The 144,179-nt window shown below is 41.9% G+C and overlaps 2 long non-coding RNA genes across 2 annotated transcripts; one reads left to right on the forward strand and one right to left on the reverse strand.

Moving 5' to 3' along the window:
* Window positions 1-20,097: 20,097 nt before the first annotated feature.
* Window positions 20,098-24,058, reverse strand: LOC110306493 (uncharacterized). The gene is made up of 3 exons (XR_002379293.3): window positions 23,990-24,058; window positions 23,322-23,418; window positions 20,098-22,321 (listed from the first exon to the last, which is right to left on the reverse strand). It is a non-coding gene; the product is annotated as an uncharacterized LOC110306493 (long non-coding RNA).
* A 77-nt stretch (window positions 24,059-24,135) lies between these two features.
* Window positions 24,136-80,648, forward strand: LOC115032765 (uncharacterized). The gene is made up of 3 exons (XR_003838385.2): window positions 24,136-24,436; window positions 40,482-40,707; window positions 77,995-80,648. It is a non-coding gene; the product is annotated as an uncharacterized LOC115032765 (long non-coding RNA).
* The last annotated feature ends 63,531 nt before the right edge of the window (window positions 80,649-144,179 follow it).

Consider the following 144,179-nt stretch of genomic DNA (forward strand, 5'->3'; position numbering starts at 1 on the left):
AAATGTACTGACTTAGTGCTCAGCTTCCCATTCATGTGTCCATCTCTCAGGCTAGGGTTATTGAAACTGTTTTGTGTGTTTAATTTTAGTAGATAACACTAATTTTTAAACAGGTTGAATAGCGTGTATTCTCATTGATGTAACTACTCCTGACCCTGTACACATATTTTCAACACTTTCTTCAGTTCAGAGGATAAAGAACACATTGTTTCCTTAATCTGTACTACTACAAAGAATGGATGCCACTACATTTGTTTACTGTCTTTTGAGAGTTCTCTTACATGCTTACAAAGTAATGTGCATTTCCTATCTATCTACCTCCATGTCAGGTTACAGAATCTCCAGGAATGGCCTGTTCACTGATCTTACAAGTCATTTATGTTTTTTTTTTAGTTTTCACAAAGTCAATATATAATTTTTATTCCCATTTCAAGATTTATTTATGTTGTTTTGTTTTTCGAGACAGGGTTTCTCTGTTTCTCCCTGGCTGTCCTGAACTCACTTTGTAGACCAGGCTGGCCTCAAGCTCAGAAATCCACCTGCCTCTGCCTCCCGAGTGCTGGGATTAAAGGCGTGCACCATCAGGCCCGGCTAAGACTTATTTTTATTGTTTTTAAATTGTAATGATATGTGTGGGTTGTACACATGAGTTCAGGTGCCCTTGGAAGCCAGAGGAGACTATCAAACCCCATATAGCTGGAGTTACAGTAGTCATGAACTAGCTGATTTAGGTGCTGGAAACCAAACCCAAGTACTCTGCAAGAGCCCTATATGCTCTTAACCTCTCTTGAGCCAACTCCTTTATTTTTTTCCTCTTTTTTTGTTACTTTTCTGGCAGTTCTATACAATGCATTTTGATTACATACATCTCCTAGTCCCACTCCTCCCACATTTATCCCAGCTCCCCCTCCCTACCAACCCAACCTCCTGTCTTCCTTTTTTTTTTTTTTAACCAATCAAGTATAGTATGTGCTGACCATATACTCTTGAATGAAAAGCCTTCAGTGGAGAATGTTCAACCCACCAGCGTCTGCACCCTTAGAGAAACCTGGCTCTCCCTTTCCCATTAGCTATCAACTGTCAATAGGTCCAGTAATGTGTAGGTAGGGGTAGGATGTCATGCCTGCCTCCTCTCTCCATGCTGGGATTTTGTCTGGTCTGAGCCTGCAGAGGTCTTGTGTCATAATGGCTATGACCATATATGTGCAACTGCCCTACCTCATCCAGAAAACAGTTTTGTAGAGTCATTCAGCAAGATACATAGAAGATGGATGACTGCAAGAGATTTTTTCCTAACTTTTAAGAAGTGTCTTTATCACTTGCACAAAGTGGAGAGGTGTGGGGTATCCCGAGCTTTTGTCCCCGCCGGCAAGAACACACTCAGGACAACCGGAATCTTCTGCAGCAAAGCTTTATTGCTTACTTCTCAGGAAGATCTCGACCCCAGAAAATGGAGTCCCTTATATAGCACTCAGCCATGACGTTTCAGCACCTGATGTGGCGTGACAGCTCTTGATTCGTTGCTCGCTCATCACACCACTATTACACCCCGAGAATGGGCAGTGACTAGGAGTGAGTTCACTCTCGCACTTGCGCACAAGGCTTGTTTACTAGTTTGTCACAGCGGAGGCCAGCGCCATCTTATAATGGTGATTGCTCGCAGCACGCGCACGGCTCTCCACAGTGATTGCTCGCTGCACGCTGCACGCTGCACGGCTTTCCACATCTCCCCCTTTTTATTTTATTAAATTGAGGCTGGACTAGGTCTGTGTAATTATGCCCATCCGCTGTGGCTCCTGTCTTAGGTCGTTCCTCCAATGTCACAGCCTTTTCCTGTCATAGGGTAACCCTATCGCCACTGGGCCCCGTGTCTTAGGATGATCTGTGCATGAGGAAAGTTGCCCGTCCCTGGATACCGCAGTGCTATGTGACAGTAACTACTAAATGACCTAGGGCGAACTCTACAAAAGAGGCCAGCCACCAATGTCAACTAATTTTTGAGCATAGATAGCCAGATTTCGGGGGAGGCGCCTTGCTCAATGGCAGCAAGTGCTTGAGCTATCACAACCTTGTCACGTGTTTGTTGGGTTCTGAGCTTGCAAACCAACCAGAGCATGAACACAAGTCCACAGCAGGTGGCAACGCCAAATAAACCCACCCCCACCCATTCCTTAAAATAAGAAAATGCAGATGAAATCCAGGAGGAGAGGCCCTCTGTCAATGACAGGTCCACTCGCGTTGAGTTGATCTTTAAAACTGCCACCCTCAGGGCCTCAAGAGTCTCATCGAATCCCTCAGACCAATTTCCTGCAAGATACAAGGAAAGCTGTCTAGACAGATTAGCTGCATAAGTAAAATTTTCATATTGGACACTGGTAATACACAGGGCTTCCAGTTTTCTTTCACAACCCAACTGGGCCATCTGGTATAGAACTCCTATCTGTTCTTCTGCCAAGTCAAGGCGCTGATTCAATATCATCAGCCCTCCCTTTAACTTGGTACTAGCAGAAGTTTGGACAGTGATGGCATCAGCCAGATCTGCTGAAAGCTGATTTAATTTTGTGCCTGATTGAACCGTACTAACCATAGCATACCCTGCAGCTGTAGCAGCAGCTGCACTGGCTGAAATTGCTATGATCACGGCAGCAGTAATTCCAAAATCTCTTTTTTGTCGAAACAGGGATAAGGTGGAGGGTGTTTCCACCGGAACCGGGATCCAACGTGGGATCCGTGCTACCATGGCACGGGTGTTCTTTGTTATGTCCCAACATTGAGAAATCCAACAAGAATCATTGGAACAGACTTCAAATGAATCATTTGAAAGAATAAACAAGAAAGGGGGGTAAACACAGACTGGGGTAGATGGATAATTAATCTGGTTTACCAAAGTTTTATTGAACCCAGTGATCTCTACACTGGTATTAGTATATCCATAAGAATCCTGGGAGGCAGCATGTATTCCCCAATACTGAGCAAATCTTGAGATGCCATTAAAAGAAGCCTTTCCAACTGCTCCTCCCTGGATAAAGATCAAAGGATTGAGTTCTGTACAACTGCCATTGACTCCACAAAGCACCCACTTGTGAAAGGGATGCATTCTAAAGTCCTGTATGAAAAGTCCCTTTTTCATAACAAATTCCTTCTCTGGATCATCTATCATGTTGGGAGAAAAGAAAAAGGTTTTACTCTGATCTGCCCAACGAGTGATGGAGGATTGACAATCAGACCAAGGCAATATCAGCCCTTCATCTTCCAAGCTACAATGAGGGGCTATTTTTGGTTGGTGGGGACGTTCTTTGTCTGAAAAGTTAGGTGGTAGAAATGTACCATTAACCCAAATTGCCTCCTGCCAAAAGGTCCGATTTGTAAATGTTATATCTGCATTGGAAGTATCTTGGGTTGTGCTTACCCAACCTCCTCGGTGCTCATTAAACTTCCCCAAAGCTCGAGCTGTGAGGTTGATACATTTTCCTGGTCCATTCATTTGAAAACATAAAGAACCCTGTTCTAATAAAGAGCGATTTTCCCCTAATGGTGCTCGGGTGGGATCATAGGGTAGATATGGCAAATCTAATGTTTTATTAGTAGTAAAGAATTTTGGAAAAACTATAGCATTATGGCGAACTGGCATTGGTTTAGGGAAAGTCGAGAGAATGGCCCATCTCTGTTCGCCCCTCATACTAGGAACCTGAGACAAGTTCAGCATTGTCAGGATCAGGAGCAGTCCTCGGGAGGTCTGCATCTTCTGCACCATCCTTGATGAATATCTTGCGGGTGAGTCGTTCCGGCAGCCAAAATGGGTTGTCTTCACTCTGTGGAAAAACACAAACAGCTCCCCTGGATCTTATCAAAATAGGATCCGGGCCTTTCCACAGACCAGTTAAGACATCCTTCCATTTGACCATTTCTTTTGGTCTATCAGGGTCTGAGCTATGTCGATCAGATGCAGAGCGACCTTGCTCGTCAAGATTCAAAAAATTGAGTGTAAAGAGTGCCATAGATACAGCTACTCTTGGCACTGAGGGCAGAGTCTCATCAACTCCCCTTTTTTGTTTTATGAGATAAGACTTAAGTGTACGGTGAGCACGTTCCACAATGCCTTGTCCTTGAGGATTATAAGGAAGGCCAGTCAAGTGAGTGACATCCATTTGATGACAAAATTGCTGAAATTTAGTAGAGGTATATGCTGGCCCATTATCAGTTTTAAGAATTGTGGGCTTGCCCCAAGCACTCCATGCTTCTAAACAGTGCTGTATAACATGAGAGGCTTTCTCACCTGTTAAAGGTGTAGCAAACATAACACCAGAGCAGGTGTCAATGGAAACATGTAAATATTGATTTCTTCCAAAGGAGGAAATATGAGTGACATCCATTTGCCAGACCTGTAATGGTCTGATGCCTCGGGGGTTTACCCCTACATGAGGAGTAGGCAGAAATTGACAACAGTTTTGACATTGGGTGACAATGTCACGAGCTTCTTTCCTAGTTAAAGTGAAACGGCGGCGTAATGTTTCAGCCGTCACGTGGAAGCGTTTATGAAACTCCCTTGCAGCCTCTGACTGCGAGGACAGAGCAGCAGCCACTATTCTAGTAGCTTTGTCTGCCAAGTCATTTCCATGAGACATGGGGCCAGGAAGGCCAGAATGAGCCCTAACATGAGTAATATACACAAGATGTCTTCTATGTAACAAGGCTGACTGAATTTGCTGAAAAATGTGAGCAAGCTTGCTAGAGGGTCTAATTAAGCCAGCAACTTCAAGCATATTAACTGCATTGACCACATATGAAGAGTCAGATACAATATTGAGCGGTCCCGGAAAAGTTTCAAGGACTTCTAGAACTATCAAACACTCTACAATCTGGGGTGATGTCTCATTATATTGTTTAGATGTTACTTGGCCATTTACTACATATGCACCTATGCCAGATTTGGATCCATCTGTATACACTACTACCCCATCCGGAAGTGGGTGTTTGGCTGTTATTACTGGAAACACTATGGCTTGGCTTAAGGCAAATTGTAAAATTGGATGTTTTGGATAATGATTATCAATTTGTCCTGAATAAGAGGCAACCAAGACTGCCCAATCGTTTGTTGTTGCTGCCAGGGTTTGAACTTGAGCAGAAGTATAAGGTACGATTAGCATATGAGGTTCTTTCCCAAAATAAGTAATAGCTGCTTTTATCCCCCTAAGTGCAAGTTGAGCAATTGCATTAGGATACCACTCAATGATTTTTGCAGGGGAAGCATTAGGATGGACCCACAATAAGGGTCCTTTTTGCCATAAGACTGCTGTTGGTAACTGTGCAGTTTTTAATATGCACAATTCAAATGATTTTGACTCCTCAATGCGTTGTAATTGAGCATCTTGTAAGGCCTTTTCTATCGTTTGTAAAGCTTGACATGCAGCTGGGGTAAGTGCTCTGTGGGAGGAGATGTGGGTATCTCCCTCTAATATGTCAAATAAGGGCTTTAATTCTGCTGATGGAATTTTCAAAAATGGTCTTAGCCAATTAATATCTCCTAGCAATTTTTGGAAATCATTCAAGGTATGTAGTTGATCTTTGCGAATCTCTAATTTTTGAGGAACAATTTTGTCAGGATAAATGAGTGACCCTAGGAAGGCTCCCATTCGAGCAACTTGCACCTTTTCAGTGGCCACCTGCAATCCCCATTGCCCTAACGTTTTTATTAATATAGGGTATGCATCTTGCAATAACTGTGAATTTTTATGGCAAATCAAAATGTCATCCATATAAATTATCACCTGTAATGATGGAAAATGCTCTCTAACTGACTTAAGTGCCAATTGCACATACAGTTGACACATGGTGGGGCTATTCGCCATCCCCTGAGGTAGGACCTTCCATTGGTATCTTTGATCCGGTTCTAAATGATTAATGGCTGGGATGGTAAATGCAAATCTTTGCCTATCTTGAGGGCATAAAGGTATAGAGAAAAAGCAATCTTTAATATCTATAATTATAATTTCCCAATTTTTGGGTAAGGCAGAAAGCAATGGTAGCCCTCGCTGAACTGGTCCAAATAGACGCATTTGTGCATTAATGGCTCTAAGATCATGTAATAAGCGCCATTTGCCAGATTTTTTCTTAATTACGAAAATAGGTGTATTCCAGGGTGAGGTAGAGGGCTCTAAATGTCCCAAGCGTAGCTGTTCAGAAATTAGTTTTGTAGCTGCTTCTAACTTTTCAGAGGAGAGAGGCCATTGAGGAACCCATACAACTTCCTCTGTAAGCCATGGTATGGGCATGGAGCCCTCAACGGCCCCTAGAAAAAACCCAAACCTTGTCTCCCATTATTACCTTTTTGAGGGATAGGTTCAAGTTTACCCTGCTCTCCTTTCCCTAATCCCCTTCCTTCTTTATAGCCCATTTTCTTCATTATTTGAACAGCTTGTGGCGAGTATTCATTAGTCAAGGTCAGTCCTAGTGCCTGTAAAATGTCTCTCCCCCAGAGATTTACTGGGAGTGGTAAAACATAGGGAGTGAATCGTCCTGTTTGACCTTCAGGAGCTGTCCAGCTCAAAGAACGGGAACTAATAGTGGGACAGGACTGATAACCTAAACCTTGCAAAGAACGTGATGACTGAGTAACGGGCCAAGTTTTTGGCCACCATTGGGAAGACAGGATACTTTTATCTGCTCCTGTGTCTAAAATCCCTTTAAATTGTTTTCCTTCTATAACTAATTCTAAGAATGGCCTGGAGTCAAGAGGCATCACTAAGTAAGCAGAATCATTTCCAGTAGAACCAATCCCTCTGGTAGCTCGAGGGACACCAGAGGAAGGAAAACAGCCATGTAGGCTTGGCAAAATTATTAACTGAGCTATTCTATCCCCTTGTGAAATAGAAAAGACACCCTGAGGACAGGAACAGAGAACTTGAAGTTCCCCTTCATAGTCTTGATCTACGACTCCAGGGTGAACAATAAGACCTTGTAAGGTAAGGGAGGCCCGGCCCAATATTAGGCCAACACTCCCGGATGGCAGAGGTCCTTTATAATCAGTAGGAATAGGCTGTACCCCCATTTGGGGCATTAGCATGAATCGGGTGGTGGTACGGAGGTCCAACCCAGCTGATCCTTCTGTTGCCCTGCGGACTGTGGGGTCCACCTTTTGCCTGTCGAGGTCCCATATGTTTTCGGGCCCTGAGACCTGAGGGCCCTGTACTGGTTTTTTGGAATGGTCTCATTATCTACTGCTTGAGGGAATCCTGGCTGCAGGGGCCTGCCTCGAATGTCCCTGACTGAACGACAATCTCTAGCCCAATGATATCCTTTTCCACACTTAGTACACAGTCCTGGTGCTCTCCTTTTGACAAGGGCTCTACAGTCCTTTTTTAAGTGTCCTGGTTTGCCACAATTATAGCAGAGTTTGAGCTCAGCCATGTCAGGGCGTTTTTGCCCTTGTAGAATGGCAGCTGCTAAACCTGCATTAGTGAGTGGCCCTCCAAGCTCACGGCAAACCTTCAACCAATCCTGCAGTCCCTTGCTCTTTCTAGGTGTAATAGCCGCCCTGCATTCCTGGGTAGCCTGTTCATAGATCAACTGTTCAATTAAAGGCATAGCTGTTTCTGGATCCCCAAAAATTCTCCCTGCCGCTTCTGTCATTCTAGCCACAAAATCTGAGAATGACTCCTGTGCGCCCTGGGTGATCTTGGTCAAATGCCCACTTGCCTCTCCCTTCTTAGAGAGTGCCTTCCATGCCTTAACTGCAGCAGCTGAGATCTGAGCATAAGCTCCCCAATGGTAATTTGTCTGGTTATTAGCGTGTTGTCCCTGACCTGTAAGCAACTCAAAAGTCCATGTTCCTTGGTCCCCTTCAACATTGGCATTGGCCCTTGCCTGTGCTTGGCAGGAGTCTTGCCACAAAGCTTTCCATTCTAAATACATTCCCATGTTAGGAGATGCGGCTTTTACTACGGTCATCCAATCGCCGGGGGTCATTGCCAGAGTAGCAAGCCTTTCGACTTGGGCTACAGTAAAGTTGGCATTGACTCCATAGTTACGAACTGACTCTGCTAATTCTTTAATCTGTATATACTCCACTGGGGCATGAACGCGTCCACCCTCTGCGCCTTCGAAGACTGGGAACGCTTGCTGCACTTTTCTCTGTTCCTCTTTTGAAATGAATGAGTCTGATTGATACCTCTGCACGTAGGGCGGAGGTGTACTAGGACCCAGAGGTTGCGGATCTGAAGATCGCATAGTGATTTGACATTTGTCTCTAGCTACTTTTGCTTTCTTTATGTTATTCTGTAACTGATTAGCTCGTCTTTCATCTGGCTGGTATCTTTCTTCCTCTAAGTCTATCTCCTCAGAGGAGCTAAGTTCCTTATCCAATTCTGAGCTACTGACAGCTAGTGCCTTAAACTCATCTAATGGCGGGTAGAGGCTCCTTTCCTTATGTGCCTCTCCAGTTCTTTCTCTCTTCTTCTCTCCCTTTACATCCCTTTTTCTAATCTCTCCCAAGGCATTCTTTCCTTTGTATCTCTTTTCCTCGGGCTCAAGGCCCGTGGAAAGGCCTAAATTCTTCGGTGCACCTTGTTTCGTCCCAACTTTCAATCTCTCTCCCCACTCTGCCTCTGATAGACTGTCTTGAATTTCGTCCAAAATCTTCTGCCCTGCTTCTACCATCTGCTCACAATCCTCATCTGTTAAGCACGATCTCACCAATTTCCATAACGGCATGACCCCTGCTTTAAGTTTGCCGTTCTTCTGTTCCCTAACTATATCTCCTTTCAGTTTATCCCAAGAAGTGACAGTTAACGAACCTGAGCAAGCATACCATGGTGCCACACGGTCTACCTCCCTGACAAATGCCTCTATACTCTTAGTGGCGATTTTTAGGCCACACTGCTTCAGGACTGACCTTAACGCCACTACTACAGAGTGAGAAATTCCCATTCTGCCGCTATCCAGTCCTGACCGTGACTGAAACTAATCACTGTCCAGGCACTGTCCAGGTGCTGTCCGAGCCTGACTGCGACTGGGAACCAGTCAGCAGTTCCAGCGGTGGAAACAAAACGAAACTGAAAGGGAAAGTGCGATCGCCGTGCAAACAATCATAAGGGCATCTAACTCTGGAGAAATTTCAAGACAATACTTACCTTGCAGAGCTGTAGTGTCCCGCAGTTCTGATTCCGCCCCGCGAACGAGGGATCTTCCTTGCGCCGGTGTGATGGTAGTTCCCGGGTCTTCGGCACCACTTATCCCGAGCTTTTGTCCCCGCCGGCAAGAACACACTCAGGACAACCGGAATCTTCTGCAGCAAAGCTTTATTGCTTACTTCTCAGGAAGATCTCGACCCCAGAAAATGGAGTCCCTTATATAGCACTCAGCCATGACGTTTCAGCACCTGATGTGGCGTGACAGCTCTTGATTCGTTGCTCGCTCATCACACCACTATTACACCCCGAGAATGGGCAGTGACTAGGAGTGAGTTCACTCTCGCACTTGCGCACAAGGCTTGTTTACTAGTTTGTCACAGCGGAGGCCAGCGCCATCTTATAATGGTGATTGCTCGCGGCACGCGCACGGCTCTCCACAGTGATTGCTCGCTGCACGCTGCACGCTGCACGCTGCACGGCTTTCCACAGTGGGGCACCGTATGTGGGGAAATAAAAGGGGTGGGAGAGATGACCTGCATCCAGCCAGAGCTCCTGGGTAGGCAGGCACGAGAGACTGCCGCGCGCTCTCTACACTGTCCACCCAGGTGTCTGGCTATGGGAAACCATTGAACCCCAGCCCGAAGGGGTAGAGAGTGAGCAGTCTGGGGTCTCTGGGCCTCAAGGAGGCCAGAGATGACAGATTCTCAGTCTCTCAGTCTCGGACATCTCAGATGTATGTCACAGAAGAGCTGAGAACAAAGTGGGGGTCTAGGGGGCAGAATGGTATGCCCCGGGGCCAAAGTGAAAAGAGGCAGGGGGAGAAAGCACTGGGTGGTCCCCACACAGGCGAGAGTCTGGCTATCCCAGGCAGCAAGCTCGGTGGATGGCTTGAGTTGGCTGGCAGCCCTAGCTGGAGCACAGGAAGGCCTCCTGGCGGGAGGCTAGACACTCAGCTCATTAGAGGAACGCCTGCTCTTGCTCCAGTACAGCGGATCTCGATGAGCAGAGATAATACATTTATTATAGAAAGGCAGAGAGAGAGAGAGAAGGTAGAGAAGTAGAGGTTGGCCATGGCTAAGTGGAGAGAAAGGAGAAGGGAGGTGGAGAAAGAGGATGAGGGTAAGAGAGAGAGAAGGGACCAAGCAGCCCCCTTTATAATGAGCTGGGCTACCTTGTTGTTGCCAGGTAACTGTGGAGAGGAGCATACCTGGCTATTGCCAGGTTAACTGTGGGGGTGGAGTCTAGCCAGAATACCAGGAGCTTGGGACATTGTCTACATGACTGATAGTCACAGGATTATGAGCTTGAGGACTCCTGGTGTCAGGCACTTGTTTCTGGGAATGTGGCTCACTGTTCCGTCCCTTGTAGAGTTTTCTACTGGGTCTCAGGAGTAAGCCTCACTTGACCAGAACACAGACTGCCTTTCCAGGTCCCACAGAGAGGTAGTGTTACCAAAGGTATAAAGATACCCTTGGATCTGACTCATAGGAACAAGTTCAAAATAGCAGTACAGGTCTATATCACTCTTGGCTGCAGAATCCAAATCTCTCTGATCTGCTGACTTCCAAAACTTGAAGAAGTCCACAGTGGGCCAGCAAAGGCCTTATTCAAAGACACCAAATCCCTCCCAACTAAGTGAGAGTCACCCTCACAGTGGCTCCACAAGCCAGACCATCTTTTGCATTCAGAGCAACTGTGACTGCCGGAATGAGCAGGCCCTTGTCTTGAAATGGCCCCTTACAAAATGAACTAGTTTACAATGGTTATAAGAAAAACACTTCTGAATACAGGCATGCATTTGTATTGTGCCTGTAAATTGCTCCCATGATGAGGTCATGCCATCGGTCTCCCAGACATACAGTATGCATGATTGTATTCAGAATTCAAGATTTACAGGGGTGAGAAGGGACATTGTTCAATGAAAGCAAAACAGGTAAGTTATCAAGCCAGACTGGATCCAGCCCCAGGCTTCCTCTAGACAATAGAATCCTACTATGCAGTTCTATAGAGTAAACCAAAAAGATTAATTAAATACATTGTACTTACCTCAAAGTAGTTTGACAATGTAGTTTTTAAAGCAGGGTGAAGAGATGTGGCTTCCACTTTGTCTCTTCTTAAACCAATCCTATCTGAAGCCACACTACCAAGATGCCTATTCACTGTTAGGAGCAGTTATCTGGGTGTCAGGATACCTGAGTAACAAGTGCCTTTAACTTTGAATGGCTTTAGTTTCCAGAATACACTGGCAACCTCCCCCACACCAAGTTGTGTATTTTATTTTTAGTGTCTTTCAACTGGGATCTCAAAACAGTAAGCACTGATTTGGGGGTGGGGGAAGTACCATGAAAAAAAAATAGATTCATTCATCCTTAAACTGTCCATCTGAGTTGATTCCACTGGTGATTACAGGGGGATGAAACATGAAGCCAAGGAAAGCTTTGCTCAGGTCAGATGTGCAGGGGCTGACCACAGGACTGATGCCCTTGATTGGCATTCTATTACATTCCAGGGTCTGCTTTTAGACAGATTATTTGAATGGGATATTCAAGCAAGCATATTAGGCTCCACAGGCCTCTTACCAGAGACCTGTGAGAACAAAGGATGCCAGACAAACAGCAACCATCTCAAGGCAGTCTGTGTTGCTGGGCCTTTTCACATACTTAAACTCTGGTGACTATGGCCTTGATATGGACACCTTGGCAGAAACTTACTCACTACAGAGTAATGTTAGAGGAAAGATCAAAAGACAAAGGACTCTGCCATAAGAATGTGATCTCTTTTGGCTGTCCATAGTCGAAATGTGACAGTTGTAGCAGAAGACAATTTTTTTTAACAAAAAGAAAAAAAAATTGAGGTAAGAAACTCATTATACAAGCTATACAATCCTCTTGGAAAGGAAAGTATTATTTAACACATTTCCCCATGTGACACGGCTCCAGATTGTAAAATGACTTTTCTATGTTGGAGTTCACTCAAATCTCATCTTGGGTACAATGTGCTTTACAGATCTGATGCTAAAAATACTCCTTTGTGTTTGGAGCTTTTAACTAGTCTACTAAGTAGGGGTGAGGAGTGGTGAAAGTCTCTTCATCTACTTCTTCTAGGTGAGTAGTTACAAGTCCACCAGTGATCTTTGCTGCTCTGTTAGAGACAACTTCTTGACAACCCAGGGCAATCACTGGAGCATGATCTTGCCCGGAGGCTACATTCAAAGGACCCATACTTTGCCCTCATTGGTTAAGCCTGAATGGCTCCATTTCTGAGAAAGCATTTCTCTACTCTAGAAGATTCTACTGGGGTGATGTACCCCAAATATGACCCTGAATCTACCAGCAAATTACAGAAAACTACACTAGAATCAAAGGATTACCATGATTCTAATAAACAGCCTTTTCATGGAGCAAAACAATGTGAAGGATTTGTGAAACTATGGTTTTATTGGGAGGTCTTTTCTCTTCTCAGAATCTTATTTCACAGTAACTTAAATGCAAGGGCTTGCAGACTTTCTCTGTGACCCTTTGGATTCTTTCTCATCACGAAGTATGAGTAGACATGATGTGCATCCCATTTCTATCAGAGCTCATTAAATCCCTCCCCTTGAGAACCTATCTCTACCTCCATCCATCTTCATCCTCTCTTACCTCTCTCTCCACTGTTCAGTTTAAGATCTCATGTCCCAGTGCCTTTTGCCTTTTGCTGTTGTGGCATGGGAAACACAGAGACTTTGACAATGCTAAATGTTAGATAGTGAGGGCTATTTTTTACAGCAGTTAGCCTGCTGTGACTAATGTGCCAAGAATTGCTGCCTCAGGTCCAACTAAACATATGACTTTTCTACTACGCAAGCAGTTGGCATGAACCATTTGACGATGTAGGCAGAAAGGAGGGCATTTCCCCTCACAGCTTCAGGGACGAAGTTGTTGGAAAGGAGAAAGAAAAGAAAATTATTGTTTGTCTTTTTACTAGTGAATTCATTCAGGGATGAAACCAATATATGTTTGAACTCTTTGTAACTGTAAAACCTTTTTGAAGACTAGAACCAACTGGACATGTGGAAGGGATATGCGGTGAGGACTGTTGATAATAATGTCCATCAGAGTGTCTCAAAGTGGGGCTTCTTGACCCATATTCATGGACCTGGAGCAGGTTTTATTGAGAACAATTATCATAGTTTATTAGCCCTAACGTTTCAAGTGCTCATTTCATAAATGATAGCTCCACTCTCATGACCTATTCCATCCCAAACACCATATCTCTGAATATTATCACATTGGGTTCCTTACAAGTCAGGGTGGGAGGCATCCACATTAAGTTTGGAGAATTTGTTGCTTGATACAAGGAAGAATGTCAGTGGATAAAGATTCAGAGACACACAATAATATTAGATCAGGGACCAAATGGGACAGAGATCACAAGCCAGATAGGACTTTTTGAAAAGAAAGTTATTGAAAAAATATAAAGGTAGATATGCAGTTTTTGTACAAGTTATTTTGCCATGCATATTTAGTTAAGCATAAATGCCAATAGCTAACATACAGTTTTTGTCGTTATGATTAAATGAGGTCATGACCTTACAAGTAAGGTTCAAAGAATAAGATTCTCTACATCTTTAGTACCTATAGAGGGCAAAATCTGCATATGACCAAGACCCTTACATAAATCTACATAGTATTTGCATAGGACTCATATACACCCTCCAATAAACCTTAAATCATGTCACAATACCAGAGATCCCAAATGCAGTGTAAATGAAGGTAGTGTGTATGCTGTACTGTTTGGGGAATAGTGACTAAGAACATGTCTATATGTACCCACTATGGCTGTGTTTTTCTTTTCCAGATAGTGTTCATGTGCAGCTGATTGAGTCTGTCGGCAGAGGGGCCATGGATGTGGAGGCTGACTGTGTGTGTAGAGGAGGGGCAGTGTGTACTCTGATTATTTGAAATTCAAATATCCTGGTTGGGGAGATTAAAAGGCAAAGGCACCGCAGAATTTTCTAGACCTGTACAACCAGCAGCACACCGAGGCTTAGTTTTGGAAACATAGAAGAATATAAAGTGTGTTTTCTAAGAGTGGCTTGGGCTCCTCACAGCACTGCCTGGCCCCATCCCTATTTGTGTTTTGCCTCAAACATAGCAAAGGTTTTGGCCACACAGCTGTGACCTCCAACAGACACTGTTTCTGTTCCTTCCCTGAGCTTTATACCAAGTGAAAGAAGTTCGCCCATTTAGAAATGTGTCAAGAAGTAACTAACATACTCAAAGAGTTAACCTCGACTCCAGAGAATCTTTTCCGGCAAAAGATGAAGACTCAAACTGGCACACTGGTCATTATCAAAAGTAAATTCTTAGAAAATACCACCCATCTAACAAAATAGACATCAGGAAAACCTGCAAAGCTCTGTCCAAGGCTCTGGCAGTCATTACTCTTTTCATTAATCATCAGGGGTAAGCGCATCATGGCTGTAGAGTATGCTAGTGAGATTCTCCCTGTGGAACACTGTTCTAGCATCTTTACAGCTCAAGTGAAAGCCACTTTTTACTTTCTTTCTTAATTACTTCTTAGAATCCATCCACAGTTTCTGAGTGAGCGGATGTTTTGGCTCCACCAGTTTCAACTCTGAATACATTCTGACCTGCTGTGCTTGTTAAGAGCCGGCAGTCATCGTGCCAGATGGCCTTGACTAATCTTATGTTGTTCCAAATCTACCTATTTATAACTCCTGTGGAATCTTGGAACTAGTCCGTGTGTGAAAGATCAACCTAAAGTAATTGAATAAAAAACTTGTCAAAGCTGCAGGTTATTAATGCAAATGGCACCTAAAGTGGGATTTTCTACATGCTGGAAATCAATTAGTGAAAAAAATCCAGAAACTGTCCGGGAAGACTCTAGGATGGGCAGCATCTCCTAAAGAGAAAACAATGCAAGGATGAGCCTGCGAGATAAAGACGGCATCCTGCTTCAGACAGGGAGATTTGCAATGCTGCAATCCCAAATTACTCTCTATTGTTTTCCATAGAGTAAGTGTAACAGGAATATAAATTATCAGTCTTTCATTCAGCATATAATAACTTAGCAGCAATACATACATACATACATACATACATACATACATACATACATACATGTGAAAATGTCCTAAAAAAAAGCCCAAATGATAAGAATCCATGAGTCATTTCTACAGAGAACAAACCATTGGCAGAGTTCAGCTTTTGTTACCAGAAATACTGAACTTAATAGAAATATCAGCCCATACATAAAGACACATGTAGGAAAAGTTGTAACCCAGCAGGACTTTTTAGAAACCAAAGCAATCAATAAATAAAATATTTATTGCAAAAAATCTTACAAGAAGCATAATGGATTCTAATGAAAATTAAAGTGGAAAATATTGAGAACGGGTCAGATAGTGTGCAGAGAGCACAAATTAAGAATTAAAGTGGCTTAATGGAATTTGTTCTGGAATATGCCATTTTAATGAAAAGTGAATGATTTTGTTGTAGAGTTGGGTAAGTTTAGCCCAAATGTTTACCTTTGTAGCATCCTAGGTGTTTAGTCATGCTCACAATGATGTGCCCAGAGGGAAGAGGGAAGAGAGATAGAGAGGGAGTCTAGAGTAGCTTCCAGGGTTTTCCCTGGCTAGATCCCCTCTACACACACACACACACACACACACACACACACACACACACACACGCACGCACGCACGCACGCACACGAGCGCGCGAACGTCCCAAAGAGATGCCACTCTCCCATCATTAATTCTAGCCATCGCGGCAGACATCTTTCCAGGAAGTCCTCTACTCTTTCTTTCTCTTCCATATGAACATTACTACTTCTTTTTCAAATATAACTGTTATCATTCCATCATTCTACTCAGAAACATTTGACATCAGCTTCTGACCTTGGCAGGTTGACTGGAGCCAGACTAGACCCCTCAGCAGAAAAGTGATACACTGCTTCTGAGGTGCGTCCAAACATCTGTCACTGCGCAGCTCTAGTCTGTGAAGGAGTGGATGTTCATGAAGGCAGTTGCACTTCATCCCCATGAGGGACAGGTTGTCCCTGTCCCCAAGAGGCAGAGCTAAGTGTGCATCTCAGTCATGGTAACCATAGGGAGTCAGAGAGCAGAGTGGGAAACTGCCGACCCTGGGAAAAACTGCTGGGCCGGTCCTGGGGAGGTGGCAGATTGTCAAATGGAGGTCCCTGCCTTCTGTCGCAAGCTTCCCTGAAGATCTATGTCCAAAGGCTGAGATTCAAACACTCTGGATGAGACCTGCTGAGGTCTGGCATGGTGACCCTCTGAGAAGGTTGAAGCTCCAGCCTAGTGTAAGTAACTGAACAGGCTTGCAGATGAACCACAAAGGAACTCTCATCGTCAAAGTCAGGACCAGGGGAGGAAGAGATGTTTGAGGTTAGGAGCACTCTGCGCTCTTGCAGAGGACCCAGGTTTGATTCCCAGGATCCACATGGTGGTTGACAACCACCTGTAACTGCAGTTCTAAGAGCTCTGAAGCCCTCTTTCTGGCCTTTGCTGGCAGAAAGCACACATGCGCATGGTACACAGACGTACACGAAGGCAAAACACTCATACAAATAAAATAAAAATAAGGCTTCTTTTAAGTCAAGACTGTACACACTCTAGATTAGAGGAACCACCAGACACAACCTGACAAAACCTAAATTAAACTTTAACAAAAATAGGAGGGTGATTCTTAAGTTAATACCTGACAGAGCAAACCTCAGGTATCTTTTCTCTTACTTATTTGGTTAGTTGGTGTGTGTGTGTGTGTGTGTACATATATGTGTGTATGAAGGCGTGTGTGTGTGTGTGTGCGCGCATGCGTGCATGCCTGTGTGCATGCGTGCACACAATGGAGATCAGAAGACATGACAACCTGAAGAGGTCAATTCTTTCCTTCTACCTTATAGGTTCCATGGGAACCAAACTCAGGTCTTTGGGCTTGAAGACCAGTGACTTTATCCTCTGAGCCATCTTGACCATCCTGATGCTCTATTTTTTAAGCTTTGCTTCAGACACTTTCCTGTGCACACACTCACACTTATAACCACACAGTAACCACTGCCACCACAACTTCCATTTTCTACAAGTGCTTCCAAAGTTCTTTGAGCACTTTCTGTTTCTCTGATGTTTCCTCCTGCACATTTTGTCTCAATAAGGAGTCTCTGCTTCGTAGACCCCATCCTCTAGGTCCTCTTTTTGTTTTCAGGACTGCATACTCTAGTTGTTTCTATTTTACTGGCCCTTTAACAAATTAACACATAATTAAGGTAGTGTCAGTGTGGCATGCCCAATTCTGTAGAAGTCCAGATAATGGATACTGATTCCTCTTCCCTTATCTCACAAGGCTAAACCCAAGGTCCCACTAGCTGGTTCTTATCTACAAGTTCCTGGGGAGAATTCTGTGCTGGTCAGATGTTGCAAGAATTAAGTCTTTGTATGTGCAGGGTTGAGGGTCCCTTCTCTTCCTGGCTCTCAGCTGGGATCCTCTCTTGACACCAGGCAGTCCCCACCTATGTACTCCCACACCCTGTGTCCCCCTTCAGGTGGTCTTCAAACCCACAGCAGGAGATGGAGTTCTCCTCATGTTTGGAATTTCCAATTTCTCCTTCCAGCTTATCTTCTCTGCTGAGAATGTCTAGCTGTTAAGGGTCTATGCGATTAGAGGCCCACCCCAGTAATCCAGGGAAATCCTCCTATCATCAGGTCTATAAACTTCTCCCATCTGTCAGCTTCCCCCTTCCATGCAATGAAACATGTTTACAGTTCCAAAGACTAAGCATGGGTGCCTCCTTAGGGAGCCATTCTGTCTGCCACACATAATATCCACGACTTTCTGACACCATTAAACAGAGCTGCCTGCTGGTCCTCTCCATCTGCAGCATGGCTTTGCAGGCTGGGCCCACAGGAGGTGCTAGACACCCACTGGCTCCCTGGTATTGGGAGAGGAGGGTATTTTTGCCTAAGAAAAGCATGAAACAAATTGACCTTCTATTTTCACTTGAAAGGAAACGTTACTTCCAATCACATTCAGCCTGGGACCTAGATTTTTTTTTCAGCAATTAATATTAGTCTCTTCTTCTTGTGGTGGTGGGAGAAAGAAACACGACAGTTTCTCAAGGATCCGATGACTGAAATGTAATGAAAAAGCAAAGGAGTTCAGCAATCGCTGACCAAGTACACACGTAATTTCTCCTTTTAACCAAGACAGTTCACCTAATATTTACTAGATAACTTCTTTTAGGGGACCCTGAGCCTGGCATGAGCTCCCAAGATAATCTGGTTATATAGAATTTACACATCTATAGTCTTCATCATTCAGAAGTCAGCCTTCTTGAGCTCTGGAGTTAAAACTACTCAGTGTCTTGGCATATAAAGCAAGGACTCTGTTGTGTTTGTAGAGCCTACAAGGAGGCTGATACAGTTTCCCAGTAAAGTGAGGAATAAAAGCTTTAACTAATTGAATCCTGACCAGCATAGAATTTAGTCTACCCTTATGGACGCCCAGAGTTATTCTTGAGTTACAATATCATACCTGAAAATACAGATTGGCCATATTTAATGTCTTGATGAATATCAGGAAACATAATTTTGGATACTTTCATAAGTATTCAGAGGCAAGTGCAACGGGAAGATGCAGCCATGCATCGGTTTATTTCAGTCTTTCTTTGGTTCTTTATAAGCTGGCTTGTGTAAAGTCAATGCGAACATGTGGTTTACTGTCCACTTTTCCTGCTTTGTCTCTGTGTTTTGCTTTGTTTTGTTCCTTTAGAATTGAAATGGTGTGGGAAAACGCCAGCTGTGTTCTGCTCTAAAGTACAGCTGTGGCTCAGTTTATGCACATGTGAGATTTAATCTTGTGTTGTTGATAAGTAGCATCTATTTATCTTTAAGCAAGTATGAGTTCAGTAGTGTGTACACAAACCTGGGATTATTAAATGTTTCTGTGTGTGTGAGAATAGCTCAGGGTTTGTTTGTTTGTTTGTTTGTTTGTTTGTTTGTTTTTTCCTTTGCCTCAGCTGCCTGTCTCATCTGACCAACGTTGGGGGGATATAATTGCTATTTACCTTCTGTGGAAGCCAAAGGTACTTGAGCCACATTCCTGTTCCTTCTCCCCTGCTCCACCTCCCCAGCTGATGTGCCTCATAGGGTCATAGCCTGCTTGCAAAGTCTCCACAACATCTTCTGGGTTCTTCCTATCTAAACATCCACAGCCTCACCCAGTATCAGAAGTCAGCATGCCTCAAAGCTGAGGAATTGCAAAGCCAGAGGCACACTTGCCCAGTTGATGCCTGTTCTGTGCATTAGATCGCCTCCCCAGGGGACAATTCCATGATCTCCTTCCCACTTCTGAAACGCCCTGCTCTTCCTTTGCTTCTCAATCCAAATCCAAGTCCTTTACCTTGGAGCACCAAGCTAGGACCTCAGACTGCTTCCTGGGCCATGCTCACAACCTACCAGAAGCTGACATAAGCTTGAACAAACACTTACTTTCTGATCTCATTCCCTTACAAAGGCAGAAGGCAGATGCCTGTGCAATCTTCTATCAGTTGGATTTCTCTTAGGAACCAGCAGCTAAACTAGGTTAGACTACAGACACAATTCTCGATGTCACCATCAGTGCTGTGTTTACACTAACTTTATGAAAACAGAAAAATTTAAACACATGTCCTAGTAGAAAGGACAGTTAATGAACCTAATTCTAATACCCCTTATTGGTTATTTGGAAGGAAAATCTGACACATCAGGGCATGTCACCTAAGTGTAATACTCTGTCTGTCTAATGCCAAAGATCTAAAAATCATAACTATAGTACCACCATCAAATCTAAATAAATCCCTTGATGTTGTCAGTGATGTATTATACAGATGTAAATACAGACGCACACAGGAGAGAATCTGAGTGTAATGTTCGAATCGAGCATCAGACTTTTTATGCAGAGGACAATAAGGAAGTAGGGTGACAAATTCGCAAGGTACAGTTGAGGTAACCAGAATCTTACATAAAACAGAGGAATGCAAACACAAAAGTTCTAACGGGAACCACCTGGGATAGAATTCATTGATAACAGCTGGGATCAACAAGGGCTCCACCTAAGATTCACTAATCTTAGAAGCCAGGGCCAAGGGCTTCACATCCTTGCCATAGTTCCTATTTTAGACTATTGTATAGTCCACCTTCCCCTTAGGCCATTGTAAATACATGTGTATGGGTGTAACTCTGCTATAGTTCTAAGTATCTATTCTGGTTTCTCCTTTGGTCTGAAACTTCCTTCTTCCTTAGTGATGGTAAATTCCTGTGTAAGGGAGTGACTTAGCTTTTACAATCTTACTGAATTCCAAGCCCTTGATCTTGGTCAAGGACATTCTAGGACTGTTGGAACACTGGCGGAAGGCTTTAGCTATGTCAGAATTCAATCTTAAAAGGCCCTTATAATAGGAAAATACTGAAAGAGAGCACGTGGATCCATACACTAGACTAACGCAAGAATGAAATGCGGGAATGAAAACTTAATGTATGGGTAGAGAACGCTAGACTCCAGGAGGAGAGCTTCCTTGAAACTCTTTTGCCTCATGAGTGACTTTTAAGCCTTTCACTTGTCCAGCTGACTCATGGAGAGCATAGCAGTTGATTACTTTTCAGGACCAATAGGAAGAAGTCATACTCTTTAGGACAGGATAGTTTCGTGATGTTAATGGAGTTAGGAAAGGCCAGAAAAAGAAGTTCAAGTTGGGGGAAAAGGAATTAGTAATGCTTTCTAAAATACTGGCTGTAAATGGCTCTTCGAGAAGATGAATTAAACCCATGGAAGTGTTTTATTTGACTATTTCAATAATTCATGCAAGAAGCAAGAGGCATTTAGTGTATGTTTTTGGCTGATGTAGTTCTAAATGCCAGGGATACATCAGTGAATGACACAAACAGAAAGGCTGCTCCCAGGGAGTTAACATCCTTCTTTCTGTGTCATCTGAATTGAGAAGGTGGACCACCCACCCTTAGGAGTTTTCCATTCTTCCTTCTCAATGCTTAGCTCTACACTTTAGGCAAGTGTTCCACCATGGGGCTGTGTCCCAGCCTCTTCACTCCTTTTTGTTAGTTGCTGAAAAACTGTTTTGCAGAAGGTATGTCTTCCCCAGCAGAGCCACAAGCTCACACCTTGTTTTTCAGTCTGACACCCACCTCCACCCCCACCCCAAGATTCACAACCCCCACAGCATCTGAGTTTGAGGCACTTCCTTATAGAGCTAGCTGTCATATTTTGGCCTCTATTGATCCAATGACTAAATACTGACGATGTTCATTATTGATCATCCACATTTGGGGTGGGGGTAAATTATTTTTATATTCAGAATATGATATTTAAATACTAATTTACACAAGGTAAAGCACAAGGTAGTAATTTAGCAAGGGTCAATAGGATATGTAGTACCCCTGAGTTTGGGATCTTTTATCGAGAAAGACCTATGAGCCTCCCCAGAGCCATGCAATAACAACTGTATTCACTACAATGATGAGGGAGGGAACACAGATAGAAAACATTATAGAAACATACAGGAAGTAGACACATTCTTGATGGCCACAAAGAGATGGCTGTTGAATAGTCTCATACTATATGTAAAGGTTTGTTTTTAATAAATTGAAGCTTGCTTGAGAGTGGGCTGCTGATATCTTTGGCAGTTGTGTTCTGCAGCTGTACCAAACCGTCATGATTTCCAGAAGGCATCACAAACAACTTGTACATCTCCTTTATCTCAGCTAATTATAAGTTATACATCAGCAAAATCTAAGCACAATGTCATACTGTTTTCTTTACATCACTGATGTCACAGGCGTCAAATTCATAATCCAAAAAGGCAAGAGACCATCTCAAATATTGTGAGATTTTTCTGTATGACAACAAATCCCATTAGAGATGTTCTTCACACAGAGCTACTTCCATTTCAGTTTTCAGCAAATCTCAAGGGTGCTCACAGCAGAAGGGATGGCAGCACTTCTGGGCTGATGGAAATCTGAAGTCATAAGCTCCCATCATCTCAAGGTGAAGTACTTCTTGAAGCATTCATGGAATCTGGGGGTAGCGGGCGGGTTGAAGACAGTCCAGGGTACAGTCTCAAAGCTATACTCTCCTGGTGGCCTCAGGAAGTCAGGAACAGGCTCCTCTTCCTTTTAACTAAACAAAAATATTGACTGGTACGACACCGGTCACCCCTCATCCACCTTCCCTGGAGAATCAAGCTGAACATCATCCTTCCCCAGAAATACTCTATATACTTCAAAACAGTTGTTTTCAGTGACTTCATGATGTTAACCTCTGAACATAATGACTCAGATTGATGTTCCAGTTATATGTGAGTCTTACCTCTTGAACCATTTAGCACAATCTGACCTCCTTTCAAAGTTTACCTAGAAATACAAATTCTCCCTTTCAGTACATCCCTGTTCATCTTCTGAAGGTCTGCTTCAATTTCTACATGTTCTGCCTTAAAATAGGAAATGAAATCTGTTCCACATATTGTAAGCATGGCTTGGGGAATGTTTGAATAACACAGACATAAACTTATACTAAACAGGACATTTTGCAATTTAACCAAAAGTATGTGTTCTCCCTTTTTAGCAACATGATACCCACTTTTTTGATGGCACGGACAAGCATGTGGAACCTCCTTCTCCATGTTACCAAATTTACTGCATTTCTGTGTCTCCACACCCTACATAACAAATGTCCACCTTTTCTTCTTCAGTTTACTATGGTTGACCTAGAACATGCTTTCTTTACAGTGGCCACAAAATGTGCCTTTGCTCTATTCTTTCTATGAAACTAGGGCAATCTGTGGAAACCCAAATCTGACTATGTCTTTCCTCTGTTTAAAATTAGTTCATTGTTCCATATGCAAACTTCTCCACGTAGCATTCGAGACTCTCTGAGACATGGCCTATTTACATCTCAAGCTCATCTTCCAATCCACCTCAGACTGAGCCATCTGCAATGACAGCCTGTTTGGTGCTCCAAAGCCCCTCTGGGAGCTTAACACCCAGTCCTTTCAGCACCCTCTTCTGGAAACTTCTACACCCTTTTTGTCTTCACCCCCATACTGCTTTAGCTAGTGCTCTCCAACCTAGGGCAATGATGAAAGCTCACTATGAAGCAAGAGCCCCCATGGTCCCTGTACCTTTCTATTTTATGTAGGTTCCAACATCAGGACTTTGTGATTTTCCTATGGGGCTGTACATTCTGCCACCAGGCACCTTCCACACAGGACCAACATCCTAAGTGGATACAAGAACAAAGAAACATCAGAGAGATTAAGTTCTGGGCTTTTAAAGTCTTGACAACTTACAGCATTTACAGACTTGGACTCCCCATGTCTTTCAGAAATAAGAAGGCTTTCTGGGAGCCTGGTCTGCATTCCATGATCTCTGAAATCCTAGCTTGCCTCTATACAATAGAAAGCACTCTGCTCTTCCTCCCATGGAAGGTCTCAGCATTCAGCTTTCAGAATCAAATAGGAAAAACTCACCTTTCTCAGCCCTAGTATCATCCTCTCCCACTCTAACTTCTTATTCCCTAATTAGCTTCATTTTAGGGTGATTAATAGTTATGATAGCCACTTCTCCTTTGAGACATTCCTATTGTCACCTAGGAGACACTGGTCCAAGATTAATATCCCACCACCACAAAAAAAAAAAAAAGAGAGAAGACAGAAAGTGAGAGAGAGAAGGAAGGAAGGAAGGAAGGAAGGAAGGAAGGAAGGAAGGAAGGAAGGAAGGAAAACTATGTCAGATGAGTAAATTCAAACACTGAACAAAACTTCAATAGTGGATCAGGAGAAAATCAGACCTGTAGCCTTGCAGGGGTTTCCAGCTAGAATTAATAGAGATCAGCCATGCGTGCTGTGCCTTTGGCCAGGAAGCTCCGAGATCAGATGTCTCAATGAGAAGTCACATGAGCTCAGAATGCAGAGGCTTGCTTTCTGCAGGAACAAACCTTAGTTGACCTAGATCCCACCGTACATGCCTAAAAGCTGGCTGGCTTATTCCACTTTCGAATTATTTGTGTTTCTAAGGAGCCTTTTTTTACTCTTTGTCACAGGTTTTAGAAAATCTCATCTTCTGTGTTGTCACCAGGATCTCTCTCTGGACTCCTCTTAGCTCCTGAATTCTTGTCATCTGCATGGAGAATTCAGATGGGACACACAGAACACAGCATAAGAGACAGGCTGTGTAGAGAGCAGTGAAATGCACTCATGGACAGTGGCTAAAGAGACAGCTGTCTCCTCCATTTCAGGTAGGATTTATACCATTTTAAACAACTCTAGAGCAGGCAGCTTTTCCTGAGGGAGCATTTTCGTGTGTAGGTGATTGACAGTCCTGATTTGATTAGCTCATACAGGTGGGATCAACCATGTGTGTGTGTGTGGTTATTTGTGTTTGTTTTTGTTTTTCTTTATCAGAAAACCACCAGAAAAGATTACCACCAGTAATCTTGTGAGGTTTGGGGTTCCTGGAGCCAGGTTAGATAAACATCTGCTGCTGGTCTTCCAGGCAGCTCAGGATGTCATGTCCCCTCCGGGGGCCAGAGATATGACTCAGTAATTAAGGTTTCATAGTTCTAGTCACTGGTCTCCAAGTTGTTGATTCTGTAGGAAACGTCTACTCCCGTGTCCCTCAGGTCTGTTACTCAATAACTAGCTACCTAACAAAGTGTTGTTGAAGGTCATCATGACTTAGTTTTCCAAGGAGAGGTGGCATGTGCTTTACTGTTTCACCTTGGTGGAAAAGACATGATCCTGGTGATCAGAACACCTGTCCCCAACACCAGCAGCAAGAATGAGCACTGTTGCCCTTTGGATATTCCAGCTTCCTCTAAAGGCACTTACTGCTTGGCTGCCCCAAGATTTCAAGTACATGGGTTTCCTTTCTATCCTAGAAGACAGTGAAGCTAGGTAATCCCTAATTAAAGGGCCTCCATGTGCACTATTGTTCTCTCTGAAACACATTCCCATGACAACACACACACACACACACACACACCTTGTAACACTCTGACCTTCAAGCACCTCTAGGTCTCCTTCTGATCATTGTCCACCATGTTCTGTTATTAGTCAACTTTCTACTGCTGACACAAATACCTAGAGTCAATAACTGATCAAGAGGAAAATAGTTTATTTTGACTCATAGTTTGAGTTTATGGCTGTTTGGGTCCATTGAGGGGGGAATCTATAAAAGGGACAAGTACCATAGCAGGGGGCACAGGATGATTCAAAGCTGCTCCCACTCCAAGGCTTCTGAGAATCAAAGAAAAAGGAGGAAGAGGAAGGGGCTTGGATCTGACATCCCTTTATTCTTGATGACCTCCATTAAGTCTCAAGCCTTAAGGGTTCTACCACTGCCCAATAGAGCCCCAGGCTGGCAATCAAACATTTAACACATGGCCTTCAAAAGGAAATCCAGACCCAAATTGCAGGACTAAGCAAGATCAGACCTCTACTTGGAAAGTCTTCACTGTGGGTCTGAAGAGGCAGCTCAGTGATTACCAGCATGTATTACTATTGCAGGGGACCCAAGTTCAGTTCCATGAATCCACATCAGACGCGGGACAAACCATATATCTATACATTCTTTTTTTTTTTTCATTTTTAAAAATTAGGTATTTTCTTCATTTACATTTCCAATGCTATCCCAAAAGTCCTCCATACCCTCGCCCCCTACCCCCCTACCCCCCTATCCACCCACTCCACTTCTTGGCCCTGGTGTTCCCCTGTACTGAAGCATATAAAGTTTGCAAGACCAATGGGCCTCTCTTTCCACTGATGGCTGACTAGGCCATCTTCTGATACATATGCAGCTAGAGACACGAGCTCCAGGGGATACTAATATGGCTAGTTCATATTGTTGTTCCACCTATAGGGTTGCAGATCCCTTTAGCTCCTTGGGTACTTTCTCTAGCTCCTCCATTGGGGGCCCTGTGATCCATCCAATAGCTGAATGTGAGCACCCACTTCTATGTTTGCTAGGAATTGATACAGAAAATGTGGTACATTTACACAATGGAGTACTACTCAGCTATTAAAAGGAATGAATTTATGAAATTCCTAGCCAAATGGATGGACCTGGAGGGCATCATCCTGAGTGAGGTAACACAACCACAAAGGAACTTACACAATATGTACTCACTGATAAGTGGATATTAGCCCAGAAACTTAGAATACCCAAGATACAAGATATAATTTGCAAAACACATGAAACTCAAGAAGAACGAAGACCAAAGTGTGGACACTTTGCCCATTCTTAGAATTGGGAACAAAACACCCATGGAAGTAGTTACAGAGACAAAGTTTGGAGCTGAGAAGAAAGGATGGACCATCTAGAGACTGCCATACTCAGGGATCCATCCCATAATCAGCCTCCAAACACTGACACTATTGCATACACTAGCAAGATTTTGCTGAAAGGACCCTGATATCTATACATTCTATAGGTGATGCTCATACACATTTCTTTCCTGGGATCAGGTTACAGAAGCCAAACAGCTCTCATCCTCCTGTACTCACTGTATGGCCAGGACATTTTTCATTAATTCATGTCCTTTAATGAAAATATCTTCCCCAAACAAAAAGTTGTTGTTCTTCTTCAAGATGAATTCTGTATATGTTGGTAGAATAATAGGGACGACTAGTTTGCTAAACCATTTATCCAGCCCCGCCATGTATATCTTACAAAATCTAGTTCCTAATTTATTATAATCATTTGCAAACCCGTTTATTTTCCTTCATGTCATTTAAGAACATGTGCCAAATACCCACTCTGCCTCAAAATTATTTATCAAGCAATTTCCCAAAAGTACCTTCTTTTCACCAATATTTTTATCATCAGTGAGCATGGTGCTACAGAAGACAGCCACTAGTCATTTGTAGCTATCCAGATTGAAATCAATTGATGAAAAGTGAAACAAACTATTCAGCTCTTGTCCTGTGGCAGGAGCTCAATGGGCACAAGTGAATAGTGACTCCAACATCCATGGTGTTCTGCAGTCACAGAACGCTTCTATTGATACAGGCTCATCTACTGGCATTGGTGAGTGAGTGAATGAATGACTCCAAAGCAAGCCCCTATGTCCTTTTCTATCTGACTTGTAGGTTATATGAGGCTGTGTCATAGGATCATCTTGCCTATATGGACATCAACTTCTCAGGGTCAGTGCCACAGTCTGGATTATTTAGGATCCAGGGATTCCCGAAATACATCCTAAAAGATATGGCTGCTGCCTCTCCCAGGGTCCATCAACCACATATTCACAGGGACAATCTCCAGTTCCAATTTGTCTAGTCCTCATCTGTTATGTTGACAAAAACATGCCCATTGTGTCTGCAGAGTGATTTCCATCATCTTTCTTCCTCCAGAACTGTAAAGATTGATGCTCAGTAGAATGTCTTTTGTGTGTGTCCCTGTATGCAAGCTGCCTTTTGCTTCTCCCAAATGCAACATTAATCCATGCTTTATGAGTCAGATTTATCTATCTGTCTATCTATCTATCTATCTATCTATCTATCTATCTATCTATCTATCCATCCATCCAGTAATGCTCAAAGCTAATCATCTTGATTATGACACAAAAAGCATTTGGCTTGAAATCACAGCTGCTAAATACTATCCGTGAGTCTGGCCATGAGCATGGCATTCCTGAAGTGGTCCTTCACAGTCCTCACTGAACTGAATGTATTGCATCTCAGTTTTGGAATTCATCTCCACTCCACAATGCAGCAAAGAGGGAACGTGAATAGCCTGTATAGTCGGCCTCTGTCTTAGCCTGACATAACTAGAAAGTAAAACCTAAGACTTTATTTGGGGAATGCAAGCTTGGGTCCAGAGGAGGGAGGGAAGGAAAGACAAAAAGAGTGTGGTGGTGGGGGGGGGGGGCAGGCAATGTGCACAGTTGCTTCCTTGTCTGCCTGTAAATGGCCCCAGGCACCTTCATACTCCCTGTTGTCAGTCACACAGACCTTGGCAGGAAGATGACAAAGACAGGATGACAAAGACATGCACTTTAATACCTGTGGAAAAGTAACATCCCCTGAAATCCAGTTTGCAAAGGGCCCCTTTCACTGTAGCTCAGAATGTCACGCCTCTGTCCCCTAAGATCAGTTTTGGAAACACACATGTATCCTTAATACAGGGACTTGGTGTGATATGTCCAAGCCAACAACAAAGCAGGCTTAAGACTTCCGGCTGTCTCACAGATCTACTGCAGCGTCTAGAGGGAAACAGGGCTTTAAAAGGAGCTGCAGTCTAAAGGAGCACATGATCTTTTGGTTCGACTTGGCTTTTCAACCTCTATACTAATAGAATTCAACCTCAGTGGTAGAAAATATTTCTCTCTCTCTCTCTCTGTGTGTTAGACATGTGTGCAAGCATATGCATGTGTGTATAATATGCATGTTTGCATGTGTGTGTGTGATTCTACATGTGTGTTATGTATGTGTGCTTATGTGTATGTGTGAGTCCACTTGCTGGTTTGGGTATACTTGGAAGCCTGTTCTTGACCTCAGAACATCTTCATCAGTCCCCTCTTTAGTTTATTTCCAAAGTCTGAACGTCCCACTAATCCTCACCATTTTGCCTAGACTGGCTGCCCAGTAAGTCTACTGGCTTCACGTGTTTCAGCTCATCAGTGTGAGACTATTGGCACATGAAACTATACTTGGCTTTTACATGGGTTTTTGGGATAAATTCAAGTTGTCATGCTTGCATACCAAGCATCTGACATATATACTAAGTCATCTTTCCAACCCAGAAAGATGATTTTCAAATATAAAAGAAGAGAGCATACTCCTCCTTAGGCTCTTCAGAGTAATTCAATTTTGGTGTCAAAGGTCTTAGACTTGCACAGGTTTTACTCAAATGTACCACACACAAAGTTAATACTGAGTAATCAGCATCTACTAAACTTGACAGCCTAACAGGCACTGCTGGGAGTAAGCCTGCTTCTTCCAGCTGATAAGCGGGACAAGGACTTTCTTGCCCCAGTGCTTTGGATTCCTCTCTACATGTTACTCTTAGTTTTTGGACTATTTTTAAATGAGTACCTTTATAATTGAAGCATACTTTATAATTAAAGCTCTTCTCAAAGCTACAGGAAGTTTTACGTGTGTGTGCTTGCATGCATGCACACATGCATACATGCACACATGAGTGCTGGTGTTTGTATTTGTGTGCTAATCAGTGTCTCTCACTACACTGGAGCTCATGCAGCAGTGATAAGGAAAGTGGCCACAAGCCCCAGGAATCTTCTCGCCACTGCCTCTCTAGAGATGCTATTACAAATGAGTGCCACCACGCCTTGCTGGGTTTGTGGAATTGCGCCCATGTCCTAGTGCCCGCACAGCAAGCACTGTTACTGAGAGCCATCTGTTCAGCTCTCAAATCTCTATCTTGAAAATGAGAGATTTGGTGAAATGTTTTCTGTGCTTTGTTGTGGTATTTACAAAGCAACTAGCAATTGGTCCTATTCACCAAGAAAAGTGGAGGATGGTCCCCCATGTTGAAGCCAAAGCATGTCTGGATGATTTGTAAGATGGCCATTGCAGGGTCTCTAGTCCTGAGTCCTGAAGATTTGGTTTGTGGGAGTTAGAAAGACTCATCCTCACTCAGGTGGCATCAGTGGTCCAAACTTAAGGCCAGTGAACTTACATCAGCTTGTTAAAGAAACAACTAAGGTACTCACAAAGGGGAACAAGGATGACTGTCCTGTGAGAGCAGAGGCTGTGAGAGCAGCTTCCCAGGCTCTGGGGTCTTTGCTCATTTTCTCAAGATAGCAAGATGATGTAGAAGAAACATTTCCTGCTGCAGTCTAAATTTGAACCCCAGGCACATTTCTGCTTGCTTGTGTTTGCAAATCGCTTCACCTTTGAGAAGTGCAATTTCCTCATCTATAAAATATCATTAGTCTGAACCTGATAGAAAGATTGAAGATATTGATGTCCATAATATTCTCACCATACAGTTTGGATAGACAGATCTGAAATTGGCCCATATGACCTGTTCCTCCTCATAGACACAGTTTTATATAACTCACTCATTTTGACTGTGGACGAAGCATATTGGACCAGCCAATAGACCACAGCATCAATGGTAAGATTTTACTCTTTCAATGTTGCTTAAGAGTATAATGAATAGACACTCTCTCCTAGTGGTGTGGAAGAAGGATGACTGGTATGTGCTGTCCTGTAGACTAGTATGTAGTGATGGAGACCTCTCTCTTGCAGATACCCAGAAAGACACTGCCTTTCAGCCGATCAGTCTATAAGAATTCGGACAACCATAGGAGCTTCAAGTTAGTCCATCACAATCTTGCTTTCTTCCATTTAACTATTTTGTCATAGAATTGACAAAATGAGTGTGAACTGGTACCTTGAGACTTTCTCTTGAACCTTCAGAAAAGCCTTACAGTGGGGGATTTTTTTTTAAACTTCATTTATATACACAGCTATGTCTAGCCATCACTGGTCTTCAGCTGAGTAACACTTGTCACAAGCAGCAGGTCTGTTCTTTGTTCCAGGTCATATGCACCAGCATTATAATTTTAGCAAGTTTTCAGCCTTGATAACTTCCCTGCCCTTTTCTCAGAACACACAGGCAGACATCCCAACTGTACCAGCTGTTCTATGGCTACTATTGTTCCATAAGAAGATACAAAGTGATGGGGGAACTCACCACTTATTTCAGTATTCCCCAAATGTCCTTTGCCTGACTTCTCTGGAAGGAAGAGATGGACCTTCCCCCACCCTTTGTGGTGGGGGTTTTGTGCGAATAGCCTGTTTATAATGTTCACCTAATTATTGACCCTCCATCTCACTTTCCAATATCACATTGCTAGGAAGGCAAAAGATAAATGCTCTCTCTTTTTTTTTTTTCCTAAGGACATCTCCCAATTTCAGGGCATATTGAACTCTTCAAAGGAAAAAGTCAATAATAAAAATGTTGAGTCCTAGAGATGTAGTTTTCTTGCTTAGCATGCACAATGTTAGAGGCTTGATTCCACAGCACCTCTTACATTGGGTGTGTTAACTAACACCTTTACTAATATTTTGGAAGGAAAAAAATCAGAATTTCAAGGTCATTCTAGGCTACCTAGCAAGTTCAAGGCCAGCCAGGGCAACATGATACCCTGTCTTTCAATAACAATAATGATGATACTAATTGTAGTGTTCAATATCTACAAATGTCCTTATATTGCATAGTTGATCACCATTATTATTATTTATACATTATTTTTTGCATGTATGTCTGAGTTTCATGGCTACAGTGCCCAGGTCCTCTAGAAGAGTAGCCAGTGCTCTTAACCACAGAGCCATCTCTCCAGCCTTCCAGTGCATTATACCTTAGTGAAATTATACAATATCTAGACTGAAAGAAAATTTTAAATTTTTACTAAGTTTTTGTTTAATAATATTATCTTATATAAATTTCAATTTGTCCAATGAGCATGAAAATCAGGCATGTTCCCAGCTCACTGATTCTCATACTACAAGCAATGTGTAATTAGACAGGAAGCTCAGCAAACATGCTCCATACCCTATGACTTCTTAACACTGCGTTCCCGGCCCTTGGCTCTTGGGGGTTACAGAGTGCAGGTGGTAGGTAAATCGGTGTCGCTGTGACCGACAGGAGTTCGGTCGGTCCATGTTCTCAAGTGTAGACATTCCTGCAGGGCAGGTAGGTCATCACAGAGCAGAGGCTTCCTCCCTAACATGATACTATCACATTCCATGTGAGAATGTTGCTTTTTTTTTTAACCCAACAGAAACAAAATTTGTTCTGAATAAAAGTTGTTCTGCTCCCACACAAGGATACCACAAAAGCAACAGTGGCAGTGAGAGAAATCCACTTCTAAAGGAGGGAAGGTCACACATTATCCCTCAACATCTGGGGCCAGCCTGTGGGAGCTTGAAGAAGGGGATTCTATTGTGAAGGGAGGTAATTACAATGAGCCTCCATCTGTAACTGTAATGTCTCTCAGTAAATTAGTCATAACGGAGAGAGGCAAAGCTGCAAAGCTGCACAGACAGGTTGGAGCACTTTGTTATACAAAGCAGGTGCAGGCCCTTGCTCTCAGGTTTGAGATACTTTAGATCTTAAAAAGAAAGATGAAATGAGTGTTCAGCATCGGTTTAAAGACCATCATCACCTCCACTGTTATGAGTAACACTGTAATGACCATGGAAATGCAGACATCATACAAATATCTCTTCACGATCTTTATTCTATCTTTCTCGGATGTGTATCCTGAAATGGGGTGGCTAGATACTGATACTCTCCATAGTTCTTTCCATGCGGGCTTCATTATTTTATATTCTTACCAACAATGCACAAACTTACCAGTTTTCTGTAGCTTTGCCAGTTGTCAGTCAGTTTCCCAACACTATAATGAAATTCCTGAAGCAATTAATTTAAGAGGAAAGGTTTTTCTCTGATTCATGGTCTTAAGTTTCTAGTCTGTGATCACATATCCCTAATGGTTTGATCCTTGGTAGCATATGATGAAGGAAATACATAGCAGAACTGTGTGCCTCATCAGCCAGGAAGAGAGGGGAAGTCATCTGGGATCAGAACTTTTGTTCCCTCCAAAGGTCCAGTGAGTCGAGGCCCTCCCACTTGGCCTCACTTCTTCAAGTTTCTCTCCTCTCCCAATAGGTTGAGGAACATTCAGCCTCCAAACCATACCAATGACTTATTCTGTGTTTCTTGATAATAGCCATCTTAGCAGATATAAATGGTATAGTATCATGTCCATCAGTGGAAGAGTAAGTAAATTATCATTCTGCTTCATTCAGAAGATAACAGGGGTAAACTCTGAATACATCATGCTTGGTGGAACACAGCAAGCCATAAGGATGAATTAACATGACTCCTCTTAAATAGGATCCTAAAATGGTCAGATTCACAGAAAGAGAGGATAGAATGATGATTTCCAGAGAGGGGGAAATGGATGTAAAGACTCAGTTATAGAAAACAGAGATTTCTTATTATGTTGCATGCAGATTTAGTAACACTGTATTGTGCACCTTACATACAATGAGAGAAAATCTCTTCTAAACTGTTTTGTCAATATTTTTTAAAGGATTATAGCCATCAAGGCAGAGATTAGCTTGTTCTACAACATTGAAACCACTCTGCTTGTTAAAACAATAGAACATTAATTAATCATAGTAATGATTTATTGTGGAAGAGGGCAGACAGCAGCACAGGCCATAAATGTCATCACTAACCTTTGATAGCATCAGGACCCCTGCACGGCCCAAAGACCTCTTGTCTACACTGTTCTCTGTATTCTTACTAACACGGCTGTGTCTGAGCTCAGCTCTGAGTGGCTGCATGATCGAGTGGAGGGGACCCCTATACAAAACAAGTGCAGATCTATAGCTATAAGGGTAATATCTATGAACCTCTGTGCACATCTCTCTATGGGGATTAATGTGTTCTTACAGTGACTTGGAGTGATAACTGCTGAGCACCAACTGAGCTGAGCAAGGATGAGATGAATGGCAACCTTTCCTGAGGTTTTCCAATCACATATAGATAGATAGATAGATAGATAGATAGATAGATAGATAGATAGATACCTATGCACACACACATATATATAAACACATACATATATAAATTCATTCATGGGAATTGTTTCTAAATATTAGACATTTTCCAAGAGTTTGCTTCCAGTCCCCACTAGTTATCACTTCCATTGTTATAAGTTAGTTGGGTCTTTATTTGTCATTGTGTCTTATCTCTCTTAGCAACCAGACAATATGGGATATTAAATGGGAGCACCAACTTGAAGATTTCAAATCACTTCCATGGGTCCCATTGATTTGATCCTACAAGGTGTTTTCTCCATATTGAGGAGGGAAAACTTTCAGAAACTTACAGGTATACAGTGTGTTTTGCCCAGAGATAGGACTCTGGCCTCAGAGCTAGACCACTTGGATCTGCATAGGGTTTCTGACTAGAAAAGACAGCAGGGTCTCACATCCCTTCCTAGTGAAGAACCACACCGTGCGTGAGTGATTCCCAATCCTACTTTTGCGTTTCATATTTGTCTGTCATCTGTTGTCTATCTGTTTGTGGTTAGGGACTGAAGAGATGTTACATACCCAATACATGCAGCACCCAGAGAAAGCAGAGAAGAAGCAAATAAATAAATAAATAAATAAGCAAGCATGCAAACACTCTGGGCCCATGGGGAAATTTCTTAGGAGACAAGATACTGGTGAAGCCTTTGCTCCTGCCTAGGGGAACCTTCCTAAGAAGTGGCTGAGACAGAAAGCAAAGGCAGCAAGCTTAAGGACGTCACTTCAGCATGCCCACAGTGGGCAGTATCCTTTCAATGCACTATGCTAAATTAAAGGGGATGGCTTCAAAAGGGCCTTGAAAAAGATATCCAAAGGATTGCTAACAGGGACTGGAAGAAAATGTAAGGGAATGGAGCAGAAATGGTTTTAGACCAGGTGGGCAAAATAATGACAACAATAGTAATACCGATGAGTAAAGATTAAAGAAGTGTAAATGCATTGTGAATTCTTGATTGTATCGGAAATTTTAATATAATGAGCAAGGAAAATAGTTAGGTCTAAATATCAGACATATCACAGAAGTTCATGGCAATATCTTAAGGTTTTTCAAAGCAAAGTACCTTGTTAGGTATAACTGGGTTAGTGCAATTGATTTGTGATTTTAAAGCAGTGTTTCTATACATGTGTCTCTAATAAAATAAACAAAATGACCAAGCCTTGCTGTTTGTCTCTAAAAACATATCAGAAAATTTCCAAGCTATTACTTCACTTCTGTCCTCCTGTCCCCAGCAGATGAGTGATCTCCAGTTGGCTGCTATTATTCATCCTTTCCTATTTTGATCCATTTTCATTCAAGGCAGTGGTAGTCAACTATGTGAGCTGCAAGACACTTTTCTCATGGACAGGAGATAGTGAAACTGAAATACCACTGTTTTATGACGATTAGGTACAGTTAGAATGACTATTTCCAGTGAAGACACCCAAATACAACACATATAACAATAGAGGGATATGCAGTGGTAGATGGTTGGGGTAGGTGATCCATGGAAGTGAATAAAAGGTCAGCGCTAAAATCAAACCTGATGAACTGGTCTGACTAGACCATTATACCATTTGTATGTTTCCTGCCCAGCACTCTTCCATGAACACAAGTAAACAAGATTGATAGATTTGAGCGTTCATCACCCATGGGCCCCCATGATCCTTCAGTCCCTTTTGTTATCAGTTCCTATGTGCTCTACACAGCCTGTTCACTTGCTATTGCTCTGTCTGTTCTTCCAAATTCTCCTTATCACTATAAGGTATGAATGTTGGCCTTTGTGTTTGGATCTTGTATAACTAAAAGGAATGAGAAGGGTTGGTGCCTTAAGTTTATTCCCTTTGCTATAGGAAAAGTCATCTGACAAAAGCAAATTAATGGAGAAAGGTTTTTTGTTTGTTTGTTTGTTTGCTTGCTTGCTTGCTTTATTTTGTTTTGCTTTTTTTAACCCCAGGTTATAGTCTCTTATTGTGGAAAAGCCTTGGTGGTGAAATGAGAAGCAGTGTGTCCCATTATTCCCACAGTCAATAGCAGAGAGCAAAGAGTTAATAGATGCACGCTTGTGCTTAGCTTGCTCAGCTCACTTCCTCCTTTTTTCCATTCACACTAGCTAGAGAGAATGCCCCACCACAGTGCAAAGGTCTTCCCACTTCAACTATGCAACCCCCCACAGAAATGCTCACTAGCAACCTAATCTAGACAACTCTTCATTAAGACCCCTTCCTGGGCAATTCTACCTTGTGTCAAGCCAACAGTCAAAGGAGATAGCTCAGTGATTAAAAGCACTTCTGGTTCACACAGAGGACCCCAGTTTGGTTTCCAGCAGCAATTTTAGGCAGCTCATGATTGCCTGTAGTTCTCTGTCCAATAGATTTAACATACTCTTCTGGCATTCACACACACACACACACACACACACACACACACACATCAACCAAAATAACCATCATGGGGAGGGGCATTAGATAGCAGTAGTCTACCAAGCACAAAGACCCAAGTTCATTCCTCAGCACAAATCCATAAGGTAAAAGCAAATTTGTAGTCTGACACAGACCACATAATAAAATACCTAGGTAGCTTGTGAAATATGACATGGATTGAGTTGTTCATCCAGTGTAATATCTAAACTGATCGACTAGATCAAAACTTGCCTCAGAGAATTCAGCAACCAGTAAAACATAAAAGCACAGCTCCTACTTCATTGAGATGACTGATTGATAATGAATTTGATAACCTGGAATCCAAGTGGTTCTTTGCAGTGATTTTTGTCTCTTTTTCATTAATATTCTTAATTGGTACAGACAAACTTCTCTTGGGAAAATTATGAAATTATCCATTAATCTTATTTCACTAATTCTATGGTAAGTGATGATTGAACTTTCTGCAGATTAAATGCAAGTCTGAGATAAAAAAGAATGTGAAAACAAGAATACCGAGACCGAGATGGACTATTTTTCATTAATTTTAATTGGTTGCAAATTTTGCAGTCTCAAAAGTTTCTGCTCTTTGCTTCATTAAATAAGTTCTGTCATTGTTCAGCATAATTATAGCTTTGGGGGAATTTTCCCAATAAAAGCTTAGAAGGGGAATTTTAAAAGGAAGCCTAACAATTAATGATAAAATGTAGTTAATAGTTTTCAACACTCAGACCTTCTTATGTTTCTGAATAGTGTGGTTCAGTGACCTATATGGGTGGTTTTGATGGTACCTGGAATTAATTGTACAAGAGGGACAGTGTCAGGAAAAAAAAGGACAGATTTTTTATTTCTGCCTAACAATTTCTCTGTATGCCTTAATTTTTCCTGAATTCTGGGTTTATATGGCTATTCAATACATACCGTGTATATGAAGACCATCAGCAGAAGCTCCAATCTTGCCAGCTCCTTGAGTATCTGTTCAAAATCCAGATAGGAAGTCTTCTAGATCCACTGTAGAAACACGATGTGTATGTGTGTGTGTGTATCTGTGTGTGTTTAGATTCAACCTTAAGCTTTTGTAATCCTGACATTATTGTTTAGTGTCTAGGTAGTTCCCAACTTCAGATCGGTGATTTGAATTCTCTTATACTTAAGGCATGTTATCCTTTATTTAAATAGTCAACGTGTCTTTTCCTTCTTTTAGAATTTCTTTCTATCTGCTCTAGTTTCATTTCTGTTGCTGTGTTAAAATACCCTGGCAACAAGCAACTTAGACAAGCAAAGGTTTATATCATCTCACAATTCCAAGTCATAGTCCATGATGGTGAAGGATTCTCAGTGGTTGAATCAATTAGGTAGCTACTCACATCCCAACCACAGTTGGGCACCGGAGAAAGGACTGCACATGAACAAGAAGCTTGTGCTCAGCTTGGTTTCTCCATTCTTTTTTTTTTTTTTTTTTTTGGTTTTTCGAGACAGGGTTTCTCTGTGTAGTCCTGGCTGTCCTGGAACTCACTCTGTAGACCAGGCTGGCCTCGAACTCAGAAATCCGCCTGCCTCTGCCTCCCAAGTGCTGGGATTAAAGGCATGCGCCACCACGCCCGGCTACGGTTTCTCCATTCTTACATAGCACAAGACTCCCTGCCTAGGGAGTGCTGTCCCCCATTGTTGAGTCTTCTTACATAAGTTAAGGTAATAATTCTGCATTAGTATGCCCACAGGCCAACCCAGTAAACAACCCCCCACTGGGACTCTTCCCGAGTGATTCTAGGTTTGCCTCATTGACAAAGCTAATGTTCTCCCTCCCTCCCTCTCTTCCTTCCTTCCTTCCTTCCTTCCTTCCTTCCTTCCTTCCTTCCTTCCTTTCTGTATTATTTCCTTTTTATTTGCTTCCTTACTTTATTTTTGTAGTGTTAAGAATTGAACCCTGAGCTTCATACACACTAGGTAAGCACTCTACCACTAAGCTATATCTCAAGCCCTGTGTCTTCTTATATTGACCCAATGGCAGTAACTTGTGAGCTAAAGACCTACGAGATCATACATGCATTATATCTTTACATCACTCTACACTGCTTATTAAAGGCTCCATGAAATACAAAAATTTATACTATATTCTCTACATTTGGAATGAACTCAAATAGTATCATCTGACACAAGTCAAGAATTTAACACGTTTGTTAAGTAAATGGTTTTTACTAGTTTGGACAAAATACATGTGTTAATTCACTTAACAATTTTATATTAATGCCAAATCATAAGACTGTGTGCCATGCTCCTTAACTGCTGATGGATTTACAGTCTGAGAAACCCATTGTAAATTGAAAATATCACACATTGGCAATGCATGCATGGCACAATGGCTTGGGTACTCAGTGCACTTACAGCGTCACTTGCTTCCCCACCTAATCATGTTATTAAAGGGGCAATATGGCCTAGTATCATGAAAGCATGGTGCCACTTACATCAGTCTAGGAAGGGTGGGGTGGGCATTCAAACTTCAAAGCACAGTTTCTACTTTATCCCTCATAAAGTCAAAAACTGTTCAATGTAACCATTTTATGGGAGGGAAGGAGGGAGAGGGGGAGAGAGGGAGAGGGGGAGAGGGGGAGAAGGGGAGAGGGGGAGAGGGGGAGAGACGGAGAGGGGGAGAGGGGGAGAAGGGGAGAGGGGGAGAGGAGGAGAGACAGAGAGGGGGAGAGGCGGAGAGGGGGAGAGGGGGAGAGAGGGAGCATGCTCTGATTAGAGGCAGGTTTATTACTGGAAAAATGCCAAAGGCTTAGCACTCTAATGCTAAATATGTCAAACATTGCTTTTATGATCACTGTGGCTTGAGCCTCCACTTTAGGGCTCTGAGAACTCCTGCCTAAGGTCCAGCCTGGAATCTGTAAGCAGATCTAACTTAGGAAGTATCCTCAAAGCTCAGATAGTCAAGCCTAGCTAGAAGGCAGGGCACAAACCTGGTCACTAGATACAGATGTCAGTAGAGCCTGTATCCCCTTCCTGACACTGTAGCATGTGCATGAAGACAGCAGGAAAAATAGACACTTTCAAAATTCCAGTTATTAGCTCCATGCTACTCAAAGTCTTTTTCAGTCAACACCCACTGAACAGCTGCAGATAGAATTGTTACAATGAACAAATCCCCTATCAACATAAGCTGGAAAAAAAAGCTAAATCACCTTGCCCCCATACCAAACCTGAGGCTGATAGTCACTATAGTACTAGTCCTAGCTAGATCTCTCAGGATCAGAAGGATTTACTCTGATGTCTTGAATATGACCCTTAACCTCAGGGCTCAAGATGGTGGCTGAGTCACTCCCAGCAGAACAGAGAAGGGATAAAGAAGAAAGGCGAAAGGGAGCCACAGCTGACCACAAACTGTTTCTTGACATTGGCCAAACAGCAACCCGTCCTCCTTCATCTCATTGGCCAGAACTTAGTCACATAGTTGAACTCGGCCACACTAGAAGCTTGGATTACAACCTTCACCCAGACCCAACTCAAGATAGCACCAGGGATGTAGGCTCATCATGAAATACCTTGCTCTACCTTTTCCAACGACAGAGTGGCTGCTGAACTCTGCCGCCCAGCCAAGGACCAGATTTCCCATACTCTATTGCAGCCAAAAATAATTACTGTATATGAGCAGAGATGAAATGAGTACTTCCAGGCCAAGGAACTTCCAACATAGACACAGCCTCCTCCCATTTACCTTTTAACTGTTCACAGACATCCTGAATTAAGCTAGTTGTTATTATAAATATGATGGAGTTGCAATCATGTCACTGGATCTTTGAACTGCTGATTGGGGAGAGTCTCCTGTTAATTAGAGACACACTTAGGCATAATGTATGCAAGAAATAAACTTCCATTGTGCTTAAATGTTTACATTCTTAGGGATTGTTATACTTTCTATGGTAAGTTATAGGTAGGATTATAATAATATATAATGTTAATGAAAAGACCATCTCAATTTCTCATTAAACCTGGGTGTCCTTGGGATCTGCCACATTACTTACTACCATAGTAAGTTCTAAATAAAATCTGAGGGAGTTATTACTGAATACTAGATGCAGTTACATATACTATAGGAACTCAGAGGAAATAATATTTAATTTAGCCTAGGAATGTGTTACTTAACATCCAATCCAGGGGCATGTATGTTATAGTATTATGTTTTATATGAGGTGTAAATGCTCCATTGGATAAATTCTCTCATTTGTTCTGTTCTGCCTTACATATTCAAGTGGTGGTGTCGTGCCAGCCAGGCAGACACCTCATATATTCAACTCTTATATTCAAAAGGGGTGACCATGGACTCTGAGAAAATTTATGAAGAGTGACTTCAAGGAGAAAGATCAACTTACAGTAATGTGTGGCTCTTGTTCAGACCTCAAAACGCTGATTGCATGGAAAACAGAGAGGCCTTCTTCGTGCTGTCAACTAAAATACCTACACTCCATCCTACTGACAGGCAGAACATTTCCCACCTACGTGGTAGCCCAGGGCACTGATAATTCTCAATGACAAGGTGAGTTTGTAAACAATTCTCTCTCTTCATTGCTGGAACTGGTAGATGGAAGCCTGGCTCAGACTGTGACTAGCCTCACTCGTCCCTAGCCTTCCCCTTCAGCAAAACATGCTTGTCCTGACTCTGTAAAATGTCACAGTTCCTAGCATCATCCTTACCACAACACACTGTGTTAATATTTATGGTGAACACTTTTCCCCCTCCTAGGATCCATGTCTTGAAGATAGGGACTCTTTCTTATTTACCCAAGATTCCCCCAAGCTTGTGTATAGAATCCCTCACATAGTTGCTAATTTGTGTCTTGATTTTGAAAGTAGAAGAAAATAGCTACCCTGATTTAGAGGAAAACTAGAAGAGAAAGACTTATAGGATGCACAATGGAATCCTAGGGGTTCATGTGAGTCTTCAGTTAGAGCATCTTGGATTATGTTCTGGACTGGGTGGCAAGAGACTTGGACTCTGATTTCAGTTTAGTTATGAAATGACTGAGCAAGCCAGCTGTCTCAGAGTCCTTATCCCTACATGGATGAAGGAGATGTTCTCTTCAGGTCTCCCATGACCCATAATGCTTGTGTGGCATTGTTTTTTGGGAAACTACCTTCTGTATATATTTCACTTAGTTTGTTTCATTTAGTAGGGGAGATGAATTTGAACATTATCAGGCAAGATGAGGCATCCCTAATAGTAAAGGAAGGCAACCTTCTTACAGTTCCAATTACAAAATTGCCAGTGGTCGTGAACAGATGCAAAGAATGAATCATGGAGGTTGACCTGGCCTAGAGGGAGGAATGAGCATCCACTGAAACACAAGCAAATCCATCTTTACTGTAATTACTTAAAGATGCTTTTAGCCGACAAATAAAAATTACATGTATTTATTGTGCACAACAATGTTTTGAAACATGGCCACATTGACAAATGGCCAAATCAAGCCACTTGTGCTATAATTTCTGCTCATACTTTTCTTATGGTGAGAACATTTGCAGTCTACTGTCTCAGTAATTTTCGAGGTTACTTAATAACAATGCATTGTTTTTAACTACAGACACTGTTTTCTACAAAAGACTCCTGGAACTTACTATTCTTGACTGAAATTCCATATCCTTTGACCAATATGTTTTCTATAATATTCTTTCTAAATAAAGAGAAAAAAAAAAGACCTTGGCGAGTCATAGTGGCTGTAAATTAGTTCAGTGAGGCAGTAGAGCTTTTCCGAGAAATGGGACTACAAAACCACTCATTTTTCAAGGTGAGACAAAGGAAAGTGTTATTTTGAAGGTGTGGCTAGTGTGCCAAAGGCTTGTGGGTTTGGAGCTCTGACCCAGTGCAAGGATATTGAAAGGGGATGGAAATTTTAAGAGATGGGATCTGGTAAAAGGCAGTTAAGTCACTGGGCACACTGCCCTCACAAGTGACTAATGCAGCTCTCATGGGAATCTGGTTAGTTCTACCAAGAACAGGTTGTTATAAAAAGTGCAAGCCTGGCCCCCTCCCAGAATTCTGGCTTCCTGTCTCACCATGGGATTTCACTTTCATAGTCACTTCTGTCATAGCCATGTGCCATGCTCTCATGTAACCAGAAGACCCTTTCCAGCAGTCGAACAGATTGGCTGTCTGCTCTTCAACTCTTAACATCCAAAAATGTAAGACAAATCAACTGATTTTTTTTTATAAAGTAAAAATATTTAATTACTGTGACAGAAAATGGGTTAATATATAAAGATCTCCATAAATATGCCACACAACTGAATTTTGCTCTTTGGTATTTGCTGGACTCCATGAGTCCCAGGGCTCATGATAACCACAGGAGAAGAGAGTATTCTCTAGGGTTTGAGATACCTCTCTTCAGTTACCCTGCTACACCTACATGAGTGTTCTTGTTGCCACCCAGCCACAATAGACTTGCTCCTCTTCCAAGGCTCTGCTGTTCTATAGGCAATGTTTTCTTGAGTGTTCATGTATTGATCCTTGTTGAGCATTTAAAGTGGACCTCCCATACTACCCCAAGCATGATATTCAACTCCCATAGCATCTGCCTCTTCCTCTTACCATCCACAACCCATCTCTGTTCTGCCTCACCTAGGTCTACATCTTCTTCTTGATATGATACATTCAACATATAAGTCAATTGCATATGTTATTCTGATTTACCAAGAAGAATTTCTTTTCTTTTCTTCACTAATAGATCCCAGCTGCCTAAAACAGTACCTGACACACATTGATTGCCAGAAGTATCTGTTAATAAATGTTAGAATAAATGGGCTATCTACAATGTTCCACTGATTTTTAACTTATCTGGAAAATGATAGCAGTTTGTTGTGACCTCAGACAACCTGGAGAGTAGCTCATATATAATTCTTAGGTATCAGTCAAATCCAGAGCACACTGTAGACTACACTAAATTATTTGGATAAAAATGAGAATGGTAGCCAACAGAACTATAATTTGGAAAATAAATCAGAAGGAATCCTACACTATCCATTTTGGTATTTATCCACTGAACAACTGAAGATGGCAGAGTTTGGTGCACATAATCCCAGTAAAATATGAGACCATGAAACATGACCTTGATATTTGCATTGACTTCTTTGATGATCACATCGGTCATGAAACAGAGAACCTCAGCTTCCCAGATGAAGAAACAGACACAGGCAACTATCCCAAGTTCACATAGGAAAATGTGTCAAGCTGCTCCTCCTCCTGCCAGAGCTTCCAATCTCCCTGCCAAGATCTCCTAAAGACTTCCTTCCAACAGAATCTTGGGATCTTGGTGGATCTTGCACTGAAAACTCCAGAAAACAGTTAACATTTTTTATATTATCAACGTTTCTGTGTGTTTAATTTTCATAAGGCCTTGACAGTTGTGCAGAATCCTCACTTTGAAATGTTATCTAATGCTTGGTGCTCATGACTACATACTTATCCTCTTTCTACCGTTTCCACGCAGAGAGGTCTATGGGTCTCTGGAACAACTTGCCAAGAGCAGCTGCCAGCACCCCATAGTAATCAAGGCCTTGAAAGGACTCACAATCCATGGGGCCTACACTCTCACATGGTTATATTAATTAGACAACTCTTCTGCTGGCTGAGGATGAATCACAATTTTAAAAAGAAAGGGGAGAACTTTGCTTCTTTCCTCTTCTAAATAGGTGCCCCCTCCCAACTTCTATGCATTCAGAGAATCCAAACAAAACTAACCCAAATATTTCACTTACTCAATGTTACCATAGGTCATCTACAGGCCACACATTGAAGGGACAAACTGACAAGAGTGGGCAGCTTGGGATCTGGCCTAGGTAGCCATAGGGAGAAGGATGATGGCATAAAGAGAATAACATGAAGATGCAGGAGAAACAGTACACAATAGACAGTGCATCCCAGTGACATCAGCAAGCAAGAAGCAAGTTCCTGCAATGTAGAGCAATACACACCTAACAGTGTCAAGGAAACAGAAGGGTTAGAACTGGTGAGAGGGTCACAGAATCCCTCAAACACCCACCCACTATTTTAGCTCCAATCAGGTAATTGGTGGTATGTGAGCTATGTGCTTCTCATACAGGTAAAACAAAGTTCTATTTATTTTCATTACATTGTCAGTTCCTATGGAACTCATGAGTACGAGTTTCTTCCTAATCTCCCCTAGGCTCCCGGTTGCATACTCTTGAACATACAGCTCTAGTTAGTCCAGTCTTGTCTGCAGAGAAACCTAGGAGAGAGGGGCACCGATGTCAGAGAGGATGATGGATCAGACTTATATTTGACTTGATTTCTTCAGGTCTACATGCACGGTGGCTCCTGGTGATTTTGTCATGAAATCTCTTTACCCTCTAGTTGTTGGTGCTCATAGTACATTTACCTCTGATACCCCACTGTTCATTTCTAGTTTCTGTTATAATTTCTCTGTGTTTGTTACTTCTCTCATTGCTTTATCCAAATATATGAAAAGAAGCAACTTGAGAGGAAGGGTTTGGGGTTTTGGTTGTTTGGTTAGTTGGCTTGTTTTGTTTCAGGTTTGTTGTTGCTGTGGCTATTGTTGCTGCTGCTGCGGTTGCTGTTACTGTTGCTCTTGCTGCTGCTGCTGCTGCTGCTGTTGCTGTTACTGTTGTTCTTGCTGATGCTGTTGTTGTTGTTGCTGTTGTGATGGTGAGTGGTTGTTGTTGTTTTGTGATTTTTGCTTTGACTTATAGTTTGAGAGGACACATGCAGAAAAGGCATGGCAACTTTGATGTCAGGACTATGCATTTGGGACTTACTGCTTCAAATCTTGATGAAACAAGAAGGAAAGAGACAGGATGTGGGCCAGATTACCAAAGCTTAAGATCCAACTCTTAGTAATCCATTTTTCCTGGGAAGCTGTACCTCCTAGGGTAGTGGTTCTCAACCTTCCAATGTTGTGACATTTTAATACAGTTGCTTATGCTGTGGTGACTCCCAACCATAAAATTATTTTGTTGCTACCTCATAACTGTAAATTTGTTATTGTTACATATCATAATGCAAATATCTGATATGCAGGATATCTGACATGTGACTCCTGTGAAATGGGCATTCTACCTCCAAAGGGGTTGTGACCTACAAGTTGCTGTAAAAGTTCCACAACCTTCCAAAAGCAGTGCCATTATCTTGTAAGAGACATTTCATGTTCAAAGCACAGCACTCTTCACCCACATCTGTCCAGGCCCTGAGGTTTTACAAGAACTCTTAAAGTGCCAGAAATATGCTTTCTCCAAGTAATGATATCTTTCATGCTACAGTTCACCTTGAAGGATGATAAAGATTTCTATTCCCAGGTATCCCACCATATGACATTGGAGAATGGTCAAAAATTCATAATCTTCATTAGCCACACTGATACAGGAGGCAAAACCCAGCTACCACCTCATAAGGTACAAGCATCCATGTCTCCTGCCCTTCATAGGAAGTTTTATCCCAAGAGTTTATATTTTAGTCTTAGATAGTCTCTATCATATGTTTCAACAAAGAGTCTCTTATTGAAGAAAAAAAAAAAAAAAGAACTCTGGGGCTGTTGAGACTGCTCAGCTGGCAAGAGCTCTAGGCGCTCGCTCATCTAGAAGACCCTGTTTTGAGTCTTAGCGGCCACATGATAGCTCACGTTGTCTTTAACGTCAGTTGTAAGGGATATGATACCCTTTTCTCACCTCTGAGAGCATCAGACATATATATGGTACATATATATTATAAGTGGACCCAACATCCATACAATAAAATAGAATAAAAATAAGTTCTAAAGTAACACTGCATAACCTACCCAGAGAGCGAAGAATTCCAAAGTCAGTGGAAATGTATTTTCACAGCAATAAAAATTTCCTCAATATTAAATTTAAAAATTTTTTAAAGAATTCAAAAAAAAAAAAAAAAGGATACACACACACACAAAGATTTGCTGAATGACGTTTGTAAGGAGTATTGATATTGCTCTTCTCAAAGGCACTGTTCTCAGTACAGAAGTTCCCACATCTGGATATTGTCTCTACTGTCCACTCATCTGTAATCCTCCTTGAAGAGCCCTGCCTCCAGGCATGTGGGTCACTTGTCAGCTCACCAGGAATTCGCAGCTTGAACCTGCTGACAAGGTAACACAGGATGGAGTCAACACACTTATGTGGCAGTGTTTCATAACGGGAGTGCCATTCCTCCTGCTCTTCCTAAATCTCCAGGTATTACAAAATGGCTGAGAACATTTTTTATCTTCCTGGGTGGTGCTACTGACATTTGGCATGACACAGGCTGCTAAACAGCCCAAATTGCACAGAACACCTCCCTAATGGGAAGGTTTATCTACTCCACAGTACCAGCAGTGCAATTTTGAGTACCTGAGCTCTCTAGCCACATCATTCATAGACAATATCATAGATTTATTGGGTGTATTTATTTCCTAAGCCAGTCATCTGAATTTGTGGCAGAAGTAAAAATACAATTACAGGATTTACTTTGATAAACTAGCATTGAGCTGAAAATTCAGTAGCTGGGTCAATACAGTCTCTTCTTAGAGAGAATGGGTGATTGGTAATCAGTTTGGACTGGGACCCACTGTATTCCTCCTCCTCTTCCTCCCCCCACCCATCCTTACACTCCTCATCCTTGTGTTCTCCCTCCCCCAAAGAGACTTTACCCTCCAGTGTGATCCTGGTGAAAAACTAACAGTTCTAGTTTCCTGGGAATATTTAAGGTGGGTACATGGTCTCTCTCATTCTAACATCTAGATCTTCAAACATGATGTGCTGTTGTCACTGAAAGGAGGGTGGCTTTGGCAAAGGGCACAGTCTGCTTCTACAGGTTTAAGGTGTGTCCCAAGCATCTCTAACAAGCTCTCCATAATGCCAAGGTGTTGGGCCCACTACTATGCTTCAAGTAACAAAAACTCTAGCACACTCTCCTGTCTTTAAGGAAGCTGATTGAGTTGGTGTGAATGAGAATGACCTTCATGGGCTAACACATCATTAGAATGTTTGGTCCTCCAATGATGAAACTGTTTGGGAAGGATTGGAAGCATGGCCTTGTTAAAGGAGGTATGCCACTCAAGGTGGGCTTTGAGGTTTCAAAAGCCAATGCTATTCCCAGTTACTTCTCTCTCTGCCTCATACTTACAAATAAAGACAGACTCTCTCAGCTACTGCTCCAGGACTACACCTGCCTGTTACCATGCTCCTCTTGCCCTGATGGCCATGGACTCACCCCCTGAAACCCTAAACCTCTAATAAACTCTTCCACACTGCCTTAGTCATAACCTTTTTACAGCAATAGGAAATAGCTAAGATACTGGCCAGTCTTTTCTCCATTGTATCATGCTTGACTTATCCTGAACTTACTTTGACTTTAAAATAACACCAAAAGAGTGCTTAACCTTGACATTGAATGAGGATCTTTTCCTGGGCTAGTGATACATGGTGTGCTGTGTTCTCACAAGGCTGGATAGCAGCAGTAAGTTACAGCTACTGCTCAGCAACATAAAACAACCAGACTTTATTCTGGATAGGCTTTGTTAATGTTGGGCTACCATAGGATTCTGAGAATGGCTAACATGAACTAGGCTAAGCTTGGGCATTTGAAGTGGTAATTTGTTAAGTTGCTCTGAACACCCCACAAGCTTCTTGCTACCACCTAATGCTCTGGATTCCTGAAAGAAAGACACACATACATAGCCTTATATTTTAAGTACCTTAAACAGCTAGGCCACTTCCTAGCTCCATGTGGCTAACTATACTCCCCTCTGATATCCCCTGAGTTAATACTTACTAAATCTATATTTTATCTTTGCTGCCCTGGACCCTGCTGGACATCCCTTCTGGAACCACTTTCACCCAGAACTTACATGTCAGCTGTCTCTCCCTCCTGCACCTTTCTGGTGTGGTCTGTATCCTATGCTCTCCTCATGGTAGAGTCCCCTCTTCCTCCTTCCTGGATTCCTTCCCTAAAAGTCCTGCTTCTGTCTCCCTGCCCAGCCATTGGCTTCCAGTAACTTTATTGACCAGTCAAAAACCAATGGGAGACAGGCTTCCTTTAGTCCTGTGTGCTGGACACCGAAATCAGGTTTTTGGGTAACATAATTAGCATGAGAAAACAACCTGCTGCAGGCATTCTGTAGATTAATTAATTCAATTTAATTTAAGTCAATTAAATGGATCTTTAACTTATTGTGTGGTTTATGAAGATGTTGTAGAGTACCTGTATTCAGATGGAGGCTTACCTAAAATGGCTAGGAAGCTCCTGTCAAACGGCATACAAGAGATATACTTGGAAATATGAAAAGTCCATATTTATTCTCAGATCTCCCTGACAATGCTTTTGTGATTCTTGACAAGTTAACCTATATGTGTAGTGGGTTGGCCAAATGCTTCTTGTATTCTAATGTGAATCCGGGGTCTCCAGCGATGAGAGAACCCACCTAAGATTCTGAGTGACCTTACCCCCAAGTTAATTCTAATCAGTAAATAAAGATGCCGACAACCAATAGCTGAGCAGAAGAGGCAGAGATGAGGCTTAGGTTCCAGGGGCTTGGGAGAGAGGAGGAACACAAGGAAGGAGGTGCGGGAGGAGGAGAGAGAAGCAGCCATGAGGTAAGAGTCAAGAGAGCCTGGCCCTGAGGGCTGTCCAATTGGAGCTAAGAGCAGCCCAGGTGAACCTAGTAAATAGTAAGTAGTAACTCAGGGTTATCGATAAGAAAGTAGATTCTAACAGCATGGAGGGTAGGCAGCTGCCCAGCTATTGTGCTGCTTAAGGTTTGTTGCAAATATAAAGGTTAGGAGTGTATCTCATTTGGAAATATAAGTAGTCTAAGGCAGGATAGAAACTCCAAGTCAGGGTTTTAAGTAATTTCTACAACATGCATTCAGTGGTTTCTGATTTGTTTTCCCATCCTCACATTGGTATATGGTGGTTTTACAAAAAAGTTGGCTAGGGTTAAATACAGTCTTGGGCCCTTTATCCCTTATTCAAAGTGTTTTCACCCAGGCATACAGCAAAAACCCATAGTAGTTTCAGATTTTTTTAAAAAAAGTAACAGTACATATGACATACAGTATATAATAGGTCCATATGGGTCTGAAGCTGGAGCCTAAAAGTGTACCCTAACCGATATGCAGTAAACAGAAGCATTAAAAACTACAAACAGCTGAAGTTCATCTCAGGGTCTGCTGCTAAGTATGTTCAGGTCAGGTCTTTCCATTTTCAAAGATTTTCTGAATTTTAGAACTGTGCATGAAGAGCCTGGGAACTCTGGTCTGGGAGAGCATTATTCTCTCTGCAGAAAGATACCACACAGCCCTTTCCTCCTGATGAAAGATAAGACATGCACCTGTGCTCTCTTTTGAACATGCCCCTTTCCTCCTGCACATTTCTGCTGAAGCAGGGGAAGCTTTCGAATACCAAATGCAGAGCAGAATCTAGGGTGCAAGAAAACAAGACTCCAGCTGGGGTCAGGTAGGATCCAAAGTCAAAGCTGCACTGCATGTAGGAAAGGTCCACAGGGATGTCTGGTTCCTCTTTAAACTACACAGTAGTCCATGTGCACGTGTGTGCATGCGCACACACACACTCACACACACATTCACAAACACACATACACACATTCACACACACACTCACACACACACACTCACACATACACACACACACACACATGCACACATGCACACACAGGTTCAATTACATTCCTAGAGCTCTCATGACTCAGTTAAGGACTAAATTCAGAATTGAGAAACTGGTGAAAGATGATAGCAGGAAGCCAATTTGGGTAAAATTTACTATTTGCCTTTTAACTCCTAAACTTGACAAGAATTTCATCCCAGAAGACATTCAACAATCCATCGTAAACCTGTGCACAGTAGAGGGGATGCCAGGCAGAAGGTTAAGTAGCTTCAAAGTGCCTCTTTACATTTAAGATTTGACCTTTGCAGGCGGGTTTCCCTTATTCCGTGTCTCACATCTGATCTTATAACTACCACCCTGTGCAATAAGTGGAGGTAAAACCTTTGCGTAGCACTGCGGGAGGTTGGGGGAGCAGAACCATTTGTCAATCCAATTTAGCCACCACTTGTTTCCTACCCCACACTTCAGGACCTGTCCTAAGGGAGTACAAGGACACCTATGTCTTCAGAAGCAAGGTATGCATTCCCAAACTGCATGGCAAAACACAGGCCACAGGTCAGGGTGTACCCAGGACACTGTAGCTGGCTGAGCAGTCAAGACCTGACTGAAAGAAGCTGGGTCTCACCCTTGGATGTATTTGGTGATGTTGGGCTAAACTTTGGAGAAAGAGCATAACTCAGTGCATTCATTCTGAATCTGGTTTCTGGTGGCAACTACATGCTTTTGATGCTGCTTGTGTAGCCTTACGCTGGTTATTTACTTCTGATACTGATTCTTTGCACTTAAGTTCAGATAACAGGAATTGCTTCATAGGATTGCCGGGAACATTGAAATAAGCTCTGAGGAGAGTCCACAGTGGGTGCCTCAGCCCACAGTGTGTGTCTCTATATACATCACTGAGTGTGAGCATAGCCCATGGTGGGGGCCTCAGCCCACAGTGTGTGTTTCTACATTCATTGCTGAGTGTGAGCATAGCCCACAGTGTGTGTCTCTATAAACATTGCTGAGTGTGAGCATAGCCCACAGTGGGGGTCTCTGCATCCATTGCTGAGTGTGAGTATAGCCCACAGTGGGGGCCTCTGTGTCCATCATTAAGTATGAGCAGAGTCCAGAGTGGGGGTGGGGCCTCTGCATCCATCACTAAGTGTAATAAGAACGCACAGTAGGGGCACACAATGAGTGGCTTTGTAACCACTGACTGTGAGCAGAGAGCATATAGTGGGCCTCTGCATCCATCCCTAAATGCAATCCCAAAATGCATCAGAATGCCATTTGTGCTCTACAGAATGCCACCCCACCTGCAAGGAGTTATAACCAAAAGACTGAAGAGAGCCTAAACTGGACTCTTGTCTTTCTGAAGAGAAAGAAATATGACAGGAAAGTACATTCTACACAAACAAGCCAATGTTGTCATGCAAACCACAAAGGAAATCACTTGATCCATTGTTCCCATCCTGCCATTCAGCTTGAGACAAGTCAATGATAAACATGAAGGCAAGAGAGAATGTTCCGGAAAACATGGAACCCATCTTTAAATCAAGTAAGTGTTACTCCTAAAACAACTCACATCTCCAGCCTTACAATGCCTCTTGCATGCCTGTCTGCAGAACCAGTTTGTGGTCCTCCCTCTGCTTTGTCCCCTGTGGAGACCAGAAAAGAATGACCTAGTCAATGCAGAGTGTGCCATTGCTCCAAATCTCTATAGCCAAGAGTTCCAGAAAGCCAGAGAAGGAGACACCTAATTCTTCCAATAGCTGAAGAATTGTGCCTTGGGCCTTAGATGCTGTGTTCCAGGGATCTGTTTGGTCCAACAGAAATCTTCCTTGGCTGCCTAAAGAAAGAGAGAGGCTGAGTCTCATCTAGGTGACTGGCAAGGGAGACATATGCTGTTCCCCACATGTGTTCACACCATTCAGGCTTTCAGCTGGGAGCAGCCCCAACAGTAAGAACATATCCAAACAAGCATCATAGAGCCTGCCTGGGGCTGTGGCCCTGCAGCCAACAACCTGACTGGGAATGAATGAGATCGCTCCTAGCAGAGTTCCAAGCTGGAAGGAATCATTAAAATGGTGGCTACTATTTCTCTGCAGAAAAAAGAGACTCAGTCGGGGTCATTCTAAAATAGCCTTTGCAGAGACATCTGTTCTGGTGGCATCTCCACTCAAGCAAGTATGCAATGCTCTCGTTTCCAGTGAAACTGATCAACGGGTGTTTGCATGCAGAACAGTGCATTTTCATAGCAAATGCCTGGCGTGTTTGCAAATACTAAATGATTCGGGTGGGGTGGGCTGGTGAGTGTGTCCTGTCAATGTTGATCTAAGGGCCTTCTTGTGAAGCTTCAGGCCAAGCTGAGGTGACTTGAGGGACTCTAATGAAACTGATAATATCTCTTGCTTGGCTAGAAGATGACTCACCAGCCAGAGACTCATTAGCACAGGGTCACCCGGGAACTGAGAGCTTCCTTTCAGAACACGAGGCACAGATATCCAGCACACTGCTTGCATTTCAATGACTCTCTTTCACGGAGGAGAAGCTGGCTTAGCTAAACCAGGAATGCACATCCTCAAAAAAGAAGAGTGATTGCTGCTAATTAGGGATAATTTTAAGACTCTTCGACAAAACGCAGGTGGAATTCTTTCATTTCATTTGCCTTTGAGTTAGTTCTGAAGTGCTGGCTGCTGTCCAACAAGTACCTACAGTTCCTATGAATTCATAAGGATCCAGGGCTTCAGCACAAAGTCCAGCGGAGCAGTCAGTGGTCACCTTAGTAACGTCAGTGTCCTGGCTGTGTTTATGTACAATTATCATGAGCCAGAGAACCGTACTGATGATAAAAGACAAAACTGGCCTTTTGCTGGTAGAAATGAGTGGCACTCTTGCCCAAGTAGAGCCAGCTGTCTAGGGCAGTTCGCTCTTATTATGTGATAGACACTAACACTTGGGGATCATCCTCCTTCAACGACCTGGTGTCTCATTTTTCCCTCCTGTCTTGATTCCAGGTTTTTCTTCCCAACTATGCTTTATCTATCTGGTTACTGCCTAGATTCCATGTACTTCCTTTGCCTTATATGTTATCAGTCCCCATTTCTCTACTGATGAGTCTCCTTTCTACCCTTCATCTTTCCCATCCATCAAGACCCATCCTTTCCCAAGCTCAGATGCCACAGGGCCAAGAGCCTGCCCAAAGCACAATTTGATATAGTGTCTCACAAAGAGTACCTAACCTTTATGCTTTTATGTTTGAAAGATTTCATTAATTGTGGGGAGGGGCAGGGTATATGTTATGAGTACCAAAAGAGACAGATCCCTGGTGTAACAATATATTCTGGCCTGCCCAATGAGGGTGCTTAGAGCAGAACTTGGGTCTTATGCAGAAGTAGCACCACACACTCTTATTTACTGTTTTCTTGGTTTTATCCTGGTTTTTTATTGGTCTATTTGTTCTCTAAAGAGAGAGAGAGAAGGAAGTTGTGCAGTTAGATGGGCAAGGAGGTTGAAAAGATCTAAGAGGAAACAAGGGAGCGGAAATCATGATCAGAATAGATAGTAGGAAAATATTATTTTTTTAGTGTGTGTGTGTGTGTGTGTGTGTGTGTGTGTGTGTGTGAGAGAGAGAGAGAGAGAGAGAGAGAGAGAGAGAGAGAGAGAGAGGGGAGGGGTCTTTCTTGGCACAGTCCTTGTCCCAGTAGTTACAAGGTACTAAGTGACCCGTGGTATCTGTGCCTTCAGTCTGTTGAATTGGGAAAAAATAAAGATAAAACTAATTGAGAAGAAAGGAGGAGGAGCAAGAACAACAAAAAACAAGAAGTAACAGCAATGAAGGAACAGTGGTGGGGGAAATCATGTAGGCAGACGATAGATGACAGACAGATAGATTGTAGGTAGATGATTGATCATGGATGGATAGATAGATAGACAGACAGACACTCACTAGCATCCAGAGCTCTAAAAACTCTTTGTGAACACTCTTTGTGCCCTCCTCTGATCTCCCTGAACTGAGACTACCATCCAGGTAAGGCAGTGGGCACCATCCTCTCTTTGACATAAGGTAAACAGAACCTTCCCTATTTCCCACACTCACTTTCTCCACAACTGTGAACCCATTTCTGCCTCCATTTGCTTAGAAATTAGTATCAGATGCAAAATGGGTTTTCTGTAATTATTCTTAAGTAGTATTTCTATTGTACACAGTGGGAAAATTACCTTCCTCATATTTTCCAATGCAGGCAAGTGATATAACGTGAATCCCCCCTCAAGTGTCTTACCAGCAATGTTCCCAATGACTACTGCACTAGTGTTTTTCTGAGTAGTTACCACTGGTCATGTTTGTCTAAGGTAGTCACTTCCCAGAGGAGACATTAGAATGTCACACAGAAGCCATAGTTTGTTCATTCCACAGCAATAAAAACATGTTCTCTTAAAAATAGCTCTAAATGTTTAAAGCAACTTTCTCATCAGAGCTGGAGGACAAATTAAGAGTTGTCATGATCTAAGCAAAAGGAAGGATTTTAGTCCCTGTAATTTCATGTTTTGAAGACTTACTGCCCAAATTTATATATTGAATGGCATTTGCCATTGGGACACCAGGTACTGATTAGGGTTGAGGGACTCAGAGTGGGGCCTCCTAATAGTATTTGTGGCTTTATAAAATTGAGTGAACTCACTAGCCTCACCTCACCATGCCATTGGGGATATGATGACACAACAAAGCCCTTACAGGACACTCTAGGACTTTCAGCCTCCAGAACCATGGGCTAAATCAGTGTGAATCCCAACACCCATGGGGGGGCTCACATATCAGATAATCTGTATGTCCGATATTTATTATGATGGATCGTAGTAATAAATTTACAGTATGAAGTAGAAATAAAATAATTTATGGTGGGGGTCACCCCAACATGAGGAACTGTATTAAAGGATTGCAGTATTAGGAGTGTTGAGAACCACTGGACTAAGCAAACTTCTATTCTTAGTGCATTACAGTAACATGAATTTCCATAGCAACCGGAAACAGAATAAGACAGTAAAAGATGCTTACAGCAATGGAATTATTCTGTATTGGACTATATTAGTGTCAATACCCTATTTGTGATGTTATCATTAAGCCTTCCAAGACGTACTGTTAGAGGAAATAGGCAAAGGGTAAATCATGAGATCTTAGTGGGTTTTTTTTCCTTTTATTTTATTTATTTATTTATTTATTTATTTGCACCCAAAATGTTGCCCTCCCTCCACATCTCCCTTTGTAGGGATGGTGCCTGTCCATGGGATGGATTCCAAGTTGTGCCTCTCATTGGACAGCCATTCCTTCAGTCTCAGCTCCATTTTTGTTCCTGCATTTCTTTTAGACAGGAGCAATTCTAAGTCGAAAGTTTTGTAGATCGGTTGATGTCCCCATCCCTCCAATGGAGATCCCATCTACTGGAGCTCCCAGGGATCCAGGTTAGCTGACACTGTTGGTCTTCCTATGGAGTTGCAACTCCCTCCAGTTCCTTCAGTCCCTCCCTTAACTCTCAGAGGATAGGCATGCCAGGCTCCTGTCTGCAAGTACAACATAACATCAGTAACAGTGTCAAGGTTTGGTGCCTACCCATTGGCTGGATCCCAAGTTCAGCCTCTCGCAGGACAGTCTTTCCTTCAATCTCTGCTCCATTTCTGTTCCTGCATTTCTTTTAGACAGGAGCAATTTTGGGTCAAAAGTTTTATAGGTGGGTTGATGTCCCCATCCCTCCACTAGAGGCAGTCTCTTCAGGTTTCATTTCCCCTCTGTTAGACATTTCAGCTAAGGTCACCCCCACTGAGTCCTGGGAACGTCCCCTATCCCAGATCTCTGGTATTTTCTACAGGTCCCCCCATGCCCCACTCGCCAGTAGATGCATATTCCTATTCCTTCTCCTGGCTCTCTGGGCCTCTCTCCTCTTCTCCTCCCCTGCCCCCATACCTAATCTTGCCCCCCCCATCTCTTTCCCATCCCTTCCCCCACCCAGGTTCCTTCCTCCCTCTGCCTCTGATAATAATTTTGTTCCTATTTCTCAGTGGGATTTAAGCATCTTCACTTGGGTCTTCCTTCTTGTTTAACTTAGAGTCTGTGGGGTACATCATATGTATTCTGTACTTTTTGCCTAATATCCATTTATTAGTGTGTACATACAATGCATGTCCTTTTGGGTCTGGGTTACCTCACGCACGATGATATTTTCTAGTTCCATCCATTTGCCTGTAAAATTCATGATGTCTGTGTTTTTAATAGCTGAACAGTATTCCATTGTGCAAATGAATCACATTTTCTATATCCATACCTCAGCTGAGGGACATCTGGGTTGCTTCCAGTGTCTGGCTATTACGAATAAGTCTTCTGTGAACACGATGGAGCACATATCCTTGTGGTATAGTGGAACATCTTTTGGGTGTATGCCCAGGAGCAGTATAGCTGGGTCTTCAGATAGAATTACTTCCAATTTTCTAGAGAAACTGCTAAAGTGGTTGTATAAGTTTGCACTCCCACCAGCAATGGAGGCGTGTTCCCCCTTCCCTACATCCTCACCAGAATGTGCTGTCACTTGAGTTTCTGATCTTAGCCATTCTGATTGGTGTAAGGTAGAATCTCAGGGTCATTTTGATTTGCATTTCCCTGATGACTAAGGATGTTGAACATTTCTTGAAGTACTTCTTGACCATTCAACATTCCTCTGTTGACGATTTTCTGTTTAGTTCTATACCCCATTTGTTAATTGGGTTATTTAGTTTGTTGGAGTCTAATTTCTTAAGGTATATATATATATATATATATATATATATATATATATATATATATATATCAATTGTTGATTTTAGAACCTAAGCCATTGGTGTTCTGTTGAGTAAATTTCCTTCTGTGCCAATGAGTTCAAGGCTATTGGACACTTTCTCTTCTATTAGATTCAGTGTATCTGGTTTTATGTTGTAGTTCTTGATCCATTTGGACTTGAGCTTTGTGCAAGGTGATAAATATGGATCAATTTGCATTCTTCTACATGCAGACAACCAAGTAGATCAGCACCATTTGTTTAAGATGCTTTCTTTTTCCCACTTTGTTTTTGGCTTCTTTGCCAAGGATCAATTGTCTATAGGTGTGTGGTTTATTTCAGAATCTTCAGTTCTATTCCACTGATCAACCTGTCTGTCTCTGTACTAATACCATGTGTTTTTAATCACTTTTTCTCTATAATATAGCCTGAGGTCAGAGATGATGCTTTCTCCAGAAGTTCTTTTATTGTTCAAAATTGTGGGTATCCTGAAATTTTTGTTTTTCTATATGAAATTGAAAACTGTTCTTTCAATGCTAAAGCAATAAGACAACAAAAGGAGATCAAGGTGATACAAATTGGAAAGGGCCAGGCAGTGGTGGTGCATGACTTTAATCCTAGCACTTGGGAGGCAGAGGCAGGCAGATTTCTGAGTTCAAGGCCAACCTGGTCTACAGAGTGAGTTCCAAGACAGTTAGGGCTATACAGAGAAACCCTGCCTCAAAACAAACAAACAAACAAAAAATTGGAAAGGAAGAAGGCAAGGTATCACTATTTGTATATCATATGATAGTATACATAAACAACCCTGAAAATTCTACCAGAGATCCCCTACAGCTGATAAACACCTTCAGCAAAGTGGCTCGATATAAAATTAACTCAAAGAAATCAGTAGCCTTCCTTTATACAAACAATAAACAGGCTCAGACAGAAATTAGGAAAACAACATCCTTCACGATAGCCGCAGACAATATAAAATATCGTGGTGTAACTCTAACCAAGCAAGTGAAAGATCTGTATGACAAGAACTTCAAGTCCCTGAAGAAAAGAACTGAAGAAGACATCAGAAGATGGAAAGGATCTCCTATGCTCATGGGTCAGTAGGATTAACATAGTGAAAAATGGCCATCTTACCAAAAGCAATCTACATTGATTCAATGCAATCCCCATCCATATTATTGGTTATAGTTGCATCTACAGTTATCTCAGTATTTCAAATCTAGTTTTAAAAACTTGGAAATAACAAAAGAGATGCTTCATGCATGGAGAATAGAGGCAGGATGTATCTAGATGGTTGAATCTGGTGAGTAAGGAGGAGGTCTATCAATTAAGGGCCACCTGCCATCCTCCCTCAGACTTCTTGAGATACAGGTACCCCACTTCTTGAGAATAAGAGAACTTAGATGGGGGAGAGGGGTGGAACCAATCCTTCTGAACCCCAGGGGATGGTAAAAGGGAGACAGGGAAAGAGAACACAGCACATCAGATTGAGACAATCTACGTTTCCATCTTTGGACTTTTGTGTTAGAGAAAGACAATGAAAATGACAGCCCAGGACACCCTCTTCCTTTGAGAGTTCTGGAAGATGTCACCACTCCAAGCACAGCAGTTTAGCTTAGCACTCAGTAGGATGGGAGGAGGGCAGCTATCCTGAAGATGTGATTTTTAAGCCATCTTGAATTCTTTTATCTATTCTAAAATTTGAACAGGGAAGCATCATGACAAGTAACTAACCGGAGTTTAGGGGTGTCATTCAGAGACCAAAGCCCCAATTCAAGAAGTCTCCTCTTCTCTTCTGGATTCACAGACAGACACTTGTGGGAAGGAACAGGAGGGGAAAGAAGACTTTTCTACTGACCAGCATGTGCTGTTGTGGAGGTGTCTCCATTCCATGGGGAGAACCAGTCAAACTGTGTCCTTCAAGTGCCTGAAATCAAATTATAAGTACATGTTAAAGTGTCCTACTGCGTTCTGTGAATTCTGTGGATTCTAGGCAATTCAATTACAGGACCTGAAAGGGTGATGGTTAGCACGGAAGAGGCTTGGCAGTGGAACCTGAGAGGGTGAGGATTAGCATGGCAGGGTCCTAGCAGTTGAACATGAGAAGGTATATGGTTATCATGGAAGAAGTTTGGCACTGAAACATTAGAGGGTGATGGTTAGCATGAAATATGCATAACGATGGAATATGAGAGGGAAACAGTTAGAATGGAAGAGGCCTGGCAGTGGACCCTGACAAGATGATGGTTAGCATGCAAGAGGCCTGGAAGCTTTGAAGTGTTATTGGACTAAGCACACAAAGGTCAAAAGGAGCTTTACAGAATCAAAGGTAGTTCTGTGGAGGTCAAGGGTACTCTTATGGAGATCAGGAGTAGTCTCTTGGAGAAAGGATATAGGTCTTAAAGAGCCAAGGGTAATCTCCTGAACATCTGTATTTTTAAGATCAAGTGTGGTTCAGGTGCAGCACTGACTTGGTCTACCAATGTAGGGTAGAGACAGAGCATAATGTCCTGAGCTCTAGATACATGGAGCCTTCTCAGGTAAGGCTCCTCTACTCTGGATCCCCCTATATCCTACTAACATCTTCTCCCATATAATGCTGTGTGTGCTTGGAAGCCCATTTGATCACATGAGCATGAACGTCACTCCTACAGAATTAAGGGACCAGGGGACAGGTTCAGATTTTACAAGAACTGAAGCTTATAAAATGTCAATGGGACCCAACAAAGTAGTTCAGTAGGTTAAAACACTTGATTCTAAGGCTGATAACCTGAAATGATAACCCTCTGACTTCTGGACTTACCTGTCCTCTGACCTCCGCAAGGACTCTGTGACAAGTGTACACACATACACATAGACATACACACAGAGAGACACAAACACAGGCACACACATGGACACACAGTGTTATAGAGAGTACATAAATGTAATAAAAAATAAATATAGGTGACACTTCATTTTATATGTATTTCATAAAACATAGGACCAGATAAGAGCTGAGATGAACAGTGGGACTTGAGTCATTAGTTTTACAGCAAATATGGTTGACTGGGGTTGCATCTAAGTTTTCCTTGGCATCTGGTTCTTGTGGACACTCAGAACTTGCTTAAGGAAAAAGAAAAGATCAAGTGTCTCCCCACAAAAAGGTGAATAAATCAGACGTTTCTTAGTCTTATATTTAAAAGGTGATTTGATTCCTTCCATCTAGATGGCAAGCACTCGGGGGCGTCCTCTGAGGACTGACCTCACTGGGTATTTTTGTCTGAGTCCCTGGACTAGGCATCAGAGGGATTTACAGGCTATGATCACCAGGTCTAAGCACAGGGAAGCTGAGAATCCCGTCATCTGCTATTTGCAACCAGATTAGATAAATCCTCCAAGGAATGTATGTTTTCATTTCAATGATGAATCACAAAAGAAACAGTTAAAATGAAAACCAACCGGAAGGTCAGTTTCAAGATGGAGGCGGAAGGATAAGGGCCTTGCCTCAGCTAAAAGCCTTTTCTCCCCAGAGAACACATGCCATCAGGAAGCCTGCCTATTACCAGACTCATCCTTCCCAGCACTGAAAATATTAAGGAGCGTGTTACCCATACACATCCTCTAGACACAGAGGATTCTAAACCCTTGAACCATTATTTCTTAAGCTCACTTCCTAATTTCCTGCCTGCTGTCCTGATTAATTACTCATGCCCCAGGTGTAGTGAAGTGGTGCAATCCACCTACCTAACATCTGCTTCTGCATGTTCCTCCAGATGTGTCACTCAATGCCTCCAGGTCCCCCCTGATCTACAAGGGCATCCCAGATGTACAAAATAGGAACGCCACATCCTCTTCTCTACTGAAGAGCCACAACTAATTAATTAAGAAATTAATTAATAAACTCACTAGCCTAGCTTCTATCTTTAGCTTTCAGCTTTGACTTGACTTAAGACTTTGCTGCTGGCAGGGGCTCCTGACAAAAGGTATGGGGGTCTCTATTCAATCTGGGAACATGAGGCACTTGTGGGCACCAGTGGACACACAGAATGCTCACTAATGTGCCCTCGAGAATCCGGTGGTGGATAGGCTATCACAGCTCCTGCAATTAGGAGTAAGAAATCTTACAAAGTGCAATGTCAGAGAGCAAAATAAAAAGATATATAGAATAAGGCCAAAGCCTTGGAGACTCCTTTCACCTCCAGGGTAGCACAAATCCCCTAGTGTACTACAAAGATGTTAACTGGATATCAATCCCAGAAGGAAGAAAGCCAACTGCACGTCCTTGCCTTGTCTTTCTTTTGAGTGTCACAATACCTCTCTCCTGGAACAGAGCTGATGGAATGGTCATTTCTGTCATTTCTACAGGGGTCATTGGGAGTTCACTGCAACTGCAGTTCTCCAGCTCACTGCAGTGAGATCTGGATCTCAATGATGTTCCTAAGATGATGAGATCATCCTGGATGCCAGTCAGCTGATTAAAAATAATCACATTCCATTTTTAGAGAACTCGAGTATTTTGTGGGGATAGAAAGTCTAAATTTTTTATATGATTGTCTCATTCTCATTATCTTGGAGATGGAAAGAAAGCTATGTATGTCCAGCTTAGCTGGAGGTAGTATGATGCTGGCTGCTTCTCTCTCTCTCTCTCTCTCTCTCTCTCTCTCTCTCTCTCTCTCTCTCTCTCTCTCTCTCTCTCTCCCTGTGTGTGTTGCATGCATTTATCACTGCGAGGATGTATACCTATGTATGCAAATACATGTGTGCTTGCCTCTATATGTGGAGGATAGAAGTTGACATCAGACCTCTTCCCCAAATCACCTTTCACCTTTATTTTTAAAAACAGGCTCTCAGTAAACTTGAAGCTCATTGGTTTGGCTATACTGGCTGAGCAATGAGCTTCAGGAATCTGCTTGTCTCTAGTATAGCCTCCTATCCTAGCAATCAAGTTATAGGCACACACCACTATGCTTGGCTTTTTAAAAACTTGGGTCCTAGTGAGGTAAATTCAAGTCTCATGTACACCTGGAAGAGAAGTTCTCCACTAGTTACTGTTTTCTGTTTCTTCTTCCAGTATTGATGTCAAGGCTTGTTGGCAGTTTTATGATTTTATATTTTAGAGATGAAAAGACTGCAGTGCAAGACACAAAACTTAAGTTGACTTTGCAAACTATAGCAGCTGGAGGAGGTGGAGTCAGGTTCTAATCTCGGGCCTGTTTATCTCCACAGCCTGTAGGGCCACTGCCTTCTCTAGAACTACCTATGTTCTTGTTGCCCCTAAATTCATCTCTTCCCAGAGACTCCTGTGGATGCAGGCAGGCAGATAAGGCAGCCAGCTCATCTCCATCACTGTATAAGCTGACAGACGTGAAAGCTGATTGCAGGCATGTGGACAGCGAGGCCAGTCTGTTCCAGCTTGACCAATGCCAGGGTTTCTCTGCCAGCAGTGCCAGGCCCTGCTCTCCTGCTCTGCCCATGGGCCACACACTGTAGTCCATGTAGACACGGAGCTGGAAACATGATTCCCTCACCTCACTGTTCTGTAATATGTTCCTCAAGGACACAGGGAGCACAGCAGCTAGTGTCATCCAGAGGTGGCATATCACTAAGAATGACAGCTGCTGCTGGCTCTGCAAGCCGTCTGTCTTGCTGAACACCCAATCCCGCGACTGGTGATTTCCATTTTTACTAACATGCCTTATCCGTCACCAACACTGCTGTCCTCCAAGTGACTATTGATTTCAGATATATTTCAATTTCACAGCCAAGAGATTGCCCTACATTTCATTTTAAATGACTAATAGCTAAGAAATGACTGATAGCCGTGTACTCTTTTTTTATTCAGAAATGGCTCCACAGGCATTATCACAGGATCTGTTCTGTCATGCTTTGTAGGGAAAGGGATGCCTCTCTCTGTTTAATGGATGAGGAAAGGAAAGGGCAGGACTGTATGTTCATCTTAAACATCTCCTTCAACAAGCACAGAATCGAGGTTCCAACCCAGTTTCTTTGACTAAAGATATCACATTTGTGATGCTTCTGACACTTTTTTTCTATAGTTCTTTGCTTGTCCTCCAAACAACTCTGAAAAGTAGTTTTGATATGTAAAGTCCAAGAGAAGGGATTATGAATGAACTCAGGAACAGAGACCATAAACTTTGGGTGTCAAATGGCTCTTCCATAGATCATATATCCTGTATATCAGATATTTCATAATAGTAGCAAAATTATAATTACGAATTAGCAATAAAAAATAATTTCATGATTGGGGTTGCCACAACATGAAGGACTGTATTAAAGAGTCACATCATTAGGAAGGTCATTGTGGTGTTTGACCTATGGGAAATGGCACAATAAGGAGGTGTAGCCTTGTTGTAATAAGTGTGACTTGTTGGAGGAAATGTGTCACTGTGTAGGCAGGCTTTGAAGTCTCCTAGTGTGCTCAAGCTCCATCCAGTGCAGAAGAGAGACCCTCCTCCTGGCTGCCTGCCAAAGATGGTCTCCTCTTGCCTGTAGATTAAGATGCAGAATTCTTGGCTCCTCCAGCATCATGACTGCCGGGACACTTCTATGCTTCCTGCCTTGATGATAGTGAACTAAACCTCTGTGTTGTTGTAAATATTTAATTTCAATTGAAAATTTTGACCCCACTCTTAGATCATTTTGTTCCCAGATAAAAGACACAAAATGTTTATGTTTATAATAAGCCTTTAACACACTAGAGCTGGCAGATATCTACCCTCTAAGCATCTACTTCCCTCTCAATAACTCTGAGCTATGACTTGCCATGTTCCACCTGGGCCACTTTTATTCTGATTGGCCAATCTTATGGCCACTTCTTATGATCCTTTGCCTCATTATGTCCTCTCCTCCCTCCCCCCTTCTTCTCCCCTTCCCCCCCCCAACCCCCACCCCGGAGGCCCTGCCTCAGACCCCATGGCCAGAAACCAAAACTCTACTTGCCTGTCTTCTGCCCAACTATGGGCTGTACGCATCTTTATTCAACCAATAGTTTGAAATCAAGGAGCAAGGTTATATGGCATCACTTGGTGTACATAAAGATTTCCTCATCCCTGGGGACAATCAGATCTTGGGGCCAGTATTTAGCATTACAACACATAGCAACAGATCAAACCTCAACATCCTTGAAACTGTAAGACAGCCCCAATTAAATTTTCTATGTGTAGGAGTTGCCTTGGTCATAGTGTCTCTTCAAAGCAATAAAACCCTAAGACAGAAGTTGGTACCAGGGACTAGGGTAATCCTGTGATAGGCCTAAGCATGTTTTTGTTTGGAGAAATGTGGATTTGGGGGATTTTTGGATCTGAAAAGCAGTGGAACGCTTTAAGTGGGGCTTATTGAGACATCTTAGTATGAATATGGAAGATGTTGCTGCTGAGGGTGATTTGAACTTTGGGGGTCTGGCTCAAGAGGATACAGTGGAGACAAATTTCAGTACATTGCATACAGATCATTTTTGTGATAGTTGTTTGAAGAATGTGGCTACTTTTGCCCTTGTTTGAAGATCTGCCTGAGGCTATGGTAAAGAGATGTTGTCGCATTGACAAAGGAAGTCTCAAAAAAGCCTAGTTTTGATTTTGTTCTGTAGTTCACTCTTACAAGAAATATTTTGATCAAGTGTAGCAAGCTTAGAAAGGGAAAATATAAAATGTAAGGTTCAAAGAGTAAAGGAGCAACAGGAAGTAGAATGGAGTTATATCCTGTGTTCAAGGATATTAAACGGAATTAAGGGAGTGGTGATCTCTGGGCAAGATCCCATCCAGCTAAATTTATTGTTCATGTGTTTGTAGTTTAACAAGGAATAGCTAAGTCATGTTAGATATTATTATGATCAGGTGATTGTTTTCATTTGGACACAAAGAGAGAGATGGTTTGTGATGGCTATTCTCAGTTGTCAACTTAAGTATATCTAGAATGAACTACAACCCAGAACTTAAAGGTCTTGTGAAAAGGTTTTTTAAAAGGTTTAGGTCCAGGCATGTTAGTGCATGCTTTTAACCCCAGCATTCAGGAGACAGAGGCAGATCTCTGAGTTCAAGGTTGGTCTTTAGAGCAAGTTCCAGGACTGCCAAGCTTAGACAGTGAAGGATTTGGAAAACAGAAAACTGGTTATGATGTAATAGAACAAGGGGGCATGTTCCAGCCCAACAAGCAGCACAATTTGGCAGCTTCTGCCATGTGGCCCTGGCTTTAGATTCAAGAGCAGAAGGGGTTACTGGGACAACTGATGCTAGTTAGCTGGAGCTAAGAAAGTAGCGGTGATTGATAGATTAGCATCACCGAAGTGAAATCTTCTGGAAGTGTTTTCTGAGAGTACAAGAAGAGAGAGATAGACACCACATCTCCATCAAGACTTGATAATATACAAGAATCACCCAGGTGGTATTATTTTGAAGGCATGAAGAGATTTGGCATTATAAGAGGTCAGGAAAGGCCATTGGTGTAGGTGCAATCTCAGTTGTAGTTGACTGCCCAGGACTGAAGGAGTCATGCAAAGGAGTTGCGGCTTGGTGTCATGAAGAGAGCTTATGAGGGGCTATTGGTGAACTCTACTTGCAGCACAAGAACCCAGCATAGTGGAGACACCAGTATCATAGGATGGCCACCAAGAACAGAAGCAGCAGTGGGGTACAGTCAACCAGAGTCTAGAGTGCTACAGAGGGCAAAGCTGGAGATGTGACCCAAGCCCATCACAGAAACCACTAAGATCATGTGTAGGTCCCAGACATTGGAATAAGAAGCTGTAAAGTTGAAACTGCCTTGGATAACCCAAGATGTTAGAGATGTCAGAGTCATGGGATACCTGTGTGATAATAAGGAGTGGAACTAGGCCAAGAAGAAGAAATTTGTTGTGGTTAACAAAGATGAAAAGAGTTGAAGATCTAGAGAGTACTTTGACATCAGAAATATAGATGCATAGTTTAGGGTTTAACCAGCTGGTTTTCTGTCTTGCTTTGGTCCAGTATTTTCTCACTATGACATTTTAGAATGGTAATGTATATACTATGATGTTGGAAGTATGTGATCTGCTTTTTGGTTTTGATTTTATAGGCGATTACAGTTAAGAGATTACATGAATTTCAGAAGAGACTTTGAACTTTGGACTTTTAAATATTGTTGAGACTATGATAGACTATAGTGACTTTTGAAGTTGGGCTAAATGTATTTTGCATTATTGTATGGCTAGGTATGGCCCCCTTAGACTTACGTGTTTAAACAAGACTATGGGGGCCAGGGAGTAGAATGTGGTGGTTTGAATATGCTTGGTCCATGGGAAGTAGCATTATTAGGAAGTGCAGCCTTGTTGGAATAAGTGTGTCATTACGTATGTGGACTTTGAGGTCTCCTAGTGACCAAGCTTTGCCTGGTGCAGAAGAGATACTCTCCTCCTGGTTGTCTGCAAAAGATAGTCTCCTTCTGCCTGCCCCTAGATCAAGATGTAGGACTCTCAGTTCCTGCTCCAGCACCTTGCGTGCCCGGATACTGCCACGCTTCCAATAATAATAATGGACTGAACTTGTGAAACACTAAGCCAGCCCCCAATTACATTTTGTCCTTTATAAAAGTTGGTTCTTTTCACAGCAATAAAACCTTAACTACGATAGTTATGAGAACTATGGTTTCTGAAAACACCGGTTGTTGAATATTCTTGAGTGAAAGAAAAAAATAAATCAGAAGGATTAATTGTTTGCCCCTAAGTTATACAACTAACAGTGCTAAAGCTAGAAACTGAACCCAGTTTCTTGATATATCTCAAGCAGAAATTGATACCTAGAACTTCCTTACTGTTATTTGAAGCATCCCTTCCTATTCAGACTCTGAAAGGAAGGGAGTCAAGACCTTACAATCAAGGTAATTACTTTTAGTCTTTACCACTCAATCTATAGGACCACAATGTCTCTTCTATACAGACAAGTCAATTACGTCCTAGATAAATGCTGTAATCCATCCAGGACCATGTGGATGAACACATAGGGTCAGGAAACCTTTCTCTTCCTTGTAACAATTACACTGAGCATAGGAAAAAGAACAGTCACAGAGTTTAGACCCCTGCTAAGTCTTCCACCAAGGATAGTCTGTGAGTGATTGCTATTTTTTATTTTATTAATTAATTAATTTTATTAGATATTTTCTTTATTTACATTTCAAATGTTATCCTCTTTCCTCATTTCCCCTCAGAGCCCCCCCATCCCATCCTCCCTCCCCCTCCTCACTGACCCACCCACTCCCACTTCCCTATCCTGGCATTCCCCTACACTGGGGCATCAAGCCTTCACAAGACCAAGGGCCTCTCCTCTCATTGATGTCCTCGCTGATAAGTGGATATTAACCCAGAAGTTCAGAATACCCAAGATTCAATTCACAGACCACATGAAGCTCAAGAAGAAGAAAGACCACAGTGTGGATATTTCTGTCCTTCTTAGAAGGGGAATCAAAATACCCATTGGGTATTAGAGACAAAGTGTGGCACAGAGACTGAAGGAAAGGCCATCCAGAGACTGCCCAACCTGGGGATCCATCTCATATACAGTTACCAAACCCAGACACTATTGTGGATGCCAACAAGTGCTTTTTTTAAATTTTTTTAAATGAAAATTTATTGAGATTAGACAGCAGGACCAGTCACTACTTAATAACTGAGAAGTGAGAATGCTTGCTAATGTGTGAAAGGCTGGTGTGTAGTTAGGCTTCAGGATGACGTGAGAATTCAGAGAAAGCAGAAATTCCCAGGGTATGCATAGGTAGATTTAACTTTGCAGAGGCCATCGGCATTGAAGGTCATTGCAGCAATAGCTTCAGCTTCTCAGCTGCTTCTTCCTGCAGCAGCAAGAGAGCATCACAGAAATCCACCACTTATCAAAATGCAAAGAACAATTGATCGTTCAAGGAAGGGGAACTGCGGTGCTTTAAGTGCAAATGGCTCCAAAGGCTCAGAGGGAGTGGCACCATTTGAAGGTGTGACCTGGTTGAAGTAGGTGTGACATTGTTGGAGGAAGTGTGTCACTGGAGGCGGGTTTTGTGGTTTCAGATGCTCAAGCAAGGCTCAACTTCACTCTCTCTTCCTATTTCTTATGGATCCAGATGTAGAACTCTCAACTACTTGGCCAGCACCATGTCTGCCTACAGCCATGTTTGGCACCATGTTGATAGTGGGCTAAACCTGTGAACTATAAATCAACCTCAGTTAAATATTTACCTTTATAAGATTGTTGTAGTCAGTGTCTGTTCTTCAATAGAAGCCCTAAGGCAAGCAGCCAGCCTATTTGTAGTAGCTATAACATAACCTCAGACTTAGGGAACATCATAGAAGAGGGAGTGGAGGAATTGTAAGAGCCAGAGAAACAGGATGCTTGTTATGAGGTGCTGTCTTTTATGTATGACAGGGAGCTGTACCTAACAGTATTGTCACCTACACAAGACATGTACAGTGATATCAGTTGACATGGCAACATGGATGGGGGAAAGGTCATAGGAACCTTTACCTGGATAAGAAGCTATAGGTAATTAATGGCTGCTAAGAGAAGAATCATCCTGTCCAGAGACCTCCTGATTGCAGTGAACACAGATTCGACATGCCATGTCTTATCAGAAAATCAGCACATTTTAGACACACAAACCTCAAGCCAGGTCCTGTCTCCTGCTCCTATCTCAAACACAAGCTTGACGTTCATCTCTTCCCCAAACCCTTTCCCCACCATCCAGAAGGACTGCCCTTAAGTTCCATTCACCGGCTTTGATATTAGTGTCTCCTCTGACACCCTGCACTGCATTGCTTGGCCCAGCACCAGGTCCCCTTCCTGGAACAAAAGCATTCCCTGGGCAGCCCTCGCTGCCAGTGTCAGGCCTGGTGAACTTTACATGCTGAGTGCATGGTTAGCAGACAGTTGGCATGGCAACATGGATGGGGGAAATATCATAGGACCTCATCCTTGATGAAAAGCTACAGGCAATGGCTCCTGCTTCTATGTAGGATGAGGAAAACAAGATGTGATGCTGTAAGATCGGTAAAAACCTGGGTTTCATGGAGCCCACAATATAGCTTTCAGATGATCAAAACAGCAGCTAATTGTATAAATATTCACTGTTCACCTCCCAGTGTACCAGACATGATGTTTAAATTCTGAAACTAAGGTCTTATAAAAACATCCCTACTCTTACAGAAGAGCCCAACAAAGAGACCACTGACTGCAGCCTCTGAGCCCCCAGGATCCCTGTTTTTCTGACTAACATAGACAATGCCAAGATGATTGACACCTAGACCATCAGAGCATGAAACATTCCCTCTGTCTCATGAAGTTGCTACTGGTCTGCCTTGTTACTGAACTTGCCAGAATTTGAGTTTCAGTCATCAATGAATGGAATACCCAAACCAGGAGAATAAGCTGACCACAGGATGGACCAACATGCCTCCAGGTGACATGGGCAAGCATAAGCTTTCGAGAAAGTAGGCTAGGATCAGGGAGTAAGAAAAAAAGAGCAACAGACCTGGGGCAGCAGTGGGGGTGGGGATGAGCTGCTGAGAATAAGGCTCCAAGGAAGGAATGGGTCACATTGGATCAAAACTAATTGAATTGGAACAAATATGCTTCTTGTCTTGAGTCTTTGTCCTGGCTTCCCGCCATCCAGCAGGCTGATGCGGAGGAATGTCACATATGAGGTGAACTGTGAAGGACTTGTTTGCATCTCTGAGATCTGTCAGCAACAGGGTTGTTCTCACACTAAGTATTTTGCAGATGGGGGAAGGTTGGCACACAATAGGAAATGTATCCTAAGAGACAGGAGTACATTAGGCCACAGAGACAGCAAAGGGGGGTGGGGATCAGAGATAGTGGGTAGCTCATGATAGAGCAGCCAGCTCAGTGGAGATGACATTTAAGCTACAAATAGAGGAAAGGTAAAGGAGGAGAAGGAAGCCTTGTACAGGAAAGTGAAGAATCTGCTCAAGAGCCCAGGTGAGCCTGATAGGGTATGCACAGTGGCAATCCCAGCATTTGGGAGGAAGAGGCAGGAGGATCACCATGAGTTCCAGCTAACTTGATCTATATGGTGATTTCCAGGAACAATCTGAGCCTCATAGAAAGACCTTTTCTAAATAAGTAAATTTTAAAAGTGGGCTTCCATGCTGATAGACAATGGAAAGCCTGGTGAACAGACCACAGTGGCGGTGTGGGGTTATTGTGATCATGATGGAAGCAGATGGAGATTGCTTGTCTACCTGTGATTCCTACCTATTTGGTTCACAAGGACTTTGCCATAGAGCATATTAGTAGTTATCATCTTGAGATACAGAGCCACTTTTCTCAGTCATGTCCAAGACTCTTACTTCCACCAAGCAGAATTCCCATGATAGATATATTCCCTAATCCCAGTCTCCCAAGGGCAAATGGTTTGTTGAACAAATACAGTGAGAGTGCTGAAGAGATGCACAATGAATGACCAGTGCTGTGTCATAAATGTGCCTTGTTAAACATCAGCTATTAGCTAGTCTTCCCAATGTAACCATGTAACCTGTTACCTTTGCTTCTTGAATATGTGGTTGCTTCTTGATGACTTTCAGAAATAGATGGGAAGGTATTAATATGATTCATTCTACCTCATTTGCCCTCCGATGGTTTCCTTGGTCTCCTCCTCCTTTCTTCTCACCCACCTCACCCACCACCCCCATTCATCCCTTGGAGGCATAACACACCTTTCACCAAGTTCTCACAGAACCCTTATGCAAGGGCACATGAGGATAATAGATCCATGGAAAGTCAACAGAAATATTTATCCCAAGTTTCCTGCATGTCAGGCTATGACAGCTTGCCTTCTGTCTCCAGAGATACGTTCATGTCAATAAATCTGTTTAACTCCCCCCAACAACCTGCTCTCTCTTCCCGAGGCAGAGAAGCTGTGAAGAATTGGGGTTCTGTCTGAAAAGAGAATTGTACCACCCCCCTACCAGGAACTTTTGAAGTACACCTTGCTACATCGTGCCTTTGAGAACTTTGTCTAATTACATCTAAGTTTTAAAAGTCTGTGCTGGCTTTGATGTTTTGCCTCAGCTACAGTTGTATGGAAGGCAGAATGCAATGTGTATGTATATGTATATGTATTTGTATATGTATATGTATATGTATATGTATATGTATATGTATATGTATATGTATATGTATATGTATGTTCATGTGTTTTGTATATAATATGTGTATAGTAGGTATATCAATAGTTTGTGATATGCGTGTAATATATGCAAGTTTTATATGCCATAGTGTGGGGGTACTTGTTTGTGGTGTGTGTGTATATATTATGTAGCGTAATGTGTTTTGTGATATATGTTTTGAGTGTGTGCACTGTGGGTATATGGCTATTGCATATATGCTGTGAGTGTAGTTTATGTGTAGGGTGGTTTGCTATGTGTGTGAGGTATATGTGTATGTGGTAGGCATATGGTCTGCTTGTGTGCATGTGGTATGGTGTATGTGGTAGGCATATGGTCTGCTTGTGTGCATGTGGCATGAAGCCTTGTCCCTGTGTATGTAACAGTAATGGAGGATCCAGTGGTCCCTCTAACTGTAGCTCAGGGAAAGGCCCCTCCATCCTTAAAGACCTATATTTCAGAAAGTGCATTGAGCAGTAGTTGGATAAAGCACAGACTTTAGAGGATCAAAATCAGATCCCAGATTCAGCCATCTGTATGCAGTCAGGCAGGTATATTTAACCTCTTCAACTTTATTGATTTCATATACAGACTGTAGACACAAGCATAAAGGGCAAATAAAAAATAAGCATACAGTAAATATTGAATTTAGTATCTGGCACATAACTGGCTTGGGATTTTGTCCTGCTTCACCTAACACATATAAGATATCTAATATACTCACTGATAGGTTATTTCTCTGCCAGTGGTGAAATGAGCTAATTCAAGCCAGGTTAGATTACATCAAAGGCAGGTTTATTGGGAAGCAGCTCTCAAGCAGCTGAGTTCACTGGCCTAAAGGTCCAAGGCCAGGGAAGTCACTATGGAGCAAGGGTGGGGCGGGGGAGGAAGAAAGAAAGGGCATGCATACAGAGAGAAGAAGAGAGAGAGGGGGAGGGAGAGGGGGAGGGGGAGAGGGAGCACAAAAAGTCTGAATGATATAAGGAAGAACCTGGGGGGGGGGGCTGGGCTGGGAAAACCTGAAGGCACCTAAGTACCAAATATAAATCACCCAGGTCCCCAGTATGGTCACCATCAGAGGCCGGGGATGCACATTGTCTTCCTTCCATTGTTTGAAGATTGAGAGGAAAGTAAGGAAGAATGCCAAAGATGCTTAAGACTGTTGTCACTCAGAGCTGAGCATCCCGCAGATAGAGGCATCCTACAAAGAGCCCTTCCTCCACTGAATAAGATAATATCTCTGGAGCAGCAGCCTTCCTCCACAGCTATGCTTCCCTACTGACTCAGGAAGCCCCACCCTGCCATCAGTCATCTCCTAGCATCGAATCCATTCTGCTGTTGAGCTTCCTGTCTATGTGGACCTTCAGATTCCCAAACTGAAGAAAGACTTGTGAGAATGAGCTCAAGGAGTTAGCAAACTATATCACAGTGTCCCATGAGGGAAAAAGAACACAGCTGTAAGGGAAGAGACAAGCATGTCCTAGGATGACCCTTTATTCTCCAGGGCTAACGCTCTAATTGGACTGGTTTAGAGTACCAAGTGCCAGCATCCCACAGATTTGATGTGAACAATAGGTGCTATGCAAAGCTAAAATTAAAAGGCAAAACAATAGAATCAATTGTGAGTCTGACTATCATCAGGACACAACCATATCCCCATGAAGTAACAATAAGCCATTTGCACACTCAACCCACATAGCTTTCCCAGTTCTCTGAAAACTAACCAGAGACATGCAACAAACTGAGAAGCAGACGTTTTAGGATCTACCTAGTCTTTGAAGAACCTCTGGAGCTCCTGCAGCTCCTGTCCCAACTCTAGTCTGTCAATAGCTCACTAGGATGGGAGGAACACAGAAACCAATAAACTTTGCCATTCCCAGGGGATCATGTTGGATTTGGGGTATTATTGCTTCATGAGCACAGGCAGAACAATCAGCAGGTGGCCTCACTGACTTGATGCCAATGTCCCTTGAAGATACACAAGTGACAGGAGGTCCAGAAAAGGAGTTAACTGGTGTGTTGGTCAGACACTTTCTAAGGCTTAAGGGAGGTGACAACATCTTGGTGGAATTTGACATACTTCCCTGTATCTGGTTGGCCATGTGCCATGCACATTCATACCTAGCAGAGATAAGAGAAGACCATGTTATAGATCTTTAGAGCCCGCTCCTTATTTCTGCAAAGGCATGAGAACTAATCAAACCCAACAAAAGAGAAAGAAAGACAGCATGGACATGCCAATATCATGAGCTTTGAAAGCACTCTTTGTCCAAGCTGGCTGACACACAGCCTTTTTTTAGTACAGACCATGTGGTGGATCACTAAACAGACCCAAGTTCAGTTTATAATGAAATTAAAATTAGAGATTTATTCAAATCTGAAGAAATTCTTAGTATTTAGAGGCTAGACACAATAATACTTTTTAAAAACAAGTCTAATTGCCCAAACAAGATGCAGTCACCCTGCCTCGGCACTTGCACTCTAAATGGAGCCAACTACTTAGTACACTGGGATTAATCACCCAGGGCAAGACAGCCAGGAGCTACACATATTGGTGAGATGTTACCTCTTTCCAAGCTGATCTGAATGTAGTTTCCACACAGTTCCTATCAATAGCCCAGCAAAATTTTTAGTAGAATTAACAAGCCAAATTACATTCTATGGCAATAAAAAGAACCTAAAAGAACCAACTGTGAAAATGAGAAACAAACTTGGAGACTATCACCCAAATTCAAAACTTAACTATCACTCTACATTGTGGCAATGTGGAAGGCTGGGTGTAGTCTGTTACATTCAATGAACTAGGCTTAGGTGTACACTAGACTATCCTTCATGAGTTGTGATCGATGGACTCAAACTAAAGATGCCAAAATACTCAGTGGGGTGTTCATTTTCAACAAGTGGCAAAAGGAGCTGGGGAAATGGGTGATAAAAAATGCTTAAAAACAGACAATCAAATGAAAAAAACAGGAGCCTTTCTCGGTCTATATTACAAAAACTAATTGTTGATGGATCACACATTAGAAATGGTAGTTTAAGTGAGAAGATTTTAGAACAAGATGGGAGGAAATCATTGAGATGTGAGGTTAGACAGACTGCTGAGTAGCATTACAAAATAGATAAACTACAGCAAAAAACAACAGACTAAAACAAGGGCTGGGCAGATGGTGGCCCAACAGCTATGAACGCTTGCCACACTTACAGAGGATCTGGTTACACTCCTAACAGCCACAGGAGGCAGCTCACAATTACCTGTACCTCAAGTCTCTGAGGACCCAGTACCTTTTTTCTGGCCTCCACAGTACCTACATATATGTATGCATACACACAGAGATTCACACACATACAAATAAATAAAAATAAAATCATTTTTAAAAGTAGAATAAACAAATAAATAAAAATAAAATCATTTTTAAAAGTAGAATAAAAAAAATCGGGTCCCACTAAAACGTTAAGAACATTTGTACTTTAAAACACACCATAAAGAAAATAAAACACAGGCCAGAGAGATGGCTCAATGGTTAAGAAAACTCAGGTTCAGTTCCCAGCACCCATGCAGTGGCTTGCAACAGTCCATATCTAGTTCCAGGGAAGCCAGCACCCTCTTCTGGTTTCCACCAGACTCACATGCAGTGCACTTACATGCATTCAAGGAAAACACTCATACACATAAAATAAAAATAAATAAGCCTTTAAAAACACACACCAAGCAACACAATGGAAGGAATGATAGTAAACCAGGTGCCAGGTGAGGGACATGCGTTGAGGCTCTATCACACCTTGATGAGTCCATAATAAACTGTCAGCCACACCCAATAAAATACATGGGCAGAGGATGTGAAAATATCATTCTCTAAGGATGACATATAAATGTCCAACAAGCATGTAAAACAGGGTGTAGCTTCAGTAACTGACAAATCTCAGAACCTCTAGAATGACTGCTATCAATGCTGCAGGCAATAGGAAGTGCTAAGGGGGGTGGAGGGACCAGAAACCCCCCACCGAGCAAAGAAAGCACAAGATGAAGACACCACTTCAGAAAGCACTTTATACACTTTTTGAAATGTTAACACGCTTACGAAGCCCAGGGGCTCTTTTTCTAGAAACCTCCCTGAAAGAAATGAAGATATACTGTGACAATACAACTTGCACATGAACATATAGTCTGTCATTGCTCATAATAGCTGAAGCAGTGGACAATCCAATTATGCATCACAGAATGAGTGGGTGGTAAGATATATTATAGTGGTGCATCGGATGTTTCAGGGGGAAAAAAAAAAGAAGAAAATGCCAGTGCCTGCTGAAGCAGAGGTAGCCTAGGCTGGCCCCCGAATCACTGATTAGTGGAGGAGAAAGGCTAGCCTGTAGACCCTGATCCTCTTGCCTCCACCTCTCAAGTGCTGGGATTGCAGAAGAATCTCCACACAGTGGGTGACTCAATACATTTTCTAAACTCACTGATATGTACACTTGTAATGAGTGAATTTTATGGAAAGTGAGGCAGATGGATGCTTTATGAGGAAACCAAGAGGAGGTGCTCCTGCTTGAGATTCACCATGAGCTGAGCCCTTCTCCAAGCAAAGGACACTGTCTCCCTTTCAAACCAGCCCCCAGCCTGCAGGACACACTAGAGCAGGGATGTGGATCCCACATGTGGATCCCACCTACTCTGGCAAGCCTTCATCTCCAAAAATAGTTACGTTACGTTACGATTCATAGCAGTAGCAAAATTACAGTTATGAAGTGGCAATGAAAAGAATGTAATGGTTGGGGGTCACCACAGCATGAGGAAGTGTGTTACAGGGTCGCAGCATTGGGAAGGCTGAGAACCACGGATCCAGCGTACAGCTTTGTTTTCCAATCCCAGTCACTCGGAAGAGAGTATAAATAAAATGTCTCTGTGAAAGTCATAAGTGGCACGTCAGACCTTTTCTCTGTCAGGGAGGGCAGGCTTCAGATCAGCTCACCCTTCATCTCTTTGAGGTTCATGTCCTTTGTGTCTCAAGCTCTGTGTACAACTGAGATTCTGGGTCCCCATCGCCATTCTGCCCTGCCCATAAGGTCCACAGCAGTCAGCTGGAGACTCCCGGTATAGGTTTCTCTGAACCTGTCAGTTCCATTTGCTAAGTGGTACCCGCTCCTTCAGCAACCCGTAATTTTCACATTTCAAAGATGACCTTGCATTTATCTCTTTGCTAGCAGGTTCAAGCTGAGACCATCCTCAGATTACTCACATGCTACCAAGTTCATCGTCAATGGTCTTGGTGAAATTTTTAGGCATGAAATTCTGTGTTCAGTAATTTTCTGATATAAAATTTGCCAGTTAGAGTGAATGGATTTGACCAAATATACAAGAAAAAAAAATTGCTGTGGTGACTTCAGCTGAGGCTTCTCTCCCCCAACTGGCAACAGCAAAGCTGTCTCTCACTTCCACAAGCCCTCTAGGTAAGGACTGACAGCTAACTTAGACCTGAGTTTCCAGGGCTGACAAAGGCTGACCATGGCTGTTCGAATGCAGATTCTGTACTTGCAGTCACATGGAACATCGGCCTTGCCCCCACCCAATTCACCTCCATCAGCAGGCAGTCTCATTTTCTGGAGGGCAGTCTCGTCTGGAAATGCTTGCCATCCTGAGAGCACAAGGACCATTTAGCTACAAGGCTGTAAATTACCAATATCCTATATGGAGAGCAAGGGCCAAGGTTGCAGTGTGTGAACTGAGGCTGATTTGTAGAGATCTTGGCCATTGGGTCACTTCTTAGCCATGAAAGGGCAATTCTCCCTTTAAAGTTAATCTTAGTCTGTACGGTACCATACTGCAGAATCTCTACTTCAATGCCAGAGAGGCAAGAACGTAAAGCAAAATGACACTGTGTAACTCATAGCAGCACATTGTATCTGCTCTAGTCAGATTCTCCTGTGGGAGACACAAGGCTTCATAAGAGTGTGCCCTAACTCAGAACACTTCACTCACTTCAGCATATGTGACTAGACTTACCTACCCAAGCCATCCTACTGATTGATGCCAGAATGATCATTAAAAATAAAAAAGTCACTGGCCTGTTCTCTACTTCTTACAGGATCTCCCAAGCCCTAGGATAGACTAGACATCTACCCCTGTCACCAAGGTTTGATTGCACCCTCTGCTGGGATCAGGTCTCCTGCAACTTTCAATCAAAGGTCAAAAGGTCAAATGATCTACTTGTTCCTGAGTGAGCTCCTCGCATCTGTCCACACTGTGTGATCAACACACAGTGTATGCTCTGCACCTTCTCCACTCAGAAGTGCTCGCTAATGCATCAAGCCTCGGTTGCACCTTAACTACCTTCCTCCCCGACAACTTCACGAGTTGCTCTCTTCCCCAGAGTCAGTTACATCCTTTTGTCCACGGAGCCTCCCAGATCCATCATTGGAAGGATTTGCTTCCACACACTATTGTTCAAATCTCAGCACTATAGAAAGGCCACACACATTCCCCAGGGTTTCCTTGTGTTTACTTGGTAGAACACACAGAACAGAACAAAAGTAATAGGAAGGGAAAGACAGCTAATTAATAAGAAGCAATCGTAAGGGGCACAAGAGAGAGGATATGATGGTCTGAGCATTGGCATCTTACAGGAGGGACCAGATTGCTGCTGCAGAGAATGCAGACATAGAGGGAACCCTAAAGGTGAAGTTTGCTGTAGCTTAATGGACTGAAGATTTGTGGGAACATGGTGAATTTGTCAAGTAGGCAAATGTATGTGTGAATCAAAACCATCTTCCCTGTTTCAGGCCCTGAGATGTCCTGCCCTTCCACATCCCTTGCCTCCTCTCTACATCTTATTCCACGGACACACCAGTGCAGACCTCCACTACCATGGAGCCTCCTGTTTGTCCCTCTGTTCCTGCCATGGTAGACTGTCTCTCTGAAGACTGTGAGCCAAACAGATCTCTCTTCCTGTTAGTAGCCTCTTGTCAATTTTTTTTTGTCACAATGGTGAGGAAACTAACATAGTGCCACTAGACATTTTCTTAGACCTTTCATACACGCAGTGCCAGGAGTTAGGCTTAATGTGAACTATGGGCTCTGAGCAATAAAATGTGTACATGTAAATCCACCCATGGCGACAAATGTGCCATGGGGTGGACTGTTGTTAGGAACACTGGACCTATGTGTCCACAGTGATTGATAGAAACTAGAAGATTTGCCCCTTCATTCTGCTCTGAACCTAAAACTACCTTTAAGTGATAAAGCTTATTAATATTTTTCAGCAGAGAGAAGACACATCATCAGAGAAACTGAAGGAGGAGTTGCACCTGACTCATACTTTTCAGAGTTCTGCCACAGAGGGAGAAGTCACCTGCCTTGTCTGGGAATCAGCAAATCTGGATTCTATTTATAGATTCCCTTTAACCTGTCTGCTCTCAGTTCTGTCTTCACCCCAGATTTAGAAAGATCAGATATCTGCAGTGTTTCAGCCTTTCAAATGCAAGCTGCTAATTTGCTCTTCACATTTACCTATTTTTTTTTCTTCAGGGTTAAACTTTTTCAAGTCTGGAAAACTCAGATATCACGAGTCCACTGCCTTTGCTGATTCCAGGTCTCTTGCAATATTCTTCATTCCCAACCTGCTAGTTTCATGATTTAACCCATGTTTAGCAGTTTGGTAGAAGAAAATGAAGGTGACTGTCTAGCACACACAATCTCAGTATTCAAGGAAGAAGCAGGTAGATCTCTGTGAGTTCAAGGTTAGCCTGGTCTACATAGCAAACAAACAAAATAATACACATATGTATATAAGTATGCGTACACATACACAAATGGATGAACTCTGGCAAGATGGCTTGGTGGTTAAGAGCATTCTTAAGTAATATTCTTAGCACATTTGGTTCTGTCCTATGTGCTATACCAAATAAACACAAGGAAGCCCTGGGTAAGTGTAGTGTATGGGTAAGGCTAAGAGTAATGGTAAGAGAAAGAGTAAGGGTAAGGTTAGAGGAAATCTAACTGTTACAGACATTTCCCCTGAAACTGTTTTCATGAGTCATCTGCCTTTAGTTATCTCTTCAATGGAAGTAGACCTCTTGCTGTTCTTGCAGAAGGCCAGTGTTGGGTTCCCAGTACCCACATGGTTGCTCATAATTATCTAAAACTCCAGTTTCAGGAGATCTGGCACAGCCTTTGAGCTTCTATGAGAATCAGGCACATGCATAGTACACAAACATAAATGCAGACTAATACTCATTCATATAAGATAAAAACAAATCAATGTTTTTTAAATAAAAATACCATCCTTAATGGGAATGTAAATTTTCACAAGGCTGGTTGGGTTCCATAACAATCACTAGGGAATTTTATCTGGGTATCAGGAATTTAATTTTAAAATAACAGCAGCAAATTCACCTATAGCTAGAGCTTAGTCATAGATTTGTGTCTAAGCAAACAACTTTTTAATGCCATAGGAATAAGTGACTATTGATTAATATTAATTACTTACTTAATGGCCAAAACACCTTTTAAATACACATGTCTGCACAAAGCCCAATATAACCTCCAATGTGATGGTTATCAACAAGCAGAGTCAATGTGAGCTGAATACATCTCCAGGGTGAAGCTCCCTTCTAAAGAGGCCTGAGAACCTTTCAGCCCTTACTCTTCTGCTGTGAGGACACCTACAGTACCATCCAGGAAGATTGGTCCTCACCAGACGGCAGATCGTCCTTAGGCTTCATCCTCCACACCTATGAGATACCTATGTTGTTTGCAAATTTCCTAGTCTAGAGTTGAAATAGCTCAAATGGATGACAATGTCTCCAGTAACTCTCAGGGAACACTGGGAAGCTGACATTCCAGAGGCAAGGCATCCTCTTCTCCCTCCAGGCTGCTGTACAGCCTCCTCTTATTCTGTCCACTTTCTCCAGTGAAGCAAAGATTCTCTGAGATTTGATTGGGAGACAGCTGCTCTCATGAATTAGCTATCTCTGAATGTAGAAAATTGCTGTGTTCTTCCAAACCCTCTTCCCAGCTGGTTAAATGAAGACAAACTGAGACAATTATTATAATTTTGTGCAGTTGTGGGAGTTCTTCAGAAAAAGTTACAGTATTTCTATATTTTTTACATTAGAGATAAAAAGAAATAAATGAGTTCAATTTGCTCAGTGCATCAATTACAGGGCTTAAATTGTCTCAGAGATAAAGGAGAAGTTGAGGATTTGGAATTCAGAGCCATTTTGGGAGAGAGCAACTCCTCGGTCAGTAACTCAAGCAGAACAATGTGGGAGTTGTGGGATCCCAGATCTCTTCTTTGCTGAGCTGCTTCCTTCTTGCATTTACTAAGTTCTCAGGAGGGGAGTGGCCGCAAGGTGAATCAGGGTGAGCTTCTATGACAACAGTGGCATTATTTCTAAAGGGAATAACATCTTGTTGAGGTTTTATTCCCATGCATCTCAAACCTGTCCTTCAGGGGGCTTATGAGAAGGGGAAATGGTTAATAAAAAAGCCCACCCATTGGATGTTCCATAGAGATGGTCCATAATTGTAGCATCACCAAGTACGGCTGCCTGGTTTTTAGAATGCAGAGATGCTTCAAATTTAAGAGAAGGCATGCCTCTTAGGGTATTGTCACTTTGCACATGTGACAAATACCCTTCAAACTTTGACATGTGTACATTCCTTCTCAAAGTCAGAAGAATTCTCTCTCCAAGAATATGCAATAAGGACACTATGTAGTAAGAAGTCTGAGATCCCAAGAGTAGATTAAAGTTAGGGACTACTAGCTGGAAATAAATGTATAAAAATACTTCAGAGACTGCTGTGGTTGTTGAAATGAAGTGGTATAAACAAAACACCCGAAGATAGCATGGGTGTCATTGTAATGTCCCATGTTTGATCACAGTATTTTTTTTCGCCTGCATCAATACCTACATAATGCTATTAAACAAATTCCAACAGTTTTTTTGGGGGGGTCTGGTATTTTATCAAATATTTGGTGCTTTTCTAAAGAGAGAAGTGGGGTAGAAAGAGAGAAGGGGTGGGAAGGAGAGAGTACTTGTTTGATCTTCCACAAGTGTTACAAACAAATGCTAAGTCGTTTGTAATAAATATTCAACTTGTAGTCACAAAGGATTGTCACAAAGCATAATAATTTCACATTAAGGTAAATTATGAACAGTTTAAGCTTAGAAAGAGGGTAGATTTGCTCATACATACATATGTATACAGATTTGCATATATACCCATTTATAAACACAGACATGTATACAGATATACTTGTAAAAATTATTACTAGGTTTCATAAAGATAGCTTCTGATTATAAGAAAGAATTCCTTATCATTTCACAACGTAATTAATCAAGGTTGATTGGCACTTGGTTTTTCTTTGAAGACAGCATTCTGAATATTGAATGTAAGGAAGTCTTTGACACAGTGGATTCCTGCAGAAAGTGCAGTAGAGGTAGAGAGTGAGATATACATGTGTATGGGTACTGCTGAGAGGCGAGACGCAAGAGCAGCCATGGGAACAGCTGGGGTGGGAGGCATCAGAGACTTGCCTTAAAGAAAGTCGAAAGGATGTCATCACTAATACAAATAGTAGCAACACTGAAGAGGAAGCTGAGTTTTAACAGAATGTGACTAGAGCCCTTGACCTCAGTACACTGTGCTGCTTGCTCTTATCCTGATGACTGCTATGACCCATTCTCTGATGTGACATGGACTATAATGAGCTTTGTCTCACATTCCTAAACAAAGCTCTCAAGGCAGCTAGACTTTCCTGAGTGACTGGACTGTTGCCTGTTGATTTAAATGAACCCCCTTTGACCACATCACCCCCTGTTTTTAACTACACATCAGTTTCATGATGTGATCATGAGATGATCGGTGGGTGAACACAAGTAGAGAGCCACTGAACATAACTGCACATTTGAAAGACTAAGTTTTATAAAGTTAAGACTTTTAACCCTGCTCCCAGATCTCTGGATATCAAGCTATATAAAGATGCGTAAACAATGAGATTTGATGAAATTCTGGGCCTAAGAAGTTTCCAGATGCCTTACCCTCGGCTTCCCACTGACGTAACAGCTGAATACTGATAAGTTCTGTTGTTTTCCATTCCTGTGACAAAATACTTGAACATGATCAACCTCTTGGGAAAAGTCTATGAAAGTTCAAGATTTCAGAGGTCTCAGTCTACAGTCAACTTGGTTGCATTGCTTTCAAGCCATGACAGTGTAAAATGTAATGTTAAGACATACATGACTGTGAACTGCTCATTTCATGGTAGCTAAGAAGCAAAATGAGAGAGGAGAGAAAAGAGGAGGGGAAGGAGGGGAGGGTAGAGGGGCGGGGCGGGGCGGGGCGGGGCGGGGCGAGGCGAGGCAAGGCGGGGCGAAGAGAAGAAGAGAGAACAGTGTGATCTCAAAACACAGCTCAGGATTACATAGTTTTTCACTTCTTAAAGGTCCCACCTCTCCCTATGATGGTTTGCAGCCCAAGCCTTCAGTACTTGCATTTAGGGGGCATTTAACATCCAATTTATATTTAGATCTAAATAAATTCCCTTAAAAAACAGAAATCTGGTTTAGTACATTGAGCACCCTTTTAAAACCCTTACTTTAGTCAAAGGTTTGTAAAACAAGTCCTCTCTGAAATTACAGAATGGATAAAGCATAAAGAGTTGGCCCAGGTACTTCCTCTGATCTCTTGAGGAGGGTGGCGCTCACTGAGGTAACTTTGACATGGCCTGGCCATTTCTACTTAGAAGGCTAGAACTTCTTAGTTCCACTGTTCTAAGCATGTGGGTATTCACTGGGCAGACCTACAAATGTTTTAAAGTTATAAAATCAGGCTGGAAAGTAAGGGCAGCCACCCAAATATGATGTCTTAATCGGAAAAAAGTCCGACTCCTTTGGAGACCTCCATAGGGCAGGTATCTGCCACCTCACAATCTACTATTTCATCTTCGTTCTCCTTGAGGAGCTTCCATCACCTTTAGGATAAATATGTCATTTGGATATTAATGTCCTTTGTGTCAAATCCTCTGCTTCCTTCTCCAAACATATCTCCTCCATGTATCCCTGAAAATCCTGTAATCTCTTGCCTATCCTTTTAATCCCAGTTCACAAACTTAAAAGCTTTCAGAGAACCAAAAGGCTGAAGTTGTGACTTTCTCAACCCTAGTCCGAGGGCATCTTCAGATAAAACTGACCTCCACAGGAAGTTCCTGAAACTCATTAGAAAGTTTCCCCTTCTTTCCCTGCATATTGCCCTTGTAGCTGATGAACTCTTCTCTAGAACAGTATACTATTCATGGCCTTAGCATCATGTCTTCCTGTGTGATCTACAAGATGAGGATCCCATACAATACTTCCTCATATTTGCTGACTGAATCTGACACAGAAACTCAATGTATCATTTTTTGAGGAAAACTATCAGTGAATAAGAAGCCAAAAATAATTCTTCTAAAGACTTTGAAGATCATCCCTACATCTGGTTTCCAGAAGTGGTCAAGGGAGATTGTCCATCCTTATCTCATCTCTCTCTGAAGAAGAATGTTTTCAGGCCCTATTACCTTGATGATAATATCCCACCAAAAGCTCCAACAACAGTGTTGTTTTTCCTTGACATGCCCCTGTTGAATGAGAATGTAACTCTCACAAGTAGGATAACTTCTGAGTTTATGGCAAAATCTCCTTGTGGTGCTGTTAGAATGTTGCTCAGCCATTGACCAATACTTTAAGACTCTATAGAGAGAGATGTAATGCATAAGGAGATTTACACAGTCTAGAATGATGAAGAAGCAAATATGTTATTGCCAAAGGAGTAATCATAACTTAGCAGGAAGTCAGCTAGAAATTAAAATAGAAGAACAAAGAAGAAAAGAAAATATTGTTTTTGACAAGTGAACAAAAGGCCATCATATATTTGCATCATATTTTCATTATCCATGCATCTGTGGATGGACACTGAGGCTAGTGCCATTACTTCCTACTGAGAATAATGCAGTGATAAATATGGATGTGGGAGTATCCCTGTGGTAGGATACAGAATCCTTTGGGTGGTATAATTGGATCATGTGATAGATCTACTTTTAGCCTTTGTTATATCTGCATGCCAATTCCCACAGTGGCTGCATCAATTTGTGCTCCCATCAGCAATGAAGATGGAGTCTTCTTTCCTCATTTCCCTACCAGCATTTGTGATGAAATTTACAAGAAAATGAATGGATCTGGACACCGTTACATTAAGTGAAGCAGCTTATCCTCAGAAAGACAAATACCACACACTCAGCCATTCATAGATCCTAAATTTTAATGTAATACATGCACAGATAGGTGGATAGATAGATAGATAGATAGATAGATAGATAGATAGATAGAGATATAGAGATAGAGAGATAGAGATAGAGATAGAGATAGAGATATAGATATAGAGATAGCGGGATATAAGTATCAATCATGCAACTTGAAGGGGAACCATGAGAGTGGAGTAGAGGTGTCAAAAGGTAAGGGCAACAGAACACTGGGACATGAAAGCTAAAAGGAGGTTGTTAGGCATGAAAAGAAACAAAGTACAATCAGGTGGATGAAAAAGAGAGAGAAAGCTCAACAAAACAAATTATGTTGAATACCTAATACTCTGTGTGCTAATTTTTAAAATAAAAAGGTAGAAAAAAAAAACAATTTAAGTCTCATACCTGCAAAGAAGTGTTTCTCTTTACCCTGATGTCTTGAAGGCTGAGACATGTGACTATGAGCAAAGCATGCTGCTCTGTCTCTGCCCCATCCTCTCTTATTGCTAGATACCTGGACTCTCCTCTGCCGGAAGAAAGATAACAGCATCACAGTGACAACAGTGGTGGAGCCCAAATCTATTGGTGGGTAAAAGAGGATGCTTGGTTTTGAGATGCATTTATTTGTATGCACATTACTTTACTGTACTGTGGGCAACAGCAGTTAAATGGGAGTGGTGATTAGTCTCTACTCTATCTGTAACCAAGACAGAACAAAAGACACTTGTTTCCTAACAAGGGCATTGTTGGCTAGGTCATCACTGGAAGGACCTGGTGGATCCATTGAATTAGAGAAAGTCATCATTCTGTGAGACATCCAGGTGAGACACCAAGTCAGCATTAAAAAACACTGACTTTTTTTGACCTTAAAATGTTGGGCCATATGTTCTCAACAGTCTAGAGGAGAAAAGGAAGGAGGCCAGCAGGAGGGAGAGAATTTGGGACCAATATGGTAAAAATCCATTATATGCATATAAGAACATCATAATGAAACCCATTATTACATATAATTAATATATGATTTTTTAAAGGGGGGGTTAACAATGATGCCTCAAACAGCATAGAAGTATTCCCACCCAAGGCTTTGGAGAGAACTTCTGAAACAAGTCCATGAAGTTTAACACAAGAAACTAACACATTTCTTACTGAGTCAGGTAGGAGTTATGCTGTTATATTAACCCATATCCATCTCGTCATATAGCCAATGGTTATGGCAATGATTCAGACATCTTTCCACATCTATGTTTAGCTGAATGAGAACCCACCAAGCAAGGCAGGGTGATATCCATATCATCACATACCTGTTTGGTCAACACACTCCTAAACATGTATACAGGGCCATAAGCTAAAAAATCCACTCTCCTGCAAGTGAATTTCCTTTCCCAGAGCAAACCCACAGGGAGTCAGGAATACTTCAATAGTAAACTGAAAATCAGAGCACTCAAATGAGTTCCATGAGTCCTTAGAGACGTAAGATCTCTTGACTGAGCTCAAGGCTGGTGTTTCAGGGACACTCCATTGTGTGTTCTACTGTTGTACACAACAGGCAAGACACACAGGAGTCTCCACATGCCCCCGCTGCTTCTACTCACCCTACCCATCTCTTCTCATCCTCCTCCTTCGATGCTTTTATTGAATTAACCAGTTTAAGCTGCACATATAAAGGATTTTTTTCATGGTTTGAGTGGCATTAGCAATTCCTACTATATTTTTGAAAAATGCACAACACCTGCCTCCTTCGTCCTCATTTTCTGTGAGTCAGAAAGACTTGAGGAGCATCCTTATCCCAGGAAATTACAGACAGCCTACAGTTTCACAGGAGTCGAGACAACTCTACTCCTATAAAGTCTGAGCATTCCTGAAAGTTCTACAGTGCCTCAAATTAAGTCTCGCACCCATAAAATAGGCACAAGATGAACAGCCAGAGTCCCATCACTAGAAGCCATGGTTCTAAGAAGAGAGTTAGCTCCCAGAAGCTCTCCTCTGACTGTCACATGCAGTCCACAGCACACATAGGCCCATATTCATAAATACATGTGCACGTGTGTGCATGCACACACACACATGCACACACACAAACAACAAAAACAACAATAATAATAAATAAATGTTTTAAAGATCTTCATCAGCAGATATCACATTTTTTTGGACAATCCATCCCATCATTAAAAAATAAAAATGAAAAAAAAAACATTTTGAACAAAAACCCTCCAATACAAAAAAAAGCTATTTGTAAGTATCCATATTTTTATAAATCTATACTAATACAAAATAGTAGTATAAAAAGCTCAAGAGACAGATCAGCTGCTAAAAGTGCCTGCTGATCTTATAGAGAATTGAGTTTGGTTTCTATCACTAAGGTCAGGTGGCTTACAGTCACCTGTAAATCTAGCTCCTTAGAATCTGATCCCTTCTTCTGGTCTCACATGGCATATGTTCACATGTGTGCACAAACACACATACATACATACATACATACAGATAAATAAATAAATAAATAATCTTTTAAAATGCAGTGTAAGAGAGGAGATATATATCAAGATACATTGTATACATGTATTAAACTGTCAAAGAGTAAACAAAAATATTTAAAATGGAATATAAATAATAAAAAAGCAAAACCAAATGTTTTAAATGAACAAAATCTAAAATAAGAACCGCTGATTTAAAGTTTTTTCTCTTTTATTTCTAGGGCAAAAATACATACATGTGTTTGTGTGTGTGTCTGTGTATGTGTGTGTGTGTGTCTCTGTGTGTATCTGTGTGTATGTATGTGTGTGTGTCTGTGTGTTTGTGTGTGTATGTATGTGTGTGTTTGCCGAACTCATGATCTGGTTTTCATTTAACTCATTTTAATCCTTGGCTTGAATGATAGCCATAGATGAAAGGTATGTCTCAAAATATATAAGCAAAGAATCTGGGGGCAATTGTTACCTCCTGGGAAAGAGAGGGTCAGTTTTCTTTCAGAGAGTATTTCTTGGTAAGCAGACCTTGCTCCAGTGGAAGGCCACACATCCAAGACTAAATTGGTTTTGATGAGTTAAGAATATATATATATTTATATATATTAACATGTATAACATATGTATATAATATATATAAAGTTTAATAGATGAGGAAGGGGGTTACATCTGAGAAGAATTAAGGAAGGGAAGGGGATGAATATGATAAACTATATTGTGCAAATTCCTGGTGCCTAGTGCACACAGGGATTCAGCTCCATCTAGAGAAAGGGAAACCAGCTCTTTAGCTAGGAAAGTCTTAACTTGGCATTTAATTCTGCTGCAAAGATATCTCTGTTATTTCTCAAGCAAGCATGAATCCTTTTAAAGTGATCCATTAATTTTAGCAATAACAAAAACAAGGATCACAAAACAGTTGAAATGCATCCATTCACTCATGCTCAAATGTTCTCAGCAAGCATTTCTTCCCAAATCCAGCTAACTCATTTTTTAAGCATCACATTACCTCAAAGGTAAATTAAATTAAATTACAGATTAAATACATTGATATAACCAACTTGAATGAAAAAAATTGTATCATCCAGCTGATATTTCATTTATCATCATCTAGCAGATGTTTTCTTGTCTTTAAGCTCTTTAAGCAATACATCACGACAATGATTGTTATAGTGTTCTCATGGCCTGGGGAACCATGAGTGATAAAGGGTGTTATTTAACATGTGTGGAAAGAAGTGCCTCAGTTACACACCAGAATTAATGCATTTTCTGTAAGGGGCCTGTGATGGTTGATCTTTACTGTCAACTTGACAGACTCTGGGATCAACTAAGAGGCACACCTCCAATGGGTGTGTGAGGCATTTCCAGGAAGAATTGGAACAGACCTTCCACCAGTGTGGCTAGGTAGCCTAGACAGGAAGGGATGGGAGGAAAAGCCAGCATCTCCCTTGCCTGCCTCCCCTTCTTGCTAGTGAGTGCATCTATGTTGTTGTTGCTGCTGCTGCTGTTGCTGCTGCTGCTCTCTTCCTTCAGGAACATTGGAACCCAGATTCATGCTTTTCCAGTGCTAATGAAGAGTCTTCCCAGGAGGCCTTTAGTATCAGAACAGAACAAGAGAGACACTCAGCCTATAGACTGGACTATTAGGCTTCAGCCTCTCTAGTGTTCAGACCATTATTGGTTGTAATTTATGATAGTAAGTCCACTTTACTATGTGTGTACATTGGAATGGTTCTCTTCCTATAGCATGCCCTGCCTCTGAAGACCTCATCTATCCCTGGGCTTGGGCATCTAACCTCATAAACACAGAGCACGCACATCATGAGCTGAATACAACTGTATTACCTGTACTTAACCACCTCTCTAGAAAAGACATTGTTAGATTCTGAATGCTTTCCAGTTGTGCTCTATAAAGATGACATACATCCTCCACAATATAGAACATTAAAATGGCCATTTCTCATCTTCTACAAAGGGGGCAAAAGTTTCATGGAGGTGTATCCTTGTAGCCTCAAGCTCATGGAGGATGGCACTCTATTAAAGGTGATCTGCAGTGCTCCACACACCTGTATGACTGACCATTTTAGTGGTGGAAGAGGGGAGTTCCTGATCTTCCCTAGGGTCTCCTCATATCCTCTGTGCATTCCATCATGGGCTAAAACAACACACTTGTTTTAAATCCTGTTGGACATCCTAATACACATGTCCTACTCATAACAGATTATCTGTGCACTGCCCTGTGTCCCAGGTCTGCACTTGACAGATTGTTTTTCCAGATTCTTTGTGCCTTAAAATAATTTACAGTGACTATTATCTGATCATGATACCACAAATATGGTCTCTGGGATTGGTGGTATATCTAAAAGTCCTTCCTGCCTCACAAATCACAAATGAAATGTCTAATATGTTTCTATAAAAAGTCTTTAGGCTTGATTTTATTGGAAAGGCCATAGTTTCTTCTAGTAAAAAGGAGATCTCTTGGAGGGGGTCATGGGGTCTCAATCCCTCCCTGCAGACCTATAGGCAGCCAATGGTTGCTGGAAGAGACAAACATTTTCTTCTGTGTTGTAAGCACTGGAAAGTGCCCTATACTCTTTTAAATAACTCCTTACACATGATCCCATCATCAACCTTAATTAAGATCATTAGGTCATTAAAAAAAGGCATAAAAGGAAAAGGAGTTTAGTTAAGAAGAGAAAGTGGGAGAGGGACAAGAAAATTAATAGGGGCCAGTGTGATCAAAGTGCATTATATATATATGCCTATGCAATATATATGCATATATATATATTGCAATACTATGTCAGTGTATAAGTAATATGTGGTAATTTACATGTTTTTCAAATAGTCTCTAATCTCCTTGGAGTCATTTGCCTTCTATATTCCTTTATCTCATGAGAAGAGCAATCTTCCTTAGAAAAGTAAGTTCTTTAAACTCTATTTTAATTCTTTTGTCTTTTAGAGGAAAGGAAAGCTCTGAGATTCTGGAGTTGTGATTTGGTCTTGGGTTGTAAGCCCCTGAAGAGAATGTGTGCTTTGTCTCATTGCTACAGAGATTTGCAGAGTGAACGCCTCCTTTGGATAGCTTTCCCCGCTGCCAGTAGAGATATCCCTCCTAACCTGCTATAGATGCCTCTGCATTTGGGCATGCCCTATGATGCCTTTATCTGGCTCTGCTGACCAAACTATTATCTAATGTGACACTGCCTGGGTGTCCCCAAACCAAACCAGAGTCTAACAGAGTAAGTCATGAAGGACTGTGAAAGGACCCAGTGGCCAAAAGCAGCTACCTCTTGGGAAGGCTGGGGGATTTCTCATCTCCTTGGAAAGAACACCAGAAGTGGGTTTTCAAGAATGGTTTCTCGAAAATCCCCCAAACATCTCTTTCTCTCTTTTTAATTACATTTGAAAATGATATTTTAAAAATATAGACCCTAAAATATTGCCTTGCCTCATGGATTCAAGTCTCCATTGGAATATAAAGTTTTGGCATCTTTTTTGTGGGAACCATTGGGTGATCACTAAGAGATGACCCTTACCCTTCTTTCATTTTTCTCTCCAATAGATGAAGCACTAGAGTACTGAGCTATAAATAACCTGAGAATGTCAAACTATGAACTAGCCAATGCCTTGAAAAGAAATGGCTTTGTATCATTCCATACATAGGAAGCATTCAGAAGAATTTCAGGGACAAAAAAGCCAGTCACTCTGAAACCAAGCATGAGACTCTGGGGTTCATCCCAAGCACCACAATGAATGAATGAATGAATGAATGAATGACAGGTAGTTGTGATATAGTGTGGCACTTTCCCTGTACTCTGAAAGAAGGAAGGCAGATGAAGTCCCTATTCTTGCCCTCACTTGTCATTCCTAATGCATTGTGTTACAAGCTTAAACAATGCATACTAAACATTACTGGTCACATGAAAACATGATCACATTATGAATATGGTTTTGTCTCCAGGGCTTAGAGGATAAACCTATTGGGAGCATAAGGACATAGTCCTGTGCAAATGCATTTTTAGGAGGGCTGCTTTTCAGAAAAGGAGGGGGGTTCTTTCTAAAGGGCACAAACCTGGCAGGAGTCCCATGTTTTCCAGTATCATTCTCCATCTGGTTTGATTTGAGAACTGGGAGAATTGCCATTGTGAACTTGCAAGAAATGTAGGAAGGCCAGTGGCCATGGTTGTCCCATTCAGAGACAAAGCTTTCAACACACTTGCTCCTATTCCAATCACACGCACACACTCTCACAGTCACATAGATACCACCCTGCCTGCCACCCAACACAAACACACACACACACACACACGAACACAAACACACAGATATCTTAACTCAGCTTTGTTACCCGGATAATATGGAATATTCATGGATATGAATGGCTGTGGCTAATCTGACTTCACTGCACAACTGATGTGGTTGAATGGAAAAAAGTTTCAGCAGAAGTTTCTTCCAAAGTAAATCAATTTGACCCAGAAAGGCAACATGAAGTTGTGAATCCAAGGACTTGGAGGCTTGCCTTGGAAGTTATCTGTGACTTCTGTGAACCAATGGCAAACTCCAAAGCCAAGCTTCTTCCCAGTTAGCATCTGACTCTGCCTGAAGCCTACCTCTCCAGGTAGGAGAGGACCAGTATCTCCTACTTAGGCATCCTACTATATTTACGAATCCAGTCTATTGCTTACCCATCCTGAAAGTATTCCATCCACCCATGTGAGTAAATAAAGATTTGCTTTGCCATACTCTAAACCAAGGTATTGGGAATTCATACACCAGCTGCATACTGCTCTAACTTTTAGTGTCCATGAGGCACCATTTGTTAACGTATCCATGCTAGACTAGGCACATTACATTTGCTGTCTCTGATGTCAAAAACATATTGTATTATTTTCTCCCCATCTATTGCTAGAAAAGATAAGTTTATGAAGTCAAGGGATACATGGTCATAGCCTTAAATGAAGGGCAGAATTTCAGCCTGGATTTGGATAATCCTCTCTTCTGCTAACTGAAGCACTGGATGTGTTCTTGGTGGTCTACCAGACTTAACAGTACTATCAACTTTCTAGCCTTTGTTCTCACCCTTATAAGGCCATCCTCAGCTGTCTGTCATGATGGCTACACCCTGGTGTTATTCCTCTGGCTCCCAGAGAGTATTTCCAGGACACACAATTATATATGTCCTGATATTTTCTATTGTTCTCTTTCCTATTAATTACTTACTACCATCTGTCATGATAAGTGTGAACAACATGATGTCACCCTACCTACAGGGGACAAATGAGGTATAGGAGGCTTCAGGTCCAGCCCTCTATGTAGTTGATCTATGGCCATGATCTAGGCCTTTCCTATTTCTGAGCCTCTCACTCACAGGAGTAAGGGTATTCAGGCAGATCTTTTTGAAAATAGTATCTTGATAATGAAGTCAAATCTGTTTTGAGGACAACCAAATTCCATATGGTTCTTTCTCCTCTAGCTGGGTGACTATAGACCCTTGTTCCTAACCCTCTCTTATATGAGTTAAGCTTCTCCAGGAATCTGGGGACTTACCTGGATACGAAATGAGACAAATGTAGCCCATTGGTGCACAGATGTGTGAAAGACTCCAGTAGTTGTATCTTGTCTCTTCAACACACACACACACACACAAATGCCACACACACAAATGCCACACACACAAATGCCTTATTCCCTACAAAGTGAGCATCTCTTCTCTGTATCTATCTGTCTTTATCAAGACAAAAAGCTATACACTGTATGTGCTGCCCATGCATAAGCCATAGTTGGCTTCTGCCTTGAGACTGAGCATGCTGCTATGGCCTGGAGCATCCTTTCCCAGAAAGACTACAAATCTCATGTTTTGCTTGACAATTTGAGTCTTGGAAACTACAAATAGGCTACAAAGGGGCTGTGTTGCTTAGGCCAAGTGGAGGGTCCTAATACAACAATCCCTTCAGGGTCAGGAAACACTGCCAGTGATAAGGGCAGGAGAGGGAGAAGGGGCAAAGTGAAAAGCAGCTTCCTTCAGCAGTGAGCCCAGGCCCCATGGGGACCAATCTCCTTCCTCATTTATGTCATGCCAAGCAACCAAAGGATGCCTGCAGTGGATTCAGGAATCAAGATGCTTCAGAGTAGATGGGATTCTGTCAGGCCAAATCATGAAAACACAACTACATAAGACACATCTAAGGAGCCCCCACCTGCCCAAAGCCCTCATTGCTCCCAGGCAGTTTATACATCTCTTCTTCCTGCCAGGTCTGGCCACCTATGGCTTCAGTGTCTTCTACCATTTACATAATGTCTTCCATTCACTCTTATGCACATGTGCCACTCTCTGTTCTATGTTAGTCACTATGGCAAGAGTCAGGGGCACAGCAGTGAATAAGCACAGCAAGTGTATATGACTTTTTACTTTCCTGAGGACAGACAGGCAGACAGACAGAAACTGCATAGTCTATTTCCACAAGCTACTTGTTTTGGCAGAAGTAAAAAGCACTGTTGGGCAAGCAGGTCAGGGAAGGAGTCTAGGGAAAGCAACTGTTGGGTAGCACTCACCTAGGCATTGGAGGAAAGGCTTTTGGAAGTGGTAGTGGATGCTCGGGATATTAAAGTAGTAACAGGAAGGTCAGGGAGACAGAGAGGAGCCAGACAGAAGGAATGGTAGAAGGGACAGTATGTCCTAGAACTCCAAAAGGGCTCTGATGTGTGTGACACTAAGAAAATTATCACCTAGATTAACAGGGAAGAGATAAAATATAACTCACTTTTGATCACCATGGCAACACAGTTAAGCATGGATGAAAAGGCACAAGGATAGGAAAGAGACTATCAGTTAGATGAAAGAGAAGAGCAGCTTAGCCTGGCTGCTATCTTGACAGTATTGAGATTGAGACTCACTCAGAAGCTGGGGAAGGATGCGGTTTTAGAGAACCAGACTGGCCACAGGATACACAAGGAGGAGGAACCCTATACTTACAGGAGAGGGGGTTGACTACAGAATGATTAATCTGACAGTTACAAAGAGTGGAATTGTCATTTTCTGAGATAGATAAAGCGATGAGAGTAGCAGAAGACTTTGGCTTTATTCACCTTAGGTTTGAGGTTACCCACATTGTGGGGATGACAAGAACACCATTAGGTAGGAGAAAACTTGGGAAATTCTTGTGTACAGAGGACAATTCATTTCTTAATACTCGATGAGACTAGCTCAGGAAGGAGTGTAGGCAGAGAGCAGAAAAGATCCAAGGACTGAGCCTAAGGTCACACACTGCACCGTGTTCAAGAGATGAGGAAAGGCCATAGAGAGGTGACAGGAAAGAGAATGAAGACCAGAGGATGAATCCGGTGCAGCAATTATGTCAAAGAAAGAGTCCTCATCAATCTGTCTGTAGCTTCTGTTGAGCAGGTCCAGTGGTTTTGGATAACCACGCATTTAATTTAGCAGCATCAGAACCCTGTTGCTGACATTAGCAGAAGTAGTTTGGAGAGAGTGAGAGACTGATGCACACAGTCTTGCTTCTTGCTCTCCAGCAAAAGTGAGGAGCAATACCTGCTCCATCATTGGTCACAGGTGTCATAGGCACCGCCAGTGTTTGTAACTAGCCATGCAGTTCTTACGGGCCCTCTTTGCTCCCCACCTTTTACCACGACATCTTTGATCCCTTCCTCTATCCTGTCATCTCCTAATGGCAGAAACAGCAATGTCTCTCAGGCTTGATGAGAAAGACCAGCCTTTTACTTGGACCTATGCTCTGGGCTATGTTACTTGGTTGAAAGGTGTTCTGAGAAATTCCATTTCTCTGTGAAATATATCAAGAGAATCTCAAGTTTCTGAAAATTTCTATGACTCTGTTACCTAGAGCAGCTTCAATTCTCATTACCCACTCTGGGCTCTGCTCTCATCCTAACTCTGAGGTCTGCAGAAATATGAAGAATGGACTGACAGCTGTATTTGCAGCAAGAACTTACCCATGTTAGGTAAAGTGTGAACTAGTATGCACATCTCTGTACCAAAGTGCTTAGGACATTTTGAGAATACAGCATAGTTATGAACATGTCAGCAGCTGCCAAACCCAGAGTTCTGTGTTTATTTGGTAGGGATACTAAGGAAAGAGACCCCCAAAATCACAGCATAAAGAACCCTTAGCAAAAGCTAGTAATATGATTTTGGACAGCTCCATGCGAAACATGAGGTTTACCCCACAGTTTTCTCTAGCTGCACAATCCTTCCACCACCACCACCACCACCACTACCACCATTCAGTCTTGTAAAATATAAAAGTTAAACTGAAGACTTTGCACTTTTATTCCAGGGAATATTAGTGTCGTAAGTTAGCATTAACTGTCAACTTCATCAGTCTAGAATAATGGTTCTCAACTTGTGGGTCATTACCCCTTTGAGGATTGGATGATCCTTTCACAGGGGGTCACATCAGATAGCCTGTATGTCAGATATTTATATTATTATTCATAACAGTAGCAGAATTACAGTTATGAAGTAGCAACAAAAATAATTTTATGGTTACGGGTCACCACAACATGAGGAGCCATAATGAAGGATTCTAGTATTAGGAAGGTTGAGAACCACTGTTCTAGAGTCATCTGAGAAGAGAATCTTAACCATATTAGCCTGTGGGCATGTCTGTGGAAGACTGTCTTGATTGTTAATTTATGTAGGAGGACCCAGCCGACTGTGGCAACATCAGTTCCTAAACAGGTGGCCCATTAGATTCCTATGTCATCAGTAATCTCATTTACAGCAGAGATTGAGCTCTGATACTGATAAGAAAGCTAGATACATTTGAGACTTGCAATGAGCCCATGTGTAGCCATCCTTCGAGATTTCTTCAAGTTCTTGCTTGAGTGCCTGCCCTGCCCTCCCTCAGTGAGGGACTGTGACCAGGAAGTGTATGGTAAGTAAACCTTTTCTTGCCTAGGTTTCAGTCATGGTGTTTCATCACAGCAGCAGACATGAAATGAGAACACATAGGAAGTCCTGGCCAAGCTCACACAGTACTTTTAAATCCTAAAAGAACAAAACACAATGCAATCCAAAGAAGAAAATGTAAGCAGTTTTCATTTATTCTCTCTTAGCAAATATCTCATTTAAAGCAGAGGTTGAATTGTGATATTAAAATGTGTGGCATATCCCTTGTGCACAGCCATGGGCTTTTTTTAGCTACGGCTGCTGTGAGACTTATGGATATCAGAAATTCATGTCTCATCTTCTAGAATCAGAGGTCAAGGTGGCAGTCTCGCTGGGGTCTGGTGAGGGTCCTGTTCCAAGCTGGAGACTTCAGCTTCTTGCTACTTCCTCAAACAACGGAAAGAAAAACATTAGCTTCCTGGCATCTTCCTACAAGGGCACAAACACTGTTTGCAAAGGCTCCACCCTTACAAAAATGTTATTACCTCTAGCTCCCACCTCTAATGCCATCAGAAAGATCTAATTTCAACTTATAATTGTTTAGACTGTAACAGTCTTGTCCTTGGCATGGGGTCACATGGCTAGAGAAAGAGTCTCCAGTCATCACTGTCCCTGAACTGAAAATTCTGTCATAATGTATCCTAATCTCTCTCTTTGTCTCTGTCTCTCTTTGCCCCTGTCTCCATCTCTGCCTGTCTGTCTATCTGTCTCTCTCTCCGTATCTGATTCTATGTATCTATCTGTGTCAGTCTGTCTCTCCCTCTGTGTCTATTTCTCTGTGTATCTGTCAGTCACTTTGTCTGCCTATCTTTCTGGGTATGTCTGTCTCCCTGTGTCTGTTTGTCTTTCTCTTTCTGTGTCTCTCTGTCATTCTCTCTGTCTTTGCCAGTTTGTCTTTCTATCTGTATCATTCTGTCTCTCTCTCTTCCCTCCCCCTCACACACACACACAGAGAGAAAGAAGCTAAAGCACTGTTTTAAATAAATTGTATTTTCTTCCTATCTCACAGTTTACAAAAAAAAAAAGACACAAAGTAAAAGAAAAATTTTAAATGACTCTCCTGAGTTTTTTCCCCTAGACACATCTTCAAAGACTTGACAATCTTTTTTGCTGAACATTCTAAAAATGGATGTTATGTATCAGCTAAAAATATGATAATTAACAAGTAAGCTTGAATCACATAATAGCAAACGTCATTTCTTCTGCAAGACAAGAGTGTTACTCATGAGTCAACCTGAAACCACTGGCACCTGACAGAAGCTGACAAGGGACCTTGGGCTCTCCAACTCACCAAGCCAACCTCCGTACCCTTTGGCAAACAGTAAAGGTTTCTAAGAGCACCTGCAGCAGGATGCATGGGTAGAGAACAGGGACTGTGAATGTTTCCCACTGGGTTTAACACGCGACTTTCCATCTACTGTGTGGCAACCTGCCACCTTCCGGGCTCAGGTTGGATGCTGAGAAACAGCAGAAAACCCCACTGTGGTACATTACTTCTGCTAATAGCTTTGAATTGCATGAGAAAGTCGGATTCGGCACCCTGGATATGTCACGGTGGTATCCAGCAATACTCTGTCTTGATTATTGCTTTTTGGATGACAATCAGCAAGCACAAAGGAAGAAAGATTGTGGTTAATGGTGCTTCCACATCCATTCATGCATTCATTCATTTTATTCATTGAACAGAAGTTCACTAAACTCCTATGCTGGGTATCATGTTGAGTGCTGTAACAGAAAGATAAAAAGACAAAGGCAGTAGAGTAGAACCAGTCTATGATGGGAGGTCCCTGTGGAACTCGGGAGGCATACAGGCAGGAATGGAGAAGGGAATGAGTAAGCCTCCTCCACACAAGAAGAGATCTGAGCTGAGCCTGCAGAGATGAGAACTGGTATCTGGGTGAGAACTGAGGTTGCATCCTGGGCAAGAGTGCAAAGTCAGGTCACTCAGGTACATTTGGAAAGTCACAGGGGTTTCAGTGTCAGTGTGGTACTCCAGGGTATCACACTGGTTCTTTGTATGGTATCTTCTCAAGCAAAATCATTGTCACAGGCCAAATTGTGGAATCAACATTAGTTGGCCCTGCTTTTCATGCCTAGAGGGAATACAAGTTCCCTACCTGTTCATTAATTCAACAAACACTTAAGATGATTTAAGTACCAAATGGAAAGGGTGAATGTGCCTTCAAAATACTTATTGTCTCAGGCACCCAGGGGCAGGCTTCATGGCCAAGCCAGCATGGGGGTGAGGCTGGGTCACTGCCATTGCTGTGAATGTACTGAAGAGCAGAGTCAGCAGTGGCCCCCATGCCCCTTTAACCCACAACTCCATTCCGTGCAATAAACGACAGCATTGGCACCCACCCACTTATTATCTAGCCATTAACCAAAACCATGTGTGTTCAAATACAATCATAGATACTCACCAAGTTTTCTTCTGTTGCTATGACCAGAAGCAAAGGAAAGGGCTTCATCCAGTTACAGGTTGTACTCCATCACTAGGGAAGTGAGGGCAGAAGCTCAAAATAGTAGCTTGAAGCAGAAACTACCCAAGAAGGCTACTTGCTGGCTTTCTTGTAGGACCATGCTTGACTAGCCTTCTTATATAGACCCAGGCCATTTTTCCAGGGAATAGTACTGCCCATAGTGGGCATGACCCTCCTATATCAATTAAGAATAAAGACAATCCACAGAGACGTCCAAGTACCAATCTTATCTGGGTAGTCCCTCAGTAAAGACTGCCTTCACAGGTGACTCGAGACTGTACCAAGTTGGCAGTTAACCCTAACTAGGACAAAAGTAAAGAGCATATATGTCTACCATGCAATAAATACCATAGATGCTTAACACAGATGAACAATATTGCCATGAACAATCTCCAGGAGGAAGATGTCACCTTCTTAGAGGGCAGATAGGATAATTAGTATGGCTAACTCTATCATGCACCTGGTACTCTGTCTGGGCTTCACACTTAACTTTGCCAATAGCACAGAGGAGCAGAACACAGACCACGGATCACGGAATACAGGTGACATTAATACATGTTGCCCTCCCCTTAAAGAATGAGGAATGCTCTCTTCTACATGGATGTTTTGGATCTTTTTCACCTTGCTTTCTGTTTCCTCTCTGGTATTATGACCTGAGTAACCTACGGTTCTGGTGACCAGTGAGTCTTCAGGTCCAGTAGTGTGTCTCTACTTAGATTTTGGCACCCTGTTTGACCTCTGGGGTTTGGGGTACTTGTCCACACTTGCTACTCAGAATGTAATATAGGATCAAGCAACATCAGGTCTTATAGAAAGTTCTCAGAAATATAGACTTGCAGGTAATAACTCAGTTCAAATCTGCACTTAAAAGACCTCCAGGAATATTTGAAGTCTTCCTATTCTCAAATATCACTGTGTGTCAGTTACATCAAGAGGGTTTTAGAAATTAAAGGAATTTTAAAATTAGCTGAGACTACATCTTTTGATAATGGATGAAGCTAGGGCACTGGCATCGGCAGATGATTCTAATCTGCAGTCAGGTTTGAGAATTTCTGCTGCAAGCCATGCTCTACTCTTCTTTTAACCCAACATGCAACAGCATGAAGGAGAGGTGCCTGAAATTATTATAAATAAACTGAGGAGAGAGGGAGAATGGGAAACAGTAGAGCCTAGGACAAGAACAATTGATGGACAGATGAATGGTAGATGGAAAGACAGGAGGACAAATGGACGGATGGATGGATGGATGGATGGATGGATGGATGGATGGATAGATGGATGGATAAGCCAGATACGGTAAATGGTAATGTCTTCTTACCAGGTAATATCCACAAAGAAGGTGGTTTTGTGGGACTCTCAGAAAATGAAATCATCAAGAACATTCTGCTAGCCTAGTCCCCATTTCCTCTATTTGATACTAAAAATATTCACAGGGGTGTCTCCCTGTGAAACCTACATCTTCGCTTGTGTAACCATAGGAGCTTTCGTAGTTGATCTGCTTCATCTTCATCTTTGGCTCTGGTTTAAGATCAGAGACTAAAGAAAGGCATGGATGTACCCTGTAATCTGTGCATGGTAATATACTGTCAGTTCAAAAAGGAAGACAGAGTCAGGCTTGCTATCAAACCAGAAAAAGTATCCCCAGCTCCCTAGAGAAAGCAAGACCTTCCCTGGATGTTACCTTCTTTAAACTTGTCTTATCCAGGATTCATCTAGAAGGAACAGAGTGACCTCGTCCATTCTACCTCAAAGATGTCTCTACAGTAATAGTTTTCATAAAGCCATTATGCATAATATCCTTGGGTGCAAGCCAAAGAAACAACATTAAAATGCATGAAAATTTTGCTGGGGACAAAGAACATATGGTTCAAGTGTTCAATTCGATGCAGGAATAAAAATGAGCACGAGAGAGGAAGGAATAGATGATGTGTCCTTTAAACAAGCCTCCATCTATCTCGCTCCCATCTTCCACTCCATTGATAAGGTGACAGGGCTTTTTTCCACCTGATATGGCTTTGCTTTGTCTCAGGGACTAAACAAAAGGCCTAAAGAAGCAAATTATAAGGTTCCAGTACAATTATGAAAAATAATAATGCTACCCAAGGAAAGGGTAGAACAGAGGATGAGTCATTTGTGGTAACATTACATCCAAATCATAGTCCAGATGTTTTCTCAACAGTTTGCCTCTGCCACAAGGCATATATGAAAATTCTATATACCATGCATGGCATATGAAATGTGGTTATACTTTTCAGAGTCCACTTTTTAAATGTCACAGGAGTCTGAGGGCCATAGTGCGCTGCTTCTTATGAAGAAGTGGAATCTGAGTAAACCTTGAGAGATCAAGAGACTGTTCATTAGCAAGATGGTTAGGGAGCAGGGATGACTGGGGCTAAAGGATACCACTGTGCCTGGTCTTTACATGAGAAATTGATATAGTCCACAACTATTTTTGAGCACCTGGTAAAGTATTTTTCAGAAAATAATGAAAGCTTTTCAGTAGCCACAAAAATCCAGGCAAGTGAGTATCTATAAGCCCAGCACTGGGGAAGCAGAGACAAGAAGATGCCTAGAGCTCATGGAGGATGGCTAGGCCATGCACCAGAACCAGTGAACTCCAAGTTCAGTGAAAGACCTCGTCCCAAAAAATAAGATGAAAACTGAGGAAGACACCTGAAGTAGATCTCTGGTCTCCATATGACTGAACATATATGATAATCACACACATAAACATTCATGAATACACATATGTGTGAGCACACAATTTAAAAGAAAAAAACACTAGCAAATATACATGATGCATAATATATACTGAGAGAGAAATGTGGGGGGAAACTCACCCCAAATCCTATGAATTCTGCCTGTCTGTGGTGGTCTGAAAAAGCTGTCTGCAGAGCCAACATGGTAATGTCTGAAGGCCATGGACCCTGATTCCCATGTTTTAAATTTATCTGTGCAACTGTGCTGATTTTTACTGTATGAATGACTTAAATTCAAAAGCACTGGGAGTTTGTTGGGGTTTTTTTTAATTGGAAAAAGATTCCAAAATAGAATCATAACTGAAGATGGAAGACATAATTATCTTTTTTGGAATTATATTTGAATCCAAGAAAGAGGCACATTTTTTAAACCTTTCTAAGTTTCTTTATTGGAAAAATAACAAGCAGCTCCAAGTGCAGATTGATCTGGGCCTTTGGGAGCTACAAAAAGAAGCCAGGTCCCCAATTAAACAAAACAAAACAACGAACCATTGTCTCTGGAATGACATCAGAAAGACCTGGGGAACAATTAGACATGGCTAGTCAGGAGAAGGGAGACTTTAGAATGAATCCCAGTCTCATTCCTGAAACACTGAGTAAGTAGAAGGTTGTAAGAAGACAGGTTCTGTCTTGGCTCTCAAGCAAGTGAAGCTATTCTACAAGCCATGTGACAGAGGAAAAGCCAGATGAGCTAGACCCCTGCAGCAGGCATAGGTATGTGGGTAGGTGCTCAAGCCACAATGTGGATAGACATGAGCTATGCTCATTCGCACCTTGGGTTCCAAGCAGAGTGGGCAAAACACTATGATACAGGGGGCTTCTTTGAAGAGATAACTTTATGGAATTGAATAGAACTAGATTTAAAACCAGAAAAATGTCACCAATTATCTTTTTAATAATAATAAAATAATAATAATTCCAATTATAATAATAATTGACAATTACAATTGATTATGAATATAAGGACAGACCTGTCTTCTGTGAAAGGAGACAAAGAGCCTCCTAACAAGAACATTCCAGAACTGGATGACTCATAATGTAAACAATTGGCATATGAAAAATGCATTAGGAAAAATATAAATTCAACCTCAACTCTAGGTTCTCAACTATAGCTGTGCTAGTTATGCATTTGTTATGCATATTTAAGGATCTCTTATGTGATAGATAACTGTTGTCTGTGACTAGGAACACTGAATCAAGGCATCTACAGGCTGAAAGGGAGCACAGAGCTCTACATTAAAGGCTCTTCCTGGGAGAGTTACTGACAGGATGATAGAGAAGGCAAATATATGCACAGCATGCAAAGCTGGGGATAGAGTAGATGAATAGAAATACAGATCATGTTTGGCCTATAGAATAGTCCTTTGCAACCAAATTACAAGATGCTGGGCAAGACTGGCAGGAGACAAACAATTAGAAGGGAAATGAGTGTCCCAAATTTGTTCAGACATTCTTCACTTCACTCATTCTGGACAAAAGGATGAGAGGATGCCATTTTCATTCACTCAGTGCATGCCTGGTGTTGAGTGATGTTTCCAAGACAGATGTGAAGAAACAAACATCTGTTCACTCCATCTAGGGCAGCAATAGCAGATTCTAGCTAAGTGAAACAAGGAAGCTGTTGCGGTTACGTGTGGAGTGTGGGTTAGTGGGTTACCTTTAGAAGAGCATGCATCTCTCAAAGGCATCTACATCATCAAAAATCCCACCCCAACATGGCTGGAAACTCAAGTGCTGTCTCCCTGGAGTTTACTGCCCCATTTGCAGGCTACTCAACAACTAAAGAGTCTCCTTTCATAGTCAATTGGTTCTTGCCTTGGGACAGTAAGGGGGCCTTCTGAAACACTTGGTAATTTCATCTACTTCTAAGTCTACTATGAGCCTCTCCTCTCTCCAGGAGGAAATGTTTTATTCATGGGAAATAGCCACAGAAACCTCTGTCCAGCACAAGTCTATAAACAGCAGTCTGTCTGGCTGAGCCCCTTCTGTCCATAAGCATAGCTTTATAGAATGGCTCACTCATGCCTCTGGGGCCAGAAAGTCCACATGAGCCATTGCCACCAGGGAGGCAAAGCTAGCCAGTGACTGACACATGAGATGCTTTCGATGCATACCTTGGCATCTTAGTGACAGCATCCCTGAAAGAACACTGTAAAGGAGGAACGGCTTATTTTTAGCTAATTCGTGGGAGGGTTTCTGTCCATCATGGTGGGGAAGGAAAAGTGGAAGTAGTCCCATTCGTGACAGTGAGAAACATGAGACAGGGGCAGGAAGCAAGGCATAAAGCTGGTACTCAGGGTTTAGCTGTAACCACCAGCAATTCCATATCTAGACCCTTTCTACCATCTAGATTCCAGTTCCTAATGACACCATGGCCTCTTAAAACAGTATTACTATCTAGTGAACAACTGTTCAAAGTATAAGTCCATAAAGGACATCTCAGATTCAAGCAATATTAAGATACACTTTTTGTGACATTTTATCTAATGACCTATCCTGAAATGTGGACAGGTAAGCACTTACTTTAAAGGCCCTTCACTATGCATTGGAGCTATTGCTTACCTGCTCAAATGCAACCTGGGTAACTCTGGGATGGGTTATTTCTGTTTCTTTTGGTTTAGATTTGTTTTTGCTTTTGAGACAGGATTCTGTGATCCATCTGGGAATGACCTCAAACTCTTTTGCCTCACTTTTCTGGCAGCTTGGATTATAGGTAAGCATCACCATGCCTGGCCTGAGACATACTTTTAAAATGCAACGTATAATTTATTGATATTGACAGAAAATAATCATACCTATGCTTATGTGACTAGGTGCATGTGGCATTTGGTGGGGGAGATAAGGCATCATCAATGACCAAGAAGAGCTGGAGAGATGGCTCAGTGGTTAAGAACACTGGTTGCTCTTCCAGAGGTCCTGAGTTCAATTCTCAGCAACCACATTGTAGCTCACAATCATCTGTAATGGGATCTGATGCCCTCTTCTGGTGTGTCTGAAGATAGCTACAGTGTACCCATATACATAAAATAAATAAATAATTCTTAAAAAACAATGACCAAGGAGACCAACCTATGATCAACAGCATCACAAAGGTACAAGGAACACCACAGGGGGAATCAGGAACCTAGCGTCCAGCCTTTGCCCCAGCTGATACACATGTGGCCTTGAACACATCCCTCCTTCCCCTCAGACTTAGTTGCCCAATTGGGTTGGACTGCATGTTGTCTAAAAGTGTTTTCCAATTCAGAATATCATTTTATCGTCAAGAAAATTGTGCTGGTGGAGGAAAAAAATTTCTTCATTTACCCTTACCCACAGCTGTTATTGACAAACTGGGTGATGTGTTCATCATGGTCCTCTTTTGTTTTTGGAAAATGGTAGATAACCACTTATTGAGTGGAGTCATGAACAAAACAGTGACTGAAACTTCTAGGGGTTCCCTTAAGCTTATTGCAGAAGCAGCCATCATTCACTAAGCTAGCAAGGCTTCTTATACATCATTTAGTCAGTCAACCACTTGCGATTTTTTTCTCGGGTCAGAAAACTGGACACACTGTTTGTTGACACTCATGACATTTCGTTTTTATATATAAGGAAAGGCTGGGTTCCTGGAAGCATGAAGACAGTGCAAATGTGCCCATGCCTTGAGCTGGCACTGGCTCTTTAGAACCCTCCAAAGCTGATTGTTACCCTGTCACTTTAAGAGAACCCTCACAAGCTTCCCTAACTCCTTTTTATTGTTTTTTCACACAGTTTCACCGAAGGGTGAATTCACTTATAACCATGAAGACATTATTTACACATGGAGCACACGCATACACACACACACACACACACACACACACACACACATACATAAACTGCTATTGACTCTGATATGTGTCCCCCTTATTGAAAAACTGCTTAAGTTAGCATGAAAATTCACTCACATTCAGAGAAAGGCTCCCCTCTTCAGCTACACCATCCTGGATGCACACTCATGGGAACACCCAGAGGCAGGTTTCCATAGTAACTAAAGCCCATCAAGTTGATAAGGAAGACTAACCACTCTCAGCTCCCAAGAACATGCTCCCCAGTGTTCTGCTTCCTCCAGCTACTTCCACCTCCTAAAATTTCAAGACCCTTTCAGATAGTGTCTGCAATGGGGACCATGAATTCAACATTAAGGTCATGGAGGAACATCATCCAGTCCCACTTTCTGAATCTAAAGGAGTCTTGCTTCAACCAAGCTGTCCTGGGCATGGATGGGCACAAAGGAGAACTTCCTTGCCGTAAGACCATGTTAGCTTGAATACAATTAAGTCTCAGAATCAATCACAGATATCAAGAGCCTGTCTATGGCCACCAAAATCTCACACTGCTTACTTCTCCTGCAGCAGCCATTCACCCTACCCCCAACCAAGAGCCAGCCATACCACCAACTAACCCTGTCTGTGTTTCCAGTATATGAGCTTACAAGTACACACCTTTGACCAAGTCAACCGTTTGAAAATTATTCTTTTCAAGAATTTAATTGGTATATAATAAGCATCTGTATTTATGAGTCATAGTGAACATTTTGATACATGTGCACAAAGTGTAACGATTAGATTGGGATAATTATCACAATTATAACTTTAAATGTTTACCATTTGTGGTAGGAATACTCACACTCCTACTAGATATTTCAAACTATAGTATGAATTTTTTTAAACAATAGTTACTTTGTTGTCCTTTATAATATCAGAAGTTATTCTTTCTACACATCTGAGTCCAGATACCATTAACCACCCTCTTCCTATCCCCTGCCCACACAAACTTCTCAGCTCTGGTAAACACTCAACTTCTATGAGTTAAATTCTTTTAGATTCTATGCATGCATCTATGTGAAAAGCTGTCTTTCTGTGTCTCATTTAATTCCTGTAACACCTCACCCTGCAGTTCTATATACATTGCTATGAATAACAAAATTTTATTGTTCTTATGGCCAAATAGCACTTCCTTGTTTATATATTTCACATTCCCTTCATTCTTCATCCACTGATGGACACATAATCTAATTCTGTGTCATGGCTATTATGCATCTCCCTTCAGTAAACTTGTGATTGTGGATGTCTTTTTAACATGTAAACGTCACTTCCTTTGGATGTACAGTCATATGGATGCTCAATCATATGGCAATTTCTTCTGTTTTCCATTATGGTTGCCTAACTCACACTCTACCAACAATGTATGAGTTCTTCTTTATTACAGGTGTGTGTGTGTGTGTGTGTGTGTGTGTGTGTGTGTGTGTGTGTGTGTGTGTTATGCATGTGAGTACCTATGGAGACAAGAGTTCAAAGTCATCTTCCATCAGGTGTGGTGGCACACACCTTTAATCCCAGCACTCGAGAGGCAGAGGCAGGCGGATTTCTGAGTTCGAGGCCAGCCTGGTCTACTACAGAGTGAGTTCCAGGACAGCCAGGGCTATACAGAGACGCCCTGTGTCAAAAAACAAACAAACAAACAAAAAACAAAACAAAAAAAGAAAAACAAAAAACAAAAAAACCAACAACAACAACAACAAAAAACAACAACAAAAGTCATCTTCCTCATTATTCTCCACCTTAATTTTTTGAGACAGAGTTGCTCGTTGGGGAAGTAGCTCACAATTCGGTTACACTAGGCCAACAAGGCCTAGAGATCTTTCAGTTGCACTGTCTCCAACACTGAAATTGCAGATGCTACTTATGGCATATGATAAATACATTAAAGTAAACGTAAAAATTTGTAAGTAATATTTATGGCCTAAAACATTTCATGAAATTTTGTGTGTAGTGGGGATGCAAACTCAGGTCCTAACACATTCACAGCAAGCATTTCACTGACCAAGGATTCCCCTGAGCCCTAGTACCTACTGCTTTGCTGGATTTAATAATAGTTATTCTAGCACAGAATAACATGAGAGATTGCTCTTAATATTGAAGTGAAATCCATTTACAGAAATTTTTGGTCTTCATTTACCCTTGAGTGTTATATAGAGCACACCAGCTTTCTGATCAACATGGTGACTTTCTTTGATTCTCCCTAGAACTCTGGGTTGTTATTGGTGAAGATGATGTCTGATTCATATTGAAATTTCCAAAGGCTAACATAATGCCTAACATACAATAAATGCTAATTAAATGTTGATTATATTAACACATGTATGAGTGATGTAAGAATACTAAGTGCATATGTGACAAATTATGCTACATAAAAGCACAAGTAATATCAGTATGTAGTATTTATGGCTTAACCAGTCTCACTGTTCTCTCATAATTATCCTTTACAGGTCAAAAATACTTAAAAGTGAAAAAGGTAGTCTTTCTGCTGAGAAATTCCCCTAATATCTCTGACCATGACTAAAAAGTTGTATTCAAAAATGATAACACCATACTCCCAGGACTCATTTCTCTTTATAATATGGGTCACAGTCTTAAATTATCATTTTCTCGCCTGCAGAGAAAACTACACTTTAAGGAGATGGAATCCAGGGCAAATCCATTTGGTCCAGATAGATAGCTGTTAGAAGGTCCTTTGGTGACCTTTCTTCATTACCTTCTTATCATATGCATTCTATGACCATGGAGAAAATTCTCCTTTTTCTGTGCCAATACAGTATCTCTCTGCTACTGTCTTCATCAGCTCTCACAAGACAAGTCACAGAGTAATGCTTTGCCATAAATCAGCCTCCTGGAGCAGAGGAGAGCACTCCTCAAGCACAGGTAACACTGTGACTCATTTATCTCTGTCTTTTGGCAAGTACCAGGTCTGGAATGTTCAATAAGCAAGATCTTCCCCGCACATGCACTTAAAATTGATTCATGCTCCTCCAAAGCAAATGAACAGGGTACATGTCTGTCCTTCAGACACTTCCCAGGTGCCTCTGGGAGAAATCCTCTCATTTCTCTATAATATTTCTACAAGTGGAAAATGCTGTCATTGTCAGTGAGTCCCTTCCTGCCAAGGATCACAGTTCTGTCACATGCCTCTGAAACTTCATACCCACATATTACCTGTTTCACACATTAAGCAAAGCCAACTAATTTATATCTCATCCCCTGACCACTGAATTTTAGAATAACATCCTTATGTCTGGGACTTGAATACCCAGCACACTTTGTCCCTTCATCCTCTGCAGCTTCATCTACTATTGCTTGGTTAATCTCTCTTCTTCTGTCAAGGCTTCATGTCAATTGGTTCCAGAGCTGGGACTCTCCTTTCCTGGCATTTTCAATGGCAAGTCTTCACATCTATCAAATGTAAGATTAGAATCCACTTGTTGTTATGGGTTAAATGAGTGTCTTCCAAAGAAACATGCATTAAAGTCTTGGACTCTAGGATGCCAATGTCAGAGGACACTATGAATGTACTGGCTAGTTTTGTGTCAACTTGACACAGCTGGAGTTATCACAGAGAAAGGAGCTTTAGTTGAGGAAATGCCTCCATGAGATACAACTGTAAGGCATTTTCTCAATTAGTGATCAAGGGGGAAAGGCCCCTTGTGGGTGGGACCATCTCTGGGCTGGTAGTCTTGATTCTATAAGAGAGCAGGCTGAGAAAGCCAGTGGAAGCAAGCCAGAAAGGAACATCCCTCCATGGCCTCTGCATCAGCTCCTGCTTCCTGACCTGTTTGAGTTCCAGTCCTGACTTCCTTGGTGATAAACAGCAGTATGGAATTGTAAGCTGAATAAATCCCTTCCTCCCCAACTTGCTTCTTGGTCATGATGTTTGTGCATGAATAGAAACCCTGACTAAGACAAATTGGTACCAGGAGTGGGGTATTCCTGTGACAACCTGACCATGTTTTGGGGAGGACTGTGGAACTTTGGAACTTTGGGCCAGAAGATCCATTCGCTGTTAAGAGCTCTGTCAGATGTTGTGTAGGAGCTTGGAAGATAATGTTGAGAACAGTGCAGAAGATGGCTTGTGAAATTTCAGAGGGAAAAATTAAAGACTTTTCAGGGCCATTGCTATTTTGATTTGGAAGATTCTGTGGTTCTGGTTAGCTGGGGCTGAAGAATCAGCTGTGATTAACAAGATACCAGAACTACTAAAGTGAAACTTTTGCATTACTGGGACTATTGATGCTGGTTAGCTGGAGCTAAGAAATTAGCAGTGATTAAGAAGAGACCAGCACCATTGAGGTGACATCTTCTGGGAAGTGTTTTCTGAAAGCACAAAGAGGCTGTGTTCCAGAAATAGCCAAGGTTGTACTCCTGCTGCAGAGGGACTTGGTAATGTATAAGGGTCACCCAGGTGGTACTGCATGAATGGGTCATGCAGAGCAGCTGAGGCTCAGCACTGTGAGAGGCCATGGAAGGCCATTGGTGAAGGTGTAGCCTCAGTTGCAAATTGACGGCCCAGGACTGAAGGGATCATGCAGTGTTTTGGAGATGCCAGTACTATGAGATGACCACCAAGAGCAGCAGCAGCAGCAGTGGAGTACAGGCATCTGGAGCCTAGAGGACAATGCGTGTGCTACAAAGGGCATGGCTGGAGAAGTGACCCAAGCCCTTGGAGGAGCCCAGAAGATCGAGAGTTGGATCCCAGACAATAGATGGTTGGAGATTGATTTTTGCTTTTGATTGTGACTGTGCCCTGATATTTTCCCTCTTGAAGGAAGAAACTATTTTAGTGGAGCCCACAGTTAAGAGATTTTTAATTGTAAAAAGACTTTGGATTTTAAAAGAGATGGATATTTTAAAGAGATTGAAATTTTAAGAATATGTAAAGACTGTGGGACATTTAAAGTTATTTAGACCTTGGGGATGAATAAGAATGTAAGGGTTGAGGCTTACTAGTGATGTGTTTGTGTGTCAAGTTAACAAGGGGTCAATTGTACTGGCTAGTTTTGTGTCAACTTGACACAGCTGGAGTTATCACAGAGAAAGGAGCTTTAGTTGAGGAAATGCCTCCATGAGATACAACTGTAAAGCATTTCAAGGGGGAAGGGCCTCTTGTGGGTGGGACCATCTCTGGGCTGGTAGTCTTGGTTCTATAAGAGAGCAGGCTGAGCAAGCCAGTAAAGAAATCCCTCCATCACCTCTGCATCAGCTCATGCTTCCTGACCTGTTTGAATTCCAGTCCTGACTTCCTTGGTGATGAACAGCAGTATGGAATTGTAAGCTGAATAAATCCTTTCCTCCCCAACTTGCTTCTTGGTCATGATATTTGTACAGGAATAAAAACCCCGACTAAGACAATGAACCATTCAATAGTGTTTTAGTTTTATTCCCAATTGCTATGTCAAAATACACTGATGAAAGCAACTTAGGGAAGAAGGGGTTTCTTTTTACTCACAGCTCCAGGCTACACTCCATCTTTGTGAGAAAGTTACAGGAGCAGGGGATTAGGAAATCTGGTCATGTTGTGTTCACAGTCAAAGGGGGAGAGTAATAGATGTATGCTAATAGATGTATTTGTGCTTGTGTCTTAGCCCTCCTCTCTCCACTCTTATACAATTCAAAATCTCCTGTGTAAAGAATGTGCCACCCACAGTGGACATCTCTTCCCACCTCAATTAATACAGACAATATAATGTCCCACAGACATTCCCATCTACCAAACTGGTCTCAACAATCCATTACTGAGACTCTCTTCTCAGGTGATTTTAGAGTGTGTCAAACTGACAATTAAAGTTACCCATCGGAGATGATAAGGCATTATGGGGATTTTGTAGACCACTGAGGACATGTCCTTGAAAGGCACTGTGGGATACCACAGAGTCTTTCTCTCTGGTGTAGTTGCTTGACTTTTGAGGTTAACCAATTTGCTCCCCATGTGTTCCCACCATGGTAAGCTAAAAATCATTAAAGACCCAAAGCAAGAGAGACCCAGAATCTTAAACTCAAAATTCCAGAACGAGAAGCCAAAATGTTCTTTCTTACTTATTTGTCTCAGTTATTTTACTGTGGTGTCGAGAAACTGAGTGCTACACCTTTCCAACAGAGTCTTGCCTGTACCTTGTTGTTCTCTCTCGTAGCATTGTATTTGTTTGGATTTTTGTTTGATTTATTTATTTTGTCAGTATTCATTTCAATAGGAATTACTTTTGGTTAGTAACCTGCTTGTTACTGTCCCATGATAGTGTGACTCAGTTCTGCCCAGCGTTCTCTCATCTCCAGCCCTATGCATACAAACAGGTTACAAGAGCTGGATTTCTCATTCTCACTGTGAGATGGCCATTCCAGGTACCTTCAGAGGAAGCTCTTCATCTCACTTTCCCTGTAATTCCAGACTTTTCTGGATCTGTCAGCCATGTGTGGCATTGCCAAATGATCAGGCCCTCACATTTCTAGCCCTGTTCTCTGTGTAATACCATACACCATACCACCTATGAGCTTATTTTATGAATTTCCACTGAGACTGCAGAAGCAGACAAAATGATGCTCCAAGGAGCTACGCATCTGATGGATGTTGTGAATCATTACTTCTGGGCAAATACACTGCCTGCAGCTCCTGGAGAGATTCTTTCTCTAGGAGCTTGCCTCATAACTCAAGCAGTTGGGAGGCTCTACAGCAAATGGGATGCTTGTCAGCATATAGAACTCACCTCTTTCTTCTCTCTCTCTCCCCCCCCCATCCCTTTACCCCTCCCTTCTCTCCTCCCCATCCCTTTACCCCTCTCCTCTCTCCTTCCTCCCTCCCTCTTACTTTTATTTATTATTTATTTATTACGTGTATATGTATGTGTTCATGTATACAGACAAGTGAATAGGTGTGCATACATGTGCACCTGCATATGGAGACCATAGATCAATCACTTCCCACTTTTGTTTTGAAACAGCCTCTCTCACTAAACCTAGGGCTCCCCAATTCAGCTATCTGATGGTTATTCTGGCTATCACTGAGCTCCAAGGATCTTCACATCCACAACACTAGTCTTACACAATGGACCTGGCTCTTTGACATTAGATTTTAGGATTGTAGTTGGGTCCTTAAGTTTGTGTGGCAAACACTTTAACAACTGAGCCATTTCTCATGCCCCACTCTGGTGGCTTTTCTTCTCTTCCATTCTTACTGTTTGTGAAAACCATCTATAATGATTCCTACATATAACAGAAATAAAATGGTAGGCATATTTTCTGCATTATGCTTATTAGCTTTGCTTTACCTTTTTATCTTATTATGACTCTAACACCTATGAAGATTGTTGCCCTGGGTTCTCATATGGAAAACAATATCTACGATATAGTCCAGGTCCGGTCATGTATACTGTCCCCCATTCTAAGTCTGGCCTAGAGAGTTTAAGAGCCCTGCCATGGCTCCCACGGTTGTAAGTGGCATTCTCTGGGCAGCAATCTGAATTGTGAATTGCTGTGTTCAGATTTTTCATTGTTTTTCACTCCATACCTCTGCTGCAGGAAGTGAGGACGCAGCCATTGTGTGGCAGTGTCTCACAGGAATAATGAGGCTCCTTAAGACCCATATGTGGTGCTTTGAATCATTATAGGTCCTGGGTCAGGCATCCCCTGCCCAAACTCAGAGCCACAGGAAGGCATGTGTCCACAGGTAAGTGTTTTCACTAGTAAGAGATCACTGTGATTATAGCTCTTACAGGACTCATATTTCAACCTGAAGAATGAAGGGGCTTTGTCGTTCCTAATGTCCATGCAGAGAAAAGGATATTTAAGGACTCTGAAATAACATGGCAGGAAATTGAGGTTTAACGTACTGCATATAAAGTGATGGAAAAAATGCTCTCTTTCACTATCTCTTTTTCCCCTGGGTCTGTGGTTCACAAACTGCAGAGCATAAATCATGGAGCAAACCATACTGGAATATCAATAAACCTACATCGACCCGAGACAGGAATTCAGCTTGCAGCATGGGGACTTTTTTTTTTTTAGACCTTGGTTGGCAGCCAGGTGGATGAAAGAAGAAACCAAAGAGCGTAACAGCTTTGCAGCAGCAGAGAAAAGAGTTAGAATTCAAGAAATGTTACCCGGATGCCTCTCTGTAAATTCATGAGGAATGGAGTCTCCTGGAGGCTGAACAGCAGGGTTAATAAGGAAAACACAGGCACCACAGCAGAGGCTATGAGCCCTAGGTCTGTGATCGACCTGAATGGTGGAGATTTAACTGTGGCTTCCCTTAAAATCCACTGATGTCCTGAGGTCCAGTGCCTCAGAATTGACCTTCTTAGGAAGCAGGCTCTTTACAGAGGAAATGCTGGTAAATGAGGTCATCAGAGTGGGTCCTAGCCCAGTGTGCCTGATAGCCTTATACAAAAAGGAACTCTGGATTCAGACCTGCATTGAGAAAAGGCAGAGTATTCATGAGCCTGGACTGATGTAGGAAGGGCTACGGGGGAGGGGGCGGGGCCACAATGGTAGACCACAAGCTTTTAAGTCAATGGAAAGACACGCCTGGTGTTGATAGAAGTGTGACATGAAGCTGTACCTCACCTTGTATGGATTTTATAGGCAGGAATATCGGCCTACTTGGGAGACTGAGCATATAGCTCAGTTGGTAGAATTCTTGCCTTGCATGCATGAGGTCCTGGGTTCTAGCCCCAGCATTGACTAAAAATGTATATGACCTAAGTCTATGAACCCACAAACTCACAACACAATCGGAGAGGTGGGAGTTGGGGGAAGAACTTAGCTGGTAGCAAGTAGTAGAAATAGGACTTAGGCCTCCTCTCAGCTCAAGAAACACAGTAAGACATGTCACACGTTACCTAAGACATGACACACGTTAAATCATTCCATCGTTGTAAGTGCCCACCAGAAGAAGTGTCAGGAGCAGTGACATTAGTAATCATATGTTGGTGACCAGACTGAGCGCTGAGGAGTTCAGCCATTGCTCAGTCACACTGTAGGTCAGCAAGCCACTATCAGCTCTCAGCTGTCATCTCTCTTCTTTTTCTGCTGTCTTCCCTGTCACAAATATTTGCAGAGCAGAGTCCTGCTTATCAAACACATGTGGACATATGGAGCATGCAGGGCAGAGTGGGCGAGGATTGCTGAAGATAAAAATACCATTACACCCTCCTAATTCTTGGTATGGCAAGACTTTGTACTAACCTCAGAGATCCATAGCATTTGTCTTCAACAGGTGCAGCAGCATGAATCCAGGCTTTCTCTGGCTTTGGTGTATCCAGTTACACAGGTGTAGTATCTGAAGGAGCATTTGGGTCAGATACAAAGAATGCACTGGAGAACATCTCTGAGTACTTTAGGAAAATCTGTTGTGAGAACAAATTCAAATAGACCCGCTTAAAGAAGCTAGTAGAGGGGCTAGAGAGAGGGATCCATGGTTGAGAGCGCCTGCAGCTCTTGCAGCAGTCCCTGTACCTCCATGAAGCTAATAACCACCTGTAACTCCAGTCCCAGGGATCTGACACCCTCTTCGGGTTTCCTCAGGCATTACACTTATATGCTCTAGGCTCATATACATGCATAAATATATACATAATACATTAAAACATACCTAAATATGAAATGTGAATTTGCGACCTGAGAAAAGTAAGACCTGCCTGAAATCCCCTCCTAAACTACTAAGAATTAGTGATCAGAGAAGTTACAACTGGACAGGAGTTCCTCCTCTATGTAATCACCGGTTTTAATTCTGAGGTTCTACACAATAATCTGGTGAACTTTGTGAAAATACTAGGCTAAAGTGATGATTTCTAAAACAGCAATACATGATAGAGTCCGTGTAAGGCTATGCATCGCCGTTATCAACTGTGCAGGGTAAGGAATGGGCTCCATATTTTGGTGTTGTTAGGCTGAGAGAAGGCAGGATGCTGTGCCACTTACTCAAGCTAAATTGAGAAAAAGAAAAATCAGGATGACGGACAAGAAGCACCTTCAGTAGAAGACAGGCAGAGGAAAGAACAGAGAAAACAAAGGCAGTAACCTCAAGTCAAGGGAGGTCAGAGTGCAAATGATTGAGAAAAGAGATTGTTCTTGAAGGCTGGCCTGGCAGTGTTGTTGCAAGTTCCTGAGCTTGGAGCTAGGAAGACTAGAGGCTGTGGTGGTTACCACTGAATATGAGTACTAAGAGCTCTCTCTGAGAGGAGTCATAGAAGGTTCCCGAAGGACTGATGTGCTCATGATATAAGCACAATGCAAGTCCAATGTCCTTCATACACACCTTCATACACACGGAGCACCTAAAGCTAGGTTGGGTTAACAGCCTAGCTACAACTGCCCCTGCGTGGAGAGCTAGAGACTGGCTGTGGCATATTTTGCTAGGTAGAAAAGGTGGGGGATGGACATTCCAACGAACAAGATAAACATCAGAATCGATTTTCCAGGCCAAGAAGAAAAATGCTTCTTTTGTGAATGTTTTTATTTTACCTGGGCTGTCAGAGAAACATAAGGCAAGACTTGCACAAGGGAGATGGGATCTGAAACTCCATCCTCACTCCTGAAATCCAGGAGACACACATTTGCATTTTATTATTCCCTGTTGGCAGTCTTTCTTCTTACTTTCCATCACACACCCTGACTCCACTCAACATGCTCTGATGAAGCATTCTGCTCACAATGAGAAAGGGTGGGGGTGGGGGTGGGGAATTACTTTGCAAGCTGGGGTTGGGAGTGGGATTTTTGGTAAAATGAAAAGACAGACATTTTTCCAAGCTGGTCAGCACTTTAGACATCCAGTTTTCCCATTACATATTGGGTTTCTTTACTGTACCAAGCACTGTGCCCAGCAGAGATGCAAAGTTACCGCTATCCTTACTGCTGTTCTGGAGGGGCAGCTCTTATAGCGATGGGTTGGTACACAGACTGTGACAACTTCAAAGGAGAAAGGGAAGAGGCAAGCTGCTTGCCAATGATGATCTCAGCCCAGGGTGACCCAAGAAAAGCAGCATGATTGCTAAGGTCAATGCTACCCATCACATTGTACAAGCAGAAAGGCTAGCTGGAGCAGGCTACAAGCAGACTAAGAGCACACCCAGCTCCCCTTTCCAGTCCCAGGGGCATATTGACTACTGTTACACTGCCTAAGTCATATATTAACTGGGCCCATTGTCTTCCCAGCCTCCTCTTACCCTTGGGACTTTCCAAATACATGCTTCAGTATGAACCACAAAACTCCGTGTTTTTTTTTTAGTGTATTGTGGTAGAAGTTGAGCTGGTACCCGCACACTCATGCTACAACACCTTTTGCTCCTAAGGAACCTTAAACAAACACTTAGCTCTCCCCAGGCAGACTAAAGCTTTACCTCAGGGCCCACTATGTTATCCACATTAATATGCCTTTTGCTCACCAAATGGTCCAACTCCATGCCTCTCTAAAACATCTCTCCTTTTCTAAAACCTAACACTACACTTCTTCAAAGGTCCATTCTGGAGAAAATGTAGAATTGGGGTTGTAAAAATGAAGAATGCTGTCCAAGCAGCTCCTGATGGGAAATGGGGCATGCGTATAACTCCACCCTCCATGTAAACAGTGATGAGCTTTCTTCTGTAGAAAGCCACATCTGCAAAGGGTTATGTCACACTCCATCCTACCTTTCACACTGCCTATTCCCTGCCTCTACAAAAAAAGAAAAATGTAAATGCTTCATCGGGGCAGAATGAAAGTAGAAAGGTTAATGCTGAGATGATTGACACTTCTCTGAAAACCACCTTCAATAATGCATGCCATTCATCAACCCCAAGTACAGCTTTGAACCTTCTACCCCCTGGTATAGCAGAAACCCTCAGAAATGGGGGTTGCAGAAGACTGCAACTTTCAGTTAGTCCGAACTGAGGGTTCTGGGTTGTGTGAAAGGAGGCATCTGGTCACTGCTCACTAGAAAGATAAAGTGCGATGGACAGCTGCCTTGGATCCCCTGAATTTAAGGAGGCCACAGCACTGGGCTTGGGGTTGCAGAGGACAGCTTTTGGAACACTGACAGTTGAGATAGTTCAGAGAAAAAGTGAGTGTCTAAATTGTGTTGTATATATGTGAGAGCAAGTCCTGAAATACACCAGGATGATGAAGCATTTTCTTTGGTGATTGCAAATGTACTCAGATGTTAGCAACTTACTTTCAAATGCTTTAGGGAAAGATTATCTTGTGTTCTACCTAAAACATGTCTACGTCTTTGAGATGGCATCAAAATTATTTTAATCAACTCTTACTTAAAAATCAACCTTACTTTAAAAAGTAAGGGATAATTACACTCAGTGGGGATTTTTTGTTTGTTGTTTTGTTTTGTTTTGTTTTGTTGATTTTTTGTTCTTTTGTTGTTGTTGTTGTTTTGTTTTGTTTCGGTTTGGTTTAGTTTGGATTTTTTGGGTTTTTGCTTTTTTTAAAGGCATGAAAGTAAGTAGCATGGAAAAATGATCTAGAAGGAATGAAAGTGTTAAAAGAAGGGATAGTGGGATGAATATAATCAAAATGTGTGTGTGTGTGTGTGTGTGTGTGTGTGTGTGTGTGTGTGTGTGTTAAATTGTCAAAGAATAAATTATAATGCTTCTTTTATGGAAAGGTTAAGAACATCAGGCAAGTGGAAACTCCTGCGCAGCAGACAGGGTTGCAGCAGTGGATCCGGTGCTACCATTGGGACATGAGGGTCAGAGACAACACAAGACATTCCCTCTTGGAAGCCCTGTGTTCCCCATCCTCTCTTTCCCCCTGTATAACACACAAGGACTTCACTCCCATCTCCCATAACCTCATCTTGCCAGATAGGTGGAAAATGCTTGTGCCTGTCCTTGCCTCTCCAATAGCCATGTTGGATGGCTTGTTTTAGATGTTCGAGTTTCAACTTGAGTTTCATCAAGTTTTTTCCACTGAGCATCATGACCCAATGGAGTTATTCCACCAGAATCTTTAGAAAATTTGAAGAAGCTGTAACTGAGAGTCTGGATTTTTAGCCAAGAGAAACATGTGAAAAAACAAAAAAAATTGAAACTTAAAAGCTCTGAATGAAATATGTATAGAGTGACATGAGTGCATTCTTGTAATTCTGGAGATTGAATCTTGGAGCACTAGAAGCAATAATGTGAACGTGTACAGCAGAGTCCTGGCAATGATAACTTAGAGGCGTTTGCAGAATAGAAGTTCTGTGAAAAGTTTTTTTAAAACTACATCACCTGTTAGCTCTGGGTTGTACCCAGAGGAGAAAGATATGGTATGCCAGAAAACTTGTGCCCTGAAGTTCATGCACTCATATGGACTCTTAACTCTTTGGAATCATAATCCCAAATAAACTCTTTCTTCCATAAAATGCCTTGGTCATGTTTTTTATCATAACAATAGAAACATAACTAATATGAATATATCAGTTTATCAGTCTTGGGGGAAAAAACCCTCTGTTCATGATTTACTCCCAATGTTCAGTATTCTAAGTCTTTCCCCCAAGGCTCCATACTAGGAACTAAATGAACACTTGTTAGACAGATGATAGGATGGGTGGATAGACCCACAGGTGGGTTGGTGGTTGGGTGAGTGGATGGAAGGATGGATGGATGGATGGATGGATGGATGGATGGATGGATGGATGAACAAATGAGTTATGGTTGGGTAAATGGATGTGTAGATGGAAGGGTGGATGGATAGGTAGATAGATGTGTAGATGGAAGGGTGGATGGATAGGTAGAAGGATGTGTAGATGGAAGGGTGGATGGATAGGTAGATGGATGTGTAGATGGAAGGGTGGATGGATAGGTAGATGGATGTGTAGATGGAAGGGTGGATGGATAGGTAGATGGATGTGTAGATGGAAGGGTGGATGGATAGGTAGATGGATGTGTAGATGGAAGGGTGGATGGATAGGTAGATGGATGTGTAGGTAGTAGGGTGGGTGGATAGGTAGATGGATGTTTAGATGGAAGGGTGGATGGATAGGTAGATGGATGTGTAGGTAGAAGGGTGGGTGAAGGGTTGATGAAGAGTCAGTGACCATTGGTTGGATGGATAAATGGATAAGTAAATGATAGGGTGGTGAATAGATAGGTGACTGGATAGCTAGCCGCAAATAAATAAAAACAACTAATGCTAATGCTAAAAATAAAGTTAGATGCTTCAGTGACATTAAGATGAACTAATTACTACATATTCCTTTTCTATTCCAATTTGCATCACTAAGATCAGTCATTCAACATGCTGGTTACAGTAAAGTACATAAATATCCAGAAGACAAACATGGTAAATGTTTGAGAGAATGCAAACTATTGCTTATTCTCTCCTTTTCCCCAAACTTTGTGAAGTTCTGCCAAACAACCCAAGAGAAGACCACACAGCTAGTGGTGTCTCTGTGCATCTAGCCATTTGCAATCAACTATGATCGAGGAAAGTTGACTTGCCATGAAGAACTGCCATTTCTAAAATCTTACAGCTATTGAGCTAATTTGCATCTCTCTTCAACAGGAACTGATTTTAAATGGGAGAAAAATCAACTTCTGCTCTGCACTCTAATGGGAGGATAAAAGTTATACAGCGATGAATCCCACTGATTAGAGCTCCTGCTCATTTTCTGCTGCTTGCTAGCCATTTGGTAGCGTTTTAATTTAACTTTCCACATGCATATTCTCCATTAATATTTATGAAATGATTACTAGCTGCAGCTTAGTCCTTAAAAGCTGGATTTGAAGCATTCGGCAAAATACATTCACTAGTAGCTGAGAACAAATAATGCTCTAACAAGCTGTTAGGAGACTTTCATGGCTTTATGCAGCTTTTCTCCCAAAAGCAAGAAAATTAAAAATTAGTATTGGCCTAATCAGCTAGTAGAAATTCCAATAATTATACAAAACTTTGTATATTATGGGAATCTTTAGACAAAGTGCAATTACTGACTTTGAGCAGATCCATGGAATCTCCAGTACCCAGCAGAAAAAGGCAAATCCTTTTTCCTAAGAACCATGCTTGCATCATAACAACTGGAACGTGTCATAATTCCATAGTTGAGAAATTCTTTTATTCACACATGCTTTTCATCTTATCCATACAACAAATCCATGAGATGGGTGTTATTATCATTCCTGTTTTACAAATTAGGGCACTCGGGGTAAGAAAACTTAAGCAAAACCATGCCCTCAGTAAACACATTTTGGATGTCAGACACAGACTTCTTTGGCCTCCTCTGTGCCAAGTGCTTGCATCTGGGGCCTGTGCATTCCAACACAACCCTTTGGGAGCCCATGATCACCATGGAGAAACATTCAAGGAAATGGACCGTTGTAAAGAATGAGAGACAGTTCTGTCAAGTACAGAAGATAGTAAGTGTTTTAATACAAATACAAAGAATAACTCATAAAAACCTATAGCAAGGACAAGAAATGGGTTACTAGACAATGATGTTCACACATATACACACACACACACAATTTTTCCATGATGACAAAAATTCATATTCTAAGGGATTCCTCCGAGGCTGCTTATGATGACCAGTTGAGCAATGATTTTTTTTCTCAATAATTCTCTCCATCTCACCATCCTAGGACTTGCCTCTTATTACCTTGAGTGAGCGCATGATCTTGGCTCTTTGGTTCAACTGTCTTTCTTCCCCAGCTTTTCAGAACATGCTTTCCATCTATGCTATCTATCTTCTTTCTAGCACAGTTAAATGAAAACAGTCTCCAAAAGTCAGAAGATCTGTGACAGAGTTCCCTCTATATACAATCTGAACCATACGTCAATTTCTTCTACACTTTCTGAGCTTTGGGTCTTTGTGCTATAAACTGGAATACGCAGCTTGAGTACACAGTAAGTGTCCAAAAAATATTACTTCTATTCCTTCCCTTTGCACTTCATCCTCAAGAAGGCAAAGACCTCGTAACACTGCTCTGTTGTGATACCTGAGACTTAGGCAGTACTTTGAGCTCTTTACATTCAAAGCCATTTGTCCAAAACTCATAAAGACATAATTTCTCTGGGATGACATTTCTGGAGAGGTTCTGTTCATGATCCTTTCTAGAAGAAGATACAATAATAAAATCTGAGACTCTTAAATGTTGATCATCAAACTGACAGGATCTATAACCAGAATGCAAGCCTCTTGGCACACCCATGAAGAATTATCTAACCTAGGTTGGCCTCTGACCATGCCTGTGAGGGATTATTTTGATTAGGTTAATGGAGGTGCAAAGACCTACCCTAAAAGCTATAGCACTATTATTACCTGGGCTTATTTGGGGCTCTATAAAAGGATTATGTCTAAGCACCAGCAATCATCATTCCCCAACTTCTGATAGAGGATGCAACATGACCAGATGCCTCATACATCTTCTACAATGTCCTCCTTACCAGGGTGACAGTGGCCCTTCCCACAACAAGCTCTCCTCCTCCAACTTTGCTTATTTTGTCATAGTCACATAGGAAGTAGCTAATACAGTATTCTATCCATGAGTGATTTCACATTAAAATATAACACTTTATGGGAGGCAAGAGTTTAATGAGTTTTGTTATATTGTATCTGGTTTAGGATTTTTGTTTGTTTTGTTTGTTGTTTTTTAATCTCAGTATTTCCACATGCCTATAATCAAAGCAAAGCTATGATTCCCTGGCACTCATTTTGAACCTTGTAGGCAAAAGATGAGTTTATTAATTTAATAGGTTAAAATAGTCACAGTAGGGAAGGCAAAACTGGTTTTCTCTTTCTGCATTTTGAAGCAGTGGCCTGGAATGCTAATGCTTTGGGGAGGGCACTTATCAACAAGGCAGCATGAAAGGGAATTAGCTGAAGAGCTGCCTTCTCAGCTCTCAGCCCTGTGCACCCTACAAACGCAGAGCAGAGTGCTTTCATCTTAAAGGGAACTCAGTCCAGACTCATTAATGACAAGACCAAACTAGCACAAAATAGTTGGCACACTGCTAATTGGAAGATGTGTATAGCTGGAGAGATGGCTCGGAGGTTAAGAGAACATGTGTATATTCCTTCCTTGACTGTATCTTTATATTCCTCCAAGCTTCCCTCACTTGTCTCACCATCAACCCCTGCGGTAGTATTTCCCTGATGTCTGCAGCTAGATTACATGCTGCTGCTGTCACCCAGAAGACCCTGAGCTGGGCACTTCCACAAGGGTGGATTGATCATAGGTGTCCACCACTTCATACGTGTCCCTGTCACTGAGACTCAGGAGCATAGGGGTCACCAATTTTTATCCCTGAGATCTCAGAGCCTAGCATGCATCTGGTTATGTGCACAATCACCAAATACCTGTTAGACAAATCAGTAAATAGATGATTCAGCAGACAGATCCAGGAACTAAAAGGCTTACTTAATGAAGCATTTTGGGGCGGGGGAGACTCCAGGTGGCATTTAGAGCCAGTGAAAGCAAATGAGTCACTAGCTAGGAGAGTGAATTGTACATTCTGCAGGGAGAGAGAAATCATTGGGGTCATTTTAAGAATTGTAAGCTAATAATGTTTCCACCAGCAGCTCATAGAATGTGCATCCTGACATTTCAAATAGTCCACTGTACTGTCTCATAATAATCCCACACCATACAGTCCCATGATAATCCCTACTCCATATAGTCCCATGAGAACCCCATACAATGCAGTCCAGTGAGAATCCCACACAATTCATCAGGGCCATGAGAATCCCACAGCATACAGCCCAGTGAGAATCCTACACATTGTGGTCCTGTGAGGTCCCACACCATGCAGTTCTGTGAGAATGCCACATGGTACAGTCATGTCAGACCCCCATGCCATGCAGCCCTGTGATACTTTTTCACAAGATACAACTTCTACTCTGAATGACTTTGTCAAGAAACAGAGTGGGAAGACAGAGAGATGGGGGAACTGTTGGAAACACTATATAGATGGCAGCCATCTTGGCTGCTGACTGACTTCACCAAGATGGAGTTGGCCTGCTGATGACTCTTCTAGAGGACTCAGATTCAATTTCTAGCACCCACATGGCTGCTTGCAACCACCCATAACTCCAGTTCCAGAGGATCAGATAATCTCTTCTGGCTTCTGTATGCAGTGAATACATGTGGTTCATAGACATATAACCAGACAAAACACTAATACTCACAAAATAAAAATAAGACTTTTAAGAAACATAAAGAAAATGGAGGAATGTCCTCTTTCTCTCTGTAACACTTAATGCTGTCAGCTTAACAGTCTAGAGTGTCCTTTGTGACAAAGCACTGGGTATAGCTGGGGGGAAGTTTCCAGATGAAGTTAAATGAGGGAAGAGAACCCAACCTAACTGTGGTGACAGTATTCCATGGGCTGGTGTTGTGGATTCAATATAAGACAGGAAGTGAGCAGAACACCAGCATTCATCTCTCTCCACTTCCAGACTACAAGTGCAATGTGACCAGGATCCTCACACTGCTGCAACCACATCTCTTCCACTGTGATGAGTCACACCCCAAAACTGTGGGACAAGTTGCTTTTGTCAAGTGTTTCATCATAGTAATGAGAAAAGTAACTAATACACTGTGAAAGACCAAGGATGATTGGGAATGACCCTGTGAGGGAAGACCAGGCCTCCTGACCAGGTCATGCTCACATAGAATAAAGCTAAGTTAATACAGATGCAAGCTAGAATACTATGAAGCTGATAAGAAAGACTAAGAACCCAGATGGAAGCAACCACAGCTACACACATGCCCAGGATACTGCTGTCATCCCCATGCTTAACACTAAGCCACTGTGGGCAGCATGTGTCCCACCACTGAAGCACTCAATATCTGGTACAGCAAGCAGCTCTATAGCTGTAGTTAGTGTGGAGGAATAACCAGGCAACTGCAGATGTCCTGCTAGTGGACAAAGTAGATATTGGACTCTGAGACCATGCAAAAGCAGCAGCAGTGACAGAGAAGGACTTTTTGAAAGACTCACAGGTTTTCATATGTCCTCTCACAAAAACAAATTAGCCAAGACTACTTCCATAGATGTATTCAGAACATGTTGGGTAGAATTAAGCAAAGAGGGATTGGCATGAATACTCCAGGACAAGTGGGAAAATAGATGCTAAGTTTGAACCCAGGTAACTTAATTTTTAAAATCAACATACACTTATTTAACATCCAAAATAAACAAGTTTTCTGTTTATATTTTAGCACAGATTGATGCATTTCCTTTTATTTTGCCAGAGATGCAAGAACTAATGATATGTGGTATCCAGAATGCATGTAGGATTAAATAGGAAAAATCTCTACTTTAGATGTAGTTGTAGGGGCTGAGGAGATGGCTCAGACAGTGAAGTACTTGTGAGGCATGCATGAGGACCTGAGTTCAGATCCTCTGACCCCACATAAAAATCTAGTTATGGCAGCTCATATCTGTAACTGCAGCAGGGAGAGCAGAGATGGACCTGAAGCTCACCGATGAGCTGATACAGATGAATCAATACACTTCAGGTTCAGTGAGATAGACTGTCTCAAAAAATAAAAGTGGGGAGCAATCTAAGAATGATCCCCAACTTGAACTCTGGCTTCTACATGTACATGTTCATACACACCCACACTAACAAGTACATGTAGCACACATATAACCCCCAAAGAGACAGATCTAAGATCTGACAACTTCCCCAATTCCCTTATCCATGAGATAGGTATAATAAAAGTAATTTTAATAAACATGAGTTTAAAAGCATAAAATAAATGGTCATGAAAGATTTCTTTTAAATCATTTAGCAATTTAAATAATGAGTGTTAAAGGAAGCTTATCCCACTGGTTGCTCATATAAAGAACAGTGGGTGACAGTGTGACAGGATGATTCATAAAGATATAAGTAAAATACATTTCATAGCTTAAGTAGTAATAATAGTGGTCATAATAAGATCTAGACTGTCTACCACACAGTAATTGCTTCATTCTTGACATCAATCATATGACATGGAGACTGTGGCCTTCTCCATTTCACAGATGAGCCGCTCGGTCTGGTCACTGACATGTGCACAGTAACAGCATAAGGCAGAAGAAAGAAGCTCTGAAGACAGAGACAGATGATGTCACTCTTCCGTGAATATACTTTTATATTAGAGTCACCTATGTGGCTCTGTTGAGGTTTTAATCAGATGATGACATTTTTTCCCTTTTGTCCTTCCAAAGTGTTCCATGTACCCTTTCCTGCTCTCCTTCAAATACACAGCCTCTCTTTTCATCAGTTATTATTGCATATGTGTATCTGTGTATATGTATGTATATATGCATATATACATGTATGTTTTAGGAAATGTGTGTATGCATGTTTATATGTATGTAGATATGTGTACATGTATATGTTTGGGGATATTTTTGCATTCATGTATGTGTGTATATATGAATGTCTTCAGGGTTGACTCTTTGGAACTAGATAACTATTTAGTGTGCTCTTTCCTGAGGGAGACCACATCTTCTGCTCCCATCCTTATTCAATTGCCCATAGTTCTATGTATAGGCTTGAGCACAACTATTTTCAATAAAAGTGGAGTTAATCTGGGTATAACCAAAGTTTAAGATATATTTTTATTTTTAAGTGTATATGAATGCATGAGTGTATGTGCACAAGAATGCATGTGCCCATGGAGGCTAGCAGAAGGTGTCAGATCCCCTGAAGCTGGAGTTACAGGTGGTTGGGCACTACAAGATATGGGTACTGGGAACTGAACTTGGGTCTTCTGCGAGAGCAGTGCATGCTTTTCACCACCAAGCCATCTCTTCTGCCCCATAAACAAAGTTTTTAATATAGTAATATATTAGGAATCTGAAGCAAGATGGCAGGCTACAAGCTACTCCTGTGTGATGTGACCCATGAAAAAAATCAGAGTGAAAATAAGCCTCTCTACAAAGGGAAGAGATAAAAAGAACATTCAAAACTGCAACATAGGTCATAGGACACACAAAAAGCACAGATGACTAGAAAGGTATGCAGCAAAACTGAGCAAGTAGCCTACAGCTCCATGTTGGAATAGAAGATGACAAAGTCTCATTCACGTAGTTTGTAAGAACGACAGCAACAAAGGCTGGCAAGAATCCAGAGGGAAAGGACCCTTCCTATTACTGAGAGAGAGAGAAAAAAAAAAACTATGATGAAATCAGTACAGAATCTCCTAAAAGAGACTGAGCTATAACAACCACACACAGTGCAGATACAGAACTCCAATGGCTGTCAGCATGCCACAGTGACTGTGTACCCATGTTATTCTTATTATTGTGAGATTGCTCATATTAGCCAAGATATTGGTTATAAACCTACCTGGCCAGCCCTCAACAGGAGAATGGATAGAGAAGATGTGGAATATATGCAAAACTGGGTTTACTTCAGCCATAAGGAAGAATGAAATTCTGTCATTTTCAGACAAATGGATGGAACTGGAAATGATTATGTTTAGTGAAACAAGCCAGGCTTACAAAGGTAGATACAGCATGCTCTCTCTTCCATGGGGATTCTAGATTTAAGTATGTGTGTATACATGCATGAGAGAGAGAGGAGTGGTCATAAAAATAGAGAGGGGAACTCAGGAAAAGCGGGGGACTGTTGGAATGATAGTGAAAGGGAGTAGCCAAGGGTAGGGGATGAGTGTGACCCAAGGACACAGCCTAGTGAAAGCCAAGGTTTTACACACTTATTTGAAAATTTTAAGTGGGAATAGCAAATTTGAAAAGTACTTTCATCATTCACATTATGCTCATCTACATTCACACCTAACTCTATAGCAAGTTGCATACGCTCATCTGTCTCTTCATTTTAGCTTATACCTATAATTTTATAATATCTCACTATGATATAATTTCCCCATCTTTAGTTGTCATGATATGTGTTGTTAGCTATGCAGTAACGTATTATAACTCAACACATGTATACAGAGTGTAGCAGTCAAGTCAAGGTAACTAGCATTTCTAACTCCTCAAATACTACTTTTTCCATTTGTTGTGACCTTCAAACCCTTATCTCATTATTTTGAAGAGTATAATTAATTCCCATAAACTAGGGTTAAAAAACCACTCAACTTTCATCATCAGAGTATCTAAATCCCCTTCTCTAGTCACCTCTATAACAATCCTTGATGCTTCCATCTTTGAAGTTTCAAATTCAAAACTTAATACAATCCAATCTATCTTTAATATGTCCCACTTGAAAAGATAAAGTAATTAAATACAGTAAGAAAAAAAATCAGCCAAGGAGATAAGTGTGAGTAAAAGTTTCCCTGAAAACCACACAGAATGAGATGATCAGTGGGGAGTTATAATTGTAATTGTCCAGGTGGACAGTGACAGACACCTGAGGCTCAACAGTAGAATTTATGGTCTCTGGGAGAAAGATGTGTGTGGCAAATGGAGGATCCACCACTGCTGGGAAAAGGAGGTAGGGGTACGGAATCATTGAAAAAATAAAAGGTAACACAAACCACTCAGGGGACTTTCCTATCTGTCGGAGGAACTTCATTCATACAATGGCATCTCCTCGGTCATCCAAACCTAGTTACTCATCACTCAAGTAAACAGCTGCCTGAACCATTATTTCCAGGAAAGACCTGTCTCTCCTCAGGCAAGGCTACTGCCAGTCTGTGACCATTTGTTGGCTTGCATTCCAGTGCCATCTTGGCCTTTAACCTCCTTTTAGCTCTTTCCTCTGCCTTCCTCTAGAAGAATGTCACCTCAAGCCCTTCTGTTTTGTGCCTTGCCCTGCAATTATCAACTCATTCTTCTACATTTTCTGCAGCACACAAAATGTGCCCCATCTTCCTTTCTTCTCTCTGTACAGCCATGATGAGGACAGATGAAGATAACTAGACAGTTAGAGTGTCCATCAATCTAAGTGTGATTGTGGTATACTTGAGTAAATAGTAAAAATTTGTCCATGGGTACTAGAGTGATGACCCAGTCCATAAATTCCTTTCTAGACAAGTATGAGAACCTGAATTTGGATCCTCAGCACCGATGTCAAAAGCATAGCAAAGTGGTGTGTGCCTCTAATGCCAACCCTTGGGGAGATCCATGGAGCTCACTGACAAGCCAGCACAACTTAACCAGTGAGCTCCAGGTTCAGAGAGAGACCCTATCTTGGAAAACAAGGTGGGCATCGATAGATGATGGCACTGACATTGATCTCTGTTGCATGCCTGCTTGCACTTCAGCAGATTGTTTGCATGCTGTTGGGAGAAAGGATGAGCAGTGGGGAAGAGGGAGGAGTAGGGAAAATGAAGACAGGCACATGATGGTAGTAGCTTTGCTGGTGTACATTTAGCAGACAAGACTATCATTTAGATTGCACACTGTCCCCATGGCCTCCACAGCAATGTGACCTCACTGTACATGTTCCTGAATCACTAAGATGAGAGCCCAAGTGACTTGTTCAAGTGCCAACTGGCAAAGATAGGATGGGAGCTTGATTTGGATGAGGTCAGCTTAGCTCCAAACCCAAGAAGTTTTCCTCAGTGCCAGGATGCTTTCTCATGCAAGACATGATGGCTACACGTCATCTTCCCTTAATGGTTCAGCTTTGACTGATAACAGTAATGAAGACGAAACAGTAAAAACATTCTCTCTCTCACACACTGTTACTTATTACTTCACTTTCTGATACTAGAGTTTTAAAACTCACTTCATAGAAAGAAAAAATAAATAAATATAACAACCAAGAAAATTCCCAAGCATAGTTAAAACAATACCTGATATGTTTAGCAAAGGAGAACCAAATTCCTAACTGTTAATAGGAAAACCTTAGACTTAATATTTAGAAGTTACTTAATGATGTGCTTCCACTACTGCATGTTCATGGGTGCTATACTTAACGGAGAATAGGAGAATTAATGATCATATCACCTCCATCAGTTTATTGGAAGTAAACATCAGTGAAATGAGCTAGAGAGAAATGAAAGGCAAAGGGGAAATTAGAAAGGTAAATCATTAACATAGTAACATGAATAGCAAATATGCACACATAAACCCACTTGCACACATACATATCCTCTTCATATTTCTACTATTTACAGTTACCCCAACACATTCCTCACCTATCCTATTTAAATCCATCTTTTCTAGGTGAGTGAGTGAGGGAGTGTGTGTGTGTGTGTGTGTGTGTGTGTGTGCTCCTATTAAAATATTCTTATCTTCTGAACTAGTATTTGTACTCTTTGTCTTGGTCTATTCCTGTGTATAAGTAAAACCCCTCTTCTCTGAGAGATGGGTGACAGTGTCTGGACTCTCACAGCTTATTAGTTGGAAAAGATCATTGTTTTTTCTTTTCATCAATTGCTTGTGGTTCACAAAGCCAGGAGCTTTCATATGTGAAGACTAATATTGGAGAAACAAGCAGGAAAAGCATGCTGGCATTCTGAGAGAATCACAGCTTCCTACCCCCTGTCAAAGATGCTGGCAGAGTCATTCTGGTACACAAGCATCAGAAAACAAATTAATACTTTCACTTCAGTTCCTTGTGAGCACACAGCCAACTAGCAGATTTGCTTGACTTAACATAAAAGGCCTTTATGTTTCTGAAGTAGGGGAAATATGAGGACTTTGATTGGCTGGAGCCTTTTAGAGGCTGGCATGGTGTCTAGTATGTGGATCTAATCAGAAAGCTCCCCTTCCTACATGTTGGCTTCAACATAGTGAGCTAGTAAAGGACATGCATGTAGAGCTATGTATCCTTTCACAGGCAGATTAACTCCACATGAAACACTGATGACTCAGCTGTTGGCCCTTCAAAGGCTACAGGGCACAGCACAGAACTTCCCAAGAGCTTGCCACCCATGGCCAATGAGTCTCCACAAGGACAGACTGCCTCCCCTCCCACACTGAAGGGCTTCTACACCCTGGTGATATGTGGCCAGCTTCCATACACTTCGTGGATGGTCATACTCTCTATTGGTCTGGTCCTGACTCTAGTTCTGGATTGGTTTAATTTGTATTTGGTACCCCAGATCCACAGCAGACCCACTCAGTTCTCAGACTGTTCTGAATGAAGAGGAAAGTCCTCACACCAGAAATGCCCCCCCAACCGAGAGTCTATAACCCTACATTGTTCAGTTTTTCCATCCCGATCTGTTGCTACCTACCTTGACCTTCTTGAGACACTGCTATAGGTCTATCCTCCTGGGATGTGTTTCCTGCTGTGATACTTATCTTCCCAGCTTATTGCTTGGCACTAACTAGCACAGAACATCCTCACACCTCAAAGCTTAGCTCTAACTGAACCTAGCCTCCCAGCATGCTTGACACAGATAATTCTGGTGTATTCTTCTGAGGATGCCTTGTTCCAAGTTCATTCAGTTTTTCTCCTGGGGTTAGAGAAGCTTAAATATTCAGTACTGAGGAAGAGAAAATACTAGGATGTGGGATCTGACAGAGGACCACAGGATGGCTCCTGAGAAATGTTATACCCACTTTGCATACTTCCTTTCCATTATTTTCAATGTCAATTTCTTGTTTTAATTTTATTTATTGATGTTTATCTATTGATTTTTGATATATGGTCTTTTGTAGCCCAGGCTGACCTAGAACTCACTCAGTAGCCAAGGATGATCTTACATATATGATTTGCCTACCACTACCTCTCTGGTGCTGGGATTTCAAGTCTATACTACTGTATCTGGTTTGTATGGTTGAGGGATCAAACCGAGGGGTTTGTGCATACAAGACAAGTACTCCAACTATAAACTATGTCACTCCCATTTCTTGTTTTCAATTCTGTAGTGTGTATGCTGTTCTTTTAATCTAATTGACTGTGCTTTGAGACCAACATGGTTTAACAGAACACATTTCTAACACTGGGGGCTTCACAGTCACATATTACATGTTAATGTCATCATCTTCATTCCTCACTATAAAGTTCATTATACTCCTGAGTGTCATGTGCTGTTTGAGCTTGTTTCCTTCCAAACCTTGCTTTCCTGGGGCAGCCTGCTCCTTTTACTCTGTAACAAGGAGAAAAGAGACTAGAAAGCAGTTAAGCTTATTAAGAATGCTGTGCCCTTGAAATCAGCTAGAAGGCAAAGCATTTCCAAGCAAGGTTATTATTGTCTGTTCTCATGATATAAAATGTTTAGGGTGGGAACACAAGGCTCACCCATGGAGCAAAGGCTCAGCTGGAAACTCCAGCTAACTGCCTCAGCTTCCCCAGGTAGTTTCTGCTGGGTGACTTGTTGGTGTTTTCTATCTAGGCTTCTTTATTCTTCTTCCTGGGAGCCTCAGCCAAGAGGCTGCTTCATTCCACCAGAGACTCAGTCTGGACCTCTGGCTGGTTGCTTCCCCTGGGCTTCCTTGGGAGATTTTTGCAGGATTTTTGTAAGACCCCTGTATGATGCTATGATCTATTGTTTCCTCTCTTATTTGGATACCTCCAGTCGTCTCTGCTTGATGTCATGAGCGCTGAGGTGATGAAAAGTAGCCATCTATCTTCACCCTCTTTCTATCTGCAACTCAATATTATTTTCTTCCTTTTGCTTGCAGTATATTTAATAAACTCACACATTCAAAACAAATCATGCCTATCATAGAGCATTCTCTGAACCATACAGACTATGTACTTGATTCCTGAGACTCAGTGTCTCCATTGGCAATATAATAGGGTGTGTAATTCTGACAGGACTCCACATAAGGAAGTGCACTATCAATTGTTTAGTAAACTGTGCAAAACATTTGCAAAAATATTAGCCCTTTGGATCTTTATCCACATTCCCTGAAAGTGTCCAGAGGCCCCCAGAGCCTCTTGTTCTCAGATTCAAAGTGTCTTATTAATTGAATCTAAGTGCAAAGAAGGAACACTTCTGGGTCAGGGAAAGAGATTTGAGCTCAATCCTGACCAACTCACCTGCCTCTCTAAGCATCCAGCCATAGGTGAATTAATAGGAAGTAAAAAGTAGGATTTCTGATTTTTTTTTAACAGAATAGTGGAGTGACCTAAATTAGACCAGAAATGTAAAACTGCTTTGTAAGATATTAATGTAGTAGAGACATCAGCTAACAGAGCACTTGCTTTCTGGAGCCCATCCATCCATCACAAGTAAGGGAATTACTCACTGACTCTTATAGCTCTTGCTTGGACAGTGATGTCCATCAGTCTCACTCACCATTTGTGGACTGAAGCATGTGATGGGGCCAAGAGATGGAGCGCAGGGAGGGGTCCCCCACAACAAGCAGAGCCAGGTACACAGAAGCTGGTCTGCAATCTGCTGTGTCAGCATTTTAATGTGTCCTCCTGGATGTCATTATTCTTAAATACTTTGTCCAGACCACAGCTCTCTACTGCTTCTCTTCCCCACCCCCAACCCCCCAATAGCAATACAGCTTTTCCTCTTGTCCTCTTGATACCCAAATTCATGGCACCAAGCGCATATCAAGATAGTTCTTTTGAAAAAGAAATAAAGAAATGCCAGTGTCCATTGTTGAGATAGAAAGGTTTCCTCTGGAGCTGGAGAGATAGGTCAGCAGATAAAAGCACTGGCTGCTCTTGCAGAGGACCCAGATTCAGTTCCCAATACCAACATGGCAGCTGATAACCATCCATAACTCCAGTTCCAGAAGACTTAGCCCTGTCTTCTGAGGAGCTTCTGATAGCACCAAGAATGTGTGTGGTGTGCTTCTATACATCTAGACAAAATATTCATATACATAAATTGAAAAATAAACTTTATAAAAAATGTCTATGCCCAACTTGCAAGAAATCTTATGTAGTAGAGGGGGGAAAGCAGAATCTTGAATGATGAAAATGGAAATTTTACATCGAAATCAACAGCAATTCCAAACACTAAAGTAGGTATTAAAAGAAGTTTCTGCTTAGGAAGGGCAGAGGAGTGCCAAGTGAGAACATTCTGGAAGCTAGACTTAGGTTCAGGCTTGCTTATATTCATCTACTGTTCAAATATGCCTACAGCTCAAAGAAAGTTCTACCCGTGATCTGATGAACAGACAGCAAAAACAAAAGCAGCTCATTGGAGAAGAAGGATGTAAGAACCATTGTTTTGGTTTTGATTTTGAAATGAATAAAAGAAAAGAGCACCTTTGAATGGGGTTATTGGTTCTTTATACAATTTTTTATGAAGTGTTCTGTCGATAATTAAAAGTCACATAACCCTGTTTTTAAGAGTTACTTTGTTTATGCACTTATGTATGTCAGGGTGAGGTATGTGCAGGTACATGTGGAGTCCAGAAGAGGGCGCTAGACCCTCAGTAAGAGGGTCTTATTATGGATAGTGGTGAGCCATGTAACATCTGATATTGGTGCTACAAACTGAACTCAAGTCCTTTAATTGGGGGGGGGGGGTTGGTTGGTTGGTGTAGTGTGTGTGTGTGTGTGTGTGTGTGAACTTTAAACAAACTAGTGTGATATAAAAAGAGGAAGCCACAGAACAGAAACTGCTTCCATAAGATTGGCCAGTAGGCAAGCTTGTAAGGCATTTTCTTAATTATTTATTTTGTGGGAAGACCCAGCTCACTGGGAGCAGTGCAACCCCTGGACAGGTGGCTTTGGCTACTATAACAACGGATGCTGACCAATGAGCCAAGAGGAACAATCTAGAAAGCAACACCCCTCTATTGCCTCTGCTTCAGTTCCTGCTTCCAGGCTCGGGCCTTAAGTTCCTGGCCTGACTTCTTTCAGTGATGATTGGGATCCGACTGTTGTAAGATGAAATGAATTCTTCCTTCCCCAAGTTATTTTCTGTCATGGTGTTTTATTCACAGCAATATAAACCCAAACTAAGCCTGGCAGTGGTGGTGCACGCCTTTAATCCCAACATTTGGGAGGCAGAAGCAGGCAGACTTCTGAGTTTGAAGCCAGCCTGGTCTACAGAATGAGTTCTAGGACAGCCAGGGCTACAGAGAAACCCTGTCTCAAAAAAACAAAAACAAAAACAAAAGAAAGAAAGAAACCCAAAACTAAGACAAACAGTATTCACTCTTAACTGTGGAGCCATCTCTGCACCCCATAACTCTAGTTCTTACAAGGCAGGAGTTACAGTCTCATCTGTGTACTTTTTTGTTGTTGTGTGTTTCCAGAGTTTTACCAAGAAATATTGCCCAGACCAAAGCTATAGCACTTTCTCTGCATTTTCTTCTAGACTAGCAGTTCTCAATCTGGTATCATCACATATCAGATATCCTGCATATCAGACATTTACATTACAATTCATAACAGTAGCAAAATTACAGCTATAAAGTAGCAATGAAAATAATTTTATGGTTGGGGTCACCATAACGTGAGAAACTGTATTAAAGGGTCACAGCATCAGGAGGGTTGAGAACCACTGCTCTAGAGATTTGTGTTTCATGCTTTTAACCATTTTGCATGTATTTTTTTGTAAAGTATGAAATACAGTACCAATTTCATTCTTTTGAACGTAGAGAATCAGTTTCTAAACACCTTGAAGAGAATCTTCCCTTCCCCCACCCCATCCTACCCCCCATTGTATGTTCTTCCCACCTTTATCAAAAAGCAACTAACTGTAAGTAGACACTTGTGTTTTTTTCTAGACTTCCTGCTCTGTTCCTTTGGTTGATGTGTCTGTTTTGTCAGCAGATCTGTGCTGCTTTCATTACAATGGGACTGCAATGACATTTGGAAGTCAGGAGTGTGTGTGATGTCTCCTGCTTTGCTTGTTTTTCTCTCAATTGCTTTGGCCATCCAGCATCTCTGCAATGAACAAGCTTCTGGGCAGCAAAGAAGAAAGAGTAAAGAGAAGCCTCAGCCTGAAAGAACATGTTTGCAAGCCACACCTTCGGCAAGAGCTTAACACCCCAAATATATAAGAAACTCAAACAATACAATATGCAAAAACCAAACAGCCTTCTACCACCCAGGTGGCAGCTGAAACGTTTAATCCCAGCAACATGGCAAGCAAGTACAAGAGAGCCAGGACTTCAGGGATGACCTCAGCTACACATTCAGTTCACGAGTTCAAGACCTAGGTGTTGTGGATGGCCCTGGTGCTGTTGTATTTTGATGTTAATTCTGCTTCCCCAGGAGGGGCTAGATGGACTCACGAATGAGTCACATACTCAGGAGACTCCTTGTGAATCATCCCCTAATAAATAAATAGAGGCATCAATCACTAGGCAAGTAGGTGGGACTTCAGGGTTGGATGGAGGAAGAGAGGAAGGAGAGAGTTAGAGGCCTTTTGGACAGAGAGGGCAAGATGCAGCTACTAGTGTCTCCTGGTGGATTCGCCACTGAGGGTTTAGATTTAATATGACTTACAATATTATGATTCTAGTTGTTGCACCCAGCGATTGAGTTACCATTATTTCTGAACTAAGTTTGTGTGGCATTTTTCCTTCATGTGGTATCTCAACTAGGTTTCAGAGAGAAAGATATAGCGGCAAAACATAGGTTAGCAAGATGTGTACCACAAACGCCATGGGGGTTTTAAAGCATGGGGCTGGCATGGAAACAACTCACCAGTGGGAATTTAGTAATCTGGATGGAGAGATTTTGGAGGTCTGAGTCTGAGAGTCTCCATGAGATAAGAACTGGCTGGCTGGGGCTGAGAGTAGCTGGGAGAAGTGCAGGAACTTGGAATTCTTATTATTTCCTGCAACACCTGGGCTACTTGAAACTTCAAACAAGAAAGAAACACCAAATTTACAGTGGGGCCAAGGGTTTATTATAGCTAAAATGAATGTGAAAATATGTTCAGTGTCCCCAGTGTCATGAGAGGCATACAGATTAAAATCACTATGTGATCATCAGCACATTCGCTGGAGAGGCTATTTTCAAAAAGACGGGTGATGGCAGGTGTGGGGAGTATGGAAAAGAGGGACCTTTGCATGCTGTTGGTGGAAAGGCAGATCAGTAAAGCCATTTTCAAACATAGTATTCATTCAAAAGATGCCTAAAGACCTAAAAACAGAAGTAATATGTGATCCAGGAGCCCAACTTCTAGGTGGAAGGGGGAGGGGTGACAGACAGATAGATGATAGACAGGTAATAGATTAGATAGATGATAGATAGATAGATAGATAGATAGATAGATAGATAGATAGATAAATGAGGGATAGGTAGATAGGGAGATAGATAGTAGATAGATATGCAAATGAATGTGAAAACATGTCAAAGAGTTATTTACATTTCTGTGTTCATGCCAGAACAATTAACAAAAGCTGACATTTGGATGCAAACTTTGTGTCCATCAGGAGAAGAATGGATAAGAAATAAAATGTAACATAATACAAATATGACAAGGGAGAAACCTTGTCATTTACAATATGGGTGGAACTTGGAGACATTCTGCTAAGTGAAAGAAGTCAGGTGCAGAAAGGCATTTTGAGATCTTATATGTGAGCTGTAAAAAAGTGGTGGTAATAATAATAATAATAATAATAATAATAATAACACCCCACAAGGTTGTTGGATAGAAAAGGGAAACCAAAGAATAGAGTGGAGCTGGAGAAGTGAAGAAAGGGGAGAAGAGGGCAAAGTCTCAGTGCCACCAGAGAAGTAAATTCTAGAACCACACTGCACGATGACCACAGCTGGTAAAGCTGACCAGTATATTTCAAAGTTGCTAGTAAAGACAAGATATTGCTAACATAATAAACATGTTAATTAGTTTCAGTCTTTAATGATATGCATAAATAAGCATCACATTTTACCCACAAATGTATACACATGTATAATCAGTGCATATTCGTAAAAAATAGATTATTTTTTAAATGCAAATGCATTCAAATATGCACTAGGTAAGTGAAAAAAGCAATCACTCTTCCAAGGAAACAGACTAAAGCTTTCCTAAAATACTATTGTAACAGTAAGTTTTGTGAGGATCTAGTACAATACATTTCAATACTTGAGATATGAATCCTATCAGTCAAATTAGATAGCTCTTTGATTGTACATACTAAAATCAAAAATAGCCCCAAGCTGCAAGCTTATATGCTCACTCATCTGAGTGTCCAGAAGAAAAGCAAGCAGTTCCCCGCCGAGAGGGTTGGCTGGGCAGGCATATCCAAGGCAGGTTTGTTGGTATGTGTCAAATGCTGAGAATAGCTGCAATCACCATCCACAGAGTAATGAGCATGTAGACAGTATCACCAAACAATGGCAACATGGAAAGATAGACATCCACCAATGTATGCATGATGTGGATAAATCTAGGAAACTGGATTTTCAAAAGAGGGGGCTAGGCTCAAAAATTATATACTGCAATTAAAATCTAGGGTGGGGAGATGGTTCAGTGGCCAAAGCACTCAAACAAATAAGATGACAGTAGCTCTGGTCTCAAGTAAAGTTGGACATGATAGTGTGAGCATATACGGGGAGGTGGGAAGTGAGCACAGGAGAGCTCCTGAAAACTTATGGGCAGGTCTGTATACAGCTGTGATCGTCCAATGAGACCCTATTTTATGTAAGGTGGAAAATGGGGACTGCTAAAGGAACTCTCTCTCTCTCTCTCTCTCTCTCTCTCTCTCACACACACACACACACACACACACACACACACACACACAGGCATTTACACATGCACGCACACTTGCAAACGCACATACCATATTGTGGTACATGTTTACCCACACACACACAGAGACACAAGAAAAGTCTACCTAAAGTTGGTAGTAATCAAAATGAGGTTATTCTGTGATAAAATATGACGAAGTAACAGAAAAGATTCGTGGATCCTAAAAAAAATTATTTTCTATTTTATGCTATGTGATAACTTGAAACATCTATAAATTTTAACAGATTGACAAATATAAGTGATCTTTAAGTATTTAATGTACGAGTGCTATGCACCAACTCAAAAATTAAAATTTGTTTATCTTACAAAGTTGGAAGCAATGACAACTCGCAAAAAAAAAAAAAAAAAATTCCATGTTTCTAACATAAGCTTGGATTTGGGAAGCTTAAAATAAAAGCCCTTGTGATATATGTCCAATTATTGGTGAGATTAAGGGAAAGAGAGATTTGAATTTTGACCACAAAGAGAGGTTGTTTAGAACCCTGAAGAGCGGTGCATACACTGGAGCCCTGGCATGGAGAATTTCACAACGATTAGCTTCTTCAGAGCATGCTAACAGATTTCAGGGCAATGGGAATCATTTTTAAAATGTGAGGTTGCCTAACAGGCCCAATTCAGTGAGTCATTTACATAATTAATGTTTTACTCTGGAAATACACAGAGAAACTGGCACTCTGTTCTTTCTGAGAATGGGATCCAGCAGGTTCCAAAGGAAGCCAGGAAAATCTGGCTTGGGTGTACACATCAGTATCTAATCCCAGATGCAAGGGCAGGGGATTAGTAAACGCTCATCTTCCCTGTAAGCAGCCGCAGCATAGTTTGTGGGGATGCAGTCCTGGCTTCCCTTGTTACCATCGTTCACACCATCTTCAAATATACCCAGACAGAATGCCTATGGGACATACACTAGTGATTAAAAATGTCTTATTCATCACTGTGAATGTCAGCCTTTCAGTTGAGACCAAGAAGCCCTGAATTCACAGGGGAAAGACAACACTGACATCCTCAGCTGGTAGTGGGCTGTTATGTCAATTCATTATTGTGGCACCTTGACCTCTGGGTGATGACTGACAGTACAGCTTTGGAATACTTATCTGGTGGGAACAAGCTAGATACTATTAGACCCTGCTTTAAATCATCTCTATGCAATATCTCACTCCTTTTGATGGCCACAGAAGATCAGGATGGAGCACTTGGGCAAGCCACAGAGACAGGTGATACCTTACATACACAGTGTCAGCAATTTAGTGATGTTGGAGTACCTGGCTCTAGTTTGGCACTGTTCTATCACGGTTGTACTGTGGAGCCCATGCTACAACCTGTATCAGGAAGGAAGGATTGACCATTTCAACTGCTTCTCTGAGTTAAAGATATTATGGATCCTTATCTCACAACTATAAAACCCTGATAAGAATGCAGGGTTGGTAGGAGAAAATGTAACTGATGATAGGAAACGTAACTAAGCAAATGAAGAAAGGCTGTACACTGATTACTTCTGTTGATGTATCTCTATTCCACCACGATTTGGGATTTTGTCATAAAAAGAAAAAATCTTCTATCTCCTTGAGTTTGGAAATCATGGTTAGGAGTGGCCAGCTACAGAAACCAGTTCCTGTGGATGTCATGCATTGGTTGGCAGGAAGAATGAATAAACATGCTCGTATTAAGGACAGAGTTGTAAGCTCACTACAATAGATCTGACCCTGCCATGCTTGTGCTAGTTAGCAGAGGTGGCCAGAAGGCAGGATCGAAGTAGATCCATATCCCTCTCTGAAATGCTACAGATGATGGCAGTCCTATCTGAGAGGAAGATCTATGGCAGAGTCAGTTTTGGGTGATGCAATATGAGTTTGTGCTTAGGTGTGTTGAATTTCAGAAGCCCAGACAAAACACTCAAAGACAAAGCAATCCTCCTCAAATGAGACCTTCAGAGTCCTGGACAACAGGAATCTTGCAACACTATGCACCCAAGAAAGGACAGGAAAAAGAAAAAAATCAAAGGTAGATTAAAATCAAGTAAGACAAAGTGGCCATAGACAATTATATTCTCAGGATAGAATCTAGTACATTTTTTTAACACCGTAACAAACTTATTTTATGGTTTTTAAAAAATACTGAAGAAAGTGAGTGGATGCATGTGTCCCCTGTGGCCTGCCTTGGTCTACAGTCTCCAAGTTCAGCTTTTCCATTAGATTAACAACTTCTGAATTTTCCAGACATTTATTCTTTCCAAAGTGTTTTCCTGTCTCTGGTCTTGCAGAAGCATAAAAACATCATCTCCTCCTTTATAGTAACACTAAGCTGAGACTAAATCCAGCACTCCTCTTTGTCCAGAGCCTACCACACCCCACCACCAGCTGTCACTGATTGACAGCTGGTAGTATCCCCCTCACCTAGGTGACCAACATCATTCCACTGTTCAACAGAGCAACCAGGAAGAGTATCTCCATTACCTCTGTTTTCAAACAATGCAAAGGAACTTGCACATGGTCAAATCCCTTCCATCATTCTGGTGTTAAACAATTAACTGGAGTCTACAACTGTCCTGAATCTCTGTATCTTCCATTTATTTTCTTATAATAAGGATCTTATGAGAATAAAAATTTCTTCAAGACAGACTGATCTTCCTGGTTTCAAGTTTAGCTATGTCTCTGCTTAGCTGTGGGGCTTTGCAAAGGCTACAGAGCTTCTCTGCATCTGGGCTTCCTCTCCTGTGAACTGGGACAGTAAGGCATCTTCCACCTTAAGTTGTCATATACATAAAATTTCTACAAAGATGAACAAAGATGCTGAGATTTGGTAGGCTGTCTTGTCATGCTAGCATTCCCCAGAGGATGCTGTTTCTTCAGAAGTGATTCATTTCACTCTCACAGAAATGAGATCACTGCACTGTGAGACAAACACAGTAATTATTTTCTTATTTATTCAATCATATTTATCTTTAAAATATGCAAAACTTAGTGCAAGAAAACTTTAACAGGATAAGGGAGGGAGAGATGAAGAGCTAAAAGGCAGGAGAGAGGAGGAAGGAAGAAAGGAAGGAGGGAAGGAAGGGAGAAAAGGAGGGAGGGAGAAAGAAAGGAAGAAAAAAGGAAGGGAGGAAGGAAGGGAGGGAGGGAAGGAGGGAGGGAGGGAGGGAGGAAGGAAGGAAGGAAGGAAGGAAGGAAGGAAGGAAGGAAGGAAGGAAGGAAGGAAGGAAGGGAGGGAGGGAGGGAGGAAGGAAGGGAGGAAGGAAGGAAGGAAGGAACAAAGGATGAAGGAAGGGAGAAAGGAGGGAAGGACAGGGTGAAGGAATGGAGAAAGGAAGGAGGGAAAGAAGGAAATCAAAGCTAGATTAAAATGAAGCAAGACCTAATGAGTTGTGTTTTGAAGAATGTAGCTCATAGCCTCAAATACCTGAATGCTTGAATAGTATAACTATTTGGGAAGGATTAAGAGGTGTGGCCTTATTGGAGGAGATATGTAGTGACAAATTTTGGTAATTCAGGAATTTTGCTTTCATTTCTTCTTGCTTTAAATTTTGGTTTCATTTAAAAACAAAAAAATATTATAAGAATGTGCTTTCATTTTAATCCCAGGTATAGGAAAGTGGAGCTACTTCAGACTGTCTACAGCATGATTTGCCTCCTGCTCTAGCAGAGGCGTACTTGTGCAAGCTGCTGATAGTTTCTGCAATTGTGTGGCATTTGGAATACTGGGAACTTTTCAGAGGGTATACAAATACTAGAAACCGAACAGGTAGTGTGTGGTGGTTGTTGGTCATTTAGAGAGGTTGGTTGCAGTTTGCTAGTAGTTGTGGTCAAAGAAGAAAAAAGGGAAGGAAATTACATTCAGAGATTTTCCTAATTCTTCTCTCCCCTCTATCCTTGTTTGTCTCCTATCTAATGTTAAGGGATAAAGCCAGGGGATAAAGGGTGGGAAAAGGAAGAACTCGAAAAGTAGCACAGAGATGTATCTCTGGGCATGGGATCTGAGCTTTCAAAAGCTCTCCTCTCCCCCTCCCCTTCCCCCTCCCCCTCCCCTCTCCCCTTTCCTCCCTCTCCTCCCCTCTCCCTCTCCTCCCTCTCCTCCCTCTCCTCCCTCTCCTCCCTCTCCTCCCTCTCCTCCCTCTCCTCCCTCTCCTCCCTCTCCTCCCTCTCCTCCCTCTCCTCCCTCTCCTCCCTCTCCTCCCTCTCCTCCCTCTCCTCCCTCTCCTCCCTCTCTCTCTCTCTCTCTCTCTCTCTCTCTCTCTCTCTCTCTCTCTCTCTCTCTCTCTGTGACTTTCAGATCATGTGAGTACTCAACTACTGCTCCAATACCATCCCTTGCCTGCCTGCCATCATGCTTCCCATCATGCTTCCCACTGTGGTGATCATGGACTGAAACTGTAAACAAACTTTAAAAATTTGCTTTGATCACGGTGGTTCCTCACAGCAATGGTAAAGTAACTAAGACATGTCCATAGACCATTACATTCATGAGAGGAAGTCTAGTATATTTGTAAAACTGAAGGTGAAAAGTCAACTTGGAATTTCTCGTAGTCAATACTGGGGGAAAATAATTCAAGAATTCCAAGCACAGAAGAACTGTTGAGAAGCCCAAGTCTTTAAGATGAGTTAGAGGAGAGTGTTCCAGTACTCTCAGCCCAGTAACCATAACAGCACACTGGTGACTCTCCGCAATGTGGAGCCCAATCTGGTCAACAGTTGACATCTCTTTAGAAGTCATGGCCCAGAAGACTCAACAGAAATCACCCAAGGTGGGTCAACAGCAACTGCAATGAGCATGTTTTCTTTTCCTCCAAATCTGAACCCCTTTGCCCAAAAGAAGCCATTCTCTCATTTCTCTGTTTGCTTGGTTTAGGGTTTGAATGCTAAGAACTACCAATGTCGTGATGTTATTCTAACAGGCTGTTGGTTGGGTAGGGTGTGCAATGCCAGGATTCTCTGAGCCATCTGTGCCATCAGCAGTTTTCTTAAAGAACACAGGAAGTGTAGGATACTAAAACCTCAGACATTTCATTGTTCTGGGTTTTCCTATGCTCTGGAACCTGCAGAGCAGTCAGTCTGCCACATTCTCATTGTGATGCCTACAAAGCCCACTATCCATCTTGGTCTGACTCCTAGAATGCCTAGGAATACTTCACAGATCAAGTGGCCTAAAATGGGAACCCATGTCTTCATTTTTATCAATCCAAACTGTATTGTTTTAGGACTCAACTCAGGCTGAGACACTTGGTCCTTAGCACATCTCTCCTCAGCTCGGCCATTATCCACATAGTCCCAAAGGACCCCAAACATTTACCTGCCCATCTCTCTGATTAGTCACATTCTACTAAGTCCTGTGAAGCTTTACATAGTGGAGGCTGAAGATGCTGCTTTTAAAAAACAAATCATAAAATCATGTAAGTCTCCTGTATCTCCTATGTGGACATGACAGCTCCCCATCTAACTCCCTAGACATTTCAATATCTTATCAAACTTTGCCTGGATTGTATCCATTCACAAACACAACTCAACTGCTTACTTGAACCAGGACATTCTTGAGACAAAAGCCACCCAATGTGCATGGAAATGATCTTCAAGCATCTGATAAAAGACTAACTATGCAAAAGACCTCTTTGGGGAACAGAGCAGTGGGACAGGGGTGATATTGTCAAGAATTTCCTCATAGGGTAGATGAGCTGAGTTCCTCACATGGGCATAATTATAGTTTAGATCTGGGAGTACAAAAGTCGTTTAAGCTAAGAGGCCACTGTATAAAGAAAAGGCTGTCAATGACAATTTTAGCAAATAAATTACTTAAAGCAAGCATTGTCTTTAAAAAAAAAAAAAGACATGAACCAGCCATGAAAAAGACTAATGGTAAATATTGACAATTATCATAATTCTTAGTACTGAACATCCCAGCAGCCAAATTGCTAAAGAAAACAAAATGCTCTGTAGGGAGTACCAAATCAAACACACTGATTTACAGAGAACAGAAGACTTGCTGTCCACTGTTCTGAATTCTAGCAGTACTAGCAGGAACTGCATTATGTGGAGAAGAACAGAGCAGAAATAATCATTTTAAATTGCACAAATGACAAATTCAAGGCCACAGTGTTTCTCTCTCTGGAGAAAGTAAATCTCCATGAGACAATGAATAAATACCAAAGTGATGAGGATATGGAGAGGTGGGATCATGCATATGCATTTAAAAAGACAAAGTATGTGCCCATCAATTACATCCTTGGGATGGTTAATAACATCAACTTGATAGGATCTAGAATCACTCAGGAGACAAGCTTCTGGGCATACTTGTAAGGAAGGATCTTGCTTAGGTTGATTGAGATGGCAGAGCTAACTTAACTGGAAAGCAGCTTTCTATGGGAGAGAGTCCTAGACTGAATGACAAGGAAAAAGTGAGCTGAGTCTCACTCATCCTTCTCAGCGTCCTGACTGTAACTATGAGTGGTCAGCTGCTTTGAGCTTCTGCTTCTTTGATTTACTGCCATAGTAGAATGTTCCCTGGAACTGCAAGCTAAAGTAAACCCTTTCTCCCATGCATTGCTTTGCTCAGGGTATTTCATTACAGAAACATGTAAAGAAACTAAGACAATCTTGGATACATTTACTCAAGAGAAATGCAATTTATGTGCACAGAACATAAGCAGTAACTTGATTTGTAATTGCCAACAATGTCAAAGGACCTAGATGGCTGTCAACTTGTAAATGGTTAAACAAACCGGTATGTCCATAATATGGACTATGGCACACAATAAAAAGAAAACATGTCCATGATATGGAATACAGCACACAGCAAAAAAAGAATGAATGTCTGTGAGAAAACAACCTTGATAAATCTATAAAGAATAATATTGAGTGGAAAAGCCAATTTTAAAAGATTATATAACATATAATCACATTTATCCAACACTATTAAAGTAGCAAGAATTTAAGAAATAAAGAGAAAATAATTGGTTGGCAGAGAGGCATCCTTTGTTATAGGACATTTTAACCTGTTTCTAGTTGCATGTGGCTCAACCCTTACTACATACCTTTAATCCCTCTGTCTGTAATACAGGCACGCCCTTAGTACTCACCTTTAATTACTATAAAGGTAAAGTTAGTTTGTAGAGGGAAGCATCCATGTTTGAAAGTGATGTCTAATTGAGTAACAGAAAAGAGATAAATCAGAGAAAGATTTGACAGAACAGGATATGTCCAACTCTCAGAAGAAGAGAAAAGAAAGTAAAGCCTCTTAAGAAGAAGAGTACAGTACAAG

Source organism: Mus caroli, unplaced genomic scaffold, assembly GCF_978045245.1.
Source record: "Mus caroli unplaced genomic scaffold, Mus_caroli_1 scaffold_14, whole genome shotgun sequence".
NCBI lineage: Eukaryota > Metazoa > Chordata > Mammalia > Rodentia > Muridae > Mus > Mus caroli.